The sequence below is a fragment of the Lynx rufus genome, unplaced genomic scaffold (genome assembly GCF_022079265.1).
Source record: "Lynx rufus isolate CCGP_SWC_20201006 ecotype Redwood Valley unplaced genomic scaffold, mLynRuf1.p SCAF_3, whole genome shotgun sequence".
In the NCBI taxonomy this organism is placed as follows: domain Eukaryota; kingdom Metazoa; phylum Chordata; class Mammalia; order Carnivora; family Felidae; genus Lynx; species Lynx rufus.
The window spans coordinates 117,949,237-118,093,415 of record NW_025814845.1 but is presented as its reverse complement, the minus strand read 5'-3'; the positions used below and the strand labels follow the sequence as shown (position 1 = coordinate 118,093,415).

At 37.8% G+C, this 144,179-nt stretch overlaps 1 protein-coding gene across 2 annotated transcripts; it reads right to left on the bottom strand.

Moving 5' to 3' along the window:
• Nucleotides 1-31,862: 31,862 nt before the first annotated feature.
• On the bottom strand, nucleotides 31,863-111,899 carry IL15 (interleukin 15). 2 transcript variants are annotated; one of them, XM_047091631.1, is made up of 7 exons: nucleotides 111,762-111,899; nucleotides 46,304-46,402; nucleotides 45,255-45,352; nucleotides 43,095-43,179; nucleotides 37,528-37,572; nucleotides 35,441-35,578; nucleotides 31,863-32,267 (listed from the first exon to the last, which is right to left on the bottom strand). In XM_047091631.1, the coding sequence occupies exons 2-7, from the start codon at nucleotides 46,313-46,315 to the stop codon at nucleotides 32,157-32,159; spliced, it is 489 nt and encodes a 162-aa protein (XP_046947587.1). In that variant the 5' UTR covers nucleotides 46,316-46,402; nucleotides 111,762-111,899; the 3' UTR covers nucleotides 31,863-32,156. The 2 variants fall into 2 exon arrangements, with proteins under 2 accessions (XP_046947587.1, XP_046947588.1); XM_047091632.1 differs by lacking the exon at nucleotides 111,762-111,899 and adding an exon at nucleotides 111,227-111,721.
• Between the last annotated feature and the right edge of the window lie 32,280 nt (nucleotides 111,900-144,179).

The window sequence follows — 144,179 nt, the reverse complement described above, 5'->3', positions numbered from 1 at the left end:
AAAAAAACAGAAAACAAAAGGGAGGTGGCAGGGGGAGGGATGCATAAAATAGGTTATGGGGATTAAAGAGTACATTCATCATGATAAGCACTGACTAATGTATAGAATTGCTGAATCACTACACTGTAAACCTGAAACTGATATAACACTGTATGTTAACTATACAGGAATTAAAATTAAAAACTTAATAAACAACCTGGTTAAAAAATTAGCCAAAGACTTTGACAGTCGCCAAAGAAGAAATACAAATGGCAAATAAGCATATGAAAAGATGTTCCACATCATATGGAGAAATTCAGGGAAATGCAAATATAAACAAGATATCACTACACATCTATTAAAATGACCAAAATTTGAAACACTGACAGCACCAAATGTTGACCAGGATATGGAACAACAGGAACTCTTATTCATTGGTGGTGGAAATGCAAAATGGTTCAGCCACTTTGGAACACAGTCTGCCAGTTTCTTGCAATACTATACATATTCTTATCATATGACATATGATAAGAATCTCTATATTTCCTGTCAGATTTGCTGTAACCACAAAACTGCTCTAAAAAACGTAGTCCTGGGGTGCCTGGGTGGCTGAGTTGATTAAGCGCCCAACTTCGGCTCCGTCATGATCTCCCGGTCTGTGGACTCAAGCCCCGCGTCAGGCTCTGTGCTGACAGCTCAGAGCCTGAAGCCTGCTTCGCATTCTGTCTCTCCCTCTCTCTCTGCCCTTCCCCTGCTTACGTGCACTCTCTCTCTCTCTCTCTCAAAAATAAACATTAAAAAAAAATTTTACATTAAAAATAAATAAATAAATAATAGTCTTATAAAAAAAAAAGGAAAGAAAAAAAAGAAACAAACTACCAAGGTAGACAAAACAGGGAGCTGATCCTGACCTTTAGAGTCTTTTTGCCATAGGAGCATTTTCTTTTGACAGTTTCATGAGTCTAGAGCAAGCAACAACGAACCTTTTATGTAAAGTGCCAGGTAGTAAATATTTCAGGCTTTGAGAACAATATGTAGTCTGTTGCATATTCTTTTTGTTTTTTACCGCTCTTTAAAAATGTAAAACCTTTTTGGAAATAGCGGTGATGAGTCTACAACATTGTGAATATAATTAATGCCAGCAAATTTCACACTTCAAAATATTAACAAAAAGTGGCCCAACTTTTAAAAAAAAGGAAACACCTCTCATCCTATTTTTCCCTCTGCCATCCTGAAGCAACTAACAGAAGCCAAGTGCTGAAGATGATAGAGTAAGAAGGTATAAAAAGCCTGACTGAATCATCACTAGGATAACCATCCAAAAATCAGGACTGCCGGTTAGAGATTTGACATAAGAAATAAACTTATATCATTTGGGGAGAATTATAATTATAATTTTAATACATATAATTATATGGTATAACTATACTTTCACATGTTATAATTTTGCATACACACACACACACACACACATAAATGGCAGCTAAATCAAAAATCTCAGGAAATCTCAAATCCACATTTCAAGATATTTGATCTTTTCATTGTCAAATAAGTGCCCAACTAAAAAAGGCTTGGCTTCCAATGTTGATTTTTGCATCTTTAGGGTTTTTTCTCTGGGATGAGTTATTTAGCCTTTCTGAGCATATGTTTTTAAGATCATAATGCTTATTTCTTAATGCTATTTAAGGATTATATGAAAAGGTCTGTAAAAGTCTAGGCACTTTTAGCAGTGCCTATCACAAAATAGGCCCTCAATGTATGTTTCTTCTGTCTTACAGCTTTGGGTGTTACTATAAAATCAACCAAGACCAAAAATACCACAATAAAGGGGCATCTGGGTGGCTCAGTCAGTTGAGCATCTGACTCTTGGTTTCAGCTCTGGTCATGACCTCACAGTTGGTGAATTTGAGCCCCTCGTTGGGCTCTACACTGATGGTACAGAGCCTGCTTGGGGATTCTCTCTCTCCCTCTCTCTGCCCCTCCTGTGTATGTCTCTCTCTCAAATAAATAAACTTAAAAAAATAAATAAATAAAAAAAGAACAAAAACACTGCCTCATTCATGATGCCCTGGTGTGGTCTGATATGGAATCAATGCCTCCAGTATCTTTCCAAACTTTGTAGTGAACCACAAATCTCTATTAGTTCTTTGTAGTTCACTATCTTAGCTAAATTAGGTTAAAACTTTAATTTTCTAAAATAAATTAAGTGTAAACCTACAAATGAAAAAAAAAATCCATATCTTAATAAAGTATATTTCATTTGGATGTTCTTTCATTTCCTATTTACTCTCAAGGGCCTCTTAGAGCACAGCCAAATTGGAATCCTTAATTATGAGTAGCCATTTGGAATTGCTTAATCAATGGTGACTTACAACTGAATGCACAAACTTTATTATCATAGCTACTTTCCAAATGAATTCCGAAGTATATATGTCTCGGTGTATCATGTGATTTTACTTTGATTCCTCTAGATAATGTCAATTAAACTGGTTACAAGTAGATCTAAGTACCTAAGGTATATCTACACATTTTCTCATGAGGAGTAGAGAATTTATTTCTAACAAAATATTTACCCTAGAAGTGTCCAAGCTCTTCACAAACTCTGGAGGGCGTCATAGAGCCTAGGAATGAAGGCCAGAAGGGTATAAATGTGCTAATATAATGGTGCTATGATTCTAAGTAATCATATGTATTTTTAAAAGACCATAAACGGTTTTATAATGAAAAAATCTAGAGGATGTTCTAACCAAGCAATAGTGAAGAAAATATTTGGGTAGTTTGGTAACAGTATCTCTTGCTAGGTTTGTTGCCATTAAACAGAGTTATCTGGCATGTGTTGAAAGGTGCTGTCTTAGTTGTGTTAATGCCTCTAGGTATGTCTATCAGAGTAATGGAGTATACTGTGTCTTTCCACTCACTAATGTTTCCTTTAAAACAAAAATAAAAATTTTTGTTTAATACTGTTTACATTAGGTCAAACATGATTGTTAGGGTATGTTTACTTATGACTAGGGAGCTTATTTATTCAAGTTATGTCCCCAGGGTTGTGAAAAATCACACTCCTTAAATATTTTAGTTTATATTCAGAATGTTTTTAAGACGTTTCTATATTACATTTTTTGATTGTTCATACTGGTTCTACTATCAAATTCCTTTCAGACAGAAGTTTTATAATTTTTCATTGACTTCCATTTATTAGAGATGCAAATAAACTCTTTCAGAAAAAAAAAAGTGACTCAAGCCAAGGTTGAAGGCTTTATTCAGCTGATAAGCATCAGGGAACACTGAAGGACAGGTAACTCGTCTAGATGCAGGTCAGAGTTTCAGGTGAGGAGAAGAAGAGGACACAGGTCCTGGTGGATTGGCTGGGGTCACAGTTTCCTCATTAAATGCTGTGAAACTTGCAGTTGGAGATGTTTCAGAGTTTGTGGCTCTTGCTCAAGGTTATTAGTGCAATCCCATCCTAAAATATGTCCTAACAGTATTTTCTGAGACCTGTTTTTGCAAAGCCTTTCAGTTTGGTGGTTAAGCAACATGAAGGAAAGTGTATGAAGGTAGTAAAAAGCAAGGAAGCAAGCAAGAAAGAAAGGGAGGGAGGGAGGAAGGGAAAGAGGAAGGAAGGGAAGGAAGGAAGGAAGGAAGGAAGGAAGGAAGGAAGGAAAGGAAGAAGGAAGGAAGGAGACAAAGGAAAAATTGGAGACTTTCTATTATGCCTGTTTTAGTCCTTTTAGATAGTATAGAAAAGGAACATTTTTTGTACTATATGCTTCTTCATTCATATTTCCCCTTGGGTTTTTTTGTTTGTTTGTTTGTTTTTAACCCATAGCAAGAAGCAGAAAAAGGTACTTACAATGTAACATGTCTACATTTCTACAGTACGAAAAAACATGATTACTTTTCTAATTAGATAGGCACAATTTCCTATTTTATCCATCCTACAGAGTAGCCACCATTCTGTTTGTTTCTGAAGTCTCTTTTTTATTTTGGACTTAAGGTTATTGCTAAAATTTACACACCACCTTCATGTTTACACATTCAGCTCTTTCTTTGAGAATATTGTTAGTACCTTGAAACATTCATAATCTTGATTTTGACTTTCTCCTTTTTTGTAAAAAAAAATTTTAATGTTTGTTTTTGAAAAAAGAGAGAGACAGGTTTTTCTTGGGGGGGAACCCCTTGGGGGGGGTTAGTGGGGAGAGGGAGACACAGAACCCGAAGCAGGCTCCAGGCTGTCAGTGCAGAGCCTGATGTGGGGCTCGAAACCATGAGACATGAGATCATGACCTGAGCTGAAGTCAGACACTCAACCAACTGAGACATCCAGGCACCCCACCTAGGATACTTTCTTAACAACTTTGGAATTATAAAATCTCTGAAATATTAGAGCATGACTTTAAAATAAGCACTTAAATAAAAATACATTTTTTAAACAGAAAACAATGCTCTCAATACTCATAGTAATAAATGTGAAATCTGCATTGGTAGTATTAGAGTATCATGAAAGTCCTTTGAAACGTTCATCAATGATTGGGTTATCCACATTTGGAAGTTAAAAATTTTTTTAGCATAGCTTATTTTTCATACAAATTGCTTTGTCCTTCTTTATTTCAATTTTCTTCCCAGAAAAATATGACTTACACACATGGGACCAAATAATAATGGATATTAATTTTCTTCTAGGGATTCACAATTTATTGGAATTTTCTAGACCTTTAAAAAACAAAAATCTCTGAGAGAATATGCTTTGGCAATTTTTAAATTTCTTATACTAACAGAGATACACATATCATTATTAAAGATTGGTTTGTAATTAATTTATACTGTAAATTATTAAAGAATCTTTTCAAAACATTAATTTAGGTATAAGTCATTTTACTCTTTACTTCAGAGCAGACATGTGTGACTGTCAAGCAAATGGACTTGGTACTTTGCTGAAGTCCAAGAACTATTCAATTAATTTGCTCCCCTGATGGTTAACATGCCCAAGAAGGCTGTAAAATATTTATTTCACTCCCTTAAAGTCATTCACAAAAGACTAATGCCTTTGTATATCCTATTTCAAGAAGGTACCTTAGCATTTACCCACCTTAACTAAAGACGAAAACAGACTTTGGTAACTGGATAGTAAACCTCAGAGGCATAAAATAAAACTATTTTTAGGTCGGCAATATGCATGAGACCCATACCATAAAAGCTCATTATCTATAGGGTTTTATTCTTTCCTTCCATTATAGTTTGAACTTCTGTTGCTGCCATCCATTGAATTCCCATTAATGGAACTAACTGTTCGATTAATACCCTGTTGATATTGTCATCAAGGACTGACATGGATGATCTGGAAAATGCAGATGGTTGATGGGTGTGTAGAATAAGAGGGATATGCATTTGGGACAGTAAAATTGTTTGTGATAAGTCAGGTCCTAAGTGATAATTAAATGGTATTTTGTGACTATTTCAACTTTAGTAAATATTTCCATACTCCAACTTAGAATTGCACGTTTTTTCTATGTAATTATGTTCTTGAGACCCAATTGTTTGGAGTTCTATCATTTTGAGTTATGGTACTGAACAACAAAGGAAAGAATAAGAATTTTCTTTCACTAGAGGGCACTGGTTATACTACTACTGACATGAAAATCAACTACTCCTCAATACTTTAGAACTAGAACATAATAAATAATACCCTCAATGAAATTTATGTCATGTCCTTCAAAGGTAGAAGATTTCTACTAAAATCCTTGAAGTTTTATCTTGATTTTAGTAAGAAATGAAATTTTTAGACAACTAGGATGGAACCATATTAAAGGCCTCAGTAATTTGCCAACAACATCAAGCAGCAGTAGAACACCTCAGTAGTCTCTCACCACACTGGAAGGAAGGATAGAAGGAAGGACAGATGAAAGGAGGGAAGGCAGGAGGGAAGGAAAGAAAGAAGAAAGAAAGAAAGAAAGAAAGAAAGAAAGAGAAAGAAAAGAAAGAAAGAAAGAAAGAAAGAGAAAGAAAAAAGAAAGAGAGAGAGAAAGAAAGAAAGAAAGGTCAACACATACAAAACAGTTCTAGTCTCTAACCTGTATGATTACTATTGAGCTTGCATACATTCACAAAAGATAAGCTTCCAAAAGTTTACATCTGGAAGGGCAAAAGCATTCTTTCTCTTCTCTGTACTTTTCCAATTGGGAGCAGCACAGCTCATCATGCAGCTGCTCCAATCCATTCCATGAATATGATGTCACCAGTTCAACGATCTCTAAGATAAAGACAGAACCTCAGAAATTTAAGAACCATCCCAGTTTCAAAGCACTTGCTCTCTGTTCTTGCACTCCCGTCCCCATTCCAAGTACAGTTTAATTCAGCTGATTGAACCAAAATGGCCTTAATACATCAAGTTGACTCAAAAGTTTCCAATAGGAAGATAAGGTCAAGCACATTCATTCTGGATTTTCCTTGGTGGAGGATGGCTTAAAATGTAAGAGCAAACTGAGATTAGTATTCAGAGAAATAAAGTGTGCTGAACGTGAATAATAAGGGATTGTTTAAAGAAGCTTAATATTAAGCTGAGGAGCTCATCTGGGCTCCTTGGGTCAAAGAGGAATTGAATTTATTGGAAATTTGGGGGAAATAAGTACTGCCCCTCCAAAATTCCATTATACTTGAAAGTTAACAGCCTAAAACTGTTGCACATTTCAAGCTGTTTGCTGAGTCTGGAAGCTTTGTGATTCAGATTATTCCCGTGGTGACTGCTTCCACCCCCATTGTTTTCTTTATTAGGAAGCAAAGATTCCCATATGTTTCCGTGTAAGACAGAATGACTCAGGCGTTTTATATTTAATGCACCCTTGGATAGCTGCTTTAGATTTTGTATGCTGGTACAAGAGCACAGCAATCAACTGTGACACCGTCTGTTGATGAAATGTAGAGAATGGCCCTGGAGACAGAGTTTTATGTTCTGGTTGAAAATATGCAGAAATCTGAATCTGTTCAATGCTATTATTTGCCAATATCTTTCAAATGGACTTTTGGTTCCAGCATTAGATCTAATCAAATGATGGAAGTGATGGGATTACTTTGATCAATGTAGAGAGGAGATATAAGTTGCCTATCCCCTAAAACTTCTCATCAGCCAGCAGCATGTTACAGGAATTTAGAGACAGCTCTGAAAGAAAGAACTATAAGAGAGAACTTCCATTTTTCTCAGGATGAAGTCAGCCAACATTACCTGCAACCACATTCTTTTCTGTATAGACTGTACCCTCAATACATGCAGGGAAACTTGGAGGTGTGTAATTTGTACAGGCCTCCAAATATCAACTCAGAAAAGAAATAAGGAGAAAAATGTAGTTACCCATCTCCATTTTCAAACGCAAACTTTTTATTCTCTCCATCAGTGATTTTTAGTATCATTCACCCAGTCAGAAGTTTGATTCTCCACTCGTTTTCTGAGACTCATTCTCCAAACACATCTTTAAAAATCCATGGTCCCCAAGTCCTATAGATTCTACCCTCTAAATATTTCTTATTTCTGTCTCTTCCTGCTAATTTCTTAACGGAGTCTCAATAACTTTGCCTGGATTATCATAATAGATTCATAATTAATCACTTGCTCCCAGTGCCCCCTCCTGCTTATCCATTATTTATAGGACCATTGTCCAAATTCGTGTCAAAGTAAACAAAAACAAAACAAAACAAAAAACTACACTAGACAAAGTTAACAGGAAAAGAAAACTTTACTCAAGACTATTTCAATAAGGAACTCAACTCTGCTAAAACAAAAGCCTTAAGATTTTTGAAGAGCTGGGATGGGAGGAATTGTATGTCACCTTAACACCTGCCACCTGTGTTTGCTAATTGGCCTTAACCCCAAGGAAATAGACTTTCTTCTACCTTCATGATAGGAAATGGTTTCACAACTTGGAGCAAGTAGCCCATGGACATTAGGCCCCTGCCTCCCACAGAGACTGGGAGATAGGGGAGCAATCTTCCTTGACTATTACATTTCAAAAGGATGGCTCCTAGGTCCTTGAGAAAGATATTCTCTGGATTGTAAAACTGGGAAGAGGCTTTTAAGGAGATTTACATACATTTCAAGGGGACAGAGAAATCATAATTACAAGTTTTCTAAAGTAAATGCTCCAAGAAAAGGGAGGTCAGGGGCCTATAGACAGAAAGAAATCCATCTAAAGTTTAGTCAGGTTGAAGGAACTTTAAGTGCATCTTGGACAGTGGCAGTTGAGTGATGTTTCCAAAATATAAATATGGACACGGTGGCTCTTTCAAATTTAAGAATATTCGCTTCTTGTTCTCATATAGAATAAAACTGAAAGTCCTAACTTGTCTTATAAGACTATCTTCTTCATCTGACACCCTAGCTACTTTTCTGTATGTCTGTGCTTCAGACATTATAGTCTAGTATACTAAATATAGTATACCTTTCTTGGCTCCTTGCCTTCATGCCATCACACATGCTATTCTTTCTGTTAAAGATAATTTCCCCTGCCTTGTTTGCCTACCAAACTCATATTCCTTCCTTGTTACTGCCTCTGTGAAACTATCCCTGATTAAATTATTTGGTCCTTCACTGACCACATAGCAACTTTTACATAATTCTAGCATGGACTTATAAAATTATATTATGATGGGGTGTTTCTGAATATCTTGAAGGCTGGAGCAGTTGTAGGTAGAAGTTGTGTATTTTTTCTATTATTTTCCTAGTACCCATCATAGTGCCAATTACCTTGAAATTACTTATTTAATATTTCAACTAAATTAAAGATGTAGTTCTTAGAAATAACACCAAGTCCTACAAATGGAGCTCTTAAATGTTCTCAATAGTAGCAAATCACCATCTCTGAAGGAGATTATTTTTAAAAATAGTAAGCAAGTGTAATTTGGAACTATATTTGGATAAAGAATATAGGTAACCCAATTTTTAAAAATCCATAATAAGTATTCTTTCAAGTGTTTTTTTTCAAGATTTTTTAAAATAACAAGCCAGTGTCTACCAGAATTCCTTCTTGTTAGTGTTATTTTTTAAATTAGTGCACAAAATTTTAAGCAAAAAGCATATAATTTTAAATGGGGACCTAGAGCCAAGGACTTGCAAGGACAACACTGATTTAGGTAAGTGAGATTGATATTTTTATTAACAAATTAGTCTCAGCATTCTCTTGGTGTTTGCAAAGCAGCCCTGGGTAAGGTTATGTCCTTTGTGAGTTCTTAGCAAATCTATGTTGACTGAATATTTTGGATTATTCCATTGTTTAAGGCATCACAGCAAAATAGGATTAAGTCCTCTGGCTTAAAGTTTAACACATTTGCAGCACTGTGAAATCATGCTCCATGAGATAATGAATGCATTAGTCAGGCTTCTTGCAATGCTCAGACACTTCCCCACTGGATAGCTGCCTTACACTTGCTAGTGAATGAACTTCACTTACTAAGTGGGCTTAGTTCAATTTAAAGTTGGTTCATATCTGTTAACATGAATTATTTAAATCCCCAAAGTCTTTGGGTGGAGAGGACATTCATTAAAGTTCTTTAAAAGATAACTCAAATTTGGCTACATTAAGTTAATTCCATAAAAGGAAAATGTATCAGGTCATGTCTATTTGATATAAGATTGAAAACTTTTTTAAAAATGTTGTTGTTGAATATAATTTACATACAGTGAAATATGGAAATCTTAAATGTACATGTCAAAGATTTTGACAAATGCATACATTAGTATAGTCCACACGTCTATCAAGGTATAGAATATTTTTATCACCACAGACATTTCCCTCATGCCTTTTCTCAGTTAAAGCCCCACCTAAAACAAATACCATAGATTTGTCCTAGAAGCTTATATAACTAAAATATTACCATAAATACTTTGTTGGGTTTCTCTTCTTTTATTTTGCATAATGGTTTTGGTGAACTTTATAATGATGAATCTCAAGATTTATCCATATCCTTGCATGTTTCAGCAATCTGTTCTTTTTTATTACTAAGTAGTATTTAGTTGTATGACCACACCACGTTTTACTGAACTGTTCTCTAATTGGTAAAACACCTGGTCTGTTTTCGGTTTGGGGCTATTGTATATAAAACTGCTATAAAAATTATTGTACCGAAGGGGGCAATTGCTGAGTTGTTTGAAAAGTATATGCTTAGCTTCATAATTGCCAAACTGTTTTCCAAAGCTATTACACTATTTAACACACTCAGAGCAATAAACAAGAGTTCTAGTTGCTCCACATCCTTTCTAATATTTGGTGTTATCACTCTTTTTCAATGTAACCATTCTAATTGGTATACAGTAGATTCTCATTGTGGTTTTGAATTGCATTTCCCTGATGAGTAAAGGTATTGAGTATCTTTTCCTGTACTTATTGGCCATTTATATATCTTCTCTGGTGAAATATCTGTCAAATCTTTTACATGTTGGATTCTTTGTGGTAAAAGTTCTTTATATATTCTGGGGAAAAAAATCCTTTGTCAAACATTTGTGTTAAGAATGCTTTCTCTAATCTGAGACTTGCCTATTTATTTTGTTAATGGTGAGTTTTCATGAGCATAAGTTTTAGTTTTGATGACATGTAGCTTATCAATACTTTTATAGTTAATACTGAATCTGCTCTAAGAAAACTTTGCCTAGGGGCATCTGGGTAGCTCAGTCGGTTAAGCCTCCAACATTGGTTCAGGTCATGATCTCACGGTTCATGGGTATGAGCCCCACATCAGGCTCTGTGCTGACAACTCAGAGCCTGGAGCCTGCTTCGGGTTCTGTGTCTCTGTCTCTCAAAAATAAATAAAACATTAAAAAAAAAGTATAAACCAAAAAGAAAGAAAGCTTTGTCTAAATCACAGTAGTGAAGGTCCTCCTATGATATTTTCTAGAAGTTGTATAGTTTTAGCTTTAGGTCTAACTGTATAACCCATCATAAATTATGTTTCCTTCATGATGTGATATGTACTTTTTTTCTATGTGGATATCCAGTTCCTCAAGCACTACTAGTTGAAAAGATTTCAGTTTCTTCATTGAATTGTTTTGATCTCCTTGTTTGAAACCATTTGATCTATACACAAGTCTGTTTCTGACTTCATCAGTGGTAGAAGCCACTGCTTGATCTCCAGTGTCAGACCTGAAATACTGGGGTTCTTCTCAGTTTCCTCCTTCACCATAGTGCCCCCGCACTGAGGGTTTCCCTCAGCCCTTGGTCTTCCTCCAGTGTTTGGCTGACATTCCTTAGCACTTGGCGGAAGGCTCGGATTTCCTGTGATGTTTCTCTCAGATCTTTTCCCCACCATCATAATTAGGAAGGCTCCATATGTGCATCCATCCCTCAGAAGGTATTTTCAACTCTCCTGTTCCACCCCCAGAAATAGACTGCTATTATCTCATATTCAGTATAAGGCCTGGAGTGTGGGAGATTTTCTCTCAGTTCTTTTGCTTTGTCCTCAGACTACAGCAGGCTGGGGCACTTGTACCATAGAAGGTTCTCTCCATTCTCCTGCCTTGCCACCAAGCCCTCTGCTGAGCACTCAGTGAAGGCCTGGGTAAAGGAGCTGGCAGGGTAGTATGGATTCACCCGTGTATGGGACCTTCAAGATCTCCAAACTCTTAGACCAACCTATACTCAACCTTTAAAAATCCTTATAAGTTCACCTATTTTTTTCACTCTGTTTTTATGGCAATTTCCTCTTCTACTCTATTGGAGATGAAAATATCCATGGGTTCTATCTCTCCTAAGAGAACTTGGCATTTCTCATATTTTAATTGATTATGTTATTTTGAGAACTTAGGTCTTTGATGGGTTAAAAAAATAAAGTTCTTTTTTTTTTAAGATTATCTGGCTTGATCTCATTTTGTAAGTAATTAATTTCATCAAAATTAAATATATGATACAGGAATAGACTTCTCCATCAATATTTTTTAATATCAGAGGAAATGTCTTCTACACTTAGCTTCCCAAAATACTTAATATAATTTTGTTAAAAACTGTTGAAAGCTTAGCAGTTCTTGCACCCACTAAACCAGCAACATCTTGCTCCAAAAAAAGGTATTTATAGGACTCTCAGCAGTTTTGTAAAGTACTTGTATTATACTGAGGTTTTGTTTTAACTGTGAGATCACCTTTTTTTCTCCCTAATGGCCTCAAAATATTACCACTGTGTGACAAATATATGAATCAATATGACTTATGAGTTGTACTGATATCCCTGTTAATGATGCTATTTGAGCTAATTCTCCTTAAAACAAACAACAAAACATGCTCTTTAGCAAGATAGATTGCACTATTGACTCACCAGTGAATAGTGTCTACATGGTCATAAGAGTTAAACCCTTGGTATTAATGTAACCAAAGATTTTGGAATTGCTGTATTGGTACGAGGGAAAGTGTATGGTGGGAAAATGAAACTGAAAAATCATACCTGCCAGAGAAAGGAATTAATAGATAATATCTAGAGTTAAAAATTCTATTCTATTTATATATACCACATTTTCTTTATCCATTCATCAAAGGATGGACGTTTGGGCTCTTTCCATAATTAGGCTATTGTTGATAATGCTGCTATAAACATTGGGGTGCATGTATATACAATGGGATATTACTCAGCCATAAAAAAGAGTGAAATTTTGCCATTTGCAACAAAATGGATGGAGCTAGAGTATATTATGCTAAAAGCTAAGTAAGTCAATCAGAGAAAGAAAAATACCATGTGATTTCACTCATATTTGGAATTTAAGAAACAAAACAGAGGAACAAAGGGGAAAGAAAAAAGAGAAAGAATGTGAGGCAAACCATAAAACACAATTGTAACTATGGAGAAGAAACTGAGGATTGCTGGAGGGGAGGTGGGTGGGGGATGGGCTAAATGAGTGTTGGGTATTTAGAAGGGCACTTGTGGTGAGCACTGGATATTGCATGTAAGTGATGAATCACTAGATTCTACTCCTGAAACTAATATTACACCTCATGTTAACTGGAACCTAAATAAATTTTGTACATTAAAAAAAATCTATTCTCCTTAGAAATAAAGTATAAACTTAGCATTTAGAAATATGAGAAGAAACATGGAAGTGTTAAAATTATTGATAGCGGATGTGACCTGGGAGCAGGACTCAGGCGTGGGGCATGGGACAGCTTTTGTTTCCATCATAACACTTTTTGTGGTACTCGGCTTGTGAAAAAACCATGTCCATGAATTATTTTTATTAAAGAAAGAGAGAGACACACATACATTTAATAGAGTAGAACCTTCAGACATGGTCTTATAGACAAATCTGTATAAAGTTAATTTTTTCTCCCTGATACATTTTTGTGCCACATGTATCAAATTTATCAAATTCTAATATTCTAATAGAATTTATCAAATTCTAATATTAATGAAATTTTAGTTCTCTCATTTGAAACAAAAACCTGTTCTGTAGAAAAAAAAAATACATCAACAGGCTGAAATGTACTTAATTTTGTAATACCAACTCCCAAGCTTAGATAACCACAAATAACATATCACTCCAGATAAGTGGTTTCCTCTTTTGAATACTTTTGTACAGGTGAAAACACAGTAAGGGTAACACTGGAGGAGAAACGAGTCATGACATTAGCTGGAAAGGCACTCAAGGTAGGAGGGGGTAGTCCAATCCTCTTTGACTTAATGAGAAAGGAAATTAAACAGTTTGGACAGAATGAGAAAAGAAAGGAGAAAGGATAGTTTGTTAGCTACTGAGAGAATTTTGTGTGTCTTCTGGAGCTAACTTGTTATAAAGCACCATCCCCTCCCTCCTCAAAGTTTAAGGCCAAAAGAAATACACCATATTTCTTTACCCTCATGACAAATCTTTAAAAATGATTTCTACTTTTATTGGATCACACAGAAAAGAATTTGAGAGAACACAATTACTTTTAGAGCCATTATTTCAAATAGTTTGTCTCAGGAAGAAAAGAAACAGATTTGCAATGAAATTTCGTTTTTTCTTCTCATCTCTTCCTACCTGATGGATGGAGAATTGCTAACCAATTGGATCCACTCATTTGTTTTTCAGATCAAATCCCGAAAAACAAATTGAATAGGATTCTTCTACATATTGTCTCCAACTTTTTTCTTTTGAGTGGTTCACTAATTTTTACTTAAACTTAAGGACTTCTTGAAGTTGATGCAATGCAAGTGGCCATAACCACATATGATTTCTTTGTTTTTTTCCAAGAGGAGTTAACACATTTTTAACTTGAGGATACTTTCTTGGCAGTAAATAATTAATATCTGCGTTTTCTTATTTTAAATCTTTCTTAAAATCTTTTGGGCACCAAAGACCCTGCTCTCTTGCCATTTAAAATGCAAAGATGTGGGAATGAACTGTAATTGATGAACATAAAGAAAGTGTGTTATTAGGTATCTAGATTGGTTCAGTTAAGACCGGGATTGAGTATTTGATTAGTATTATATAAGTCCTATTAGCTCTGCTTATACAAAATTAGTCGTTATGCTACTTGTATATGTGCAGACCCAAATTTCAATGATGCTAACACAAACAAGCTCACAAGAGGACAACAGTGAAAAAAATTTATCACAAGATGTATAATTGGCAAAGGACCAGATGCATGCATCTTTAGGCTAGTACCTCCTCTCTCTGTAGGCAAACCAACAGGAATCCAGCTTTTATTCAGAGATTTGCTCATTGAACAGGACATCAGAGCAAGAGAATAAGGGAAATTCAAATACTTACTGAAGTTCAGGTTCTGAGAGCCTGGTACATGTGTCACTATGAGAGAAGTATAGTTATCTCTGGCAATGATAAGTCAAGTCTTAAACCACAAAACCCTTTTTCCAGGGAACAAAAACATGACCGTTCCCTGCATTTGCTTGTCTCAGTAGCTCTCCTTTATCTTGGTTCCATTTATGGCTAAAACTCCTTATCATGGACACACCCCTTCTTCAGTCATATTAGCTTTATCCATAAAGTTATATTCCACTCATTTCCTCTTTTAAACAAGACTTTGCAAAGCTCTGAATTCACCATTCTGTGCAGAGTAAAACTTGTGTTTGAATTGTCTTAGAAATCTAATCTTTAATGTTATTTTTCCACATGTTTACTTGTTAATATCGCTAAGACCAGCAGAATGTTACATGGTCAGCTCAAGTAACAAGACTAACAGACAGAGAGGGAAAAAAAGAATCTAGAAAAGGATCTAAGTATATATGTAAAAGAATAATCATATAATAAAATGTGGTAGGTTAACCTTTGGGGGAAATAATGAACTGAGACACCACCCCCCACCCCAGCCTCGCTTCATACGTTATATCAAAATAAAGGGTCAAATTTTTCCAAAACCAAAATGAAACCAAAAACCTACCTGGAGGAAAGATTCATGGACTTTCATTTGGGCTAAAGAAAGACTTTCCAAACAGGGTACCAAGGGCTGAAACCATAAAGAAAGTATTTGATTGATTTGACCATGAGTACATGGACATAAAAACTTTTGTCAAAAACATGACAAGTGTACTTGATAATATGCTCTGAGTCTTTCTCATGGCCACAGCACTTTCTTAAGGAAATAAGCATAGATTTTTTTATTTCACTACGCACCTATCCTCTGTTTTGGGTTTTACTAATGAGAGAGGATGCACAAGAGAAATGATGGAGAAGTAAAGTACTCTTCCATTTAATATTGGCCAGTGCTTAATACTACCCCTGCCTCGATCCCCTTCACATACACACTGACACATTGGACCAAGCTAGAAACATGGCCAGGAGTCTTAAGACCTCTTATTTCTTAATCCTTAACCTTTGAACCTAACTCTACTTATGCTCCCAACCAAAAGAACCTGGAATCAAGAGAGAGAATTATGGTGTCAATTTACCCACCCACTCAGTCACAGAACAAAGTATGGTTGGGCCAGAGAGGTAGATAGATGGTCAGGCCCAGACTACAGAACAAGATGCTGGAAGTAGGAGACAAGGCAAGAGGCAAGATGCACTCAAATCTGACTTTTGATTTAAAAATGCTGGGGCGCCTGGGTGGCGCAGTCGGTTAAGCGTCCGACTTCAGCCGACTTCAGCCAGGTCACGATCTCGCGTCAGGCTCTGGGCTGATGGCTCAGAGCCTGGAGCCTGTTTCCGATTCTGTGTCTCCCTCTCTCTCTGCCCCTCCCCCGTTCATGCTCTGTCTCTCTCTGTCCCAAAAATAAATAAACGTTGAAAAAAAAATTTAAAAAAAATGCTAACTGCTAGTGGAAAGAGCCCTTTGATCAATTAGATTGGCCACCCTTCCTCCTGGGAGAGGGTGGAGAATGAGAGGCTGAAATGTCAGATGTATCCTCTATCACACTTTCCTAAATGAATAAGCTGGGGCATGTTAAATCTTTTTTTCTGAGCAGGAGCAGAAATGTGAGAGGGGGAGAAGGGCCCCATTCAACCACATTGCATCCTTAATTTTATCCAGATCCTTTGACAGAGAGGCATATATCCTAAAAGAATAATTAGAAATATGCAAAAATATTGTCTCAAAGATATTCACTGAAGAGGTGGTTTATAACAATAAGAGTGTAAAGTAACTAATGTCCAACAATTAAAAAAAGGCTTTGAATAATAAAATATTTTATATTAATACAATAGACTGCTATATAGCCATTAAAATCAGGTTAACAATAAATTTGCTGAAAATTGCTCATAAGAAATTATATATAATATAATCTTATTTTTATATTTAAGAAATGTACACACACAAGAATGGCAAGTTAGAAAAATAATTGCTCGTAGTGATTGTCTCTAAGTGGTAGAACCAGGTGTGATTTTAATTATTTCTTTATTAGAACCTGAATTGTCTGATCTTCCCATAGCAAATATGTAATATGAAAATTAATAATGAAGAGTGGATTGGGTCTATCACTATGAAAGACACAGCTGTGTCAGGAATTGGCAAAGAGTATTAACATCTGATTTATGCAAGAACCACTTCTCAACAACTCAATAATTGATCGAAACACTCCATTTTGGGTCTCTTATTAGAAATTGCTATGTGTCTCTTACATGGGTTTCTTCTAAAGTAAATGTCACCTGGTTTTGTCTTGCCTATTTGACCTTACATTATTCACTCTCACCTGCAGATGAACTAATTTAGAGATCTGCAGGTTCATTCATCTATCTAGTCACACACATTTGCAAGTGGAATGAATGCATGATTTACTAGTGCCCTGGAGATGCAAAAAAGATAATAGTTCCTCCTGAGAGAAACTTTCTGCAAACTTGATGCCTATTCTGGGAAACATATCATACCTGCTTGAAATAACTTGATTACACTCACAAGATAATATGATAACACTGCATGACGCAGAAATTTTCACCAAGGACTGTGAAGAGTTGGACAGATCCAGATGTCCTAGCACGCCATGGTTAAGGATTCTTGGCGAAGAATCAACTTACCTTGAACCTTAGAGAGTAAATGGGATTTGAATTTGCAGGAGGGAATATTTCATTATTTTAGGACATCAGAAATGATGAGGTTAGGGGAAGAGGAAGTTTTAGGGAACTAGAGAGATGGGGTTGGAAAACTAAAGTGGACCATTTGATGGAAAATTCCAAAATCCGGATTAAGGAATTTTTTTAACTCAAAAATTAAGTTAAAAAAAAAAAAAACTGACCTCCATAATTAAAGTCACTATAATTATTCCCAAATCTGTCTATGGTGCCCATTGTCTGGCCACTTCCAGGCAATAGCATCCCCAACCAACAAGATCCTGTTCAGGATCACTGAAGAATGCTAAGTACCTTTCTCCAGCCACATTGCAACACCTTGTAAACCCTAAGACATAGCAGGATTAGACTTAAAGATGTTATGTTAGACCATTGTGCTAAATAGGACTAGTTACGGGGGAGGGATTAAAGATTTTAGTCTTTGTGTTGGTGTGGGTGTGGAGGGGGTCTTTTTTGGCTTTCCTTTTTCACTAGAGACTCTCCACTTCTTATGGAACCAATAATGTTAGCAAGAATTCTACCACTAAGGGTAACCAGGCTGACTCTCCTCTAAGGATTAAGGAAATGTCCCATTCTTTGTTTTTCCTGATAGTTTATTTTTACTGTCTCAGCCTTGGTGCTGAGCTTTGAGATTCAGGGGATGAGCTTACAGTGTCAAAGGCAAGAGCAACCACCAGGGCCATCACATAGCATAGCTCAAAAAGATTCCATACTGGGACTTGGAATTGCCAAAACAAGATACAAGTTGTGTCTATCTTCTTCTTTTGTACATACATCTGTCTCAGAAATCTCTCTGGAAAAGGTGGCACTAGCAGCCAGGATTTGTGTTCTGACACCATGGATTTTAAGATGACCCCATGATATAAAATATAAGTGTCAGGATCTTCCAGTGGTTGTATAATCAAATGGCAGCAGAGACCAGGGAGTTACACAGATGTAAAAGCCAGGCAGGTATGTGGAGACTGTGTCGAAATAGAGCCTACCCCATTGATAAAAGAAATGTTGGACTAAGCTGAGTATTTTATAAAACTATAAAATGACTTCAAATCGTCACCCAACTCTCTCAGAAATGTCTGAAATGTCAAGGAAAGACACAAAAGAATCTAAGCCAATCTCAAAGATGACCAGAAAAGCCAGAAGTCATGCATTCTTGATAATTCTTTCTTTTTTTTTTTTTTTTTTAATTTTTTTTTTCAACGTTTATTTATTTTTGGGACAGAGAGAGACAGAGCATGAACGGGGGAGGGGCAGAGAGAGAGGGAGACACAGAATCGGAAACAGGCTCCAGGCTCTGAGCCATCAGCCCAGAGCCTGACGTGGGGCTCGAACTCAACGGACCGCGAGATCGTGACCTGGCTGAAGTCGGACGCTTAACCGACTGCGCCACCCAGGCGCCCCGATAATTCTTTCTAAAATATTACAGTCCCTGTGTTGGGTGAACCACCAGAATTCCCTGGCAATTGTTTAGGACCAGTATCTCTGTAGACCCTGCCTTCTTTCTCAAACACCAATCCTCATTTCAGTTGGATTAATTTTCCTTATGTGATTGCTAGGACATTAAAGCAAGATCATCCCGAGTAACAATTTTGTTCTTAAGTTTTTGGGGAAACAGCTGTACAGAAAAGGTTAAATTATTAGTGTTTGGGGAAAATGATGTGGGGAGAAATGAAAAATAATTTTGTCTTGTTCTAACAAAGAACAATCTGTGCAGCACTTAAGAACAAAAGATCACAAAAACTTTGCTCTAGTGCATGCTTTCTTCTACTCTTCTGTAAGAGGGAGGAAGACTGAGATGGTCACAGGGTGGGGAGAAAATATCCAAGAGGTGAAAGTGATGAGAGCACAGTGGTGACAGCAAAAATTCTGAGGTCAAGGTAATGGCATTGGGATGCCCTTGTCCATCCACCTCTTTTGGTCAACTTCTACTCATCTTTTAAATTTTTGATATTACCTCTTTCAAGAGATATGCTTTAACCCCTGTCAGGCTCCTTTCAAGACTCTTGAGTTCCTATAACACTCCCAAGAATGTATCTAACGATGCACTTCCATTTAGTACTCTTTTGAGGTACAGATAGAAGTGTGACTCTGCCTCCTTTTGCCTCACCTCATCCTCCTTGAGGTCTGGGCAATTTAGCTGTGAAGGGTAGAAAACAGAGTTATGACACCCAAAATTCTGTAGGACATATGATAGAGACAAAGGTAAAATGCTGTGTGGTTTTGCTTTTGCAAAGTATGTCCAATGATAAGTTACCTATTTGTTGGCCATGCAATAAATTCTATTAGCCAATGATGGTTTCCATAAACTTTATTTACTTCTAGAATAAAGGAATATTCCACTGCCCCAATTCATGGCTAAGAGCAATCATCAGGTTCCTTCTTGTCATCACATGGCATAGTCAACAATTTGTATCCTTGCCTTATCAATGTGATAATTGACTTACTGAAAAATTATATGGTATGTCCATAAGAGGTTTTATTCCTAGAAATTTGTTCTTAAAATTGGGTTTTTTTTTTTTGAGGTTCCATCAATAAATTCTACTCTTTTTTTTTTTTTCTAGCTACCAATGGCCAGCCACATACCTGACCTCCATATATACATTGGGACCAAAACAGAGTTAAAGATATTGGTGCAGAGGGGTGCCTACATGGCTCAGTTGGTTAAGCATCCTACTCTTGGTTTGGGCTCCGGTCATAATCTCACAGTTCATGGGTTCAAGCCCCGAGTTTGGCTCTGCACTGACAATGTGGAGCCTGCTCAGGATTTTTTCTCTCTACCTCTTTCGCTGCCCCTCCCCTGCTCTCTCTTTCTCTATCAAAATAAATAAATAAACTTAAAAAAAAAGATATTAATGCAAATCTCTTCAATATATCTGATAGCCAAAGTCACTTGGGAATATCAAAACACTCTGGAAAGGAGAAACAACACCCAGGAATTGGGTAGATAAGTCAAATCCTTTCTTTTTAGACAGAAATGCTAAAATTAAAAAAAAAAAAGTACTAGAAACAACAAATCCCCCTCCCTCAGGTAAGCACCCAGAACCTCCTTTAGGAAAAGGGAGGAGAACACTCAGACCTATGTCCCAGAAAAAAAGGAAATAAGGAAATTACTTTTTTTTTTTAGATGGTATCAATCAACTTAATGGCTACAGCTTCCAGAAAGATCTCAGAGGCAACATGCATCATCACTGATGTGCTTGCTAGCTGAAGAGTCCCCATGGGAAGGGTGTTCATTTTGTAGCTAATGTAAATTACAGTGCCTGTCTTTGTATTTCAGTGATTTGAAGTGACATTCTATTAAAGGTGTTCCTGATATAAACAGGATTAGGTGGTAATGGGAGAATTAAACAAGAATTACGCTTGGCTGGTAACCTTGAGACTAATGGTCTTCAAGAATAACACAAAAGTCTTCCTTTCTCTCTATTTTTTTACACTGTGATTTCTCTTTGTAAGTGGCAACTTCAAAAATTGAAAACTTGTAGATTAAGACCTGTTTTCTACCACATTTGTTTACTACCATCTGCTTAGAGACTTTATCAATAATGAAATTTTGATAGTAGGTCAACCTAATGTAAGTTCCATGTTAATCACGACCTTGATACTTTGGTTAAAAAAAAAAAAAAAGTACTGACCAAATTGCCCTGCCTTTGTAGCTTAATGAGAGCATGAAATCATTCATTAGCAAGGCAGTGCACTAAACTACAAGAAAGAGTGACCGTGACCTATTCAAAAGCATTTCAGCCTTAGCTTCACCTGGCACTTGGGAGTTGTGATGCAATGCAACCTAGACATATTTGCTTATTGACAATCTAAGGACAAAAAATAAGAAGATGAGTAACTAAGGTAATATATCAGATAAAAAAATAATATAAATAATGTAAGCAATTACATTCAGCAGCAGTAATAGGGTCAACATTGCAGGTCTTACGTTTGTAAGATAGGTGAAAGCTAGCAGATGAAACAGCTTGAAAATGAGTTGGAAGAGAAGATAAGAATTTTGGAATATCACAATATTCCCTGTAACAGGTGACAATTAACCAATACAATTCAGATAAGTAAGTGTTAAAGTTGAAATAGAGGTGGGAGAAGCAATGGTCAAATTAGCTTAAAGGCAGCATTCCCCAGGGCAACCAGTTGCTAAGCCAAAAAGCCTAGCAAATGGACAATTTGTTTTGAGACTTTACTGATGAAATCTGATAGGTAGACAAGACTGGAACTCTAAAAATTCTGCTCAAGTCCAAGAGGTATTAAAATAGAACTCTTTCAAGGAAATTCTGGACATATTTAATACTGTACTTTTTTTATCCTGAGGCTATTCTGTTTTGCTGATTATAACTCCTGAGTAATCGCCTCACTAGAGTAACAGGAAACCACAAAGTGCTCAGGGGAGGAGATAGGGAACACAGTTATCTAGTATTTACTCTGTACCAAGAACTGTAGCCAGCATCTAACTTACTTCACAACAATCCTATCAGATAATATTGTTACTGCTTTTTTAGAGACAAGAAAATAGGCTCAGAGTGGTTAGGCAACTTGCCCAGCATCAGGTGACGATGAATACCACATCGCGTTTCTTGACTCTGTAGGTGGTGTCAACTCAGTAATGGCTCCTGGAATTGTGGCCTCCTGGAAGACCTCAGAGGCAAAAGCTCTCCTATGTCACATTTTATGAGTATTATACCTTTGTTATTCAAAATGTGGTCCTTGGACCACAACATCGCACTTCCTGGGAGCTAATGAGTCATAATCTGCATTGAAACAAGATCCTGAGATGGCATTAAAGTAGGGTGCAAGTTTTACAAGACCTAGCACTGCCTGACCCTTTGACTTAGTAAGGAGGAAAAAAAGATTCCTAGAGAGGCAATCTTAGCATCTTCTGATTCATGGAACACTCTAAGAGCCTGATGCAAACTTTAGACCTTCTCCTAAAAAACAATATATGCACACTGATAGACACACTTATACTTATTTCTTGAGAGTTAATGACTCCCTGAAACCCATGCAGTACAACCTAGGTATCTAGATGCTAGGTTAAAAATGCCTTTGAGAGGTGATTAAGGTGACAGAGAAATCTACACAGTATACAAAGTTTGGATAGTGAAAAACCATGGCCAAAAGAGAAAAATTTACTCTTTCAGTCATCAGCAGTATGATCATATAAGTTGAACCACATACATATTCTTGGAAATTGGCAGAACATTATCATCTTTAACTCATTTACATGGACACAATTGATTTTCCTAGAAGAAAATCAATTTTTGCCTCTATTTCTTTATTTATTCATTCCTTCTCCATGGACTTGATCAATAGTTATTTGGAGTTTCACTCCCAATGCTAAGATCTTCCATATTGATAAAATGTGTTTTTCAAAGATGATGTTTGAATGTTACATTATTCTGGGGACTTTTGGATATAGCTTCAACTATGATTTCAAAACCTAACTTCAATAATTTTATAATTATGTACTTAGTTATAAACCTGGATATTTCAGCTTTTGAATTATTAACTATAAGTCTGCAGGAAAAAAAAAACCACAACCAAATATGTATTTTTTATTTTGAATAGACTCTCCAAGTTCTCAACTCTTTTTCACCATTTTATAAATATTCTTAAAGCTATAAAGTCATCAAATATGGACTTCCTTCTTTACCCTTTTCTTCCTTTCCTTTGGACTTCAGAGAACGGATATTTTTATCCTGAAGAGTTCAGACTTTCACATCATCTGGAACTGGTTCTGGACAAATAGTAATATAGAAATAGATTAGCATCCATCCTGTCCTCTTGCATAAAGTTTTGGTCTTGTCCAAGCCTTTACTAGTGTCTTGGTCTAGTCTTACTTGGCTTTTGCTAGTGCCTTTCTCTCTTCCATTAAAAAAAAAGAAAAAGAAAAAGAAAAGAAAACTCTTGGTTTTGAATTTTCTAACATTTCTTCTCTTGTCCTCACTGTCCATGCCCCTAGAAGAAAATTCACTGTCAATGTAATTTCCTATTGGAATAATTTCCTCACACACATTTCTTTACAAAATCAGAATAATTAGAATTCGTTGTTAACTTTCACAAAAATGCTACAAAAATTTTAAGTTCCTTTAAGTTTATGAAGAAAAACATCACAACTACTTAATTTTTTAAAATCAATATAAGAGTTCAGACTTTGATTCTGTAGTGACAGTCTGATAAAGTAACATTTTGTATAAATAACTGACCAGCATCTTTTCACAAGGGGTAAGAGAAGGGGGAAAAAATAGTTACAAACAGAGAGGGAGAGAGGCAAACCACAATAGACTATTAAATACAGAGAACAAACTAAGGGTGGGTGGGGGGGTAGGGGAGAGGGAAAATGGGTGATGGGCATTGAGGAGGGCACTTGGGATGAGCACTGGGTGTTGTATATAAGCCAACTTGACAATAAATTATATTCATTAAAATAAATAAGTAAATAAATAACTGACCATAAACTAATCAGTAAATTTTAATGAAATTGAAACATCTGCAAAAGGCACAATTTTGACATTGTCTAAATAAATCATACCACCAATGACACTTTTTGTTTTAGTTTTAAACCAAACACTTAACACCGTAACAAGATCAAATTTCAAAGTTAAATATAATTAGTCACATGCAGAAAACTATTTAATGAGTGAATTAAAATCTGAATTTACTAAACTATTACACCTTATGGTTTGCTCGCTTTCTCAGATTCAAATGTTAAACACAAATCAAAATTGAAGTAATATTTAATTTCTTAATCTCCACAATCACTATATTATCCGTGTTTATTTCAATCTATTTAAAGAATGTGCAAGACCAGAGCAGTGAGAATACCAACTGTGCTCAAAGCCAGTGTGAACAAGCCTGAACACTTCAGAAGTGGCTGACAATCAAATCCACTAGAGTTGATGGCCAGCCATGTAACTGAGGTCTCCAAGTTAGCTTCCATGTAGAATATAATGTTTATTAAAGGATAAGTAATAAATATGTGCCAATTTGCAGATCACATATATGTTATTAAAAACAATGTAACCTGAACAATTGCTTAACACTTGGGACTTCCAAAAATATTTTTCAGGGAAGGGTATTTTACCATTGACATTGCTTAGAATCACTGGCACATAGTGATCATAAAACCAAACAGACTTTCAGTTTTATTATTGTTTTTCAATTCTCTACAGACAATGCACCCACTTGAAGCCTACACCTGGGCTTCCATGGTCAGCCCTAGGTATACCTCTGCTTGCAAATATTTATTCCTCTGAGCATATTTTATGTTTATTGTTTGAAATAAAATAAAGATGACTAAGAAATGAAATAAATCTTTAGGGACAAGTCAGCTTGCCTGGAAAACACTATGGCCTCATGGGAAACCAAGTTCCTTAAAACAGGAAAAGTCTGAAGCCCAGATGCCTTGCAGAGTTATGATCTCATCGTGTTGACAGGAGGTTATACTTCCTCTTATCTCTTCTGGTTCAGGGTTCAAAAGACCTCTCTGTGAGGAGAAAGGGTTCCTCTGCTTTGCAGACCTACCCTGTCTTACCAAAGGAAAAAAAATCCCTTCTATATTAGCCATATCACCCATCAAAAAAGCCATTCAACTGAAAAGCAGGGAGTAGCATCATGGTGGCCATTTAGATGAAGTCTGCGGCTGCCTGTTAACTTTCTGTTTCCAGGGAGATTGGCTTTGCTGATTTCCAGATGCTTAACCTGTGAAACACTGAAGAATCAGGGCCAAATGACCAACACAAACAATAACCATTTTAAAAAAGTACTGCCTAACATCTGCAATTTGAATTAAATCCTTCTTGTATGGAAAGTGTGATATTTTTCTTATGCTGCAGTGAAGAAAGATAACAGGTCTGTGGTTTTCATAAACTCTGGGACACCAAGAGCTTATATTATATTGAAAATAGTGGATTTCTTTTCACATGAGATGTTTAAAGCAATGCTATTAATAATGCTGTGTATAACAGCTGCCTTTATTTATTCATAAATACAGCACAAACATCTTACTTGTCACAAGGAGAGGATTTTCTTTTACTATAAAAAGATAATTAATTCAGGCTGAATAAACTTAATGGTGCATTTGCCATCTGGGCAAAGCAAACAAAACACCAGAATAGAATTGTGTGAAGAAAAAATAATCAAAATATGGAATTAAAATACATGCTTAAGCTCTGTTTTGATTTCTTTAACAACAAATAATTTTCCACCCCAAGTATTATGCTCCTGCTTACTTGAAAGGAAATATAAAAGGCAATAGGGCATTTAAAAATACAGAACTGAACACGGACAAAAATTTCAGGTGATTTCTTTCTTCCTTTGTTTTTTATACATCAGCAACATAAGCAAAATGTTACACATAAGCGACAAAGTATCTCTTCTCATCTCTACCCAGGAGGGACAGAAACTCTTATCGAATACAATCATATAGATACAAGTGTTTTGTGGACTTTAAAGAGCCATAAAAGTATAAGGGGATTCATATTATTTCCATCAGCCTGGTGTGCCCTTAGAGAGCAGAACTCAGACACACCGAGGGCTTTGACTTTATTAAATCAACTCTCGAAAGTGAACTTCGCTGACAGCCATGATCTTTAAAAACTCTGGAGAAGATGGTGCTTGTCATGTGGAGCCATCACTGCGCTGACATTCTAGTCTCACCTGTAGACTTTTAGCTGCTTATTCAGAAATTTGGCTTCTTTCTTATCCTCTCCTTAAACATCTCGGATTCATCTCTTCTCAATCCTTCTGCAGCCTAACCCCCTGGTTATATGTGTGTAATTGTGCTTTCAAAGCTTCCCCCCCCACCTCCCCCCACCCCCCTAGTCACACCTATCTTGCACCTTTCCATTCCCTGTTTTAACTGTGCCTTGCCACCAGACAGCAGAGCACCATTATTACCTCCTGGTGCCTTCCTCTATCCCAGTTTTCTTGCTGAAGATGGTTGGTTTCCCTTATATCAAATAGTTCTCATTAAAAAGTGATTTTAAAAAGTCCTTTTTTTCCAGAAAGGCTTCCAGGTGTGAAGATTCGGACCGCAGATCAATTCTGACTGGCCTCAGAACCCAGCACTGGATTTACGTGTTAATCCTGAGACCTTGGCCTCTCAAGTCATATATACGGCAAACAGGTTTGTTACACTTGACAGTGAATGAATAATTACTTGCTGAAGTTGGTCTCCATTAAGTGTTGCAAGGAGTCCATTAATGATGAAAATAATGAGGCCCGTAGAAGATGATGCTATTAGAAATAATTTTATTATCCTGGGATTTAGCAGTAAGGAGATTTTGACTTCAACTCTTTTCTCAACAGCAGAAACAAAACCTGCTGTATTTTTATACATATCAGAGTAAGAGTCCCTTTCTTTTGGAGTGTAACGCAGAATTTTTACCACCAATATCCTTACTTGGCCTATGAGACCAGTTGATATTTATCTTACCAGCTTCTTTCATTGTTTTCTTTGACCCTAGCCACTCTGGCCTTTCTTCTGCTCTTTGAACGTGCTGTAATCCTTCCATACTCAAGGTTTCGGCAGGCTGTTTCCCGCACTGATCCCCCTGCAGCAAGACTTTATAATTCACAGCAGAACTCAGATACCACTGTTTCAAAGAAGCTCTGACAGCTGGAATGAATCTGCCCCTTCCTTTATATGCTCACCTCGTGCCCTTCATAGAACCGATAAGAACTGAATCAGCACACGATTAATTTGATAACACGACCCTCCTCCTAGAATGTAAACTCTGTGAGAGCTGAACCTATGGCTGCCTTCTTCAGAGTTGTAACCGCAGCACCTGGCAGAATGCTTGCACACAGTGGGTTTTCAATAAATGGAGTTACAATATGGCCAGAGAAGTGAATTCTTTCATGATAGTGAGGATGATGAAGACAAATCGCCTTTAGGGTGACACTGGAGTCCCTGATAATGTTCTCAAAGTGTTGACACAGTTTGTAAAAACTAAATGTACGATTTTCCATTTGGCTTCTATGTAACAATTTCCTCTTCCAATTCCTCTCGTAGATAACTTCTTTTCAAATCCAGGATTAAAGAGCTAAAATATAGGACTGTCAAAAGTTCAGAAATAACAGAAATAAAACCAGCGAATCACTGAAGTAGTAATTAGTAAAAGTTTATTGTGCACACACCAAAAAGTCTACAAACCGGAAGCGCTCAGACCAAATCATGGAAGGCAGCTCAAGGGGTATATTGTGATAAAGTAGTTCCTGTAGCGAGAAGGCAGACTATTCTTTACAGTGATTGGTTATAATACTAAAATTTTCTTAAATGATAGGGAATTGGCCAATGGTTACCTCATATCCATCTCGAGAAATAGTTTAGATTTTGTTTATGGTTTTCAGAGGCAAAAGCAAGAAATGACCCAGTCAGGTCAGCCTTGCAAAATAAGCTAAATTAGGGTTTGTTTGTATGACTAAACTGATTTTGTCTGCTTAGGGGATTTTCAAGGCTGGTCTCCATTTGTTTTTTAACAAGGACAAAATCACAACTCTTTATTAATGATTCATTAGTTTTTTTCCTACGTTGCATCCGATGGATTGTACAATTAGGGGACTTTTCAATGAAGCTAAAGTTTGCCTTGCATAATAAATTCCTTAGCGAAGATAAAATTCAATCATCAGATACATTCAGAAGCATTGAACTAAATCTCTATGGAAATGGGATTTCCTCTGGGCAAAATATTTATACATGACATGCATATGTTAACTGTGACTCATATATGAATGCAAAGACTTACACTAAGCCTGATCTAACACAGATAGAGGAACAAAAATGCATTTTCTAGTATTTCTGCGTGTGGGGAAAGGGATCAACCACATACTTACTTGGTTTTCATATTGTGTATGTTGGTTTGACCTTATGAGCCTTTGAATTTGATGGACAGAAGAAGTAACACATCAAAACACATAATAAGGCTCTCTCACAACAGTAACAGCAGCAAAAGAAATAATTCCATCGATTCTCTGTTCTGAGGTGAAAAATGAGAGTATGTAAAACTAGGTTTGTGCTTGGGTTTTAAAAATCTCTGGGCTCACAAATTATGTATTGGTTCAGTTTGCATTTCCATGTCCTCTGACTTCTAACCCATTTTTGCTTATTGCAAGAGAGTGTAGAAATGATATTCTCTCATATCTTTTCTTCATCTGAAATTTTTAAAAGGTAAGGATATAATCCACAAAAATGATATTGGACTGTAAGCCTAATTTTTATTAGGCTTGCCTTTTCTATTTGGAGTTTTAAGTCTATGGATTTGTGCTTGATTAAATGTAGTGTAAAGCCAATGCTTTCAGCATATAGGACAGCAGGTGAGACACAAACACTGTATTCTAGTCTACACAAATAACATTAAGCTGGTTTACTACAGAGGACAGTTTAAGAAGGCAAAATTTTGAAACATAAATGAAAAACTGATTTTGTTAAGAATTCAGGCATGAAAAAAAACACTTAGGATGTTTTACATGATTAGTTCTTTTCTTAAGTTAGCTAAGAATGTTTTAAGAAGCTTCACATCTATGCCTTGAGTTCCTTAAGATTAACTGAAGTGACTCATACTAAGTAAATAATGTGTGAGGAATTCCGAGTGCTGGAAAATGCCAAATTAAAAAAAAAATTAATGTTTATTCATTTTTGAGAGACAGAGACAGAGCATGAGCAGGGGGTGGGGCAGAGAGAGAGGGAGACACAGAATCCGAAGCAGATTCCAGGCTCTGCTCTGTCAGCACAGAGCCCAACGTGGGGCTCAAACTCACCAATGATGAGATCATGACTTGAGCCAAAGTCAGATGCTTAACCAACTGAGCCGCCCAGGTGCCCCTGGAAAATGCCAAATTGGACTTGTGTGCTTATATAACAAGAACAGATCATTGCCCATTATAAAATATTGGTGACATAACATTATGATTTTCCTTCCCCATCCCAACAAACACTGTAAGGAGGCTAACTTTTGTCTAAGGGTTGGAATAGCAACTTGCAGTTAAAAATGGTGCACTTTTCCTATTCTCCATCAATAGAAAAGCTAGGAAAAAAAATAAACTGTAGATTTTAAAAACCCATTTCAGATGAAATTAAAACAAATAAACAAAAAAAACTTGCCACAATCTCAATCCCTAAACTTTAAAGTGTGGCTGTAAAATACTATTTGATATCAGGGAACAAACTGATTGCCAACACACGACTCTTTGAAAATCAAATAGGATATAGATTTCTCCAAAACTATCTTGAAAGAAATGCTTAAGCATACATTGACTAGAGCAATGGAGATACACGAGCATGGTTGGGGTACTGGGGATAAAAGAATGTTTTGACAGATAACTGGTTTGTATTGTGAAATGAAGAGAAAATGAATTTGTAGGAGATCAGTTCCTACCCTGGAGTCTCTCAGTGAAGAACGGACCCACAAATATATGGTCAACTAATCTTCAACAAAGCACGGAAGAGTATACAATAGAAAAAAAGACAGTCTCTTTAGCAAATGGTGCTGGGAGAACCAGACCACAGCATGCAGAAGAATGGAACTGGACCACTTTCTTACACCATACACAAAAATAAACTCAAAATGGATGAAACACTTAAATGTGAGACAGGAAACCATCAAAATCTGACAGGAGAAAACAGGCAGCAACCTCTTTGACCTTGGTCACAGCAACTTCTTACTAGACATGTCTCCGGAGGCAAGGGAAATAAAAGCAAAAATGAACTATTGGGACCTCATCAAGATAAAAAGCTTCCGCACAGTGAAGTAAACAATAAACAAAACTAAAAGACAACTGACAGAATGGGAGAAGATACTTGCAAATGACATATCAGGTAAAGGGTTAGTATCCAAAATCTACATAGAACTTACCGAACTCCCAAAACACAAATAATCCAGTGAAGAAATGGGCAGAGGACATGAATAGACATTTTTTCCAAAGAAGACATCCAGATGGCAAACAGACACATGAGAAGATGCTCAACATTGCTCATCATCAGGGAAATACAAATCAAAACCACACTGAGATACCACCTCACACGTGTCAGAATGGCTAATTTCACAACTCAGGAAACAACAAATGTTGGTGAGGATGTGGAGAAAGGGAAACCCTACTGCACTGTTGGTGGGAGTGTAGCCACTCTGGAAAACAGTGTGGAGGTTCCTCAAAAAATTAAAAATAGAACTACCCTATGACCCAGCAATTGCACTACTAGGGATTTATCCAAAGGATACAAAAATGCTGATTTGAAGGGGCACATGCACCCCAATGTTTATAGCAGTGCTATCGACAATAGTCAAAGTATGGAAAGAGCCCAAATGTCCATCAACTGATGGGGGAATGGATTAAGAGGATGTGGTATATACTCACAATGGAATACTGCTCAGCGACAAAAAAGAATGAAATCTTGCCATTTGCAACAGTATGGATGGAACTGGAGGGTATTATGCTTAGCGAAATAAGTCAGTCAGAGAAAGACAGAGATCATATGATTTCACTCATATGTGGAATTTGAGAAACTTAACAGATGACCATAGGGGAAGGGAAGGAAAAAGAAGATAAAAACAGAGGAGGCAAATGATAAGAGACTCTTAAATACAGAGAACAAAATGAGGGTTGATAGGGGGTGGGGGAGTGGGTTAAAGGGGTGATGGGCATTAAGGAAGGTACTTGTTGGGATGAGCACTGGGTGTCATATATAAAAGATAAATCACTGGGTTCTATTCCTGAAGCCAAGACTACACCATAAGCTAGCTAACTAGAGGAAAAACAAAACAAAAGAAAAAAATGAAAAACAAACAAAAACACCATAAGTGAACTAGGTGAAAGAAATGGTGATAAGACAAAAATATTTCATTTTAGTCATAGTTTTATTAAAAAAGACCTTGCAAATTTCAGACAGCATAGTGCAAAAATATACAAACAATTACTTTATGTCAGATAATGCTGGCTCTAACGAACCAGCAAATTTTTTATTATACATGCGTGGCAAAAAAAAAAAAAAAAAAAAGTGAAAATAAAATACCTGCACTTGGGAAAGCATGGAATACAAACATCATTACAACCATTAGTTTCCTATACACGATTCTACCTATCTACCTCAGTGGAGCTTTATTATTGTCACTCCCACCTAAGATTTACTGACGCATATTACCTGCCAGGTACATGCACTTTTTGTCTTTTATAACAGGTGCTTTATATATCAATTACAGAGTAAAACACCGGTTTCACACCTATTTCTTCCTTTCTCATTGGTAGTTAATTCTTCCTCCTTGTGCTACACCTAATGGAGAAGTGAAGGCTGGTGGTCAGTGGTCCTATGCTGGCTGGAACATACGGTTTCCTGCCCCAGGGGTGCTCAGCCCCACAGCTTGTGCAATTTGACTATTGCCCTTGAACGAATGTCCCCTATTTTCTTACAGGAGGTAAACATCAATGCAATTTCGAAGGATAGAGTATATACACAATTTTATTCAATACTTTATATTATGCTACAAATATGTACAATTTCAATAATAAATTAAGAATAAATGAACGAAATAAGTACGAAGACAGTTCATAGACACCATGTTGCTCAATGACATTTTTCTGCCTTCATTTCTAAGAGTTCGTGTGAGCCAAGATTCCAGATTGTCATCTTGTTAAAAAAATTGGGGCAGCATGCATGAAATGAGGAGTTTCACAGCCTCTAAGCCGCAGGAAGATGTTTGCTAACAGTAGAAATGCTGAAGGGGATCAATCACAATCAAGAAGAGTTGATAAACATTTGTACAATATGTACAAAACTCTGCAGAAATTCTTTAATGTTCTTTTCCTCCAGTTCCTCACATTCTTTGCATCCTGTTTCAGTTATATTCTAGTGAATAAGAAGAAAGGATTAGATTGCAAAGACTACTATATCCCTTTCCTGGGAATATCACATCATTTGAACCATACAGTGAGGTCTTGAGACATAAAAACTTTGGCACATTAATGTCATATTTGGAAAAACCACTGGAAAAAACTGGGAGATCTGGTTTAGGCTTATTTTTCCTATAATGGGTTAAGGACATTGGAGAAATAAGCCATGTCTATCAGACCATGGACTTCCTGCTTAGAGCCCTTCAGTAGTTTCTGATCATCTACCCCATAAAGACTATGCCTCCCTTGCATGGGACGCAGGCCCTCCTTGAGGGGTTCCTCACCTGTTTCTTTCACCTGTCCCCACCACCTCCAATGACATACCCTAACTACAATGAGCTCATGCCTTTACCCCCACATACACATCATGCTATTAGATGCCCCAGTGCCTTTGTTCTTCTCTCTGCATATTCCACACTTGCTATTTTAGCTACCACTACGCAGGCTGAGATCACTCAGGTCCTATCTCCATTAGGAAGGCATTCCTAAACCTAGGAGTTCCCCAGGTTGGGCTAAATGTTTCATCTTTACATTCTCAGAACTCTCCCTCATATATCAATAGTATCATATCATATCATATCATATATTAATATTAGGGAGTTTTTTGATTTTTATACCACTAGTCTCTGGGCTTTTCTAAGAGCACAAGGCCATATATTTTTGTTTCCCTAGCCTTTAGCATAGGCCTAGCACATAGCATTCCCCCAGTCATTGCTGGTTGAACTAAACTATTTAGGTGAATACCACAAATTGTAATTCAAACACCGTTTCATGGATAACTAGAATATTCCAAATGTAGTAATCATAAATAAACTACTTAGAGATCATCCAAACCAGGAAAGCTGTACCAGCAAAAATCAAAATTAGATTTTATGTCCATTAAGCACTTGAAATTCAGATTCACCAACATTTATCAAGCACATACTCTATGCCAGGGACTGTCATATTCTATGCAGCGCTGTCCTATTTGAAAATAATCATGTCAGATAGCAAGGCAGAGATATTACACAATGCATCTCAGTTGACATAACCAGTGAAATGCTCTGCATCCAGCTCTTCTGACTGCAATCTTGCCAGCTCCTTCTACTACACGTGCTACACATACCAGGCCATGATGACGGTGACTGTGAACATGCACATTGAATATTCTACCAATAACAGAGAGGTAACCTATCACAAGAGTATTTTAAACATCAGTATAGGCATTTCATAAATATATTAAGTGTCTAGAATATGCCCGGCATTGTTCTGGGAGCTGGGATACAGCTCTAAAACACACACACATATACACAGACACACAGAAATACCTGCCCCTTAGACACTGACATTCTAGTAGGGAAAAGCAGACAAGTAAGTAAAATGTCAGATAGGGGGGCGTGCAGAGAAGGGGACAGGGTGTGGGGGTGGATTGCAACTGTGAAGAGGTGACATCACTGAGAAGGAGACATTTAAGCAAAGACCTTAAAGCAACCTGGCATTTTTAGAGCAGTTCAGGGTGTCCAGCCCTACTCGCTCAGAGGGTCTTGGCACATTCAGTTTCCTCTGCCTGTTAAACATACTTCCCCAGATAGGAGGCTCATTCCCTCATGTCTTTCCAAATGTCAGCTTAGCAGGTAAACCTCTAAAATAGAACCCCAGCCCTCTTACCTGCCTTCTTTTTGGCCACTGATTTAATAAATAACTGAGTCATTATTCATTTCCTTTTGCCTGCTTTATTTATGATTTACGTTTTACTTATGTCCCTTAAGAGCAGAGACCATGTGTGTTTTTTCACTTCTGTTATCCTGAAGGCCTACAACGAGGCCCCAAAAGTATATGTTTTTTTTTTAATTGTTTTTTTTAATTTTTTAACGTTTATTTATTTTTGAGACAGAGAGAGGGAGCACAAACAGGGGAGGGTCAGAGAAAGAGGAAGACACAGAATCTGAAACAGGCTCCAGGCTCTGAGCTGTCAGCACAGAGCCTGATGTGGGGCTCGAACTCACAGACCGCGAGATCATGACCTGAGCCGAAGTCGGACGCTTAACCGACTGAGCCACCCAGGCGCCCCAGTATATGTTAAATTCATGAATTATTGTTATGCCTTCTTTGTTTGTAAAACTTCCTTCTATCCACTCTGCTTTGGCCACTAGTGTTTTGCCATGAAAACCATCATTCTTTTACTTCAGGGCCTTTGCCCAGTTCACCCTCAGGCCTGCTGTGGGAGTCCCTCGCGTTTTCTCTCCTAGAACCATACTTCTCGTGGTGCATGGCAAGGCCCAAATTCTACTTGAATTTTTAATATTTTTATTAGTATCTTCTTGTGGCATTTGTCCTTCCAGTGGATAAGAAGAAGACCTCCCCTGAAGTGAAGCCGCTTGGGTATGAATCCGGCTCCCCATTTTACCAGCTGTGTGGACTGGAGGAAGTGATTCAAGCCCTTGGTGCTCCGATTTCTTCAACCTTAAAACAGAAACAAGGAGGGGCACCTGGGCAGCTCATTTGGTTAAGAGTCTGACTCTTGATCTCGGCTCAGGTCGTGATCTCACAGTTCATGAGTTTGAGCCCCACATCGGGCTCTGTGCTGGCCGTGTGGAGCCTGCTTAGGATTCTGTCTCTCCCTCTTTCTCCCCCTTCCCCTCGTGCATTCTCTCTCTCTCAAAATAAATAAATAAACTTAAAAAAAAAAACAGAAACAAGGGTAACTCACAGATTTATTGTGAGGATGTAATGAATCACCGTTTAAGCCTCAAAGAACAGTGTCTGGCATAGAGTAATTACTGAATAAATGTGAATTGCTATTATTGATGCTAAACACTTAACCATGTAATTAGACCGATGTCTATCCACTGCACCTGGTGATAAACACCTTGGGGCCAACGACCTCACTGGTTCATCACTGTCACTCTAGCACAAAAGGGCCTGGAATCACGCAGTAAATGTTTGTTGAATGAATACACTGATAGACCACTTTAGGATTTTGGACACACTACTGATGGTGCCAGTTCTGAAGGTCACTCCGCTGGCATTAACTCCCTCTCCCGAGTGCCTCTTCGGACAATCTGCTTGTTCATTACATCCAGCTAATGACTTCTCCCAACCAAGACATAAACATCCGATATAGCTCTGTATGACTATTGGGTAACTCACCCTGTTAGAAGATAAACCGCTATTTGCTAGGATAATAATGTTTTCTACTGTTTGATGAATGGTCTCATTTTTGGACTCAAGCGAAATAACATGTAACTCCAGGAGAAAGCACTTCATCGCTGTTACTTTGCAATTGGGCTAAAAAAAGAGTTACAAAGAATCACTTTGAAAAAAATTATCTTTCCATTATGCACTTTTACATAGATGCAATTTTGATTTTTTTAAAAAGTTAATCCAAATATTTTATAAAGAAACACAAAACCCCTAAGAAGTTTTACACAGGAGGCAATTTTTTGCTTTGTTTTGTTTTTAAATCAAAACCAAAACAAACGGACAATAAAACAATCTAAAAAGATGGCAATAGTATACAGAAGAAAGAACACAAAGCTAGAAAACTTGGCAATAACAGGCCACTTTTTCTCAATGAGAGCATTTCCTCCTTGTAAAAGGGTAGTAATACCAGCCTGAGACTCTCAAAACATTAGTATAGATAGTCTGCTAAAAGAATTTTTAGAATCAGCCTGTACTGTTAATATCTGAAACAGTGACAGCTGCTGGCCATGCTAGTTCCATAAGTCCCAGAGCTCCAGGGGCAGAAGAAATCCCAAGAAATTTATTAGAAAAATCAGGGTAGGGGTACTGCCCATTCACGGGCTGGCCACATCAGAAAGGTACCTTTCAGATACCACAAAAATATGTTTCCCACAATAGTGACTTTAACAAAATCCCCAACTTAAAAGAAAAGAAGCATTAATGATCATCTGGGGATGTGACCATGGATTGTCTGACTTTAGGTTCTCACTGCCTTGTACAGTGCCTGGGATCCTACAGGCACTTCTAGAATGCTTACTGAATGGATGAAGGGAGGAGGGAACATACCCACATGCCTGGCATTGGCCATATTCCTTATCTCCCACAGCAGCTGCTCAGGATTGCAAGGGTAAATACCATCCCCACAGATAGGTAGGTAGGTAGGTAGGTAGATAAAATAATAAATAAAACTGAGGCTCATAAATGTTTAGTGACTTCTTGGGCAACGCACCTAGGAAGTGGCTGAATCAGAGTTTACATCTAAATTTCAACCTCAGCTTCTTTCTATAAGCCATGAGTTACAAGGTTATCTTCTTGCAAAAAAAGCAATTTCAGGTTGCTGAGTTTGGGTGGTTACCTGACTGCTCTCTACTTTGAAAGAAAAATGGAAAACATACTAAAGCCTAAGGAGGAAGGCAATGTCTATGTGTAGCACCACTATCCAAGGGGTTGATGAATATCTGGTTTTTCTAGCTTGTGGTGAAGCCCTCTTCCCAAAGCTGAAAAAGCCTTCACAGGTGCAAATTCTTCCATTTCAGAGAAGTTCTAATTGAGCAATCACAGAGAGTGGACTCACTGTCCTCCTCGCACACAACATAGCGTTTGTTTTCCGTGAGGTGAAAAAGTTGGGGATTTGTTTCTTATTTTTTAGTAGCCAACCCAGAGGGAAAGAACAGCAACATAGCTAAAATTATACATGCCTTAGGCAATGTCAGTGTATTAACGAAACAAGTTCAAGATCATTTTTTAATTCTGATAGGTTTTATGAGTTGTGTTTATTTCTTTTCTCACATCGAGAGTAACTGGCCAGAATTCTTTTACAATTGTAGAGATTCATGCAAAATGTGGAACATGAGTGCATTTAAGCAATTTGTAGAAAATATAATTAAGCGTGGAAATACACTCCAGGACTGGAAACAAGGGCTATGGCGGACAGCTTCAAATTGAATCCATTAACCTGATTTTTGCACTTAATTGCATCATGATCTAATTGCATCATAAAATATGTAATATATTTTGTTTGACATTGATGGAAAAGGCTGTTTTATATTTTGATTTGGTACCATTATGAAAATAGCATCTATGTAAGCTCTTTGTCCCCAAGTCCCACAACCTTAACAATTACTTACAAAATGCATTGATCGCATGTTGTCAGAACACAACAAAAGTTAGACTTAAAAACTATACATCCTTCAGTAAGTTTATGAAAATATACTTCTTCAACTTTTGAAAACTGGAAAATAAAACAATTTTCAAAAAAAATAAACTCTACTCACATGAACATCACTTTCAGTATATAAAGTGGCATCGATATGTAAGGACTGAAAGGGAACAAAATTAGATAATATGAAAAATTATGACCTGCTTTAGATATAGTGAAAACAACTTACTGAACATTTTAAACTTTTTAAATTACATTTTTTAAAATTTTGAGATGATTTCAGTTTCATATGCAATTGTAAGAGAAAATGTAGAGAGATCCCACAAACCCTTCACCATTCCTCAGTGGGAATATTCTGAATGCCATAGTACAATACCATAACCAGGAAACTGACACTCATATGATCCACCCACCTTGTTGAGATTTCACCAGTTCCATGTGCACTGATGTGGCTATGTAGTTCTACTCAGTTTTACCAGATGTGTAAATTCATGTAACCACCTCCACAGTTAAGGCACAGAACAGTTCCATCACCATTAAAATCCTCCTCCCACACTTTCATAGCCCAAACCACCTTTCTCCCTACACATTCCACCCCCCACTTTCTAATCCCTGGCACCCACTTCTCTCTTCTCCATTCCTATATCACTTCAAGAATGTTATGTAAGTGGAATCATATAGTACATAACCTTTTGAGACTGGCTTTTTGAAAAACTTAATAGACTATTCTTTGAGCAGTTGTAGGTTTCTGGAACATGAGAAGAAAGTACAGAAACTTCCCAAACTTCCTTGTCCCCCTGCACAGTTTCTTCTATTATTAGTATCTTGCATTAGCGTGGTACATCTATTACAATTGATGAACCAATACTGATACATCTGTAACAAAAGTTCGTAGATTACATTGGGAGTCACTTTTAGTGTTGTATATTCTATGAATTTTAACCAATATATAATGACATGTATCCACCATTACAGTATCACACAAAATAATTTTATTATAAAAATCACCTGTGCTCCATCTATTCATCTCTCCCTTTCCTCTAACACCTGGAAACCACTGATGTTTTTACTATATCCATTTGACATTCTTATCCATTGGATACATTCTGCATCCATTGGATATTCTTATCCATTGGACATTCTTATCAAATGGATACATTCTGTATCCATTCTTGCAGAATGTCATAGAGTTGGAACCACTTGTAACCTTTTTAGACTGGCTTTTTTCACTCAGTGATATGTTTTTAAGGTTTCTCCATGTCTTTTCATGTCCAGAAGCTCATTTCTTTTTATTGCTGAATAATATTCTATTGTATGGATGTACCTCTGTTAGCTTATTCAGACTGGCTTTTTTTCACACAGCATAATACTTTAGAGAGCCATCCAACTTGTTGTATCAGCAATTTTTCCTTTTATTTGCTCAGGATTATTCCATGATTAATGTACCACAGTTTATTCATCTGTTCAAGGGCATTTGGGCTGTTTTCAGTTTTTAGCTATTATAAATAAAGGTCTACGAACGTACATGTGCCTGTTTTCCTGTGGAGGTAAGTTTTCATTTCTCTGATATAAATGTTCAAGAGTGCAACTGTTGGATCACATGGCAAATGTGTTTTATATTGGTGGCAAATTTGTTTTATAAAAAACACCCAAACTATTTTAGAGTAGCTATAAAATCTTACATTCTCATCAGACATATGTGTGATCCAGTTTCTCCACATCCTTGCCAGCATTTAGCATTATTACTTTCAATTTAAATATTCTTACAAGAGTATAGTGATATGTCATTGTCGTTTTAATCTGCAACCTCTAAATAATATGCAGCAATTTATGGGTACTTTCTTCCAGAAAAAAGTCTTGGAGTGATTTATAATTTCTTCCTTTCTAATCTGCCCACGTTTAGTTCTTGTTCTTGCCTTGCCAATTTACCTAAAGTTCCAACACTGTTTTGAATAAGAGTAGTGAGAGGTGACATATTTGCCTTGTTTCTAATCTCAGCAGAAAAACATTCAGTCTTTACCCATTATGTATGATGTTAGCTCTAAGTTTTTTGTACATGCTTGGTATCAAGTTGAAAAAGTTACTTCTCTATTTCTGGTTTGCTGGGAAATTTTACTAGGAATAGGTATATTTTAAAATGCTATTTCTCGGGGCGCCTGGGTGGCTCAGTCAGTTAAGCGGCCGACTTCAGCTCAGGTCATGATCTCGCGGTCCGTGAGGGCTGTGAGTTCGAGCCCCGCGTCGGGCTCTGTGCTGACCGCTCAGAGCCTGGAGCCTGTTTCAGATTCTGTGTCTCCCTCTCTCTGACCCTCCCCTGTTCATGCTCTGTCTCTCTCTGTCTCAAAAATAAATAAATGTTAAAAAAAAATTTAAAAAAATGATAAATAAAATGCTATTTCTCCATCAATTGATCTAATCATATGATAGTCTACTTTAGCCTGTTGATAACGTGGATTACATTGACTGATTTCCCAATATTAAGCAGGTCTTGCATATCTGGAAACAATCCCTTTGGTCATGGTGTGTAATTTTTTTTAATACACCGGTGGATTTTATTTGCTAATATTTTATTGAGAATTTTGCATCTAAGTCATTAGAAGTATTTTCTGCTTTCTCTTTTGGTACTGTCTTTGTCTGGTTTTAGCATCTGGGTAATACTTGCCTCCTAATATGAGTTAGAAGATGTTCTTCTATTTTTGGAAGTTATTGTAAAATTGGTGTTAATTCTTCTTTAAGTGTTTGGTAGAACACTCCAGTGAAACCAGCTGGGCGTAGGGATTCGTTTGGGGGAGTTCTTTTTGGCAAATTCAGCGTCTTTAATAGTTATAGTAGTTTGAGGATTGTTTATTTCATCTTTGTTAAATTTTGGTAGTTTGTGTTTTTGAGGAATTGGTCCATTTCTTCCCAATTGTCAAATTTAGAGAATAAAGTTGTTTATAGTTCTTCTTTATTATCCTTTTAATGTCTGCAGATTCTGTAGTGATAGTCTCTAATTTCAGTCCTGATATTAATGGTTTATATCATCTCTCTTTTAATCTTTGTCAGTCCTGCTGGAAGTTTATCAATTTTACTGATTTTTTCCCCTAATAATGAGCATCATGTTTCATCAAGTTTCTCTATTGTTTTCCTGATTTCAATTTCATTATTTTCTGCCCTTATATTTACTTTTTCTTTCCTTCTGCTTGTGTTAGGTTTATTTTGCTCTTCTCTCTCCAGTTTTTTGAGTTGGGAACTTGGATAGTTGATCCAAGATCTTTCCTTTTTCCCAGTATAATCACTTAGCTTTACAAATTTCCCTCTCAGTAATGCTTTACCTGAATCCTACAGATCTCGATATGTTGTATTTTCATTTTCATTCAGTTCTATGTACTTTTTTTTATATCCTTTGAGACTTAATCTTTGACCTATGGAATACTTAGAAGTATTATTATTTAATTTTCAAGCGTTTGGAGACTTGCCTGCTATATTTATATAATTGACTTCTACTTTATTCCACTGTGGTCAGAGAACATACTCTGCATGATTGCAATTCTGATGAATTTGTTAAAGTTTGTTTTATGGCCCGTGACATGTTTAGTCTTGGTGACTCGTCCCTGAAAAAAATACTAATTCCCTGTTGGTGGGTGAAAGGTTTCATCTATTGTTGGCTGACTGTGTTGTCCAGTTCTTCTATATCCTTTTTGATTCCCTGTCCAGTGATTCATTTGTTACTTAGGAAGTGGTAAAGTCCTCCACTATAATTGTGAATGCGCTTTTTCTCCTTTCAGTTTGATTCGTTTTTGCTTCTTGCCTTGTCAGGCTCTGTCATTGGGTGTGTACACATTTAAGATCACATTGTCCTGGTGGATTGATCTCTTACCATTTTGAAATGTACCTCTTGATTCTAGTAATTTTACTTGCTGTGAAGTCTACTTTATCTGATATTAATATATCTACTTCTGATTTTTAAAAATTACTGTGTGCATGTGCATCAGCTTCCTAAAGCTATTGTAATTAAGTATCAAAATGAGGGCTTAAAACAAAAATAATTTATTCTCTTACAGCTTTGGAAGCTAAAGGTCCAAAATCAAGATGTCAGTAGGGCCATGCTCCCTCCAAAGGTTCTAGAACAATCCTTATTTACCTCTACCAAGTCTCTAGTGGCTCCTGGCAATCCTGGGCCTCCTGTGGCTTATAGCTGCACCATTCTGGCCTTCTTTGGCTTGTAGCTGCCTCCAATTTCACATGGCCTTCTTCCCTGTGAGTCTCTCTATGTTCTGACCTCTTCTTGTAAGGACAGCTAGACATTGGAGTTAAGGCCCAACCCACCCCAGTATGACTTCATCTTAACTAATTATATTTGCAAAGACCCTATTTCCAAATAAGTTCACCTTCTGAGTTTCCCAGTAGACATGACTTTTTTATGGGGTGGGGGGGGGGCACTATTCAAACCATTATAATATGGTATATTTTTTTCTCTTTTCAATTTCAACCTACTTATGCCACTGTGTTTGAAGTATTATTATTTAATTTCCAATTGTAGACAGCAAAATAGCAAAATGTGGTTGGTGTTTTGTTATCAATTTGGCCAATCTCCCTCCTTTACTGTATTCTGTTTCTCCTCCCTTTTGAGATGCTAATGATAGGAATGTTGAACCTTTTATTATCCCAAAGATCCCTGAGGCTTTTTTTCCCCCACAGTCTGTTTTCTATTACTCTATCTTCAAGTTCACTGCCTTTCCTCTGTCACAGTCATCCCACTCATGAGCTTCTCCAGTTTGTTTTGTATTTCAGTTATTGTATTTTTCAGTTCTGTCATTTTCATTTGGTTCCTTTTACATATTGTATTTCTTTGCTAAGACTTCATTTTATCCAGTTGTTTTCAAGGGTATGTGTAATTGCTTGGTACATTTTTATGATGGCTGCTTTAAAATCCTTGTCAAATAATTCTAACATCTAAACCATCTCCATTTCAAAGTCTATTTCAGAGACTTTTCTCATTCCAGTTGTGTTTTTCCTGCTTCTTGGTACAATGAGTGATTTTCAGCTGTATTCTGATATTTTAGATTTATGTTAGGAGACCCTGGTTCCATCTAAACCTTCTATTTTAGCATACAGCAACCCTGTTTGGGTTGAGACTCTGACTTACATATATTTGTTGTGGTTCCCATGACGATTTAGTTTTCAGAATCTTTGCGGTGCTAACTTGAAATGTTCGGTTCACCAGATGCCCCTGGGATGCCCACTGGCCCCTGCTGTATCACCCAAGGGGTGGAGGACAATTCTCTTGGCCAATTGTCAGTGGGACTCCTGTTTTCCTCCCCCTGCTAGTTCTGCCAGGCCAGCTGGTGTCTCTAGGTGAGAGACGGGGTTCTCTGGCCACAGGACAGAGAGCTCTTCCCTGGGCCAGGCCATCCCCCCTGCAAGTGCCTCCAGGCTGCCAGGTTTCTTTGGTAGGAGAAGGGAGTCTCTGGCCTGTGGTGATAGAGAGCTCTTCATAGTGGGCCACTTATAAATTGAGTTTTAAAGATAATTACGATCCGAAAATTGTTAAGTAAAAGCATTGAAGGTTTTACCAGGCTCATGAATTTCTACAAAAATATTGCTTCAAGTGAGATTTCATTAAGACTGACAGCGAAACACAGGGAGAGGCATACTCCACAGCAATCATACCAGATAGCTTATGGAAAAATGAGTACTCACTTGAATAAGCTTGTCAATTATTTTCAAATCACTTATTACATCCTGCCAGTTTGCCTCTGTTTTAGGAAGACCTGCACTGATACAGCTGAAAGCAAAACCAAAGAACAAAACATTTTGAATAAGCATAATACTGGCTTGATGAATACATAGGCAAAAGAGCAATCAAGATTTTCTTATTCTGATCAGTGAAAAGATAAGTGTTATCCTTGCCTTTGTGCATTCAACAGCTTTGTAGATGAATATAAACGCAGAATATACAGTACAACCCCTTAACACTTTAGATTAATTCAAGGGCTGACCAACTGGGATTAGAGAAAAACCTAATTTGGAAGGATAACTATAAATAACCTGGTGCAATTTATCACAATGGAAAACACACAGTACGTGATGTGTGATAGTACTCAGTAAATGTTTTTGAATAAACTGCTGACATTCTTTAAGTAGAAGATCCAGGGGCGCCTGGGTGGCGCAGTCGGTTAAGCGTCCGACTTCAGCCAGGTCACGATCTTGCGGTCCGTGAGTTCGAGCCCCGCGTCAGGCTCTGGGCTGATGGCTCAGAGCCTGGAGCCTGTTTCCGATTCTGTGTCTCCCTCTCTCTCTGCCCCTCCCCCGTTCATGCTCTGTCTCTCTCTGTCCCAAAAATAAATAAACGTTAAAAAAAAAAATTAATAAAAAAAAAAAAAAAAAGAAGATCCATCAGACTTTTAAGTCTATTAATAGGTGCAATTCTTTATATATATATATATATATATATATATATATATATATAAATGTTTTTTTAACATTTATTTATTTTTGAGACAGAGAGACAGAGCATGAACGGGGGAGGGTCAGAGAGAGAGGGAGACACAGAATCTGAAACAGGCTCCAGGCTCTGAGCGGTCAGCACAGAGCCCGATGCGGGGCTCGAAATCACGGACCGCGAGATCATGAGCTGAGCCGTAGCTGGACGCTTAACTGACTGAGCCACACAGGCGCCCCTATATATTTTTTAATGTTTATTTATTACTGAGAGAGAGAGACACAGGGCACGAGTGTAGGGAGGGGCAGAGAAAGAGAGAGACACAGAATCTGAAGCAGGCTCCAGGCTCTGAACTATCAGCACAAAGCCTGACACTGGGCTCAAACTCACAAACCACCAGATCATGACCTGAGCCCAAGTCAGACGTTTAATGGACTGAGCCACCCAGGTGCCCCAGATGTGATTCTTAAAATAAGCAATAATCACTTTCATGGAATGACTTTGATAGTAAATATTCTTTACTATAGATTCAACATGCACCTTGCACATTGCTCATGCTACAACTATGCTTGCCCTAGCTTCCTTCATAAATATTACAGACTTGAGCCAAATCTAGTCTTGAATGATCATATACTTACTCATTTTGGTAACACTGAAATTTAACATCAGGGCAAAAGGCTCATCATACACTGACCAAGTGACTGTGGAATGATTCTTCAAACTTCAGGAACCAATAGCTGCTCCCTGATGGATCTTGTACAGAAGCAAGATAGCCAATACTAATTTTTCCTGTGAGCAAGGATGCACCACACACATCCACAGCTCCCCACACCAGGAGGGCATCAGTAAGGGAAAGTGAGCTGGGAGTCATACTACATAACTACAGGTTGGGTACTTTGGGCCAACTGTGTACAGAGTGTTAGCTGCATCTAAGAAAGAAGAAGAAAGTTAACAAAGCACAGAAATGTCTGAATGTTTATGAAGAGGAAAAACAAAAGGCCTAAATAAAGAAATGTTTCCAATTGAGGGAGGATAAGGTTCAAAGGACAGGAGACTTCAGTGCCAGGGATAGATAACAAAGTAACACGAACAAGCCCTCAGTATCTATTTTTTATGTTGTGAAAATCATGTAAGATGTGAATAAGGAATGTACTTCCAAGTTTAGGTAAATATTAAGAGTTCCAGTTTATTGGAAGGGTATAACACTTAGCTGGGATATTAGCAGAATGTAGAAATGTTCAAGTGGGTGTTAACCAAACTTCCTCTGAGTGTTCATAATCTGCCCTCTATTGTTCCTAAATACTTAGAGCCTAAGGATTTAAGCAAACTGGACATAAACCAATTTAATAGAGAATATGCTGAGTAACAATGATCATGGCCATTAACATGATGATATTTAGGCTGAAAGATAAAATTACCTCAAAATGAAGACAGGAATGCAAGCTTCAGTTAAAAAATGGCTGTTCAGAAGTAAACACAAGTAGCACTGGATGGAAGTACTTCTCAAATATGGTTTCTGAAAAACAGAATCATATGCAAAGCAGTTAAAACATGTTTAGTTAAAAAATGATATACATTTAAAATGATATTTTATCATATTGTAGGTTCCAGGAGGTAAATTGATCAAAATTTCAGAATTAATGCTCTCTATTAGAATTAATGAAGCTAGAATTTATCTTTCTTCCTTTCTCCCTCCTGCCATCTCTGTCTCCTATGTGCAAAATTACTTACTATATATTTTTCCAGATGCATTTCAATGATGATAATTTTAAGAAAATTCCCATATTTACTAATCTATGTATATACTAATATCACTACTTACTTTGTTTCTATTATCCTTATTCTCCTCATATTTTTTTTTCCTTTTTAATAATTCAACATATATTTTTTGTTTGTTTGTTCTTAATTCTCTATGGCATGTTCATTTTTTTTTTTCTTTGGGTGTCATTGAAAATAGTTACAGACCCAACTAAAGATACTCTGTGCCATCCTAACAAGTGATACATAATAATTTTTCTTGGTGATTTAGGGAAATATTCATCTTAGAACTTCTCAGAGTTTTGATATGTTTGCCTGCCTCTTTCACACTGTCAAAGCCTTTACAGTTTCAGAGAGCCCTTGAACCACTAAGAATGTTTCATTTAGTCTACACTGAAAGGATGAATAATACCTAGACCTTGCCATCAAAGACTACACTATTCATTGAGTAGATGAAAATTCAAAGAACAAAACAGGGTGAGAAAAGTGAAATGATACATTTACAATGGCATGAAGAGCCCATCAGGGTGTTAGTAGAGTTCAAATACCTATTCCACTTACTTTCAAAATAAGAATAGTCCACACATGAATAGACCCCTGGGACACAACAAGATCTTTGGAGAATTGTCATATAACTTATCATGAAGTATCTGAGATTCAAGTGATCCTTTTGAAAAGTCCATATACTATCTCTACTAATTTTCCTTACCGAAATTCTCATTACTCAATGCCAGAGTAAATCCTTAAGTGTTGAAGAAGAGCTGGCTATGACAGTGGGATTCCAGCAGCCATCCATCCAGAATACTTCCTACAATACAATCGAGGGTAAGGAATTAAAAACACGGTGGACTAGTGAGGAAAAGGACGAGTGAGGAAAAGGAAGGAAGGGAATTAATATTCACTGAGCACTTACTTTTTCATGGGCACTCATCAGTCACTTAATACATACATCACTTTTAAATTATTTTTTAAGTTTAGTTATTTATTTTTGAGAAAGGGACAGAAAGAGTGAGCAGCGTGGGGCACAGAGAGAGAGAGGGAGACAGAGAATCCCAAGCAGGCTCTGCACTGTCAGCACAGAGCCCGATGTGGGGCTTGAACTCACAAACTGTGAGACCAATGACCTGAGCTGAAACCAAGAGTCGGACCTTTACCCCACTGAGCCACCCAGGCACCTCTATACACATCACCTTTAATCCTCACAACAATCCTACGGGGTGGGGTTACCAGCATTTGGGTAAACTGCCCAGGCCCCAGAGCAAGTCCAAGACCACCAGGATTTGAGACCAGGTCTGTCTGAAGACAAAGCCCAAACACTTTCCACTGTAGTATGTTCTTGAATTGGCAAATTCCAAAGTTGCATATTTACTTAGTAACCAGTAGAAGTCACCAAATACCTGGCTTCATATAAACCACTGACTGTTAATTTAATTTACGACAGAAGTATCTACTTCTACAGACATTGAACAGCTGTTTTCAGTCTTTGAAATAAATCACTGTTAATTGAAATGTTATTTGAGAATTTCCTAAGTAACAAATTCTATTTTTTCTAATTCAAGGCAATGAAGAATGTGAGGTGTACACAGTCCCATATTCAACTCCATTTTATTAAAGTAAAGATTAAAACTAAGACATATAAAATATAAACAATTATTTTTGCCATCCTTTAAAAATAGTATGTATTTGTTGACCTCTCCACAAAAATCAAAATCTGCTCTGCCCCTGACATAAATATTCATTGCAATTAAGTTTTGTAAAGTCAATTAATTAAATTATTTTATTTTTCACATGACTGTTTTATGATATATGATGTATAAATCTTTATTATTTTAATGTTTTATTTATTTTTGACAGAGAGAGTACACACGCACATGCATGAGTGGGGGTGAAGCAGAGAGAAAGAGGGAGACAGAGGATCCAAAGCAGGTTCCGGGCTCTGTGCTGACAGCAGTGAGCCTGACAAGGGGCTTGAACTCATGAACCGTGAGATCATGACCTGAGCCGAAGTCGGACGCTCAACCGACTGAGCCACCCAGGCACCCCCGATGTAAAAATCTTTAAAAGAAAAATTAGTATTTACCTACATGTTAAATAAGACACTATGAGACTACATTCAACAGGAATGCCTCTTTTTCAATAATAACATATTAAATTGAGTCCTCCTGTTACATATGACCTGAATCGTATGTACGATTTTAATTAAAGCAAACTCTCCTTATTCCTCTCAACCAATAATCATTCTCTTTGCCTGTATTATCTCAATGCTTCAAGGTTTTACAAAACTTCGCAGTTATCTCGTAATTGTCCAAAGCCTCTTAAATTCCTTCCATCTTTTTGAGTTATGGTATCCCAAACTTCGCATTGGTCAAATAACAGTATCTATTGACCTGGGACTGAGGGGTACCGAGGGTGATGGAGGTGTTAATAAGGCCTTGGGAAACTATTGCAGTAAGCAATGAGGATTTCACTCCTGGGCTTTTGCGGCAGCGCATCTCCCCACGTGCAGGGTGTCTGACCCTTACCAGTGTGGCAGTGGACTTGCACTGCCCCGCCCAACCACCTCCAGCTGGCATAGGTCAAGGAGACTAAGTGCTGTGCTCAGAATGCTCCTACCAAGCATGGTGGAATGCAGCAGAAAACCACATCAAAAGCTTCAAGCAAAATAATGTTAATAGAGACCAATGGAGGGGAAAAGGAAACTTTTACAGCTTTGCCACCAACAGAAGAACTGATGTGGTTTCCTAGGCTAAGAGCAAAAAACTCTGGCTTTCAAAGCAGCTTTGGAAGCATTCAATCTGCCACGTACTAGTGCTGTGGACCAGTAATTTTACTAAAATATGTGTGAGTGCAAGCACGCATGTGTGTGGGTCAAAAATCAGTGTGGATCTTAAAAACAGAAAAGGTAGAATACCCTATTCCTTTCTCTTTAGCCAGGACTCAATGTTAACTATTAATATAATTAATATTAATGACGGTAATATTATAATATGTATTGCTTACCTAGTGCTTTCGGTTTATAACATTATTTCCTATACAGTACTACACTCAATCCTGGCAATATCTTATAGCGAAAGACATTACTCTTATTTTACAGTGACGAAATTGAGGTTCTGAGAGGTTAAATGACTTGCTTCAGGTAAATGTCATGCATGTGGCCATGAAAATCTACCTCACAATCCAAGTTGGGCAGAAGGAGGAGGGATGCAAGAAACTGAGAAGTGTAAGCCCCTTAATATAGGAAGTAGCTGGGGCACCTGGGTGGCTCAGATGGCTGAGCATCTGACTCTTGGTTTTGGCTCAAGTCATGATCTTGGTGGTTTGTGGGTTCAAGCCCCACATCCGGCTGTGCTCCGGCAGCGCAGAGCCTGCTTGGAATTCTCTCTCTCTCCTCTCTCTCTGCCCCTTCCCTGCTCTCTCTCTCTGTCTCAAAATCAACAAACATTAAAAAATATATACATATGTGAATAACAAAAATATATATGTGAATACATATATATATACATATATATATACATATATATATATATATATATGTATGTATATATATAATAAAAAGCCCTGCTCTCTAACAGTTTAAAAACAGGTCTTTCAAATTTCTTGTGTGAAACAGAATTCAAGTTCTTCCACATCCATTATTCCATGTGATTCTCACAAAACACTCGCTAGAAGTGGCTGAAATCAGGTTAATTACTTTCTGAGAAGGCAAATCTAGGTATGAAATAAATTACCCACTTGCTTTATGTCATATTTTTGGAGAACCGGGAAAGCAGTGTTTAATCCTGGCGTACTAATGGCATATGGTCACGAAATGCCCTCACAATCAGCGTCTTTGGTTTGCCCTTCATTCAACTGGGTGCATGACTCCAGGAAAAAAAGAAAGACTAAATCCCAGCCCTACACCCAAGTTGCTCACAAAGTTTAAGCAGGAAATTTTTTGCGATCTTGTGATTGGGTGTCACTGCAGGGTGGCTGTTGACCTTATGGCGGCACTGCAAAGCTAGCAGGATGTCACTGCCCAGGGGTAAGACACTGGGAAGAGTTGACAAATCAACACAGCTGGGCAGCTCTAAGAGCTCTAATTCCAGAGTGACTTGTGGAAAATAATTGTGCACATCTTGCATTCCATACCAATATTGTAGTCCTTCCCGGTGAGGAAATATAACCTAATGCACTGCCGTTTGGCCTTGTTTTATTCTGTTTCGTTATTTACTCGCCTTGTCACACATTTAAAGTAAATTTAAAAAGGCTTAGCACAAAAGAAGAGTTATAAGTATTGGTTAATTTGGTAAACACATTAATCTGTTCACTCAAAAAAAAAAAAAAACTAAAAGCGAGGGCAAACCAACGTTGCGTGCTTCTGGAGAATATAAAGAATGGAAGACAGCATTGCTGCCCCTTATGCATTTAGTAAATATTTACTGAGTACTTACTATGTGCTAGACATTTCTCTATGACCTTGGGATACATCAATCAATGCAGAGGACAGAGAACCTTGATTTTAGGAGGAAAGAGACCATTTGTAACATACATAAACTAGTTAATTATATATTTGATTAGAGAGAGGTAGGTGATATAGGGAAAAGAAAACACAAAGTAAGGCAAGAAGGATGTGGTCGTGATTTTGAGTAGGTGATCAGGATAGAGTTCAGCGAGAATAAAATCAGATCAGAGATGCAAAGGCAGGAAGGGAATGCGTCCTAATACACCCAAGTAAAGAGCATTTGAGGCACCCGGAAGAGCTAGATCAAAGGCACATTGGCACCTGCATGTCTGTGAGTCTCAGGATCAGAAAAGAGGCTGAGGGAGCGAGAAAGGCAGAGCATAGTCTGAGATGGGGTCAGAAAGGTGGACAGGGAGGGGTGGCTCAGACTGTGCCCTTTCAGCCACTCTACACTCTAAGGATCTGAAGTGAGAAGTCACTGCAGCATTTTGGGCAAATAACTGATACCCTCTGAATGACGTTTTAAGCAATCTGTCTTGGCCCCTGTGTTAAGGACAGGCAAGGATGGAAGCAGAGGTCCTGAGACTACAGGAATGCAGGTGACACACAGTGGTGGCTGCAGTGTGCGGGGTGGCAGTAGAGACAGGGATGTGTAGTTGGAGTCAGGAAACATTTATATGACAGAACCAACAGGATTTCCTGACAGACTGGATGTGGGCCATAAAAGAACAAAATACTCCCAAGTCTTTTGCCTGAGCACCTGAGATCTGAAGCTGCCATAAACTGAAACGAGATGGACTGTGGGCCGAACAGATGCTCTGAAAGGAGGGGTCGTATCAGGAGTTTTCATTTTGGACATGTGGAATTTGTGAGAGGCCAAGTGCACAGCCACATAGAAATGTCAAACGGGCCGTTGGATGCAAGAATCTTGAGTTCGGGCAAGTGGTTTGAGCCTGAAATCGATATAGAGCTCATGATGCTGGTGGACTTCACAGAGGGAAAGGTAGAGAAGAGGACCAAACCTGAGCCAAGATATTTCAATATTAATTAGTTAGGGGGGGGCGCAGAGGGGGAGAAGGACCAGCAAAGAAAATCTCAAAGGGAAGACCAGTGAAAGGGGGGAAAAAGGAGAGAGTGTGATGTTCTAGAAATCAATGAGAATTATATCCAGGACAAGAAATGACAATCACGTCAAAGGTGCTGAGAGTTCAAAGAAGATACAGATTGAGCCCTGACCAGTGAGCTTGTAACCTGGGGGTCATGGGTGACTCCGACAAGAGCACTCTCAGCAGAGTGATGGAGACAGAAGCCTGCCTGAAATGGACTGAGGAGAAAGTAGGAGGAAAGAATTAATGAAATGCTAAGTACAGGCAACATTTTGCAGAATACTGCTCCAAAAGGGAGAAACAAAAGATGGCGGTGGCTAGGTCACCTGTTGTCATGGAAGGAAGGCTGAGGGTCAAGGTGGTGCAATAGCTAGGTGGTAGATAACTGTGTTGGTATATGTCCTCCACTACTGCTTCAATATTCTCAATGAATCAGGATAAAAAGTCATTAGCAGAGAGTGAGGACAGGGAAAGAGGTGTTGGGTTGAGGACAGAGGAAAATATATGACAGAGGAGAATGACAAATGTAAGTACAGTATGAGAGCCATGCCTATTGGAAGGAAGTCCATGGCCGTGAATGGTCAGAGAGTAAGATTCATCAGCATGTGCGTGTTTTTTGCAGCCACATTAAACTGCAAGGATCAGGCAGGCCTGCCGTAGGTGGAGAACTGGATTTGATCATGGTCATGTATGCCAGCAAGCACAAACAAGAGAGAGGCAAGGGACTTGAGGTTATGTGAGAAAGTACAATGGAGATATGGCCAGGAAATCTAAGTTTTTGTTTTTACTGTAAGACTTCATGGAGGAAGTGTTCCTGGAATCATACCTTAAAGAATGATTAGATTTTAGGGGCGCCTGGGTGGCTCAGTCGGTTGAGTGTCCGACTTCAGCTCAGGTCATGATCTCGCAGTCCGTGGGTTTGAGCCCCGCATCGGGCTCTGTGCAGACCACTCAGAGCCTGGAGCCTGTTTCGGATTCTGTGTCTCCCTCTCTCTCTGACCCTCTCCCATTCATGCTCTGTCTCTCTCTGTCTCAAAAATAAATAAACGTTAAAAAAAATTTAAAAAAAAAAAAAAAGAATGATTAGATTTTAGATGTGAGTAAAGACAGAGAGACAACATTCTAGGTTAGGTGGAGGAAAGAGCCTGAACAAGGACATACACAAACAAGTGCAGTGTGTATTCAGAGGAAAGTGTGTCATTTGATAATAGTGTGAAAGCAGTGATAAGGAAGAATGGACAAAACTGTTGTGAGTATATAAAGCAGGGATTGCCAAACATGTTCTCTAAAGGGACATATGTCAGCCTTTGTCTTACATTCTCGGTCACAACTACTTAAGCCTGCTATGACAGTGGGAAAACAGCCATAGATGATGTATGAATGAATGCATTCAGAACAGACAGTTGGTGAATTTGGCCCACAGGCTATCGTTTACAGACCTCTGACTCCTGGGGATCTCTTAATCAGTCCCAATTGGAATACAGCTGAGAAAGCGGTATGTTTAAACGTCTCAAATTGTCCTACCATTAACGGTACCAGCATTTTTTTCTGTAATTGCTTTTTAGCTGTTTTCAATAGACACTAATATGAAATTTTCAAATATGAAATTACATTAAAGACAATCTATGTTCAATATTAAAGCTTTAAAAAACACCCAATTTGGACTATGTTACTGTGGGTTCCTTTTTTTTTTTTTTTTTTTGAGAGTGAGAGAGCGAGGGAGAGGGTCAAAGGGACAGAAGGAATCTTAAGCAGGCTCCATACTCAGCACAGGGCCCAATGCAGGACTCGATGCCACAACCCTGGGATCATGATCTGAGCCAAAATCAAGAGTCAGACGCTCAACTGATGGGGCACCTAGGTGGCTCAGTTAGTTAAGTGGACAACTCTTGATTTCGGCTCAGGTCATAATCTCACAGTTCCTGAGATCAAGCCCTGCATTGGGCTTTGTGCTTAAAGCGTGGAGCCTGCTTCCGATCCTCTGTCTCCCTCTTTCTGCCCCTACCCCACTCAAGCTCTTGCTCCCCACCCCCCTCTCTCAAAAATAAATAAAATTTAAAAAAATTATTTTTTAAAGTCAGACACCCAACTGAAGGAGCCACCTGGGTGCCCCACATAAGGTCACTACTTTGACTTTTAAAAATTAATTCATATAAGATCTGAAGTTGGTATTTAATTCTCTCATAAGGTCACACATCATGTTAACAGAGCCTGTAAATCTCACAATTTATCAAAATAACAAAATAAATGATTAAGATGTTTCTTCTTTTAAAAATACTATTTCATATAAGGTTTACAAAATACATATTTTCAATATATATTTTCAATTAAACAATGGTTAAGTTTTCGGGAATACTTAAGACAAATTGCTTAATTATAGTGAAAAGCTTCTAAAGCAAATCACAACCATTTACATGCCTATACTGCCAAGGACAAAGGAAGTGATAAAATCTGGACACCTTAGTTACCATGACTACTCAAAAAACATTAATTAAATAGATGGTATAAAAAATGAATATTGAAACACTACAGGTAGTTTATCATCTAACAAAGACGATGGTACGTAAATGTAGCTGGACGGCATATACGCTCATACCACTCTATGATCATAGTTCCATGTAGCAATATGTTCATGTGCTTTTTTTTTATTATTTGGTGCAAATGTTCTTGAAAAATGTGTTGTGTAAGTGTTTTTGAAAAATGGTAGCTAGTATAATTCTCTAGGGCAGGTATAATGGACAGCTTGCCCAGAATAGCACAGCTATAATATTTAACCTACTGTCTAGGAATAGGTAATGAGATCTGTTCCTCTACCCCACTTTCCAAAAGTACTGCATTCAGAACGCTTGGGAAAGGTGAAGAAATTCTCCCAAACCAGAGCACAAAAGGAAAAATATGGAAATTATGAGATAGATCTAGAAATTCCAACATAGTACTGAAGCAGAACTCCAGAAAGAGCAAAGAGAATAGAGAGCAAGAATTAATTACAAAATGATTTTTACAAATTCTACAGAGTTGGAAAAGGACACTAGCTTTTACATTGAAGGGACATAAAAAGCATAGATTAAAAAATGTGGTATTTTTAATTTAAACTCTCTAATTCCAGGATAAAGAAAACCACGCTAATAGTATTCATGGAGTAAAACCAAGTTACCTTAAACACAAGAATCAGAATGAATCTGATTAAATCTGGTACTTAAAAGACAATAGAACTAACCTTCAAACTTTAATGGAAAATGGACTTGAACCTAAGAAGGTATTAAAGAAAGAGGGAAAAAATACTGTTTCATAACAATATCTTAGAAAATGTAAGATCCACAGAATGTGAAAAAATAGTGTGAAAATGTATTTTGGGAAAATAAAAATGTCCAAAAAATAGAAAAAGATGTGGGATGTAAAAATAGGAAGCATAAAACAAATAACATTTATATTTGGGTCTAAATAATGGCACCATTCTTCTGAAGTATGTGGTTTTTTACCTACTTTATTCATTCATTTATTTTGCAAAAATGTGAGATCCTTGGGGCACCTGGGTGGCTCAGTCAGTTAAGCTTCCGACTTCAGCTCAGGTCATGATCTCATGGATTATTGGATTCAGGCCATGCTGGGCTCTGTGCTGACAGCTCAGAGCCTGGAGGCTGCTTCAGATTCTGTGTCTCCCTCTCTTTCTGCCCCTCCCCTGCTTGTGCTCTTTCTCTCTCTCAAAAATAAATATTAAAAAAAGTAAAAATAAAAATAAAATTTGAGGGGCGCCTGGGTGGCTCAGTCGGTTGAGTGTCCGACTTTGCTCAGGTCACGATCTCGCGGTCCGTGAGTTCGAGCCCCGCATCAGGCTCTGTGCTGACAGCTCAGAGCCTGGAGCCTGCTTCAGATTCTGTGTCTCCCTCTCTCTCTGGCCCTCCCCCCATTCATGCTCTGTCTCTCTCTGTCTCAAAAATAAATAAATGTTAAAAAAAAAATTAAAAAAAAATAAAAAATAAAATTTGAGATCTTTGTGGTTAAAAACCCTATTTATCTTGTCCATTACGTACCTCCAACACATAAAAGCATACTAGGTACATAATAAGCACATATTCTATGTTTGTTGGATTTGATTTTTCATTTGTTTGCAATTACATTGTTCTTGTCCTCACAACCATCAACCTCTTCACTGCACTTGCTTCTCCAGATGTCCCAGTTAGTCACTGTAATACTATGCTACATGGCATCCTACATTCCCTCCACGTTTCATCTTTCTGCTATTTTTATTTTGCTAATTTCAAATTACAAGCTACAAAGCACTGCTGGAAAAAATGCACCATTATAACTTCTTGAGAACTTCTGCTGGGCCTTTTCTACATCTAGCCAATAATCTCTCGCTCTCCCTGACATTCTCCACCACTTTTAAAACCCACTTTATTGAGGTATAATTTCAACATAATAAAAAACACCTATTTTAGGTATACAGTATGCAGGATTTTAACAATTGTATACATCTTAAAATCACCATGGCAACCCTAAAACACATAGAAAACATATACATATAATCACAAAAATTGCCTTCAAGCCCCTTTACAGTCACTCTATTCCCAACCCCAATACCAGGTAACTACTGACCTAATATGTACTTTCCCAAATAGTGATGCGGAAGGAAAAGTACAGATAATCTCTGTGGGAAAAGAAGAGGAAGTAAACACATGCTAGGATCATTATTTACTTACAGAACATAAAACACATTCATGGTGAGTAACTGCAAAACAATCAAGATAAAAGCTTACTACAGAAGAAAAAAAAAACCTAAATATATATTATCATTATAATTTCCAAACCCCGCCCCTCCCCCCAAAAAAAGGAAAATAAGGCAATGAAAACTTGAGGAATCTAACAGAAGACAGCGGAGGCAGAAAAGGAAAAAAAAAATAGAGGAAGTATAGTAAAAAACACAGAGTAAAGTGGCAGTAGTAAGTCTAAATATACAAGCGTATCCCTCCACACATGCAATGTGATAAAATTGTGATATGTGATAAAAACTACACCTGCTTCCTGAAAGAACAGACACTGAGACTGAGTTTAAAAAGTAGAGAGACAGAAAGACAGATGAATGTTAAAATATGCTATTTATAACAAAAGGAACAAAAATAAAATGGCACAAAAAGCTTGAAAATGAAAGAACAAAAAATGATATGCTTAAGCCAATATGATTATAGTAATAATAAATTATGGAAAAATTAGAATTCAAGTGGCAAGTACTAAGCAACACAAAGGCTGATACACATGGATAGAAGTTATAATCTTCAAAATATATAATAATCATGAACCTTTATGCACCTAATAACATGGTTATAAATTGTATAAAGGAAAACCTAATAGAAAAACAAGGGGTTATTATAGATTTTAGAACATTTTTCAGAAATTTAAATATGAAAATGAGTAGGCCTATGGTCTGTGGTGTGCAAGTAAGCTGGTTCTTTAAAACAAACAAACAAACAAACAAAACACTGATATGCAGCATTTGCCAATTTCTGATGTGGAAAATACCCAATCATTCTGATTTCAAGCCACCAATGGTTTAACAACTAGTTCATTAAATGCCTGACTAGCTGCTCACTTTCACAAGCCGATTAGAACTGTTTTCAGCAAACCATTGCCTATGGTAAAATTTAAAACCAGAATGAATAATGTTTCATGTAGTACATATGTCTTTTAGATTAAATAGATATAGATAGATGAAAACATTCTATCTTACAGAATAGCACATAAAATACTCATAAAAGTTGTCCATGACCTAGATCTAAAATGTCCATGTGCCAGACCTAAAACAAAGCCTCAAAAATTATAAAAATCTGAAAGCATATATGCCACATTATATGATCACAAACCAATAAACGTTGGATTACTGAATGGAATCATATTGAATTACAATAATATTAGTAACTTTGAATTAAAATCAATAATAAAAGAAAAGAAAAATTCTAAAATCTGCCCACTAAAAAATGTAAAATGATACTTTTAAATAATGCTAGTATAAAAGATAAAGTCAATATGAAAAGTACACTTCATGAAAAAAAACTGGGGGCACCAAAATCTGACACCAACACTAAATAATAGTATCTCAAAAAAGAAAATTATATGGCAATCTCTTGTGAACACAGATGCAATTTTCCAAAATAAAAAATTAACCAATTCAGGGGTGCCTGGGTGGCTCTGTCAGTTAAGTGTCTGACGACCTCAGTTCAGGTCTTGATCTCAGTCGTGAGTTCAAGCCTCTCATTGGGCTCCATGATGGGCATAAAGCCTACTTAAAAAAAAAAAAATTAACAAATTCATCAAGCAGTGTTTTAACAGAGTACAATTAAACGACTAAGTAGATTTCATTTTTGAATTGAAAGGATGATTAACATCGGGAAGTTTATCAGTGTACTTGCTATATTAAGACATTTAAGGAGAAAAGTCATGTGGTTGCCTTCATAGACAGGACAAAACTCAGCATAAATTCCTAAAATAAAAAATGTCAAAATATTCTCCAACTGATAAAGACTATTTAATACAAACCCGCAGGATTCCTATCTGGGGCCATTTTCACTATAGGTACAGAACAAGGAGGCACACAATCAGGGCTGCTAGTCAACACTGATATATGATCACAGCTATGTGGGTTCAAATCCTGGCTCTCTCACTTACTATCTGGGTGACCCTAAGACATGTATATACCTTGGTTATTTTTCTTTCTAAGTCAGTAAAATGGAAGATGAGCTCAGAACATACCTCCTATGATTACTGTGAAGATGAATGCTTTACATGTAAAGCACTTTAGACACTGCATGAAACAGGAAAGAGTCGTAACAATATTTATTAACATTACCTTGGCAATTCATCAAGAACCTTTGAGAAAATATGGCAAGCATCATTATTACAAATTACAAATTTAAAAAGTAAATTACAAATAAAGAAAGTAAAACTCAGAAGTTGAGTAATTTGCCCAACATCACACATGCTAAGAAGGAAGTTTCAGAGTTTAGTCTTGGCTCCTTCATTCACTTATACATTTATCAAATATTTACTGAGCCCCTACTATGTGTCAGTAAGTAATTCTTCCTCTAAGGACACAGCACGGAAAAAGGAAAAAAAAAACAGAAAATGTGTAATTCTAAAGTTTGACTACAATGTCCTCAATTACTATGGAGAACAATAAATGCAGCATGTGTGAAATTAACCTCTGTTTTGTACAGGACGGCAAGAAAGACCTCACCAATAAGATGGCATTGCATTTAAAGAAAGAGGGTTAGCAAACAGTATCTGAGGAAATAGCTTTCCAGGAAGAGGCAACAAGAAATGCAAAGACCTTGTGGGAGGAGTGTGTTAGGAACAGCAAGGAGGCTAACTGAGCCAGAAATTCAACAGGTAAGGTCAGGGTTAGGTAAGGGAGAGTGGCAGGAAGTATATCATCAGGTAAGGACTTAGGTTTAACTGGAAAACTTGTGTGAAGCATCTTGAGCACTGGAAGGATGTGAATTGGCTTAGACTTTAAAGGCCGCACTCTGGTTGCCATATTGAGAAAGACTGTGTGGGCAAGCCTGGGCACAGGGAGACAATTGTAGCACAGGGTTGCTACAATAATCCACAATAATAGTAATAGAGATGCAGAGAGGTATATGCCCTGATGAACTGGATGTTAGGTATGAAAGAAAGAGAAGTGTCAAGGATGACTCTGAAGGCTTTGACCAGAAATGGCAAGAAGAGTGTTACCATTTATCAAGACAAAGGAAGCTGTGAGAGGAACAGGTCAGAGAAAAGAGGAGTTTGAGTTTCATGGTTATTAGGTATTCAACTTTATCAAGACATTGGGAGAAGCTTGATTTCAGCCCGAGATCCCAGAAAGAATTATGGGAATATTGATAATAAACCAAATAAGCAATGAATCGGTGAGTGCAAAGGAAACCAGAGGCCTATTGGTCTTTACGATTCAGTTCTTGTACAGCAGACATTTACTGGGTATCCCCTATGTGCCCGGCACTAGGGTTCTAAAGGAGAATAAGCAGAGTCCTTTTTCTTCAAGAAGTTACAAAAACACACATATACTTTCATTATGATATCATAAATACTAAGACAGTTTGGGTATCCAGATTTTTAGGTTGAGAGAAATCCTAGAGGAGATGACAAAAATAGATTCCCTGAGAGAATAAATAAAGTTAGCCAATCCAAGGAAGAAGAGAAGGACTAACCAGGTAGAGGGGAAATAATGGGCGAAGGCACAGAGGCAGGAAACAATAGGAAGCATGCAGGTAAACCCCAACACTGTGAATTTCCCGGCATATCAAGTTAGAGAAAAGGAATGGTAGTGGTATAGTAAATGATAAACGGGAGCCCTGCCTGACAGGAGAATTTGCTGTGCACTGTGTTCATGAGTGCTGTGGCATGATTAAATCTGCATTGGATATAGATCATCTTGGCCACTGGGCAGATGGTGTACGTAAAGGAAGCAAGACTGAAGGCAGGAAAATGAGTCAATTATTATTACGGTAGTCAACATAAGGACTAAACTGAGGAAGAAGTAATAGGAATTGAAAAGTAATAATAATATTAGTTATCATAGTAATACTTCCCTGCAAAATTGGCAGGTCCTGTTGGCTGTCCTAGAATGTACGCTGAGGTGGGGAGGAAGAGTCTAGGATGACTAATGGCTTGTATGCTTTGATGGTAGGGTAGTGGGATCACTAATTGAGATTGGACCCAGGCTGGGCTCATTTGAAGGGAAGATGGTTCACTCAGTGTTGGAAATGTCAAGTTGGGAAGGCTGGTGGGACACCAAAGAAAATGTTCAGGCACACAGATGAATATGCAAATCAAAGCTGAAGAGATGGCAGGGCTGGAGACAGAAGGCATTGGCTTAAAACCGTGAGTTCGGAGGAGAGCAAGCTAGGAGAACATGTAAAGAGAAAACTACGGTGAGAAAAGAGAGAACAAACATCTTTAACCTTTCTTTAGATAATGGCTTCAGTGAAAGGCTCCTAATTGCTTCAGGTTATTGGTCACAGCTAACGTGATCACACAGCAAGCAATTATAGCACTCTCATGGACTCTGATGGCGCATTTCCTTGAATGTAAGAAGCACGTTTTTTCAATGTGAACATTTCTGAAATAGGGTCATGTCTTATAAATGATCTCTATCGTCATCTTCAGAAAAGCTGCTCTTAAAAAGATTGTGCTTAAAAAAAATGACGATGTTTCACCACCGGTGCACTGGAAAAAGAGACTATGAGGGATTTATGTGCAGGACGTATATTGAGAAGTGCCTTTAGGATCAGTATCCGTGAGGGAAGAGAAAAAAGCTCAATCGGGCAGAGGGAGAAGTAAGGCCATCACCACCTGGGCTTTGTGGAGCTCTAAAGCTGGGATAGTTCTCAGGAGTTGCACCAAGTTGGGGAAAGGAGGGCCTTTATAACACTCCCTCCCAAGAAACACTGGATGCAGGCTGCCCCAGGGGAGTGGGTGTGACCTTGGACAAGGACAGTCTTTCCCAGAGAGAACTGTCCCCTGAGACTCTAGCAAGCAGTACTCCCAGCAGCTAGCATAACAAACTCTTCGTTTCTTAAGATGAGTATGCCCACAGCACAGCATCCAATACTACTGATTATTTAGGAATGAAGGAAATACAGCATTTTTATCTCAGCATGATGTGATCTTACTATGATCATGAAGTATTAAACACAAATTTTCTCTGGCACAACCCATTTCAAAATCAATTTTAGTAAAAATATAGGTCATCTGAAATCCTACCCTGTTTGGGATAAAGTAGAAAAAAGAGCATTATTTCTTTAAAAAAATTATGTAAGGTCAAAAAAGATATCCACTGCAAAATTCCTAGGGATTTCCTCAAAAATATTTGGCAATGAAAGAGTAAAATAATCATGGTAAGTGCTAACCTACTGAGCACTTAGAATGAGAGGCAGATTTACCACGAACTCAGTGGTGCTCCCATACCTCTGTCTTGCATTGCCAATGGTGAGGAAGCAACAGTCCTAGCCCTGTAGTGGGACCCCCGCTTTTGGTCACCTTCTACCTCCTAGAAGTCATACTGGGTTTGTAAGCAGCTACTACCTGCCGGCAGGCTGCCGGAACTTCCTTCAATCCGTTTGGACTCTAATGATAATCTAGCCCCATTGGACCTCATGAAGAATCTGGACCTTATCTGTGACTCTAAGGATGTGAATGCAATGCATCAGGGCCACTATGGGTCCCAGGTTCTCAGCCACTTTATATGTCTTGCCCCCATCTCTCATAGCAAGACCTCATCCACAGGGTAGGGATGGGGAGCCAAGAGGGAACAGTAAGGACCTGGCCAAGCTGTGGAGGCACTGCCTGTCTGAGATCATGTCAAGTGAAACCCAAAAGCTGGATTTCTCCACAGTTTCCCTCCAAACAAGAAGGACCGCCTGGGCATGACGCTGTGGAAACAGAAATGCAGTGTTTCTAGTAATGCATTATCAAGGTAAATGAATACTTCCTAAACCATCAATAATAAACAAATTTCTACCCACACTGCTATAGACAAAAATAAATTTTCTATTTGCTTTATAAAAAAATATTAAAAATCATTATCATATAAAAGAGGAAATCTGAGTGTATGCAGACAAAAAATTTGTGGGAAATAAAGTATATAAAGATGAGTTAGGGGGGTGTGTGGGTGGCTCAGTCGGTTAAGCTTCCAACTTCTGCTCAGGTCATGATCTCACTGTTTGTGGGTTGAAGCCCCACATCAGGCTCTGTGCTGACAGCTTGAAGCCTGGAGCCTGTTTCAGATTCTTTGTCTCCATCTCTCTCTTTCTCTCTCTCTCTCTGCCCCTTCCCCACTTATGCTCTCTCTGTCTCTCAAAAATAAACATTAAATTTTTTTTTGAGCTCACGTTCTTTAAATTCTATGCTATATTGAAATAATCCATTTATAGATTCTTTTGATGCACTTTGATATGTAGCCTCTCATTTATCATTCAACATTTACTAAGCCCCTTTTTTGGTTAAGGGAATGTTCCAGGTGCTGGAGAGTATCAGGCAGATATTATATAGTTCCTACCCCCCACAAACCATAAAGACTAATAAGGAGACCCAAAATGCTGCAACAGAAAGCACAATAAAATACACAGGTTTTTAAAAGTGCTACAAATAAATAAAGGAGAAATAGTGAATTAAACATTCTCATCTGCCAGGTGAAAGAGAGTGAACAATGGTGTATGAACATAGGATACGTTTCCCTTTCATTCATGGAACATTGGGGAGCTAATGTGAAAATATTTTAGAATTTCAACTCAAGATAGTGGATATATTTGGGTAACAAATTTTTAAAGTTTCATTTTAGGACTAATTAACACATATTTTCTGAGTACCTATGATGTGACTGGCATTCTGATAGGTATTTGGTGATCACATTGGGAAAAAAATTTATATCTGGAAACAGTAACAGAGCTCCTATAATCTACCCTCTTTTGTAATGAGGAAGCTGAGGCCAGAAAGATATGTGGCATATATTACAAGAGTCGTCTTTTTCAGGAAGGCTTTCCCTAAATGATCACAATCAGCTACCATTTTACTTTTTTCTAAACTCAGCACACTTTTATGGCTCTTGTCCTTTAGTTGGGTACTTGTTTTTTATATATGGAGATCATGAGCTTTTTAACTCTTTTTTAAATGATCAATGGTACCTTTAGATACATAGCATCTAAAAGCTATACGCTTTTTCCTCAGAAAAATGCACATAAGTACATATCCAAAAACTTAAATAAAGTCATCTTAATATTACAAATTCAATCCTCCAGAGGTCTCAGGATCCCAGATTAATAATCTTTCTTCTGGATTGCTGGCTTCATAAAATGATTTTTTTCTTATCTATGCCCATAATACATGCGTAAAATACATTTATCTGTGTATCTCCCATAGTGCTTAAAGTTGCAATCAATATGATAGAAGCTTAATAAATTTCCACCAATTTGAATTATCCAAGAACTAAATTGTAGCCAACTGAAGACACAGAACCAGCCTCAACTGCCTGCCTGGTCATGTCTTACACTATTTCATGATTTCTCTTAAAAACAAAAAACACCTCATCATTGCCATTGTGGGCTCAGTTTTACAATGGAGGGAAAATAAATGTCCAAGTACAAACTCGGTATAACCACTTAGATATGACGGTACACGGAATAACAATTCATGTTTAGGAAAGGGCAGCACCTCTAACACAGAAAGTACTCAGTAAATATTTGGAGAGTGACTGTGAACCCATAAATAAATAAATAAGAAATAAGAATGAATAAATGCTGCTGCAAATGGAGAAAGCTTTGGGATGTAGTGGCGATTGTGGTTACTATTGAAGAGTGACCTGTGACGAGCACCAGATGTTGTCTGGAAGTGTTGACTCACTATATTGTACAGCTGACTAATATTACACTATTAGTATGTTAACTAACTGGAATTTAAATAAAACTAAAAAAAATAAATAAATAAGTGAATAGAATTTGAGTAAGAAGGAGGCTAGCCCAGCTAATACTGATCCAGCATAAATAATAACACCTGAGTATGAGAAAACCTAAGAGGTGCCATTGAAAAAAAAGGTATCAAAGGAAGTCAAAGGAAATTGTAGAGAAGCAAAATTTGTCATCCCAGGACGTGTCTCTTTGGCATGTAGATTATTCTAAGCTGATTATTTTTAAGAAACAGAAGGTTCCAGAAAAATCTTTGGCCTTCCCCCAACTGCCTAAAAGAATTTAGAGGACCCACCCTGGGAAGGGAGCTACCACCAGAGATAACAACAGTACATAATATGAGCTAGGAGTGGTAGACAGGGAGGAATTTAGCAAAATCTGTTTGGTAAAATCCTTCTCTATGCCCCATTGCTTCTGTATGACCTAGCAAATATTTGTTTACCAAACATTTGCTCTTTTTCATCTTCCTGTGAATTGTCTTCCCTCCCATTGAAGTCCCAGACCCCATCCTCTTCTCCTTAGCTCTAGATGGCACATAAGCCTCAAACGCCTGACTGCTTATGGGCCTCATAATCTTATGGAGCCCCCTACATACATAATTCAATTTTATTTTCTCCTGTTAATTTGTCTCATGTCAACTTAATTCTTAGACTAGCCACCAGAATCTTAAAGGGTACAGGAAAATTTTTCACCAATAAAACACTTTTGAATAGTCAGACTGGTGCAGGATTACATATGACCTACAAAATGAAGCTGAGGGATCTGATTTGATTTTCTAAGCAATGGGATACTATTTTAGATTCTTAGTAATGTTACCTACGAGTTGTCCTTGACAGGAATTAGTAATTAAATGAAAAACTGAAGAGAAAAATGTCACATATCATTTTTTTAACATCAGCTAGTATGAATAGTCAGACTAGCTGTTCATCTATTAAACTATTACCTTAATCTGATAAACAGTCCTTCTACTTTAATAAATACATTTGTGATTCCTGGTAATTGACAGTCATCCCTTTTACAGGAAAAGGGAAGACCTGAGAATTTGTAGTTGATTTAATGTTGAGCCCATGTGTTAATTATTAGCTGAATAAGTACAGGGTTGAGTCATAATTAGTTGGTATCCATATCTATATGAAATTTTCTAGCATCCTTAGCACATATGCCTAATAGGATCTCTCTTCTGGATTGTGACCCTCTTTGGCTACTAATGCTCTTCATTATTCAATCTCTACAAATCCGTTCACGGTATGATTGGGATATAGTCCCCTCTAGAACTCTAACTAGGAAGCCAGCATCCATCTTGCTAATTCAGATGGAAAGATAAACACTAGAGGTCATATCACCCCCAATGCATGGCTGGACCAGGCAAGAACACACATGCTCAAGGGGCAAGAAGGTTTACTTGCCATTCAAAGTAACTATAGGACAAATAGTTAATCAGCACTAATGAAATCTCTCACATACAGAACAAAATCTCAGATTCCAAGTCTATTGGGATGGCACAGATGTCCCAAGGACCAGATGGAGTGGCACCAGAAGTTATTAAGTAGCATCTGCTAACATGACCCTCAGGGGCTCCAATCAACAGTGTCCACCTTCTCAGGAGACCCTTGCTCCAAATTTTGCCCTTAAAACCCCTCACCTCCAAGACATCAGAGAGTTTGGGACTTTTGAGCATTAGCTCCCCATTTTCCTGGGTGGTGCCACACCAATACAGTATCTTTGTTCACTGTAAACGCTAAGTGTCAGTTTTTATTGGCTTGCTGTGCACTGAGTGGACAAACTTTCATTTGGTTCAGTTACAAAACTTTGGTGGGAAAATTTTTGTAACATTATTAAAATTAATTCTATTGGTGGAATTCAATTATCAATATTTTCCAAGGTTAGATTCAATAAAGAATATTCACAGTTAATCACTGTTAAGTAAAGTTTTCCTAGTGTTCACATTTTCTCTCAACAAATATGGATTTAAGAGGGAAGTATATATAAGAAGAACAAAGCTGGATATTAACATATTAATAATTTATATGAGAAGCTAATAGTTAAACTTGCCCTTGTTAACTCTGAACAAAGGTTCAGAAAAAAAAAAAAACCACAGTTTTTTAGCAAAATAGCAAAACATAAAATAGCAAAACCTATTTTAAAGGAGGAAAGACACACGAGAAGAACAAAATCTTACAATAACAATCTCTATGGTAGAGTACATGCATTCAAATGTTGTATCTAATGTTGATTCTTCATCAAAAATTTTGAACAATTGTCTAGAAAAATCACTGCTCAGCAGAAGATACTTCAATATGAGCTATAAGTCTGTGAATTTAATTGAAATCCACAGTCTGTATGGTGCCAAAAGAAAATAATGAGTCTTGGCCTCAGGAACAACAAAATGGGTCACTTAATGTCTGGGAGTTACATACAACAAATGGAGAGAATAAGCTTTCTTCTGTACTAACAACCCTTATCAAGCCAATTAACGACTTAAACTGAGCACCGGAGAGATTCTGTGGGCTATTGTCTGAAAAGAAAGAAGGCTTTATAATAGGGTAAAAAGGCCATGCAGAGGAATTGCCTTAGGAAAAAAAATGTTTTCTCAGTTTCCAGTAGAAATATATGAAACATAAATTATATGGGAATGAGAAATATGTTAAGAATCCTGTTATTTCACTTTGATTCCCTTGGGCACCCATTATCATGCTAGAACTGAATATTTACATAAAATAAACACCATTAGCAGAAAAGAAGATGACAGAAAATTCCTTTTCCACTTAGAGCATTTCAACATCTGGATTACCATGGGCCATTAAAGCACAATGAAACAGTCTGCCTGGACTGCCACATACCTTTTTATTTATTTATTTTTAAAGGAAAATGTGAGGAAATATCTGTATAGTTTAGTCTCCCTTTGTATGCTGAGCAACCTGTTTCCAGGCAGAACAAAAGATTACTATGACTTCTATTTCTCTTTAAAAAATGTCTTCTCCCTCTTTACTCAAGTTAATTAAACACACCAACTCATATGAAAAAAAGAGAAGGAAAGAAACCATGTTTCATGGGTTATCTCGTGTTCGAGTTCAGAGCAACAATCTCAAAGTGTTTGGGGGAAAGAAGAAAAATATACAGTAATGGAAAACAGGCAGTCTCTCAGGCTCTCCCTGTTTAGGCAAAACGGGACCACTAATAAGTTACAGAATTACAGGGAGAATTTAGGCATGTACTGGCTGGGCTGATTAACTGATCATGGGTATGATTAGCTGATCATAGATATCAGCTAATAAGAATACGAAGATAGGCTACTGAATAGCTTCTGGCCACAAAACGTAGGTGGAGAACAAGAAATTTTAATACAGAAGAACTGCCATTAAAGAATGCTGCTTTCAATTAAAAAATCTTCCTAAAATCTCCAGTTAATACTCACTGGGGACTCCCATGCGTGAAGCAGTTCTTGGGATCTATTCCTAGAGTAATAAAAGAGGAAATTACTGAACATCAAGGATTTTTGGTCTTTGACAATGTAAATATCCAAGGAGGACACCCAGAAAGCTTGGTTCTAATGTACACCACGGGTAAGTGGAACAAGATTATGGAGCCCCTCCAGGAATACTGGGCGGGGGGGGGGGGGTGTTTTGGAGAAAGAAAGAGGAAGGATGAAGGGTGTGTCCAAATATACTGGGCAAACACAGCTCTGAGTTAAAACTAACACTCAGGTTCTGAGCTTTTAATAGCACACGGGCGGCAACTATAAACATAACTTTCGATCACATTTTATAGGACTTTCCTTTATAGCCAAGACATAAAGCCATCTCCATGAAGGAAGCTTTACAACAAAACTTTCCATCAAGTGTTCAGCAGAAACAGAACCCACTGACAAGTCTCTGATATTCAAAGAACAACAACAACAACAAAATAAAAACAGTAATCCAATATTCATTCAGTAGAATGAAGCACATAAAACACAGGAGATAGCTCACTCCTGGACATGGTATTGGTGGCATTAGGCTTCCTGCCTTGAACACTTAGAGTCACACTCTCCCTCCAGCTATAATAAAATATTGCTATCCAGCTAGAAAATCAACACATTGGCTTCCAAAGCACATGGACTCGGTAGTTTTCCTATCAGAATCCTACAGCTTTATGAAGCCACGTACTGATAGAATAGCGGTGTAAAAAGAAAATAAAACCAAAAGAAAAACAGACAAACAGCTGTTTCCCCTTGCACTAAGGCATCACTGCAAACATATAGTAGTGTAGGCTCTTACATAGTGAAAACTCTTTTTGTTCTCTATGTACTGAATGACAGCATGAATAGTTACGTTCTGTTTTGGTTGCTATTTTGCAAACTTTATTACCAGAAAAATCATTCCCTATGTGCATGTTCCCCATAATATCCTCCCTTCCAGGGAAAGAAGTTATAGCTCAGACCCCGTTTCTAATTTAACTGTTCATTTAATTTTCTTTAACACTTTAAAATATCAACTGGATGCTTTGACTTGTCACAAGTGGGCCATCAACTTGGAAGAGAATCCATAAGAATGACAATACCAGCGTTTCATACAACGTAGTTCACAAAGAAAGGCGCAATCAACTTTACCAAGTTGTCTTTAACAATTCAATGCAAGACAACTCTGGCCATAGTCTGCTATCATGATGTCTGTGCTTTAATATATTGGTATTTTATCCTAGATAGAAGAAATATGAACATCTCATTAAAGGACAATGATGCATAAACTGTGACCAATAACATTCCAAGTAAAAGATTGCTGGTGAAATAAGAGAGACAGGATAAAAATGGAACACTTATTCAAGAAGAACAAAGTGTGCATAAAAGTCAGAACCCAAGAAAGTATTCTTGTGTAAAGAAAGAACAATCCTATAATTTAAGTATGACAAACCCCATATACGTGCCAATGAACTTTACTGTAATACTCAGTCAAGTTCAACTGTAAAATTTTTTCATATGCCTTTATGAGATCCAGCAAACAAATTTCTAAGCAGTCAAACCAAAATAAATGAAATATTTCCGGCAACTCAGAAACTAACCAAAATATGTCACAGATGTGTTTAAAATGTAATAGAATTTTAGAACTGCCTATTTCAGAGATGTCTAGTGATCCCAAATTACTTAGCTATTGAGAAAACAAGGCCTGGACTTTGTTTCGCACACAAACTGCACTGTTCCTGATACAGTTGAGGAGGTTATAGTCCATATGGCTCCGCTGGACCTAGTAAATCATGGGGAACAAAGCAGGTGCCTATTAGTGTCTTAATGTGGGGGGGGGGAGGGGCGGTGGAGAAGAAGATTCAAAGCTGCCAATAAAGAAATCAATGGTTCTCTCAAAAATGTTAGCTTCAAGAGCCTAAGAAATATATGATACATAATTGTTTATGTTATTTAAAATCAATAAGATAACACTTATCTGTTTTCCTTTATTGTGGTATACCCCACTTCCAATATTCTGCTTCATAAAAACATGTTTCATGTGGTCTCCAGTCAATGGTAGCTTTGTTTGATCAAGAATGGAATTTTTCTTAATTGACTTTGTATCTTCTGCAATTAGTTCCTTTAGCATATTGCTATAGGAATCATACTCAAATTAATTCTTAAAAGTATATAAATAAAAAGAAAAACCATTATTGCACTCAAATTTCCAAAAGAAACAGAAATGAGCCTGACTCTCAGTTAACCAAATATTTGAAGTGTGTTTATAAGATAAACAGTGGGAAGACAGGGTACCAAGTAGAAACCAAAGCTTGAAATCAAATAGGGCAGACTAAACAGACATTAGCACAAATCACAGAAATATGTAGAGCATAACAAAACCTAATTTATGTGATTCTTGACCATCTGCATCTCCTATTTTACAGGACCAGTGTGCATGTAAAGCTTGTGTTGGAACCCTCCAAGGCAGTATTTTTTACAGCAGTCTGTGGCACCAACACAGTCTGGCTATATAGCAGTAAGGCTGGTCTCCATAATGCCTATGGAGAAAATCAAACCCTATGATCAGTGTGATATAGGGACAAAGGTCTGTCATTCAGCCAAAACCCAGGCTTGACCTCCAAATCTGTCAATTACTGTTTTGAGTAATAGGATGTAGCAAGCAGAATTATACATCCCACCCCACCCCCCCAAATCCCACCCTAGATGTGCATATGATGAAATACCACTGCTGCGGTTGTGTTACATTATATGGGTATAGTCGACCTTAATAGGGAGATTATTGAAGGCGATGGTGCAGGGGGAGAAACAGTGGCTAATCTAATCACACGAATCTTTAAAAACAGAGAACTCTTTCTGCCTGGCAGAAGAAAGAGAAGTCAGGGAGTCTCAGATCATAAGGACCACACATGCCTTTGCTGGTCTGAAGATTGAGGGGACCATATAAGAGGGAATACTCAGGGCACCTGGGTGGCTCTATTGGTTAAGCATCTGACTTTGACTCAGGTTATTATTTCGCGGCTTGTGAGTTCGAGCCCCACACCAGCTCAGAGCCTGGAGCCTGCTTCAGATTCTGTGTCTCCCTCTCTCTCTGTCCCTCCCTGGCTCATGCTCTATCTCTCAAAAATAAACATTTTTTTTTAAAATTAAATTAAAAAAAGAGGGAATACTGATGGTTTCTAGGTATGGCACATGACCCCTGCTGACAGCCAGCAAGGAAATAAGGACCTTACTCCTATAACAAAGAACTAAATTCTGCCCACAAGCTGAATGAGCTTGGCATGGATTCTTTCCAGAACCTCCAGAGAACAACAGCTCAGTCTGGCAGAAACCTTAATTTCTACCTTGATACTCTGAGTAGAATACCCAGTAGAACTTGTCTGACTTTTAATCCCCAGAACTGTGATATAGTTAATGGGTGTTACTCTAAGTCACTAAGTTTGTAAATATTTATTTCACAGCATAGAAAACTAATATATCCCTATATGTTTATTTATTTAACTTCCAGAGCTTCTGAAAAACATAATACAAATAATAAATGGTTGTAATGAGAAGTAATGAGGTCCTGCACGCAACGTGCCTAATGCAGTATTTAAGGTGCAGTAAGCATTTAAGATGCAATTACTGTACCTTTAAATACTTTATTTTATGAAACTTCAGAGATTTCTGACACATTTTATAAGTCGACCTTTCTGAAATCCTCTGCAAACTCATTTGGGTAATACTTCTGCCTTCATTCCCCTATACACTGAAGAGATATACAGGTTTGTGAAAGCAGAATGAAGTTTTATAGGAGGTATCACAATAAAATAATCAGAGGATTCCACAAAGCACATGTGAAAATCAGTTTCATTAATCTGTATGTGCATCCTATGCATGCTGCATTTCAGTTGACCATTAAAAAAACAACAAAAGGGATTCACATCCTATTAAGTAAACAGAGGTTGGAGGTGCTCTAGGTTGTGGTTTTATACTACAACAAAGAATGCCCGGAAAACTGCCTGAAACCTACACAAATCTAGTGTCAAGCAAGCTGGCACCCAAACCGGAAAGACCAAGTGCTATGTGCTGAGTTTCATCTTCTTGTTCAACTGCTCCACATTATTTGGAGCAACAAACAAACAAACAAACAAAATCACTCCCCATCCCCACTCTATGCTCTATAAGCCTTGGTTATGCACTAAGAGGAAAAAAAAAAAGTTGAATTAAAATACATTTATTTTTCTGTCGTTGAGGAATAAACGTGACAGCTATTAAGAGACAGCATTTATTTCCTATTGCTAAACCACTGAAGATACGGTAATGATCAACTAAGACTTTAAAACTCTTCAACTAGTAGATTTCCCATAGATGCAAACAGATCCTTCACTCAAGCCACCAGCTAGATGTGGGTGCAAGTTTTCTTTAATTATAAGCAATTACTATGAGCTCTAGAGAAGGCCACCATATCTTATCTCATATTATTATTTGCTAGTAATGATTACTGAAGCACAGAAAAAAAATATACAACTGCTAGCCATTGTATATAGAAAAATATTTACATTTTATCGAATGTGGAATGAAGACGCACCACATTACAAACATGGTCCTAAAATTTCGTCCTGTCCCTGTGCTCTTACTTCACCATTCCTCCCATCAAGAGCTGGAATCTATTTCCCCTCCCACTAATGTGGGCTGGTCCTGTCCCCATAACTTTCTATGACTGAGAGGATGTGGCAGAAACAATGAGTAATCTCCAAGGGTAGGTCCTAGGGAGCCCTGCCACCCTACTGTCGCCATCTTGGAGCTCCTGTTCATATGAAAGAAAATCCAGGGAAATTACTAATGAAGAAGCTACAGGGAGAGAAAAACTCAGACCACAGCCAGTCTCAAGTTCCTAGATATGTGAGTAAGGAGATCATGGATAAGACCGGACAAGACCAGCAGAAAAGCTGCCCAGCCAATAGACAGAATCATGAGAAATAATAAAGTGCTGTGGCTTTAAGCTACTAAATTTTGGATGTTTTGTTATACAGCAACATATAACTGATTCACTATATATAAATTTTTCAATCATGAGATTTAGAAAATATGTTAGTAATTTCTTGTCAACGTAACCCTCAGACTACCACATGAAATCATCTAAGCTTCCCTAGCACTCTGAAGTACCTTCCACACCCTCATTTTTTCCTCATATAACCTATGAGCTAGTTATTGTTATTCAGATTTAAGGAGGAGGAAACAAAGGCCGATTAGTTTACCTAGCTAGTAAGTGTGCCCACAAAACTGAGTCTTCCCACTGGTCTGTGAGCTTCTTTAGGTAGGGGTTATCCTACACACCTTTGTACCTCAAGTATATGCACGGTGACCAAAATAAAGAAGGTTATTTTTAAAAGGTTGGATGGATAAATGGGTGGATAGATAGATGGATGAATGGATGAATGGATTAATCTGCTGCTTCTGCTATTTTAAATATTGGAGAAAAATGATATACATGTAGCCCACCCCCACATCCAGCCCCTTCAAGGTCTTTCTTTTCCATGCTAGCTGTTTTGACTATTTTTCATCTGAGTTAGTACCTATTTTATATTCTCAGTTGACTTCTCCTAAGTCAAATTCTATTTATCAATGTTTCCCTCAAAACTTAGAACCTGAAACTGAACATAATATTGTGCTTATCTAAAATAATTTTTTTTTTGTAATCTGAACTCTGAATCTGGGAGAGAGTAATATTCTTTGTAGATTTCAAAAGTTTATCTGAAATAAAGTATCACCTTAAAGAAAACAGAATAATTTCTGGGTTTTAACAGGAAAATATTCAACCTCTCTAGAAATCTGTTGTAAAATGCAAAATGCTTTTGCTAAATTTACGATCAATAAAATTCAGTTAGGAAAATGTACTTAGTCCATAGTAATCTACTCGAATTGAGGGAATAAGCAGACTCATTAATTTTGGCTATCTTAAGAATCTTCTTTGGATTGCACCATTGATTTTGGTTAATTTGTATATAATTAAAGAACTCAAATTGTTTTATTAAATTCTTTCTATTATGCATATATTTTGGTCAGTTTTAAAAGAATACTATTCCTTCCAATCCCACAGTTAAAACATAAATAATCCCAATGCCTTGAAGCCAAATGCAGCTAGCTACCATTCTTATGTCCTGTTTCATTCTATAGTTTATCATGATGAGAGCATCATAAACCAAAAGCTTCACTTTTTGTCTCTGTAACACCCAATAAGCCAAACATTATTTTACATCAATTTCTATGGAACTATGAAATTAAGAATTCTCTGAAACAGTTTAACTCTTAAGTTCTAATCAATATTTTTAAAACATATCTATGTTAATTTTACTGAATATACTTTTGTATATGTTGATAGAGAAGTTTTTACAATGTAACTTTACAGAGCTCACAAAATGTAGAACATAATTTTATAAAATCTATTTCTAGGCAAAAATTTTCTCACTTTAAATATTTATATAATTTTATTTTAACAACAATATTCAATTTGAATTAGAATACTGTATATAGTGTCCGTGCTCACTAATGATTTCTCAAATCACATCATGCTAAAGATGAAGAATTCTAAATCTCTGACCCCAACAACTCTGCCCAAAGGTTCTGTTCTTTTGCAGTAAATTACAGCAGGTGTTGGCAAACTGTGTCCTGATGGGGCAAATCAGGTTGCAGCCTGTTTTTGTTCTACAATTTTACCTTTTTTAAAAAATCAAAAGAAGAACTTAAAAAATTTAAAAAGATTATGTAACAGATTCCATATCTGGCCCACAAAGACTAAAATATTTACCATCTTGCCCTTAACACAAAACGTTTGTCAATTCCTGACCAATTGGTATTTCTACCTGAATGGCCTATCACTATCTCAAAATTAATCTAAAATCAAAATTTTGGGGGAGCCTGGGTGGATCAGTTGGTTAAGTGTCTGACTCTTGATTTCAGCACAGGTCACAATCTCATGGTTCGTGAGATGGAACCGCACATTGGGCTCTGCACTGACAGCATGGAGCCTGCCTGGGATTCTCTCTCTCCCTCTCTCTCTGTGCTAACCACCCCCCCCCCCGTCTCTCTCTCTCTCTCTAAATAAATAAACTTAAAAAAAATAAAAATAAAATAAAAATTTTTCTGCCCAGGCCTACAAAAACTCTTAGAGACTATAGCAGAGAAAGGAATACTTCCCAACATGCCCCCCACACACACAAAATTCTGCCAGACAATACTCTCTTCCGACAAATCTCCATTTATCTGAAATTCAGCAGTGGCCAGAACCTCTGTCTGACCCCAGATGGCCATCTCTATGTTTTCCTGTATCCCTGTTGCTATTTGTAACAACTTAGTCTAGGCTTGTGTGTCCTTAAGGCTGAATTGCCTTGAGTACAATCTCTCTCTCTCACTCTTTGATTCTACTCTTTGTATTCTTTATGGATTCATTTAAAGCAATATTACTGTCCCCATATTTTATCAAATCTTCCTCCTGCTTACTATTATGTCTAAATTCTATGGCACCTTCAAAGTCCTACTTAATCAGGCACCTGCATTTCTAAATTTTCCATTTGGTTGCCAATAAGAAGTTACCTATCTCCCTCCAGTTGGGTCGATCACTTTACCACATTATACTTATGTTCCAATACTTTCAGATATATTAAAGAAGGATAATTTTCGGAATGTGATTAATAATATTAAAATAATAATTGCTAACAAATACCAAATACTATGTATCAGTTACTGTTCTAAGCTATACATATATATTTTAACTAAATTTTTTGTGATGGCAACTTTCTAAGGAAGGTAATTATTATCATCATTTTAAAGGTGAGAAATCTGAGGAACAGAGAAATTACATAACACACCAAAAGTTACACAGCTAGTAAGTAAGTAGCATCACTAGAGCAGAAAACCAAGCAGCCTGGCTTACGTCCCTGTTTTTACCCCTGTGCTACACTCTTCTCAGTTAAGTCAATATTTACTCCTGTTTGGAAGATCCCTACCACCTAGCTTTCTGGAGGCTTCTCCCTTGAAAATGAAACTTGGTCTAGATAGAGTTTCTCCCACAGTAAAGAGTGAAAACACTATCTATGTATAAATGCTAGAAAACAGGTTGCCCTCGGAATCGGAAAGATGTGATCCAAGTAGATGTTTCAGCCAGGAGGGTAAGAAGGCTAAGAGAAACAGAGGTTGAAGAAGACATGTGTGCAATAAATTCTCCAGCCATGGGTGGATACCCTTGGGAAAGTGGGTTGAGAGGGCACTTGGTCCTGCCTCCCTGCTTCGCAATTCCTCATGGATACCAAATGTGATATCCATTCGGGAGGTAGCCGAATGTGATAAAAAAAAAAAAGGATTAGCTAAGCAGAGGAAAGGACTGAGGTAACACAGCCAAGCCTCCTCTCTGGAAGGAATTCAGGCGTGTCTGCCTAAACCCACAAAGGAACACAGAAGATGGCTGAGAAAGAGCCAGCAGCTTGCACAGGAGAGGCAGCGGTGAGGTGGCATAAAGGAAGCGGACCCTAGGACAACAGACATGGCTTAAAAGCATGGCCTGGTAACACAGACGGAGGCTCAGAGGATCTGTGGCATCTATCTTTCCAAACACCTTCCACTTTAAAGAAAATATATCTCCACAAGGATACGCATATATTTTCCGGGAAATGTGGCACTAAGTATTATCTCTATCTCAAAAGCAATCATTTAGCAAATTTTAATAAAATTACAAAGTGACTTAACCACAATTATAAAATATGTATTAGTAAAAGATAATCATGCATCCTGTATACTCATTTAATGCACAAATTCCATCTTTGTAAAGTGAGCTTTACTAACAATAAAGACAGCAGACGAAGCTTAATATCCCATAAAATGTCAGCTTTTCCATCGAATATTTAAGTGATCTATTGCATCAGAAAATTAAAATTTAGATAGTGAATTACATAAGCTTACTAAGTGAGGTTAGCAAGTGAGGTTCATGTTAATATACATATATGACCAGCCCTCAGTATATATGTGTACATGGCTACCCCTCAGAGTGTTTTGACAACTTCCTAAATTATGTGCACAATACCAAGACAAAAATAACACATTTCCCAATATCACCCACTATAAGAGAACTAAAAGAAAATAAAAGTGTTTGAAAGGTTAGCATTTGACTTCACTCCACCCTTCCTTCCTATAACTGAATAAACAGAGTCCTGAAAAGTAGAAGACAAACTTGTTTCCTAATCCTGCTGACTGGACAAAGCAAGCACATTTTTTGTTTTTGTTTTTTTTTAAGGTGAGTGGCATGCTGAGAGTGAAAAAAGGGGTGTGAGTTAAACCACAGGTGCTCAAACACAGGGTGGGCGGATATGTGGTCTGACAAAGACAGGCCACTGCTATCCAAGATTCCAGTCAGACTTGCTTTGCTCAAGTTCATTCACTGTAAGTTATCCCATAGAAAAATCATACCATCACCTCAACAGATGGCAATAATAGTCATTGCTTACTGAGCGCCAACTATATTCCAAGGGCAATGAAAAACACATGAAAGGCTTCAGCTCATGTGCCATTTATAGAATGCCTAGGAGGCAGGTATGATTTCTATCTGCACTGTATAAATGCTGACACGACTGCATAAGCCACTAGCCCCAGGTTCCAATGCAATGCTGTACTAACCAGTAGAGCAGGGCTTCAAATTCCAGTCAGTCCAATCTCTTAAATACTGCATCAGTTGTGCCCTAAAAATACCTTTGACAAAATTCACTACCCATTCTTTTTTCAAAAAAATAGTAAATTCTTAGTAATGGGGATAGAATAATTTCTTAATCAAATCTTCCTTAAACTAATACCAACTTCAAACCTACTAGCAAATCACTATCAGTATCCCCATTGTATTCAAGAATAAGAATAGATACTCTGATGGCTATTTTTCGGCACTTTCTTGGAATTTCTAATTAATACACATAACGCATAAAAATAAGAAACTACAATTATAATTATATTCAAAAACATAAAACTATTACTTACAGATTATACAATTGTATTTTTAAGTTTTGTGGTTTTCTTTCTTTCTTTTTTTTTTTTTGAGAGAGAGAGAGAGAGAGGGAGACAGAAAGTAGTGGAGGGGCACAGAGAGAAAAGGAGAGAGAAAGAGAATCCTAAGCAGGCTCCACACTGTCAGTGGAGAGCCAGATGCAGGGCTCAAACCCATGAACAATGAGATCATGACCTGAGCCCAAACCAAGAGTCAGATGCTTAACCGACTGAGCTATCCAGACACTCCTCTACAATTGTTCTTTTTTATTCTACAATTATTTAATTAACAAAGCTAAGCAAATGACCTGAGACATCATACTGGATTAAAACAGCAAGGCTGTTTTTTTGTTTGTTTTTTTTTAATGTTTATTTTGAGAGAGAGAGAGAGAGAGAGAGAGAGAGTGAGCAGGGGAGGGACAGACAGAGAGGGAGAGAGAAAATCCAAAGCAGGCTCCTCACTATCACCCCAGAGCCTGACACAGGGCTTGAACCCAGGAACCATGAGTTCATGACCTGAACCAAAACCAAGAGTCTGACATCTGACTGACTGAGCCCAGGAGCCCCTAAAATCACAAGTTCTATGAGATGGTTTATAAAAAAATGAATGAAAAATAAAAATTAAATAACTACTTATTTTCATATTCATCATTCTATATCTTAGCAAGATAGAAAATGATCTAATTCACATTACCGACAAAATTATACAATACTCAGGAATGAATAGGATAAGGAATGTACTAGAACTATATAAAAAAATCAATAAAACTAGCTTGAAAAGCAAAAAGGACAATCAAATAAGTTGAAATGCATATTTTATTCCTGGATGGTAACAATGTATATTACAGAGATATCATTTTTCCAAATTATTTCACAAGAAATGAAATTGGAAGTAAAATTGACAAAAAAAATTGACAAAGGAAGTGAAATTGACACTATGATTTTTAAGTTTATGTGGAAAACTACACTGGTAAAAATAATTTTGAAATATAAAAGTAATAAAAAATAACTAGGCCTAGTAGATGTTGAAATTTACTACAAAATGAAAATAAGCTTGTCACTGAAGGATTGATAGCTGTCTCAGTGAAAGAAATCTTAAAGCAGCAGGTAAGAGAATGTTTGCTATTTCACAAAAATTCTATACAGTCGCTGGTTAGCTATTTAGGAGAAAAATTATATTCTCATCTCACTTCATATGACAAATTCCAGTTTGTAAAAAAAGACATCTAGAAAACAATATGTAAGTAAGCATCTGACTTCTGGATCGGCTTAAAGCAATTTTTTAAAACCTCAACAAAATAAGATTGATAGATTTGACAAAATAAAAACGATTAATTTCTATAAATTAATGTGCAATGAATAATAGGATAAACAGACTAAAAATGTGGAAATAAACATCTTAAAATGTACTAGTTCCTTATATATGAAATGATTATAAAATTTTGTAAGAAAAAATCTCTAAATATAAAAAATTTGAACAGATAATTTCAAAGAATAAAAATATAAATAACAAATGAACGCTTTAAAGAATTCAACCTACAGTAATCAACAATGCAAGATAAAATATGATTAAATTTAAAAATTCTCAAAAAATTACATTTTATTTTTTCTGGAAAGGTAAAACACGGTTGAATAACAAAACAATACGAAAAGGTATTCAGTTAGAAATTGTGCCGTGATTCTTTTCCCTGTCTACTCTATATTCTCTCCACATTCTTCTTTTTATTTAAACAACCTTTTGTATTAGCTCCTGTGAATTCTTGAAAGTTTCCTAATGAAATGCAAGCAAATTGAAAAGCATATACTTATATTCCCATATTCCCTAAATAAAATTAAAAAACAACTAAAAATTTGCATGAGGTTGAATATTTTTAATGAATTGAAAGACTATTTCTTGTTACCTACACTACTTGTATTTCTTGCAAACTGTCTATTCATTATCATTATCTTTTTCCATTGTTCTATTGTTTTTATTTCTCCCCAACCCCACAGTTTCTAAAATATATTAGAGAAACAACTCTTGTTGATTTCAGAGGTAAATACTTTTCCCCAGCTTATCATTCTTCTTTAGAATTTCTCCAGAGTTGCTGCTTTTTGATTTTGTTGTCAACCAAAGGATTTAGTGAGTCAGATTTGTCTCTTTTTTTCTCTCTTTTAGATGTTAGAATCGAATCATAGTTAGAAATCTTTCCAGTTACATTTTTTGGGGTTTTCTAAGTATTAAGTCATCTACAAATAACAGTTTCTCTTGTCTAGCTTTGTTGATTAATAACTCTGGCATACTATTACAAATAGGTGTGAGAGCTGTGCGCCCTTATCTTGTTTGTCTTTTAGCAGAAATAGCAGAAGTGCCTCTAGCATTTTGCCATTAATTATTTTGCTGTCTTTGGGCTGAGTTTGTGTGTGTATGAATGTGTGAGTGCATAAATAGTTTGTCATGGTTACAAAATGTTTAACTCTTACCGTATTGAATTATCTCTTTCTTTAAAAAAAAACATCCAGAATGGCTATTGAATTTTGTCAAATGAACACTCAGCATCTATAGAGATTAACACATAATTTTTTCCTTAGATTAATTAACATGATGAATTATTTTTAGTAGAGTTCATCATTTTTCATTCCTGGAATGATCTCTCCTTCATCATGATATATTACTCCTTGAATGAGTTGCTGGAGTCTTTCTCCTGATAATTTTCTGAAGAGTTTGCATTCCTATTTATAAACGAAAGCATGAATAGTTTTCTTCTTGTGAAATTTTGACCAACCTCAGGTGTCAATGATATTATGACTTCATGAAAATAATTTAAAGTTTGTATTACTCTGAAAGCGGTTAAATCATACTTCTTTAAAAAATCATCAGAAAGAATATAATACACAAATGAGGAATATCTAGTTAATAGTTAATATCTAGAGTACAACTTTAAGAAGATGCATGTTGCTGGGGCGCCTGGGTGACTCAGTCAGTCAAGTGTCCAACTCTTGATTTCAGCTCAGGTCGTGATCTCAAGGATCATGAGTTTGAGCCCCACATTGGGCTCTGCACTGACAGCATGCAGGCTGCTTGGGATTCTCTCTCTCCCCCTCTCTGCTCCTCCCCTGCTCTCTCTCTCTCTCTCTCAAAATAAATAAATAAACTTCAAAAAATTAAAAATTAAAAAGACACACATTGTTATATTTAAGGTAACATATAAGAGTAAAATAAGATTAATTAACAAATTAATAGAGGAAAGTGATAATAAAAAGTTGATTAATCCACCCAAAGGCAAGAAAGGAGGAAAAAGCTACATAAAGAGATGGGTCAAACAAGAAACCATAGTTGGATGGTAGATATAAACATAACCATATCAGTGATTATTTTAAATGAAAATGGACTAAACACTCTGAAAAAGACTAAGATTGTCAGGTGGAATTCAAAACAAAAGTGTAAAACACAGCCACATGTTGTTTACAAGAGATGCACCTGTAACATGAGGACAAAGACATGCTGAAGGTAAATGGAAGGGAAAATATAGATCATGCAAATATATTGGAAAAAGCAGATGTTTAGCAAAATAACTTTATTAGAAAGACAGGAGGGTATTTCACACCCCTGCAAAGCTCCATCCACCTGGGGGATATCACAATCTAAAAGATAACCCTCTAAAAACCATAGCTTTAAATTTTATAAAGAAAATGAATAGAACTAAAGAAAAAACAGGCAGATGTCCCATTACTGTGGGTGATTTTAAAATATCTCTCTTACAAGTTAATAGATTGACAATAAAATAAAAATTCAGGAATGATAGGGTAGGTCTGAAAAAAAAACAAATAATAATAACTGTATCTACCTGACACGTACCCAACAGTGGCAAAATTCACACTTCTTTTTAAGTTACTACTGGAATATTGGCCAAAATTTACCATATGCTGGGCCATTAAGCAAGTCATTACAAAATCAAAAGGACCAAAATTATTCAATGTTTCTTCTCTGATAGAATTCTGGCTGCAAAATCAATAACAAAAAAGATAACCAGGGAATTTTTAATTGCTTGAAAATCGAGCAGTATGTTTTGTGAATAACAAGTGAATCAGAGGAGAAATCCCAATGGAAACCAAACAATAAAGAAATGAAATCATCATCAGGCACAGAAGAAGTATTCCATTAAGGAGTGGGATTCCAGGCAAGCAGGAGGAAGTGAAAATGGGAAAGAAGCAGGAGAGGGGAGAAAGCCAGCAGAAGGGCTACTGTGAGGCTGGCCATTTCTAAGTGCGCACAGTGACAAAAACCGCACCTTCGTGGTTATTCACAGGCGGAGAAAAGGGCAAGAATTTGTTACTAACTGCTGAATCACACTAATCAGGATGAGCCACAGAGCCTGATAATTTGTTCACATTTTCATGTCAGGAAGAAAGTCCAGGTAAGAAGTCCATGACTTGGCCCCACCTGGTGGGATGCACCTTGGGAAGTCCCTCGGAGTTTTTAAGAGGTGGTTCATGCATCTCTTCTGAGCTCCTCAGCTTCGTCACTGGAACCTGCCACCAAGTTACACAGCCCCCCTTCCATCCAATTGCATTCCACTCCTTTTTGAAAGATGTACTCTGTGAGATCTGCTACCAGTGGAACAAAAAATCTTTCTCCATTTCTTACAGCAATGACTTCCTGCTGGAGCTTAGTTCCCACTGGGAACAGGGTTCTTTCCTTGTTGGACTACTTATCCGCCTGTGACTACTGACATTTGCAACGGGGCCCCTCCCATACTGTCATTCCTCTGTGTCACTCGGCAGGGCTTCCTGCACAAATTCTGCTGGCCTCAGTTGCTTTTGCCTACACTGACACATGTTTTGGATTTTATGGCTTTTCATTGTCTCTGCGGTTTATGATAGACTTAGTTTTGAGTCTCCCTACAATTCCATTCTATATGATTTCTAGGAGGAAAATTACCTTTGGCCCAAACTACTGCCCTATTCATCGTGGAACCAGGAAGAATTGTTTTAAAACCGTTAAATGTCACTAGTAAGGATGCAGTGTCATTAAGACTCACGAAATGGTGACAAAGGTATAAATTTGTACATATTTCCTGGAATATGTGTTGAGCACCGTTAAAATATTTAAGGTGTCAGACATATTAATTCTCCTCCTAGAAAATTTTTCTTAACACAATTGTCAGAAATCTGGACAGTAATTTATTCAAAAATAAATTCACATAAATATTATTTTGAATAACCACAAATTAACAAAATCATAATGGACTGTGATACATTTTTTGCCATTTTATTTATTTATTTATTTATTTATTTATTTTAATGTTTATTTATTTTTGGAAGAGAGAAAGACAGAGTGGGAGTGGGGGGTGGGGCAGAGAGAGAGGGAGACACAGAATCAGAAGCAGGCTCCAGGCTCTGTGCTGACAGCTCAGAGCCTGACGCGGGGCTCAAACCCACCAACCACAAGGTCATGACCTGAGCAGAAGTCAGATATTCAACCGACTGAGCCACCCAGGCACCCCTATTTATTTTTTTAATTTAATTTATTTATTTTGTGAGACATAGTGAGCAAGTGAGAATGAGCAGAGGAAGGGCAGAGAGAGGGAGAGAGAGAATCCCAAGCAGGTTCTAAGCTGTCAGCACAGACGCTGACATGGGGCTTGATCCGATGAACCATGAGATCATGACCTGAGCTGAACTCAAGTGTACAATGCTTAACAGACTGAGCCACCAGGCACCCCTTTTTTAAACCTCAGTATTATCCTCACATTAAAATAGTATTAAAAATACTGACAGTATTAATACCTCACAGTATTAAAAATAATAATTACATTACTTATGTAACGTCACAGGGAAATGTCACTGTCTGCTGTTAAAAAACAAAACTACAAGGCAAATGTTCAAGCCTTTTTATATCAACTATGTAGAAAAAACAACAATGCAACAAGTTGCCGATTAGTAATTGCCTTGCTGGTAATATTTTCCCCACTTTACAGTTTTCTGTAGTGTTCACTCTTACTATAATGAGCACATACTACTTTGATAATCAGAAAAATAGTAAGAGAAAAATTTTAAACTTGACATAAATTGAATTAAATGATGGTGACTCAAGGCCACCCAAGCCTGGAGGTTGCAGCCCTGGACAAAATAAAAGAGGAAGGGGCTTTGAGTGAACGCATGCACAGATGAGAGCCTACATAACCTGGTCTGTACCCAAATTCATCTTCCTAAGTGCATTTTTTTCTCAGAATATAAGAAAGGAAACAAAGATAACAGTAAATACTACAAGTGAGATTCAGTTAGCATAAATGTCAATGCAGCCAAAATCTCTTGAGCATAGTCTAGTATGTTTCCCAACAGATTACCCAAAATAAAAGCTACCTTCAAAGGAGCATCCCATAGAAATAAAACCTTTCTGGATCCTTGTTACAGTAACCCACGTGCTCATTAAGGAGCATCTTAAAATTGATGGTCTGCTTTTACTATGCAAATTGTAAGAGATACATCTTTATTTCTACCTAGCCTGTATTCTTCTCAACCCTCCCTCACATCAGACAAGAACAACTCTCACAGGCCTCCACAAAATACCCACATCAAAACACCTCTGTTTTGAAGTACCCCTTGGAAGCAATAACTAAAAAATCTAGGAATCAAGGAGAATCAGAAAAACAGAAAGCACATGACACTTGGCTTATGACTTCAAAACAAATGAGGGGAGATTCCTGTTTAGTTTCTTGCATACTGCAAGAATGATTTCATTTAAAGAAAATTCCCCCGTTTCTTGCTCTGGCATTGACCATAATGGAATTTTTTTAAATGTGTTTATTCATTTTCATAAATATCTAGAAATGACAAGACATCTAGAAATTCCAAACTATGTCGCTATGATAAGAATGTCACAAGTTCTACCCCTCAACATCCAAAATGTTCTCCTGCTGCTTCTCTGAGCTCCCAATGGTGGCAATATCTGTTATGTGTCTACCCTAAGACTACCAGTAGGTTGTTTCTTGAATTTGGGGAATACTTTTTTTTTTAATGCTTATTTGTTTTTGAAAGAGAGAGACAGAGCATGATCAGGGGAGGGGCAGAGAGAGAGGGAGACACAGAATCCGAAGGAAGCTCCAGGCTCTGAGCTGTCAGCACAGAGCCCAATGTGGGGTTCAAACTTGTGAACTGAGAGATCATGACCTGAGCTGAGGTGGGATGCTTAACTGACTGAGCCACCCAGGTGCCTCTTGAATTTGGGGAATTCTTAATAATTCTAGGAAATAGAGCGGTTTCAAAGAAGCATATGAAGCATGCTCTTCATACTTTTTCTTTCAGTTTATATTTCCTTTATTTTCTGATGGCAGAAATGACTACACAAGAGAGGAATTAGCTTTTTCCTCCTAGGATTCTTGTAGAGTTTCAATTCTTATAATCATTTTTACTTGCTCTATTGTGTATCCTGATCTGTACACATACCACAGGATTTCTTCTGAAGGAATAAATATAAATTATAACTGAAAGTAAAAATGAAAGGTGTGCTTTCACTTTATTCAAAAAGAAGTCAGTTCCTTGAATTTCCATTTCTGTGACATTCTTTTGTTTAATTCCTGAGACTGAATTTGACTTCACATTATTCTCAATATTTTCAAAAGTTTCAATGGGTCATTCAAAATATCTGATCTACATCATTGTCTAATTTCCTTACATTAGTGAAATCATTCAGAAATTGGGTGGTTGGATTACATATATTGTTTAGTTTTGAGCATCTCAGTTCCTTTAAAATTAAACTAATACTATAGCAGAAGGTGAGATACACATTGTCATCTTCTTATATGCTCAGGGTAGGCAAGTTTTGACCCACAGTCCAAACCTCACCCACCACCGGTTTTGTAAATAAAGTTCTATTGAGACAGAGCCACACCTATTCACGTCTATGGCTGCTTTCCAGGAATAAAGGCAGATTTGAGTAATTTCCACAGATCATTTGGCTCATAAAGGCTAAAATATTTATTATCTGGCTCTCTTCAGAAAAAAAATCTGCCTACCTTTGTAGGTACAGTGCCTCCTGTCCTCAGAAAATGCTTTAAACATTTTACGACAAACAGCATTTTCCTATAAACCAAGATGTTCATGTTTAAAAAACTAAGAATGTGTGTGTGTGTGTGTGTGTGTGTGTGTATAAAACTTCAACCGGTTTTTCACATCTTCCTTATTATTAGTTACATTATTACATAAAAGAATCTATACTACATGATATAATTCTTAAAAACTTATTTATACAACCTCCTGTGGGCTGGCTGTGTGCTAACATTGATTTCTTTGCTTCTTCTGACAATACCAGTATGGCACATGATGAGATATTGCTTTAAAAAGCCAGATGGCAATATGTAGGAATGCATTCTGTAGGTGTCAAAGGTGGGGATTAAAAGATTTAAAATTACATATTGAATAATACTTTGGATTTATGATTACCTCCATATCTGGTCATACTAGAAAAGACAGGAAGACTCATATGGAGAAAGCCTCAAAAGTCCACGGGAATTTTTATTAATCTTTCCTAAAATCTTCAAACTCCCCCATAATGTAACTCACACCCACGCTGACTACAGCTACTTCATGTTGGAAGACAAGTAATCACACACTATTCAAAATAAACTATAATGTTTCATGCAGTTTCTCCTTAAAGTTGTTCAGTTCCCCAAACATAGCACAAAGTACATTGATGTCAAATGTATCTGTGAACTTGATACCAAGTCACTGGCCAACTCCAAGGAAGGTGCTGAGAATAAGTTACAAATATCTGTTCTACCAGCGGAGTAGCAAAGTCTCCACTGGTACACTCAGCAGGAAAACACAAAATCATAACATCATATTTTCAAGGGATATGTGATTTTGAAAGGGTTTGAATATGCCAACATATCGCAGCATCAGAAAACCCTAAAGTAGGTATTTCCTATTAAATAAAAAAAAGGTAATCAAACATCATTTTTAAAAGTTAAGGAGTGTAATTTCTATATTATAAAATGATAAACATCCTAACCAAAATTCAGTATGGTCCATGATATAAAGGATATTTATATATTTATATTTTATACTAATAAAATTATCTCTGTAGTCTCATTTTTTACTATTACTGATTTAATAAAAGTTTCACATAATTGTAAGTCAAAAGTATAACCATTTGATATACATTGCCTATATGATGGAACGTTCCTGTTTTATTTAAAATATTTATTTGGCGGAGCCTGGGTGGCTCAGTCGGTTAAGTGTCAGATTCTTGCTTTTGGCTCAGGTCATGATCTCACGGTTCATGAGTTCGAGTCCCGAGTCAGGATCTACGCTGGCAGAGCAGAGCCTGCTTGGGATTCTCTCTCTCTCCCCTTCTCTGTGCCCCTCTCCCTCTCATGCTGTCCCTGTCTCTCTCAAAATAAATAAATAAACTTAAAAAAATAAATAAAAAATAAAATATTTATTCAAAACTTATCATGTATAAGGACCTAATAACTGGTTTTGATCCTTAAGGAACTCACCAACCAGTGGGGGGAAAAAATGCAAACAACTAATCCTCTTAGTGTTTGAATAAAAGACTAAAGAAAGGCCCATGGTAAAACCCAGTGTGAGGTAATTAATTCTAAAGAGGTGAGGAAAATGAGGGATTTGGAAAGACTTCAGTGAGAAGGTGACATCTGAGCTAGCCTTTCAGAATGAGTAATGTTACTTTAGCAAAGGGAGTGATGCCTGCAGAGGCTCTGAATTCAAGAAGGCGGGTGAGGAATGGTATTTTAAGGGGATTTTGAATGTGTCTCTACTCTTGCCCTGTAATTGGTGAATAGAACCTAATGTTGGGGGTAAAGAAGCATTAAGTTGCTTCCTGTTCTAAAGAAAGTTTTACAGCAAGGTTCAGACACCCATTCCAGTGCTAACTCAGAGGTAGGCAAGCCCTTACTTTTACTTTCTCCAAACCACCAACTCCACCCCAACATCCTTCCTGAGTCCATATACAGAAGACTAAAAAAACAGAAAAGAATAGAAAGGCAATGGTTGGAATCACTAGCCAAGGGCATAATGAAAAACGCTATGGGACTATACACAGAAGAGACAGTGCTATAGACTGAATTGTTTCCCCCTAAATTCTTATGTTGAAGCCCTAACTTCAGTGTGAAGGTGTTTGGAGATGAGGCTTTGGAAATGTAATTAGAGTTAAATGAGGTCATAAGGGTGAGGCCCTCATGATGGGATTAGTGCCCCTATAAGAAGAGACACCAGAGAAATTATCTCCCCCTTTATCTCTCCACCATGTAGGACACAGCAAGAAGGCAGCCATCTGCAAGCCAAGAAGAAACCTCACCAGAGAAATGACTCAGCTGCCACCTTGATCTTGGACTTCCCAACCTTCAGAAGCCAGGCATGGTATTTTGTTATGGCAGACTGAGCTGAGTAAAACAGACTGGCATCTCATTTCCCAGGTATACATATCACCTTAAGGGATTGCAGATTTGCTGTTAAACCTACCTGACCAAACGTATTACAATTATTATTGTAATAATGGAGAAAAGCATCAGATTTTATTTCCAGTATTTGATTCAGCAAAGCTGTGGATCCAAGCTGGCCTCTTTGCAAGGGGACCCAGATAATCAGACCTAGTGGGCTATACCACTAGGGGAGGGAGGTGAGAGGGGAGGAAGAGATTAAGCCTAATTATGCTCGGAGGGCCAGGGTAGAGACCATTGTACCCGTGAGGAAGAACTCACACATGTTCCATAGAAATGACCAGCTTTGGAGACCTCCCCCACATAAGGTATCCATGGTTAGTTACTATCAGCAGGAAGAGAAGCACAACCAACAGAGGATGACCTCAAATCAGAAAATATCTGGACTTTGTGCCCTAGCCCCCCTCTCAGTCTCAAATTCCATCAGTGAAAACCAGAAGGAAGTTAGAAGGCAAGAAAACATGAACCACACTCTCTTCCCCCAATGGGCCCCACAGGTCTCACTTCAATTGGCAGAACGTAAGATGACACTGGCATTTTACTTTTATTTTTTTTTAACAAAATTTTTTTAAGGTTTATTTATTTTTGAAGGAGAGAGACAGAGCATGAGCAGGGGAGGGGCAGAGAGAGAGAGGGAGACACAGAATCTGAAACAGGCTCCAGGCTCTGAGCTGTCAGCACAGAGCCCAACGCGGGGCTCGAACCTGGGAACAGTGAGATCATGACCTAGGCCGAAGTTGGACTCTTAACCAACTGAGCCACCCAGGCGCCCCTTATTTTTTTAAAGCTTATTTATTTTGAGAGAAAGAGAGCATGTATGCGAGTGGGGGGGTGGGGCAGAGAGAGGGAAAGAGAATCCCAAGCAGGCTTAGCCCTGTCAGCACATAGCCCAACCTGGGGCTCAAATATAGGAACCATGAGATCATGATCTGAGCTGAAAGCAAGAGTCAGATGCTTAACCAACTGAGCTACCCAGGTGCCCCAGTGACACTGGCATTTAAAATGGGCTCCACAGGGGCGCCTAGGTGGCGCAGTCGGTTAAGCGTCTGACTTCAGCCAGGTCATGATCTCACGGTCCGTGAGTTCGAGCCCCGCGTCGGGCTCTGGGCTGATGGCTCAGAGCCTGGAGCCTGTTTCCGATTCTGTGTCTCCCTCTCTCTCTCTGCCCCTTGCCCGTTCATGCTCTGTCTCTCTCTGTCCCAAAAATAAACAAATGTTGAAAAAAAAATTAAAAAAAAAAATAAAATAAATAAAATAAAATGGGCTCCACAGTTGAATAGTTGGAAGTGACAAGCATGCTATAGGATCTGACACTTTGCAAACAAATCATTGCAAATGGATGATGAGGGCAGTGGTTCCAGAAACATTTCAGAGTTAGCATAAAGAGGTTTTACATACCATCTGTTAGTAGACGAAAAGGAAGGAGTCAATGATTGGTCAGAAAAGATTAATTTGTTTTAGATCTATTTAGGGCAAATTCATATTTCATCTATTCCTCCTACCCCCTAACAATATCTTTTCTAGTTTTTTCCCTTTCAGATTCCCTTTTTAACAATCTTTCACCTGATCCATTACCATAGTAATAATAATAAGCCTAACATAATAAGCATAACAAGAATTCTTATTAAGCTTTGTGTTGAAAGAACAGATTAAGGTTTTTGAGAAAAGTGTTCCATTTAAAAGTTAATCTTAGACACAGCCATCAATCTTAGCATGTTTTTTTTTCTTTTCCATCTTCACCTGTACGTGATGTTCATATAACAGCCAACTCCTTACTCCTGATTTTATTTGCCATGTCACTGCCTCCTTCATTATCTTGTAACAACTTCGTTGAGAATTTTGCTTAGAGATTTTTCCATCTTCTCTATGAAGCTCCATCAACTCTATTAGGCACACCTAAGAGAGGTCCATTCCGTGGACCCTCTTCCCTCTCCAATCAAAAACAAGCCCTAACTTCGGTGTGATGGTGTTTGGAGATCAGGCTTTGGAAATGTAATTAGAGTTAAATGAGGTCATAAGGGTGAGGCCCTCATGATGGGATTAGTGCCCCTATAAGAAGAGACACCAGAGAAATTATCTCCCCTCTTTATCTCTTATGCCACCGCAACTGATGATTCCTGCATAAGGCATGAGAATGAAAGTAGCAAATATGCTAAAAGGCACAGGATGGGCACTCATGTTTCCAGAGAGATGGGGGGATAGCTTCATCAGGAAACACTTACCAAAAGGTAACAAAAATATTTAAAAAACAAAAGAAACTAACTCAGGTCTCATGACATTTTGCCCCAAGAATCTGCTTGAGATTGACATACTCTTAAAAATGCTATCACAATACATCTTCTCCATAAATGCACAGCAGTGATAGCAGATGATTAGGGCTGACCTAGTCAGGTCAATGGCCTCTATGTGGCCAAATACATGTTTAGGAAAACTAGTCCCATCCCCTGGAGTTTAATTAGTACATATTTAAATGGAATTAGAAGCAAAGAATGTTAGATATTCCAAAGAACTTCCAGTTGGGCATCCATATTTCATAGAGAAAGAAATTGGGTCACCAAGAAATCAAGTGACTTGCTCTGAACATCAAAATTATGAAGGAATTGATACTCATTTCCATAAAGAATGTGAAGGTGCTATTCAGAGTTATAGTGAACACTGAAGCACTCATCACCCCAGCTGACAGCTCAGAGCTGAGTCTCTTCCCAGAAATGTGCCCCCAGTGGAAGGGAGCCACCTGGGACAAAGTCACAACACCTCCCTGTAGGGGACTGGCCTCCTTCCCTGGAGTTGGAATATCCCTAAAGGGCCATCCCAGCTTGAGAGCACTCACTCTCCATGGGACCAGTTGGCTGAGACCTCTGTGCAACTGTATCACAGTTCACCTTCTCTCTCTGTCTACCTTACTTCTATCAGCACTCACTTCCATCAAGTGCCATTCCTGAGAACATGCCCCAGTAGGTCTCTTGCATGTACATTTCTAGCTCAGAGTCTGACTCCCAGGGAACTCAACCTACAAAAACAGTCTATTCTACTACTTGAGAAAAGCGAAGCCTGGGAAACACTTGGATTGCATTGACATAAACTACTGTGGGATTTTCTTTAATTCAACAAGGTGCACTATGGATCCCCAATGAATATCCACAGTTAACCGAAAGTTATTTAGCCAGAGAACCCTCTATTTATATTGAACATCTTCTCAGACTGTTTACGGAATCTCCTCTGGGAAACATGAATGCAATTCACTCTAGCTCAAATTAGAATATGATTGCTAAAGTTACTATTGTCAATATGTCCTGTAATAGCAAAAGACTGGGAACGACCTAAAAGTCCACAGAAGACTGCTTAAATAAATTATGATATATACGTATAATGGAATATTATGCATCCACAGGAAAAAATTAGAAGGTCTTTAAGTGCTAGTATGAAAAAGCATCCAAGGTGTATTATTTTAAGTGCAAGAAACAAGGTTACTCAACAGTGCATATCTGTTTTTTAAAAAAGAATTAAACACATGTTTGTGTTTCCTTGTGTATGCACAAAATATTTATAAAGGTATGAACTAAGAAACACTACCAGTAGTTGTTTCTATAAAAGGGAATTAAAAGCAGCTTGGTACCCTCTGAATTTCAAACCACAGGAATGGATTACCTTTTGAAAAAAATAAAATATTAAAAATTAAAAACAAAACACTGCCAAATATTAAATAGCAGGTATTTAAAAACTTTGTCTAAGCATATGAAGAGACTCTCGAAAAAAAATGTGTAATATCACTAAAAAGTTACTCAGATTATGAGCTCCTTGAAGACAGGAACTATATCTTTTTATTCATTTATTCGTAATGCCCAAAACCTAGCAGAAGGCCTGAAGCAGAGAAGGCAGTCAATAATTTGTTTTTTAATCCTGTTGCTTCCATACAGCAACAGATTTAAAACAGCCTTTTCTTTCTTTTTTTTTAAATTTTTTTTAATGTTTATTTATTTTTGAGACAGAGAGAGACAGAGCATGAATGGGGGAGGGTCAGAGAGAGGGAGACACAGAATCTGAAACGGGCTCCAGGCTCTCAGCTGTCAGCACAGAGCCCGACGCGGGGCTCGAACTCACGGACCGCGAGATCATGACCTGAGCCGAAGTCGGCCGCTTAACCGACTGAGCCACCCAGGCGCCCCTCTTTCTTTTTTTAATATTAAACTTTGTTGGGTTTTTTTGGTTTTTTTTTTTTTTTTTTGGTTTTGGTTTTTAATGTAGGATGCAGGGGGCACCTGGGTGGCTCAGTGGGTTAAGCATCCAACTCTTGGTTTTGGCTCAGGTCATGATCCCAAGGTTCATGAGTTCAAGCCCTAGTTGGGCTCTGCAGCTGGCAGTGTGGAGTAAGTTTGTGATTCTCTCTCTTCCCCTTTCTCTCTGCGCCCCCCCCCCCCGCACATGCTGTCTCTGTCTCTCTCAAAATAAATACACAATTTTTAAAAAAAATGTAGGGTCCGGGGAAACTCTACAAATGGGGAAAGAATACCACATTCTTTTACTCCTGCCTTGGTTTTTCTATTAGCCTATAGTCAGCAACACTTAAAAAGTATCTGGAGTTACGCTGTCCAATACAGCAGCTGCTAACCATATGTGGCTATTTAAACATAAATGCAAATTTAAAAACATAAAGCTAACAGTTCACTTCCTCAGTGGAGCTAGCCACATTTCAAGTGCTCAAAAGCCACACATGGTTTGTGGTTACCATATTGGACACAGCAGCTAGAGAACACATGCACCACGGCAGAAACCTCGTTTGGATGGCACTGATGCAGGTAGAGCAGACACTTCGGTTTCAGTCCCATCTAGATTGAATTCCAACTCAGCTACTTACTAACAATAAGGTTTGGAGGAGATGAATTCATCTCCAAGGGCCTCAGTTTCTTCATCTGTAGAATGGAGGAAATGATAGTGTCTACCCTCCCCGGGTCACGGTAAGGGTCAAGTGAGCTCATTCACCAAAACCTACATGGAACAGTCTCTGACACACAGGGAGCCCTTGAAAATGTGACCTCTTAGTGATTATCACCCCCATGAATGTGACCCCCCCCCCCACCATGAACCAGTCCTCATATCACTCACAATCAGGCCGTTCCATCCCTCCCATAGGTCCCACAGAGAAAGGAGCCATGAGCACCCTTGCCGTCTAGTTCAGTGTTATTAAAGCACCAGTTTACAGTGAGTACAACTTATACCGATTCCTCCTCCAGGAAAGACTCGTTGTGAAAAACATGTCAGGTGAACTAATGTGTGCTACTGATGGGGTGAAGTTACATTCTGGCGCAAGCCCTTTCTTGGGTCAAATCCTGGAGACAAACATGTTCGTACTGTGGATTTCAATGGTCTAGGTGGATAGGTTTTTAAAATTCTCACAAAGAAGACAGCTGTCACACTTTGCCATGAAAAGGGCGACATCTAGTACAGCAAAATTGAAGGGGCAGAGGCAGCTGGGTCAGTCAAGGTGAGGTTTTTATAGCTGACTAATGTGAACTAAGTTTTAGAGAACATAAATCATGATGAGAGAAGAGATAAGGGAGAAGAATGGCAAAGGAACAATACCAAGAGAAAGGAAAGAGAAAGGACAGAAGACTTATAGCTTTAGGCCTTCAAAGATAAAGAAATACTTTCCTTTTATCCCAGAGGCCAGGCCATTCCCTTGTTCACTTGTGGCTTCCGACAACAGAAAACCAGACAGACTTGAATCTACTGGTGGCCAGTTTGGGCCTCTTTAGCGCTACCATCTTCATATAATAGAAATATTAAATATATATAATTCTAAACTGAATATATACATATAATTATATATATATACACGTATATATACACATACGTATATATACATACATATATATACATACGTATACATACATACATATATATACATACAAATATACATATATACACATACAATATATACATATAATTACATATATATATAAGGAAGCTATTGTGGCGACTTTCTGATCCTTCAAACATTTGCAGGTAAAGATAAATGAGCCAAGGGGCGCCTGGGTGGCTCAGTCAGTTAAGCCTCCAATTTCAGCTCAGGTCATGATCTCATGGTCTGTGGGTTCAAGTCCCGTGTTGGGCTCTGTGCTGACAGCCCAAAGCCTGGAGCCTGCTTCAGATTTCTGTGTCTCCTTCTATCTCCTGCCCTTCCCCACTCATGCTCTGTCTCTGTCTCTGTCTCTCTCTCTCTCTCAAAAATAAATAACATTAAAAAAAAAAAGATAAATGGACCAAAAAAAAAAAAAAGAAAAAACACCCAAAAAGTGCCCACGTGTGTGTGTTTTAAATGAATGTTCTTGTTTTGAATTCTTCAGGTATTTATATAAAAAGACCTATATAAAAATTAATCTTCATCATAAACATAAGTCAATTATTACTAACCAATTCTCTAGGACTGCTACTATAGATAATTGTTTAACTATTAAAGTGTATGTTGTGATTTACAACAGCCATAATGGCACCAGTTTCTAGATGATTGCTCAGTGTTGCCACAGAAGACATACCTTACCTGCTGTAGCATGAAATGCCATATGACAATTTATAATGATGCACACTTCTTCTTACCTGCTGATAATAACCTATCAGGGAAAACGACAGCTTAATTATATAGCATATCTCCTACTGGATTTGAACATTTCTATGGCTTCTCACAAATCCCTTACAGAAGCCAAGAGGAACGATTACCACGATCCTCAGAAATAACACTAATAATTAAGTAAAAAAAAAAAAAAAAAAAAAAACTAAGGCAAAGTGGATCTTTTATTAAATACAGATGAACTTTAGCCCACATAATCCCTCAGTCCTGTCTCCAGACAGCTTTACCAGAGCTGGCTGTCATCCTTCTAATGTTCTATTTTTCTTGCTTATTAGGCCTTTGGTATCTTCCATTCCAAATAGTTGGCTTATTATGAGATGCATCAAGTGATTTACTCAGAGCATTGGATCTCTGAATCAACACAGTGGCCACGAATTGGCTGTTGGAGTCCCAAATGTCTTATTCCTAAAGCACTGCTTGCTGAGCTCCTTCCTGACAAGTAAACTAAACTTCTCAAGTCTCCACAGCAAAGCAGTAGGTGCTTATAAAACTGATGAGAAGCAGACTGTCTCTATTAATAAAAGTTATTTGTGATTGGGAGAGTGCTTGGACTCTTGAGTTCCAGGGTGGTCCATGTCATGGCTGGCCAGAGAACTTGGCTATCTTTTACAGAGATACTGGTTCCCTCCTCTCCACCAGGGCTCAGTGAAATTACCCCGGACATCGTGAACCCAGATTAGGGCATTTCATCAGTTTTAGTTCTTTATCTCTTCTTTCCTTGGTCTCACTAAATATTCTTATTCACATAGTAGTTACCAAACTATTACTACGACTAGATTGCCCTTCCTTTATCCTTTCTAATCTTTGCTTTTCATTCTTCTCTGCTTTTTAGCACTTCTTCCACATGCCTCAGCTTTTGTGCAGAGAAAAATGGGCTACACAGACATCATCAAACATGTTGTGTGCCCCATTCCTTCTATGGAATTACCCATTTTTTACACTGTTTAAAATTCTAACCCTTTCTGTTGGGTGTATTTGTACAGAATGCTCCAAATGGCTGTATTTTTGTAGTCTAAAATGTCACATTTCTTTTGAAGTTTTTTTTTCCCCCTCAGAGGTGGTTATGGAAAGGTAAAATAGGCGGCTGGCTTCTGTGACCAGAGCCATTCCTATGACAAAGACTGTCCTATTAACTTAAATGACCAAATTACTAATGAGAAGATTTCTGACAAACGTGGAATGGGAACAAATGAAACTTCAAAGCCTTGTAGAACGTATCATCTAGGATAGAAAACAGCACAGAAAATTATCTCCATTCAGTTATAGAACATAGCCCTCCAGGCAACTACCATTAAATGTGTCACTCCATGTGCTGGGACCACGGACATTCATTTCTATAGACATAGAATTTCTCTCTTTGGACTTGTGTAAACAATAGCAGTGGCATTCACCACCTTTTCTTTGACTAGACTCTATGGAGACTACCACGTTTACAAACTATTCGTCACTAGAAAATTACAATTTCCAAAACTATGGTTCATGTAACATTGAGACTGAAGGCTCCTTGATAAAATTTGGAGCCTCCCTCATCTTACCAAAACCATGGAATGGACTGAAAGCTTAGAGAATTGAACTCTGGTCCTGGTTGTCTTTAGACAACATGTGACGTTAGCAAGGTACTTCATGTCTTTTAACCTCAGTTTCTTTATCTTTAAAATAAAGAAACTAGGGGCACCTGGGTGGCTCAGTCGGTTAAGCAGCCGACTTTGGCTCAGGTCATGATCTCACAGTCCATGAGTTCGAGCCCCGCGTCGGGCTCTGTGCTGACCGCTCAGAGCCTGGAGCCTGTTTCAGATTCTGTGTCTCCCTCTCTCTCTGACCCTCCCCCGTTCATGCTCTGTCTCTCTCTGTCTCAAAAATAAATAAATGTTAAAATTTTTTTTTTTTTTAAATAAAGAAACTAGACTGGAAGGTGTCCAAAGTTCTCCCCAGAGTTGAAGTGCACCTATTAAGGTCACAGGTAGCTTAGGAGCATATGGTCAAATTTATCCATATTATGTTAATCGTTTGTACTGTCAGGTTTGATGCCTGAGGGAATTCCTCTGCTCTAATCACCTTAGTTCTCCAGAAGAGAACAAAAGTGCAGAGAAACTAAACATAGTTTCCAGGCTTACACAAAGAGGTAAAGTTGGGGTTTGCCACGTGTCCTGGATTTCCTGGATTTCATTTGTCATTAGTAGTTCATTCAGCTAACAGGAAGCACAAGGCGTGCGCTATCATTGTGCTTCCTCTCCACATTACCTTCAATTTCAAACCAGGTCTTCTTATCCCTAAAATCAAGAGTTATAAAATGCTTGGGGCTCACAATCCCGTATGTCTTGATTATAACTAAAGGGCAGTATTAGCAGAATTTGAATTGTTTTAATTTCATGCCTTAAATCTAATGATCCTGTACCAGCATGACCATCAAAATGCTGCTATAATCCAATTTACTTCACTCTACTTATTTCCAAATAGCTACTTTCTAGGTCTGAACAACCAAAGTAAACATGTCATCCGTAACAACTCTGTGTCATCCTAACCCACGGTAGCCCAGCTGACATCTACCTTGGAAGAATGGGAAGATGGAAGTTTCATAATCTCCTTTACCCTGTGGCTAAGCCACCACACTCTTGCTTTTACCCTGGGATTCCTGGGATCTTTTCCCAACGTGGTTTGATAATAACAATCATAAATACCATCATACATTTACATATCTATTTATTGGAAGAATCACTTGGGAGAAGGAAGAGCAATTAATCCTAGGAAGTTCCTAGTTAAATGAAGAACAAGCAAGAGCAGCTAGCTTTGTCTTTGGAAATACACCCTGGAGGTTCCAGAGAAACCAGATAGTTTGTAGAATGCCAATATATGCTCAGGAGCTAATTCCAAATCTATAAAAATCCCTTGGGAGAGAGAAGGATCTGTTTGGCAGACCAGACTTGGATAGTTGGGAGCCGGAAGTAGAGGATAAGATGAGGAAGAAGGTTGTAGTTGTTGTACCCCCTTCCCTCCTTATCTTCCCTGAAAAGTAGGATTAGGTGATCTTGTTTTACTGGACATGTTAAACTTGACTGGCACTTTCTGGTTGGACCTGGATTGTGGGGCACTCAGAACCTAGAAAATCGGCAACATAACTGCATGAACCCATACCCTGGATCCAAGTAATTGTTCTTCCCATCATTGCTACAAGACAGAGGGGGTACCTCAAGTAAGACACTGGGAAAGATCCTTGACAAACAAGGTACTGGAATTGGAGAGTCACGGAACTGTTAAATCCAGAGTGCAACAGTATACCCTTCAACCTGGAGAGTACCCCACACCAACGCATTTGGAGGACATAAGCTAGAGCCAAGGGTTTTGTCTCCTGGCTGACGATAATGCTAGCCATGATGATCCCAATCTAAGAAAGAGAAGTTTACAGGGAAGAATATATAGTGTGGTCTCTATAAAAGAGAGATAAAACTTAAAAAAATTTATGCCAGATGGGAAAAGCCTAATGAAACAGATAAAACAAGAATTAAAAAAAAAATGCTTTGTAGAATGTAAGAAGGATTTTGGAAATATGAATCGGGAGCAAGAAATATGAAGAAATAACTGTGTATAATAAATATAAAAAAGCCACAAGTCATAAAGTAGAGAATTAAGTAGATAGCCTGAATGTCGGAAACAATACTGTTGGAAAGTGGCAGAATGAGCTACACAGTTAGATCGGGCAATATCCTGGAAGCCATTAGTAAGTAAAAATTAGCTAGGGAAAAAAAAAAAAAAAAGGAAGAGTGAAGTGTACATGGAGGATGAAAGTAGGAAATTCAACTCTGTCTACTTGCAGTCTGAAAAATAAGACAACAAATAAAAAGATAATAATCAAGATTTTTCCAAAATTCTAAACATCAGACCTCAAAATAAAGAAGATAACAGAATAGCAAAGAAAATAACTTAAAAACACATCCCACTGATAGTTAGGGATATTTTAGTAGCATTCACAAAGATTTAAGACCTCCAAAGAAGAGACACAAATGGCCAACAGACACATTAAAAGATGCTCAACATCACCGATCATCAGGGAATGCAAATCAAAACCACAATGGGGTATCACCTCACACCTGTCAGAATGGCTAAAATAAAAAATACAAGAAACAGCAAGCGTTGGCAAGGATGTAGAGAAAAAGGAACTCCCATGTACTGTTGTGAGAATGCAAACAGGTAGAGCCACTGTGGAAAACAGTACAGAAGTTCTTTAAAAAATTAAAAATAGAATTACCATATGATGCAATAATTCTACTACTGGGTATTTACCCAAATAGCACAAAAACACTAATTTGGAAAGATATATGCACCCCTATGTTTACTGCAGCATTATTTACAATAGCCAAATTATGGAAGCAACCCAAGAGTCCATTTATATAGATGAATGGATAAAGAAGATGTGGTATATTTACAATGGAATATTACTCAGCCGTAAAAAAGAATGAAATCTTCCATTTGCAACAATATGGATGGATCTAGAGAATATAATGCTAAGTGAAATATGTCAGTCAAAGAAAGATAAATACCATTTGATTTCACTCATAGGTGGAGTTTAAGAAACAAAACAAAGAAAAAAGAGACAAACAAACAAAAAAACAGACTCTTAACTATAAAGAACAAACAGATGGCTACCAGAGGGGAGGTAGGTGGGGAGATTGGTGAAATAGGCGAAGAGGATTAAGTGTACATTTACCATGATAAGCACTGAGTCATATATAGAACTATTGAATCATTATACTGTACATTGGAAACTAATACAGCACTGCATATTAACTACACTGGAATTAAAAAAAAAAATTCACGCCAAAGAGAAACTTCAACAATATTAATTAGAGTGAAAACAGCCAAAGGTCACAGTGACATCAGGCTTCTTGAAAGAAACAACAGATACAAGAAGATAATGGAGCAGAGTCCCCACAATGCTGAAGAAAAATAGGGGTGCCCAAGTGGCTCAGTCAGTTAAGTGCCTGACTTCGGCTCATGTCATGATCCCAGGGTTTGTGAGTTCCAGCCCCGCATCAGGTTCTGTGCTGACAGCTCAGAGTCTGGAGCCTCCTTCTCATTCTGTGTCTACCCCTATTTCTGCCCCTCCCCCACTCGCGGTCTGTCTCTCTCCGTCTCTCAAAAATGAATAAGCATTAAAAAATTTTTTTTTAAATGCTGAAGAAAAATAACCTTGTACCTAGAATTAAGTATCTGGGCAAGCCATTATTTACATCTGGGAAAAATTAGTATATTCACAGGTACGTAAGACCTCAGAAAAATTCACCCTTTGCAGCCTGTTTGAAGTAATTTTCGGAGGAAGCAAAAAGATATAGGAAGTAAAGGTAAGTAAAAATTTGACATTTACTATTGTTTAAATAAAGCAAAACTTACAAAGCACTTAGAATACTGCTTACACATTAAGTACTCAGTAAAAATAAGCAGCTGTTATCTTTGTTTTTTTATTTACTTTTTTTTATTTATTCTATTTACTCTGTTAAATAATTGCACTCTTACTGACACTGTCATCATTCTCCAATACTAAAGAAAATGCTTTTTAAGCATAGTTCTGTGTTAAGTATGATGTTTACTAGAGATTATTTTGCAAATATCATTCATTCATTCATTTACCCATTTGGAAGATCCCATTTAATCTTACGAAACTCTTCTTCAAAAGTTTGATATAACTTTTTCTGCATGCAGCCATTAGGATTATATTAATAGGGTTTCTAATATTGGACCATCCATACGATCTGTAGGTAAATTCCATTTGATTAAGATAAGAGTGTCTCCTGGCAGGGGCAGTAGCACTGTGTTTTACTCTTACGTTAGCTAATATTTTATTTAATATTAAAAAATGCTGCTGAGGCTTTGTTACTCCGAGAGTCTTGATGAACTTACTTATTAGTTTTCATAGCTGGTTAATTTTCATGGCTTTCATTCATAAATAAAGATAATTTTACCCCCTCCCTTTTAATCTTCATGCCTCTTCTTAGTTCTTCCAGTGAGGTAGCAGACTAGGTGATGGGTACAGGCTCTGGAGAGAGACTTAACTGAGGACCTTGGGCACAGGGTCTTGGTGCCTCTGAGTCATCTGAAGAGTAGCTGGAAAAGCACCTCCGGGAGTTTATGAGGGTTCCACAAGTTAAAGCGCTTGGCACATGGCCAACAATAAATGTTAGCTATTGAAATATTTACTGAATAAAGTTAAGAACAAGAGATACCTAATCCAATCTTGGAAATTTAGGAAAATATCCTCAAAAAAAACAATACCAAACTGAGACCTCTGGACCAGGTGGGTAAATCAGGAGAAAGGGGAGAAGGAAAAAAATGGATGGAACAATGCACTCTGGAGGGGAGACACACACATCCACGTGCTTAGTGATGACAGAAAACATGTTTCGAGAATGGACAGCTGTTTAGTACAACCATACGTGGATGACCCAGCTATTCATATAGCAATATTCATTTCTCCAGTAGATAACAAGTTCCTGAAAGGAATCATGTTCAGTTCAGCTTTTTATCCCTCAGAGCACTTGGCATTGAGCCATGCACTGAGAAAATGTTCAATAAATATTTGTATTTTTAGGAAGGTTTATGGTCCGTTGTTCATCGGCCTGATTGACAACCATAGCATGGAAGCCAATACTTTATAAACTGCAGAGGCTGAGAGTAATGCATCTTGAATTAAGAAAGGTCAAAGTTTAGAGGAGAAATACCTCAATATCAATCTAAATGAGCCATCATAAAACTACACGTTTCAGACTACACGTCTGAAGTTTTAGACGTCCTTCACGAAATAATGAAAAGAGGATCTTGCTTCCCAGGAGTAGAGTCTAAAGGTATACGATATAGATCCTTAAAATGTTGCCATTTGGGGTTACTGCAAATTTTCAAGTGACATCAAAAGCTGTTATGACTATATATTTGTTTCCTAGGATTCTTGGGAAAAGGAGCACTAAATAAGTCAAATATTAACCATCCTAATATTTTTACAAAAATTTTCTCATCTTTTTTGTACTTGGAAATCATTTTTTTTTTCAAAATACTTGGCAAAAAAAATTAAGAAAGTTTAAAAAATTTTATTTGAAGAAATTTAGAGAATAGGGTGTATCTTGTTTCATTTCATTTGTTGAAGCATTTGCTTTGCACTTATAAAATTACTCCCTCAATAAAAACGGGCACAAAATATTAAACAGCCCCTCCCTTTCTTTGTTTTAGTTCTAAAAAGGTTCATTCTAATCTATAAAGCTCATAAGCATCATCCTAAAAATGAATGTAAGGATTTTATCAGTAGCCTGACCCAAATCAGATCCTTAGGAAATTCTATTTCCCCTCCTGACCTTGACAATAAGGAGTCTGCTGGGAGTGGTTTTCCAACAGCTCTGTGATGATCACTGGTGACGTATTTCTAGTCAAATCTGGTCAAACTGCTTTTCTCAAAAACTTACTATCACTTGACCCCTCAGCAATATGTGATAGATTATTTTTTTTAATTTTTTAATGTTTATTTTTGGGAGAGAGACAGACAGACCACAAGTGGGGGAGGGGCAGAGAGAGAGGGAGACAAAGAATCTGAAGCAGGCTCCAGGTTCTGAGCTGTCAGCACAGAGCCCGACGTGGGGCTGGAACTCACGGACCGTGAGATCATGACCTGAGCCAAAGTCGGATGCTTAACTGACTGAGCCACCCAGGCACCCCTGTGATAGATTATTGACAAGAAAAATAACATTATTAAAGGTTTACTATGTGCCCGTTTTTACTGAGGGAGTAATTTTATAAATACGGTGTTTCCCAAACTCCAGCCCTTCCAACTCCATGATCACAGTTCTTGTCATTCTTTGTCCCATCTTTATCATTTATTCAAGAGGAGAGTCAATATGAACACAAGTCAATAATGATAAAATGTCACAGATACAATTAGAGAGCTATCCATCGGGAGAGGACAGAACAAAGGAGAAAATGTAGTCAATATTTCCGGGGGGAGGAGGTGGCTAGAGGGGAAGTAATGTTGGGGTTTTGCCTGGAGAATTTCGCAGAGAAAGTGACTCTTTAAAGACTGGTATATTTACAAAATGAACTCACAGCTACAGAAAATAGATTGGTGGTTGCCAGAAGCAGGGGCTTGGTGGGTGGGTGAAATGGATACAAGGCGTCAAAAGGTACAAGCTTCCAGTTATAAAATAAACATGCCATGGGAATGCAATGTACAGCCTGGTGACTACAGTTAATGACACTATACTGCCTGTCTGAAAGTTTCTAAGAGGGTAAGCCTCTCTTGCATGGGAGTTTGGAAGTGGTGGGGGGGGGGGGAGGGAAGGGGGCGAGGACATTGAATTCAGTCCCTAACAGTTACCTTTCCAAAAACTGAAAAAAATCTGAACTCCAAACACATCTGACCCTAAGAGTTTGGGATAAAGTACTATAAACCTTAGTTTATAGTTATAGGTACATGGAAAAGAGTTTAAGCACAGTGCTGGTGGGAGTGCCACAGGAAGTACATGGGTTAGGGAAAACCTCACTGCAAATGGGATATTGAACTAAACCAGTGAAGTAAGGGAGTGGGCTATATCTGAGATAACAGCAGTCTAAGAAGGGGAACAGCAAGTTCAAAGACTCTTAGATAAGAGCAGTGCAGTATGGGTGCTGAGTAGAAAGACTGTCAGTGTGACTGAAGCAGTGAGCTAAAGGAATAATAGTAGAGGAGATAACAGATATACAAATCACTTAGGGCCTTACTGACCATTGTAACGGAATTTGGCTTTTAGAGAAGTGAGATGAGAAGGCCATAGTGGTTTTGAATAGAGTAGCATGACCTAATTAATGTTTTAACAGAATCACAACGAGGGTACCTGGGTGGCTCAGTAGGTTAAGCATCAGACTTAGGCTCCAGTCATTATCTCATAATTATTGAGTTCAGGCCCCACATCGGGCTTTCTGCTGTCAGCACGGAGCCTGTTTCAAATCTTCTGTCTCGTTCTCTCTCTGCACCTCCCCCTCTCATGCTCTCCCTCTCTCAAAAATAGACTTTAAAAATAAAATCACAATGTGCAGCTGATAATCTCCAAAGATGGATGCCATCATCACTGCCTTCCTTTCGTGAACAAGCATGACAAGTTACCCAGCAAGAGGCAGAGTCTGTGTCCTCTCCCACTGAATCTGGGATGGGCTTCTGACTGTTTCATTCTGACCAATGAAGCAAACATAAAGTCTGGGAATTCTGTTCCCAGGCCTTAAGAGGATTTGCAGCTCCCACTTCCTCTTTTATGGACCCTGGACACTATGGAAGGAGTCTGACAACCCTGAGACCATCATGCCAGAAGAAAGCCCAATCTCGCCATGTGAAAAGGCCAAGTGGAAGAGAATGAAGGAACCCAGCCAACAACCAGATTCAATGTCTTGAACCATCTCCGATAGTCCTTGGACAAATGGAGTCAAATCAACTGAGACCACAGACATTGTGGAGTAGAGACAAGTCATTGTCACTGTGTCCTGTCCAAATTTCTAACCTCAAAACCTTGAACAAATAAAATGGTTCTAAATTTTTGAGTTTATTGTATAGCAATGAAAAACTGAAAAAAAAAAAAAAAGAAAAAACTGACACTAAAATTGGGATGAGACCGGGTGATGTGTAGACACCTGAAGAGTATCAAGGACACAGTGAAGGCGTGAAAGGCATTGATGAACTTCTTCCTGGAAGCTGGACAGAGGCAACTCGTATTACGTAGTGGCAAAATGTTTGGCAACACTGCAACAATATGGAAGAATGAAAACATACCTCATGAGCTTGTGGGCCTACCTAAGGAGATTTCTGAATGTGATAACTGGCTTCATTCAGCTGCCTAGGATTAATTACAGGAAGAGAAAGATGAACCGAAGTGTTCAAGTAGAAGTTAGAGGGAATCATTCAACACAGGACTTGCTAGGTTAGAAAATAAAACTTTTTGGGGCGCCTGGGTGGCTCAGTCGGTTAAGCATCCAACTTTGGCTCAGGTCATGATCTCGCGGTCCGTGAGTTCGAGCCCTGCATCGGGCTCTGTGTTGACAGCTCAGAGCCTGGAGCCTGTTTCAGATTCTGTGTCTCCCTCTCTCTCTCTGACCCTCCCCCGTTCATGCTATCTCTCCCTGTCTCAAAAATAAATAAATATTTAAAAAAAGAAAATTAAAAAAAAAAAAAGAAAATTAAACTTTTTGTCATTCTTGCCTCTCCAGACAGCAGTAGATGCTCAAAGAAAGAAGCAGCCTTAGGACAAAGTTCAAAGCCAAGTATTAGTACAATGTACTCTCAGGTTAAAGATCAAATCAAGCATGTGGCTGGAAGATGCCTCATTAAGACCTCACATTAAGGCAGAGCCTCAGAGACTCAGTCAGCGGGACAAAGGACTTCTTTTTTTTTTTTTAACATTTATTTTTTATTTTTGTGTGGGACACAGAGACAGAGACAGAGCACAAGGTGGGGGAGGAGCAGAGAGAGATGGAGAGACACAGAATCCGAAGCAGGTTCCAGGCTCTGAGCTGTCAGCACAGAGCCTGACGTGGGGCTCAAACCCACGAACCACAAGATCATGACCTGAGCCAAAGTCTGACGTTTAACTGACTGAGACACCCAGATGCTCTCCAAAGGGTTTCTAAAACAGTAAGGGTCTCTCCTATAGCATTCGGATTTCCAGCCGAAGTAAAGAGGAGCCTGTCATAAAAGTCTTGGGTACATAAGTTTTCCATAATGGAATGAACCTCAATAAAATTTATAGGAAGGCCTCGAGGTTTATGAGAAAATTGTACTAAAATAACTCACCACCAGGTAAACGAAAAGGAGGACACAGAAGATCCCTAGATCCCGAACTCAAAGCTGGAAGCAGTCTACCCAAGTGCTGACAAGAGCTATTTCTCATGGAAAAGGAAGAATGACTCAAAGGAGGGGTCTTTAACTTTCCAGTCAGCCCAGCTGAGGTGCCAGACACAGGAATGAAGAAATCTTCTGGGATGTTTCATCTCCAACAAGCTGAATGTAGCCCAGATTGCAGAATCATGACAAATAACAAATTACTATTTGTCAAGCCAGTGGGTTCTGGGTGTTTCTGTTTATTTATTTTGTGGGTTTGTTTGTTTGTTTAATGCAGGCAGGGCAAATAACAGAAGCATTCTGACTGCTGTGTTGTGTTAAGAACAAGCTGGGGGTGGGGGGAGCAAGTACAGCATCAGGGAGACCAACTCTTGCAATAATACCATAAGGCAGGACAATAGTGGCTTGGACCTAGATGGCAGCTGCAAAGGTGACAAGAAGTCAGATGTGGGATATATTTTGAAAGGACAGTTTAAAGGACTTAGTGGCAGATTAAAATGTGGGGTATGAAAAAAAAAAAGGAGAACTCCGAGACTGACTAAGAGATTATCCATGCAACTCAAAGAATAGAACGGCCATCAAGTGAGATAAGGGAGACCATGGAAGAAGCAGTTTTGGGGGTTAAGTCAGGAATTCAACGAGTAGGATACATCTACTCAGGAATGCAGACTAGACTGTTGTCTAGATGAGTCTGGAGTTCAGAGGGAGGTCATGACTGGAGACACGAATCACCAGTCTCGGAAGGCACTAACAACCACCAGGCAGGATGCAGTCAGGGAATGAGTGTACATAGATAGAGAAAGGATCCAGTGACTGAGCAGCGGACTCCTCTGTTGAGAGGATAGGGAATAGGAACCAGCAAGCTACTGAAATGATGATGGGGAGGCAGAGGACAATGAAGAGAGGAGGACTGTCTGGAAGCAAAAATGAAGAACTCAGGTCCTGCTGAAAGGGAACCCAGCCCTAACCACGGATTTAACATGGGAGGGGGGGGTCTTGGTATCTCTGATGATACAGTTTTATGGAGCAGTAGGAATGACAGGCTGATTGGTTCAAGAAAGAATGAGAAGAGAGAAATTGGAGACAGAAAGTAGAATTGACTTTCAGAGCTTTCCTATAAAATGGAGACCTAAAAACCAGGTGGCAGCTGGAGAGAAACACGAAGCCAAAGAGAGTTGTTTGTTGTTGCTGTTTATGGGAGAAATTACAGTCATGGGAAAGACCCACTAGAGAAAGACAAAAATTGATGATAGAGAGAAGGAATGAATTGCTATAGCCATGTCCTTTAGCAGATAATAGGAATAAGACTGTACATCTGAAGGACTGCCGTGGATTTCTGGCTCATTTCCTTATCTCTAATTATTTTTTCTTCAATAAATCCTACCCCAGACTAATTTTCCCCAAATACTGTTTTTATTATAATACTCCAACATTGGTTTTTTGCTATATTTCCTACCTGTTTTACATTCCTCTGATTACTTCTTAAATTGTTGAATGATCTCTCATTGAAGTCGATACAAACCAATCATGTGACCAACCCTTGGCTGGGCTCACACTATTATGTCTTTATTCAAAATGTAACTGTAGAGACACACAACAAGATTAATTTACAGAGACAAAAGCTATTACAGCATATAAGGAGAAATAGAAGGAGAAAATAATTCTACCTGGGCAGTAGAAGGGGTTTCAGAAACTGTGGAGATTGGAGGCTTTGAGCAGAAGGCAGGAAGAATGACAAAAAAGTGAGCAGGAATAGCAAGGGTGGTCTAGAGTATAGAGAAGTGTGTCTAGAACTGCGTGGAAGAGGAGCCCAGACTGGGAAGGCTATCTAAGACCCCAAGCAGGGCTAGAACCTATTCCTGCCCCCCAACACTGCTCTCAGTGGGAAGCCTCTGCAGCTGCCAGTTCTTTACCATCCCCCCCCCACCCCACCCCTCGACAAAAACACACACTATTGCTTAAGCACAATGGGCCATGGCAATCCAGAAACCAAGCATAGGGGGCAGGGCGGGCAACAGGTTGAACCAGAGCAAACTGAGATCTTCAAAGGGAAGAACAGGCACCCCTGGGGAACCCCATAGCTGTCCAAGGTCTGTAAGGGTATAGAGAGTTCTAAAGGAACCAATTTCCAGATCCACTATTTACAAAGGGACCCCTTTTTATAAGCAATATGCCTGAAATGTGCTGACAGCAAGCATTTTCTGGCAAGTTCTCCTTTCCCACTTCCCCTTTCATAATTACCCTCCACCCATTTTACCAAAGAAAGGCACAACACTCTCCCATTCAGAATCTTACCATGTGCCTTGCCCCTCCAGGGTGCCAAATAAAGGGGCAATTTGAAAAACTGGTATTAGAGAAACCTGCCTTAATCAAAGCATTGATATCAACACCACCCAGGTCTACATTTATGATACACATCTTATGATACAATATAGTTTTATGCCTCATAATTATCAAAACTCAAATGAATTACTCTGGTTACCTGTGTACTAATAATCTTTACAATAGCATAAAGAATAATTTTAACAAAATTATTTTAAAACTTTTAAACATATACTTTTTGTTGTTGATACGTACAAAAGAAAATAAGTGGGGAAAATATACTGTAAAGTTTCTAGCTATAAAATGTTCAGTTAAAGAATAACTGGGGTCAATGCTAACAGTGCACAAGGAGTATTTCATTTCTCGAGTTTCTATTAGAAGGTACATGAACAAAATGCCCAGTGAGAGTGAAATGATACAAGGGATCATGGCATGTGCCACAGGGCTGCTTTCCTATGTCACTCTGATGAGTAGAGCCTCCCCCCACCAACCTTACAACCGATCATATTTTCTTCTTGTAGGATCATTTTCAGTTTCAATTCCTCTATTTAACAAAATACTGTTGTCACTCTCCTGACCCCCTCTGCACCCTGTTAGCACTTGGAGAAACCTTAGTATTTGGAAAACAATCAACTATGTATTCTTAGAACATGATCAGCTAACAGGCATTCAGACTTTTTTAATCCATATTTATATGGTCTATATACAAAATATGCATGGAGATAGATAGATAGATAGATAGATAGATAGATAGCAGATCTACGTATATTTTGGTCCTTCCAAAGATGACCTGCAAGACACTACTGGACTCTGGAATAAAACACTGAAAAATATATGTATACATATGCCCTGCCTCCAGACATAAAACATATATGAATAACACTGCTGAATTGAAATGAGATCAAACAGCCTCTTATTTATTTTTCATTCTAACACTGAGTGTAACCTGAAAAAAAAGTGAAGTAATAAATAGTAATTAATATAATTAATAATAGTTAATTAGTAAAACTCACCATTAAATAGCTAGTAGTAAATACATCGCAGTACTAGCTAAAACCACACATGTTCTCTCAACGCCCCTATGGAATTTTTCCATTCAATCCATTCAAATAGGAGAGCAGCAAGCACTTAAGCATTGTTCAACCTCAAAAGCCTCACGTGGAAATCTGCAATCACTGAGTAAGTAAATCTAAGAGCTAATACTGAGCTAAGGAAAGAAGCTGGCTTCTTGCCAACTCTCATACCATTGGAGCCTGTGAAAAGGCTTCTTAAATAGTTGACTACACCACCTCGGTTGTGATATAATTGGGAAAGGCTTCTGTTCTGATCTCTCCACGAATCCCACCTTTCTACTTGGATGGATGAATGAATAGTTAGATCAATAGATTCAGACATTGATCAATCCACCTGTACCTATGTCATGCTCTATCAGCAAAAACTGATGCAAATTAAACAAATGTTTTCATTCAGGAACCGTAAGAGAAATTTCTCCAAGGAACCAAACACAAATAAATACTCATGCGAATATTATTTGATCATAAAGCTAATCTTTAAATGTATAATTAATGAAGTCAATCATGCAAGTACTGTATAAGCAGTATTACTTAAAAACCAACCTTCTATCATAAAACTGCATCAAAATGAAGTAGTAGATACTTGTCACTGACAAATTGTGGGAAATACTTCTATGGAAATATCATCCTTTATAAACACCAGTGATCTGAAATTTGTCCAGGTTCAAATCCCAGCTCTACCACTTAACTAGCTCTGTGACTTTGGGAAAGTTATTTAATTACCCTATGCTTCCATTTTCTCGGCTATATAACACAGTCCGTACTACCACCTAAGTTTATCATGATGATTTTTAAAAATACATACATACTCGGAACAATGTCCGGTACATACTAAGAACTCAACAAGTATTAGCTATGATTCATATTATTTCCCATAATTCAAGTTGCTGGCCAAAAGACAGCACTCTCTGTATTATCATTAACTAACCTTCAAAAGAATAGTTATCTAATGAACAAACTTAACAGTCAACTCTAAGAGAGAAATGAAAAAAAGGACAGTTTTCTAAGTTTTAAAATGTTTTAAAAACTATTTGGGGTCCAAGAGACATTTGAAAACCTAATTAGAGTTGTGGATATTTTCTTCAGAAAAATCCACTTACATACAACATTTCAGGGCTTCATTCACATCCTTCCTGAAATCTACTCAGAGCCAGCAAACCTGAGATGGAGAACCTTCTAGGGTTTAAAATCCTTCAATTATCGAACTCTATTTCAATAAACGTTAAACCACAGATTTTCCCCATCCTCCAAAAAAGATTATAAACTTGTATTTCATTGACAAATATTGTGTCTTGCAATATAGCTGTTGACATTTATATACAAATCTCATTGATGAAAAGAAAATGATCAAATTGTTCTTCTTAAGTCCCCCAATAATCTGCAGTAAAGTTCCAAACTCCAGGACAACAGCTTCAAACCAGGTTCTAGAGTTGCCACTCCAAATCAGCAGAGAATAGTGAACCAAAGTATGGGAAGGAGCATCTGGCTGGCTCAGTCCACAGAGCATGCGACTCTTGATCTCAAGGATGTGACTGCAAGCCCCACATTGGGTGCAGAGCTTACTTAATATATATAGAGAGACAGAGGGAGAGGGAGAGAGAGAGAGAGATGATAGATAGATAGATAGATAGATAGATAGATAGACAGACAGACAGGCAGACAATTAAAAATCAAAGTATAGGAACACTGCCTACTAGAGATTCAGGACCAGTGACTAACCTAACTCCTCTGGGTCACTCTGTCACAGAGCAGATGATACTGCAGGAAAAGGCCATTCTGAGTATGACTAAAATTTTGAGAGGAGGAAACAGAGGGAGAGATGTAAGAATGTGACCTTAAAACACAATCACAACAAACCTTTAGAACTTTCTGAGATATCTTAACTTGATTATGTAAAATTTTAAATTCTTCATCGCTTTTTAAGTCTAAGAAGGCTATTGCTTTTTCTTCAGTTCCTTCTTTTATATATCTTTATATAAACAATGATATATTTATATCTTTTCTATATCTTTATGCTTTTTCCTTTGTGCCTCCTTCCTCTGTCTACCATGCCCACCACACTGCTTTTCAATAAAAGAACAGTAGTTTAAAATTTGATCCATATTGTACCTTGATGCTTTCAGTGGAATAGTCCACCACACAGCCACTGCACTGCTGAAGGCCACGATCACCCGGACCTTATCTGTCCATTCAATCAAACCTTTTTATTTTAGGCACACTGACAACAAAGGTCAATAAAACCTTTTTATTTTAGGCACACTGACAAGATGAGGAAGCCCATCAGTTACAGGTAGATGGCATGCCCCTTGCCGTAACATTAGAAAGTAGTTTTAAAAACATAATGGAAAAATAGCTAGCGAAAACCACTTTACTTCCAGTTCTGAAACTTCTGACGCATCCTGTTTAAGAATCTGTTATAAGCATCGTTTAAGAATCATCTTGCTTTATGGATACGCTGACGTTATCAAAGTCTTCAACGCACGGAATTTCATAGTTCAATTAAAATGAATTGTAAACATTCGCAAAATGCAGTCTCAGTAACACTGGAAAAAAATTAACTGGACTTTCATTTAAATCCATCTTGAATAAGGATTTTACTGCAAGCTTAAGTCTCCTGTATCTCTTCCAAGTTTCTAATACTGCTTTTCTAAGAGATGAGTGGCTTGATCAAGGCTGGAACTAATAACATAGACCCAGGCCTGAGTGCCCATCAGTAACCATTTCTGCAAGTTCCTCTCCCTAGGAGGACAAGTGTCCGTCCTCCTGATCAAAGAAGGGGAGGGTAACTTGATTTTGCAAGCAAAGGGAGAGACCAACCCGCAGGGTCCTAGACACATTTGAGCTGACCCGCAAGGAGTGTGGGAGGGGGCAGGGAAGAAGCGGGGAGCTGCGGTACCTTTCTTCGAACTCTCTGAGCTCGATTAGGTGCAGAACTCAGCGCTCAGTGCTGCCAGACCGCGTCTTCTCCGAAACGGGCAGCCTGGGGCGGGAGGCAGGCGCACGTCCCTCTCTCTCCGCGGGTCAGCTGCGGAGTTAGCGGAGAGGAGACATCGGCGCCGGGCGCTGCCTCCCGCTGATCCGCTGCCTGCAGCACCGAAAGAGCCAAGCGCACGGAGGAGCCGCGCGGGACCCTCAAGCGGACCAGCAATCTGCGTTCCTCTGGGAGCAGAGGATGGCGAGGAGAGCCCACGGGACGAATAAAGGGTCAGAAGGGGGAAAACCTCTGCACGTAGTGCAACGGAAAACTGAAGTCGCGGTTAAGTGTTCCCCGTGAGAGGGCGGGGCGGCCCGGTCCGCAGCTGGTGGGGGGAAATGGGTAGGTCCGCCCGGAGCTGGGAGAGGCCCGAGGCGTAGACTTTCGGGGAAAATTCCATCGCCCTTTCAACCACCACCACCTTCCCCCCCACAGGCGGAGAAGCAGAACTCTGTACCTCCATCGAGTCCCGGCTGTAGGGCTGGGGGGCGGCGAGCGGCGCAGCCGGACGGGATCTGCCACCCGGCTCCCTGCCTTGGCGTTGGGCTTCGACTACAAAGAGCGAGTCAGCTGGGGTTCCCCTGGGCGCCCTGAACCCAGGGAGTCCCAACCCTCACCGAAAAGAAAAGTGAAAGAGAAAAGAGCAAGGAGCAGAGGGCAAGATAAACATCTTCAGAGGAGGCTGGGGGAGGGGCGGGATGGCAGCAGCCCCTGAACGACTGCCCAGGTGTTGCAGCTCCACGCCCCCAGGGCTGGGACGCCCCGCAGGTTTCCGCCACTGCCCAGTCCTGGGGCGCAGAACCTGGAGGGAGAGCTTGGACGAAGGCAGGGAGCGCCTGCCCCCGATTTCGGCCTTTACTTTCTGGGGCACCTGCAGAGAAAGCGAGAAATCTCAGAGACCATCCGCCGCACGCACCCAGCCTAGCTTGGCGCAGGAGGCTTCCCCAGAGAAGCCTGGAGACCTGGGCGCGTGGCGTGCACCCAAGTGGCCCACAGGCGAGGGAAAAAATGTGTAGGAGCGAGTTGGGCGACTGTTCCAGACCAGCCCCTCAACCCGCGCGGCGCAGGCTGTAAGAAGGAAGCCTCTGAAGTTTTATTAGAACGGAGTAAGACACCTGGATGACTAGGGAGTTAGGGTAGACTGGAAGGAATGAGCCAGCCTGTAAATTATTTTTCCAGTCTAGTCTTACACTACACATGGTCCCATCAAATAGGACCGTGTGAAATGTTATTATAATATTTTACAGTTGAAGGAAGGGACTAGTGATCTTTATGCTACACAGAGTCATCAGAAAAGACCTCCTGCCCAGTTTTGGAAACACTTTGGAGAAAACCTTGAACACATTTGAATTACCGAAAACCCCTAATAAAAAGTGCTTCCCCAAATTTTCCAGTCATGTCACAGAAAAAAAGGATATGGCTCCTGGAGTTTAATAAACACTTAACCATCTTTCCTTTACAATTGAGTATATGTTTAAAAAAATAGAAATATATTAGAAGTGACTTAAATATTAAATGTGCATAAAATTCCACGTAAAAAAAATTTCATTTTTATGAAAAAGTTCATCTGCAGATAGTCACTATCAACAAAATAAGTGATATATAAACATGTAAAGACCATTTTAACAATTCAAAAATTTACCATAGTTGTAAATGATAGTTAAAGAAATTGAGCATTCTTTTCTGTCCGAGACAATGTAGTGTTGAATTTTCTTGTAATAATGCCAAGGATCTCAAATCTAATCAGACTTTTTCATAGCAATTGCTGAAGCTCTAATTTGCAGAATGGGCATTCATTGTGAGAGCAGGCCTGCGTGGGATTGGATTCTGTAACAAAGATGGTGGCCACAAAAGGCGGACACTGTGTATACACGAATATGCAGATTAGGAATGGAGAAGCGGATCTGTCTCCTACCGTCAACTTGGACTGAAGCAGAGCTTCTTGGGCTCCTGCGAAGTGGGCTCCTGTCATACCTCCTTCAGCACACTTACGGATGCTGTGTACTCTGCAGCTGGGAGCTGCAATAGATGTCCAGACAGGATGACATCTCATGGCCACACAGAGCCAGATATCATTGCTACCAGAGGACACCTCCCATCTCAGAACTTGCTGTGATCCAGCTGCCCGGGAGCACTGGAGAAAGCTGCTCTTAGCTAGGGCTTACTAGCCTATGGGCTCCAGCTGCCCACAGGGCTAAGGGGCATCAATGTCCAACAGCACACTTTGAACATGTGACCACCATGAGCTACTAGAGAGGTTTTCACAATGCTCTGGAAAACTGATGGGGATTTTCTTCATAAACCTGAGTTTTAAAGTATAATCTGAGTACATAAGAATAATAAAATTGGTCTACAAATACTGACCAAACTAATATATATGAGTTGTAAACCAAGATGGGCTGAATGGGATATAAAGCATTTAGTTAAGTTGGGGAGATAAAAAACATAAATAACAATAAAGTGAAATTGAAAATGATTACAGCCATAAGATAGGCTTTGCTCTACTATTTGCCTCCTAAATAGATAGGTCAAATTTGTTTTCTTAATTACAGAAAATAAAACTATTTTGAATTAGTTATAGAAGTGCCTGCAATTCAATGATGTTGGGTTTCAGCATAGTTTGTTTTTGTTGCACTGCACTCAAAGAGAAAAGTCTAATATATGCAACTTGTATTTTCAGTTGCCACAGGCTGTTTGGCAAGATATTGAAAATTCCTCACACCAATGAACAAGTAAATTCCACTGTATAAATTAAAAACAAAGACCAAGACTGATGAAATAATTTGAAACTACCATAATTCATAAAATTATAATGTAGAAAGAAGTAAAAATTAACTAAACCTCATAGAAGTGACCATAATAACCTTTCTTTGAATTTAAATAATTAACAATAAAATCATAGTTCAATACATTTTTATTATCTGATTTTTCTTTCCAAAAGGAAATGTTTGCCAATTGGGCAGTTGTCTTTTTATTTTTTAATTTATATTTAAATTTTAGTTAATATACAGTGAAAGACTGGTTTCAGGACTAGAATTCAGTGATACATGACTTACATGCAACACCCAGGGCTCCTCACAAGTGCCCTCTTTAATACCCATCACCCATCTTACCTCCCTCACCCACTTACCTCCATCAACCCTCAGTTTGTTCTTTATCCTTGTTTGTTTGTTTGTTTAATTTTTGGACTTTCTCCATAGTTTGGCTATTGTTGATAACTGCTGTAAATATTGGGGTGCACACACCCCTTTGAAACTATATATTTGTATCCTTTGGGTAAATACCAAGTCGTACAATTGCTGAATCATAGGGTAGTTCTATTTTTAATTTTTTGAGGAACCTCCATACTGTTCTCCAGAGTGGCTGCACCAGTTTGCATTCCCATCAGTGGTGCAAGAGGGTCCCCCTTTTCCTGCAACTTCACCAACACCTGTTGTTTCTTGTGTTGTTAAATTTAGCCATTCCAACAAGTGTAAAGTGGTATCTCATTGTGGTTTTGATTTGCAGTTGCCTGATAATGAGTGATACTGAGCATCTTTTCATGTGTCTGTTATATCTGGATGTCTTCTTTGGCAAAGTGTCTATTAATGTTTTCTGCCCATTAGTTAACTGGGTTATTTGTCTTTAAAATAAATTACTAAAAATATAAATAAATAAAATAAATTACTAGTAAGTGTTTCCTATAGCTTTTGAGACTACATGCCAGTAGTTACCAGTTAGCTCATCTGATTCAGAGTTCAAAGTCCATGACTGTGACCTTATTTATGATCCTAAGAATGAAACACAGGCTAAGAACTAGTTGACCTTTGGGTCTTTCTTTTTTTTTTTCAATATATGATATCTATTGTCTAATTGGTTTCCATACAACACCCAGAGCTCATCCCAAAAGGTGCCCTACTCAATACCCATCACGCACCCTCCCCTCCCTCCCACCCCCCATCAACCCTCAGTTTGTTCTCAGTTTTTAAGAGTCTCTTATGCTTTGGCTCTCTCCCACTCTAACCTCTTTTTTTTTTCCTTCCCCTCCCCCATGGGTTTCTGTTAAGTTTCTCAGGATCCACATAAGAGTGAAACCATATGGTATCTGTGTTTCTCTGTATGGCTTATTTCACTTAGCATCACACTCTCCAGTTCCATCCACCTTGCTACAAAGGGCCATATTTCATTCTTTCTCATTGCCACGTAGTACTCCATTGTGTATATAAACCACAATTTATTTGTCCATTCATCAGTTGATGGACATTTAGGCTCTTTCCACAATTTGGCTATCGTTGAGAGTGCTGCGATAAACATTGGGGTACAAGTGCCCCTATGCATCAGTACTCCTGTATCCCTTGGGTAAATTCCTAGCAGTGCTATTGCTGGGTCATAGGGTAGGTCTATTTTTAATTTTTTGAGGACCCTCCACACTGTTTTCCAGAGTGGCTGTACCAGTTTGCATTCCCACCAACAGTGCAAGAGGGTTCCCGTTTCTCCACATCCTCGCCAGCATCTATAGTCTCCTGATTTGTTCATTTTAGCCACTCTGACTGACATGAGGTGGTATCTGAGTGTGGTTTTGATTTGTAATTCCCTGATGAGGAGAAACGTTGAGCATCTTTTCATGTGCCTGTTGGCCATCTGGATGTCTTCTTTAGAGAAGTGTCTATTCATGTTTTCTGCCCATTTCTTCATTGGGTTATTTGTTTTTTGGGTGTGGAGTTTGGTGAGCTCTTTATAGATTTTGGATACTAGCCCTTTGTCCGATATGTCATTTGCAAATATCTTTTCCCATTCCGTTGGTTGCCTTCTGTTGGTTGTTTCCTTTGCTGTGCAGAAGCTTTTTATCTTCATAAGGTCCCAGTAGTTCATTTTTGCTTTTAATTCCCTTGCCTTTGGGGATGTGTCAAGTAAGAAATTGCTACAGCTGAGGTCAGAGAGGTCTTTTCCTGCTTTCTCCTCTAGGGTTTTGGTGGTTTCCTGTCTCACATTCAGGTCCTTTACCCATTTTGAGTTTATTTTTGTGAATGGTGTGAGAAAGTGGTCTAGTTTCAACCTTCTGCATGTTGCTGTCCAGTTCTCCCAGCACCATTTGTTAAAGAGACTTTTTTCCATTGGATGTTCTTTCCTGCTTTGTCAAAGATTAGTTGGCCATACGTTTGTGGGTCTAGTTCTGGGGTTTCTATTCTATTCCATTGGTCTATGTGTCTGGTTTTGTGCCAATACCATGCTGTCTTGATGATGACAGCGTTGTAGTAGAGGCTAAAGTCTGGGATTGTGATGCCTCCTGCTTTGGTCTTCTTCTTCAAAATTACTTTGGCTATTCGGGGCCTTTTGTGGTTCCATATGAATTTTAGGATTGCTTGTTCTAGTTTCGAGAAGAATGCTGGTGCAATTTTGATTGGGATTGCATTGAATGTGTAGATAGCTTTGGGTAGTATTGACATTTTGACAATATTTATTCTTCCAATCCATGAGCACAGAATGTCTTTCCATTTCTTTATATTTTCTTCAATTACCTTCATAAGCTTTCTATAGTTTTCAGCATACAGATCTTTTACATCTTTGGTTAGATTTATTCCTAGGTATTTTATGCTTCTTGGTGCAATCGTGAATGGGATCAGTTTCTTTATTCGTCTTTCTGTTGCTTCATTGTTAGTGTTTAAGAATGCAACTGATTTCTGAACATTGATTTTGTATCCTGCAACTTTGCTGAATTCATGTATCAGTTCTAGCAGACTTTTGGTGGAGGCTATCGGATTTTCCATGTATAGTATCATGTCATCTGCAAAAAGTGAAAGCTTGACTTCATCTTTGCCAATTTTGATGCCTTTGATTTCCTTTTGTTGTCTGATTGCTGATGCTAGAACTTCCAACACTATGTGAAACAACAGCGGTGAGAGTGGGCATCCCTGTCGTGTTCCTGATCTCAGGGAGAAAGCTCTGTTTTTCCCCATTGAGGATGATGTTAGCTGTGGGCTTTTCATAAATGGCTTTTATGATGTTTAAGTATGTTCCTTCTATCCCGACTTTCTCGAGGGTTTTTATTAAGAAAGGATGCTGAGTTTTGTCAAAGGCCTTTTCTGCATCGATTGACAGGATCATATGGTTCTTCCCTTTTCTTTTATTAATGTGATGTATCACGTTGATTGATTTGCGAATGTTGAACCAGCCCTGCATCCCAGGAATGAATCCCACTTGATCATGGTGAATAATTCTTTTTATATGCTGCTGAATTCGATTTGCTAGTATCTTATTGAGAATTTTTGCATCCATATTCATCAGGGATATTGGCCTGTAGTTCTCTTTTTTTGTTGGGTCTCTGTCTGGTTTAGGAATCAAAGTAATACTGGCTTCATAGAATGAGTCTGGAAGTTTTCCTTCCCTTTCTATTTCTTGGAATAGCTTGAGAAGGATAGGTATTATCTCTGCTTTAAATGTCTGGTAGAACTCCCCTGGGAAGTCATCTGGTCCTGGACTCTTATTTGTTTGGAGTTTTTTGATGACTGATTCTATTTCTTCGCTGGTTAGGGGTCTGTTCAAGCTTTCTATTTCCTCCTGATTGAGTTTTGGAAGTGTGTGGGTGTTTAGGAATTTGTCCATTTCTTCCAAGTTGTCCAGTTTGTTGGCATATAAGTTTTCATAGTATTCCCTGATAATTGCTTGTATCTCTGAGGGATTGGTTGTAATAATTCCATTTTCATTCATGATTTTATCTATTTGGGTCCTCTCCCTTTTCTTTTTGAGAAGCCTGGCTAGAGGTTTATCAATTTAGTTTATTTTTTCCAAACCAACTCTTGGTTTTGTTGATCTGCTCTACAGTTTTTTTAGATTCTATATTGTTTATTTCTGCTCTGATCTTTATTATTTCTCTTCTTCTGCTGGGTTTAGGCTGCCTTTGCTCTTCTGCTTCTATTTCCTTTAGGTGTGCTGTTAGATTTTGTATTTGGGATTTTTCTTGTTTCTTGAGATAGGCCTGGATTGCAATGTATTTTCCTCTCAGGACTGCCTTTGCTGCATCCCAAAGCATTTGGATTGTTGTATTTTCATTTTCATTTGTTTCCATATATTTTTTAATTTCTTCTCTAATTGCCTGGTTGACCCACTCATTCTTTAGTAGGGTGTTCTTTAACCTCCATGCTTTTGGAGGTTTTCCAGACTTTTTCCTGTGGTTGATTTCAAGCTTCATAGCATTGTGGTCTGAAAGTATGCATGGTATGATTTAAATTCTTGTATACTTATGAAGGGCTGTTTTGTGACCCAGTATGTGATCTATCTTGGAGAATGTTCCATATGCACTCAAGAAGAAAGTATATTCCGTTGCTTTGGGATGCAGAGTTCTAAATATATCTGTCAAGTCCATCTGATCCAATGTATCATTCAGTGCCCTTGTTTCTTTGTTGACCGTGTGTCTAGATGATCTATCCATTTCTGTAAGTGGAGTGTTAAAGTCCCCTGCAATTACCACATTCTTATCAATAAGGTTGCTTATGTTTGTGAGTAATTGTTTTATATATTTGGAGGCTCGTGTATTTGGTGCATAGACATTTATAATTGTTAGTGCTTCCTGATGGATAGACCCTGTGATTATTATATAATGCCCTTCTTCATCTCTTGTTACAGCCTTTAATTTAAAGTCTAGTTTGTCTGATATAAGTGTGGCTACTCCAGGTTTGTTTTGACTTCCAATGGCATGATAAATAGTTCTCCATCCCCTCACTCTGAATCTAAAGGTGTCCTCAGGTCTAAAATGAGTCTCTTGTGGACAGCAAATAGATGGGTCTTGTTTTTTTATCCATTCTGATACCCTATGTCTTTTGGTTGGCGCATTTAATCCATTTACATTCAGTGTTACTATAGAAAGATACGGGTTTAGAGTCATTGTGATGTCTGTATGTTTTATGCTTGTAGTGATGTCTCTGGTACTTTGTCTCACAGGATCCCCCTTAGGATCTCTTGTAGGGCTGGTTTAGTGGTGACGAATTCCCTCAGTTTTTGCTTGTTTGGGAAGACCTTTATGTCTCCTTCTATTCTAAATGACAGACTTGCTGGATAAAGGATTCTTGGCTGCATATTTTTTCTGTTCATCACATTGAAGATCTCCTGCCATTCCTTTCTGGCCTGCCAAGTTTCAGTAGAGAGATCGGTCACGAGTCTTATAGGTCTCCCTTTATATGTTAGAGCATGTTTATCCCTACCTGCTTTCAGAATTTTCTCTTTATCCTTGTATTTTGCCAGTTTCACTATGATATGTCATGCAGAAGATCGATTCAAGTTACGTCTGAAGGGAGTTCTCTGTGCCTCTTGGATTTCAATGCCTTTTTCCTTCCCTAGATCAGGGAAGTTCTCAGCTATGATTTCTTCAAGTACACCTTCAGCACCTTTCCCTCTCTCTTCCTCCTCTGGAATACCAATTATGCATAGATTATTTCTCTTCAGTGCATCACTTAGTTCTCTAATTTTCCTCTCATACTCCTGGATTTTTTTTATCTCTCTTTTTCTCAGCTTCTTCTTTTTCCATAATTTTATCTTCTAGTTCACCTATTCTCTCCTCTGCCTCTTCAATCCGAGCCGTGGTTGTCTCCATTTTATTTTGCTGATCATTAATAGCATTTTTTAGCTCCTCCTGGCTGTTCCTTAGTCCCTTGATCTCTGTAGCAAGAGATTCTCTGCTGTCCTTTATAGTGTTTTCAAGCCCAGTGATTAATTTTATGACTATTATTCTAAATTCACTTTCTGTTATATTGTTGAAATCATTTTCGATTAGTTCATTAGCTGTTGTTATTTCCTGGATGTTTTTCTGAGGGGAATTCTTCCGTTTCATCATTTTGGATAGTCCCTGGAGTGGTGCACGACTTCGGGGCACTTCCCCTGTGCTGTCTTGAATAACGTGAGTTGGTGGGTGGGGCCGCAGTCAGACCTGATGTCTGCCCCCAGCCCACCGCTGGGGCCACAGTCAGACTGGTGTGTGCCTTCTCTTCCCCTCTCCTAGGGGCAGGATTCACTGTGGGGTGGTGTGGCCGTCTGGGCTACTTGCACACTGCCAGCCTGTGGTGCTGGGGATCTGGCGTATTAGCTGTGGTGGATCGGCAAGGTGCATAAGGGCTGGAGGGGCAGACTTAGCTTGCTTTTCCTTTAGAGATCCGCTTTGGGAGGGGCCCTGTGGCACCGGGAGGGAGTCAGACCCGCCGGAGGGATGGATCCGCAGAAGCACAGCGTTGGGTGTTTGCGCGGTGCAAGCAAGTTCCCTGGCAGGAACTGGTTCCCTTTGGGATTTTGGCTGGGGAATGGGCGAGGGAGATGGCACTGGCGAGCGCCTTTGTTCCCTGCCAAGCTGCGCTCTGTCCTCCAGGGTTCAACAACTCTCCCCCCTTTGTCCTCCAGCCCTCCCGTTGTCCGAGCAGATCTGTTAACTTATAACCTTCCAGATGTTAAGTCCCACTTGCTGTCAGAACACACTCCATCCGGCCCCTCTGCTTTTGCAAGCCAGACTCGGGGCCTCTGCTTGGCCGGCGGGCCGCCCCTCCGCCCCAGCTCCCTCCCTCCAGTCCGTGTAGTGCGCACCGCCTCTCCGCCCTTCCTACCCTCTTCCGTGGGTAGACAGGCCACCGGAGAATCCGTTCTGCTAGACTTCTGGCGATTTTCTGGGTTATTTAGGCAGGTGTGTGTGGAATCTAAGTGATCCGCCGGATGCGGTGAGCTCAGCGTCCTCCTATGCCGCCATCTTCCCAGAAGCCCCCAGCCTTTGGGTCTTTAAAAACCTGGCCCAGGACCCCTCAAGTTTCCATTTTGATTAAAACATGCCTGAAATGCAGCTTTACCTCAAGGTTGCTCCCCACCTCTGTTTTGTTTTTTGGGGTTTTTTGGTGATCATGATAATAGGATAATCTTTCTCTTAAAGATTAGTTAAGTTTTCAAGAAGTTGTTATATTGCATTTTTTTCAGAGGTGTGGCAATACTAGCTAACACTTCTTGTAGTTCCTACTGTGTCGCTGAATCTCAAATATTAAATTCTCACAGCAATGCTATGAGATATGAACTATTATTATATCCATTTAACAGATGGAGAAACCAAAACCCAGAGAAATTACACAACTTGACTAAGGTCATATATAACTGACTAGCGAACAAGGATTTGAACTCAGGTGGTCTGGCTTAAGTATACATCCCTACCCTCTGCTGCCTCTAAATTGACAACTACCCTGTGAAGGGAAGGGTTCTTGAGAAAAAAAAAAAAAAAAAAAAAAAAAAAACATTGACTTCCAGTCAGTGTCTTTCAGTCTCATCTTGTTTGTTCTGGAGTAATTGTCGCTACCACTAAGAAGGAAACTCACCAGTTCCATGAATGTGTGCTTCCTGATCTCCTTGTATTTCTGTAATGAAACTACTATGGATGTGGAAGCCCCACTAAAAACAGATATCTGAATAAAGTGGCAAAAGGCTAGCAGAGCAGATTAGACACTGCAGAACTGGTTCCTGCTAGAAACAGGTGATTTTGTTTGAATTGAAAGGTCAGATGTACCCATGGTAAAGGAGAAGGGACACCGACTTTCAAGCTACAGGTGAATTATAAGCAATTAAATAATAACATCCTTAATTCTTCATATATGTAAATGTATATGGAATCTTAAATGTTTGGGTACTTATTAAGTGGGAGAGAAGGGGTTTAAGTAGAACTGAGAGATAATTTAATGAACTGATAATACTGTGCTCAGTGGTCTTTTAAGGCTGAACTCACTAATCAAAATTTAGTTCAAAAAACGTTACTTTACTTAGATTTATAGTGAAAGCATATCATAAATGTACACAATATGAATTGTGATGGCATTTATTTCAATGATTAACTGTAAAAGGGATTTTACTTTTCATCACAGGTACTTGGAAAATGCAAATGGAAAATGCAAATGGAAAATACACATCTTCTTGAATTAACTCTATAATTTAATTTTATGCACATTTTACAACATGTAAAAGATGTGATCCAAAGTCAATAGCAATGATATGTGCTGACAAAAAAAAAAAAATGTCAAACTGACATTGATATTGATATTGATTCTGTGGCTGGCAAATAGACCCTGAGTAAATGTTTGTTGAATTTACTTTGGTGAGAAATAATTTCTTTCTAGAATCAGGGAGGCTGGGTGGCTCAGTCAGTTAAGCGTCTGACTTCAGCTCAAGTCATGATCTGCGCTTCATGGATATGAGCCCCGCATCAGGCTCTGTGATGATGGCTCAGACCCTGGAGCTTGCTTCAGATTCTCTGTCTCCTTCTCTGCCCCTCCCCAACTCGTGCTCTGTCTCTGTGTCTCAAAAATTAACAAACGTTAATTTTTTTTAATAAATAAAATTAATTCTGGCTAGAATCAAAATCTGAGAACTTATAGATCTACATGTAGATATGTGTATCTGTATGTACATATATACATATACATACAAATCCATATATCAACACACGTTATATATGTATATGTGTATAAACGTACATAATACTTCTTTGCAAGTGTGAAATAATTTGATAATTTAATTCTGTGATCTACATATATATTTTACACTATAATCACTTTTTATTGAGTTTTTCACTAAAATTTATTCAAAACATTTATCAAAATCAATTTTCAGAAGCACTCTTGACAAATATCAAATATGCCAATAAAAGGCTTATAATCACCCTCTAAAATACCATTAGTTTTATTATAGTTATTGTTGTATGGGCAATTACCTTGATGAAGCGGTAGCCTCCAGTTACCATCCTGGAAGAATCAGAATGAAAAGCCTTTCTGGCCAAATGAAGATAAACAACATGATTTATTAAATCAATCTAAAATTCACAATGAGAAGCAAAAGAAGAGACCCCAGGCACCAGGTTAAACATACTTAACGATAGAGTACATGGGTGAAAGACCTCACTAACCCAAATCCTGGATAATACAGTGTTCATATAACCTCTTCCTCTGTCTCTTTTTCTCTCTCTCTGCCACATCTTCCTTCTCTGATGATGGTGTAGTGGTGAAGACCGAAATTGAGGTTTGAATAAGGATGGGGTACACCGATGAAAGTTATCTAGGACCAAAACACACACTTGCTCTATTAGAGACATTGGAGTGAAGATGTGTATTTCCAATTAGCCTCCTAAACAGCTATGGATTTTAACTACGTTTTATGGACACAGAACATGTAACGCTAGAACAGGACTATACTGGATATCACCAATGAATGGCCAATTTAAAGATGATCTATAAAAATGTCTGCTGAGAAAGTCATGATCATAACTATGACTTTCTATGCCTTCTATCTATAAGTAGTATCTTTGTTCTTGTTTATATTTCATTATACTACCCATTTTTAACATTTTTTCAGGTTACTTACTATTTTTAACACATATTACAAATTTGCCTATGCCTCATAAGCTACTCACTTACGTATTATTTGTATTTAATACACACCCTATGATTTTTCCCATATCTCAAAAGCTGCTAGACCACTTACTATCTATGATTAACACTTCTTAGTAGCTTTATCCATCTCATTGTTTTCTTGTCCTGTATAGAAGAATCGAGTTTTCTTTAATAATATATATTATAGTAACTCTTTCTGCTAATGTGTTTTATTTATTTGAGACTGGTATGCTTGGAAACTTTTATCACATTTATAAGTATTTATCCTGCATCAGGAATGATGTCCTTAACCAAAGGCCCTCTTGACTTGTAGGATCATGGCTGCTCTGATTCTGAAGTTATATCCTGCACACTTACACCATTCTATCTTGGGTCTCAGTGACTCCATGGAATGAATCCAAACCTACTATATTCCTTTGGGATATATATAGATTATATAGATATATATAGATATATAGATATAGATATACATAGATGTATATAATATATATAGATATAGATAGATATCTATAGATAGATAGATATGTCTATATCTATATATATATATATATGTATATATAGAAGAAGAACAGACATATTCTTAAATGTTTTGGTGCTTAGTAGAGGGGAGAAAGAGTTTAAATAGAACCAAGAGATGATTTCATGTACTAACAATATTATTCTGAACAGTCTTTAAAGGTTGATCTTATCAAAATCTAGCACATTAATTACCTTACTTAGATTTATAAGTATATTTTATATATCTACTGTAAATATATATATATATATATATATATATATATATATATATGAGTGTATATGTATATATGACCTCTGGATTTTCCACCTTGGAAAATATATATACATTCCAAGTATATACATTTTAGATGTAAAAAGTAGTGTTTACCAGTTTCCCAGAGTGTGTTTTGACAATTTACTAAATTAAACAATAAGGTTCTAATTACACCATGGATTAAAGAATAAATCACAGAGGAAATTGTAAGATTCCTTGAACTGAATGATAATGAATACAAAATATACCAAAAATTGAGGAATGCAGCTAATATAGTTCTTAGATAAAAATTTATAATTATCAATACTTATATTGCAAGTAAAAAAGGTAAAATCAATAGAATAAGCTTCTACCTTAAGAATCTAGAAAAAAAAGACAAAACAAAGTTAAGAGAAGGAAGCAAATAATAAAGACAAGAGATGCAATGGAAAACAATATCAATGAGAAAAGTTACAATGAAAAGATCAATAAAATTGTAACTCTCAACCTAAATTGGTCAAGAAAAAAGGAAGAAAACAAAAAATTACCAATATCAATATTAAAGGAGGAGCCATCACAATGAATACTGCAGACATAAATGAAAAATAAAGAATATTAAAACAATTTGATGAGGTTTTGGGGTGATGGTGGGAATTCAGATTCGATGGCCAAGAAAGAATTCTTGAAGACGTCTTTGGTGCAAAAAAAGGTGATTTTATTAAAGCACAGGGACAGGACCCGTAGGCAGAAAGAGCTGCACTGGAGTTGGGAAGAGAGATTGATTATACACCTTCAGGTTGGGAGGGGTTTGGTAATAGCACAAGTCTCTAAGGAATTTTGGAAGCAAGGTTTCCAGGATCTTGAGGGGCTAGCTGTTGTTAGGAAAACACCATTTATTACTGTTTAGTAAAGCCTCAGTCATGAGACCTTCAGATGTTTAGCAGGGGCATATGGTTGGAGTATAATTGCCAACATATACTTGGGGGTTAAAGATAAAGGAAGTTTGCAAAATAATTGTTATGTGTTTAAGGAAACTCATAGGATCCTGGGGGGGGGGTGGGATGCGGGGCGCGGGGAGGAGTCAGGATAACATTAAGCCAAGACTCCCTTTTGCCCGCAGCAAGTCGTCAAGACAGCTGAGCTCCTAGAGGAGGGTCACTATGCCTGTTTCAAGGAATTGTCAATGGGCTAATAGGCAGAAAGGGAATTTAATTTTTCATTTGGCTTTATTTCCCACATCACCTTGTCAAGCACTTAAACCCCCTTACATCCTGATAAGGGTGATATTGGGGCTCCAGGAAATGGAGTCTACAGGTTTCTGAAGATTAGGCTATAGATAAGATTGCTTTTTTCTTGCAGTTTACTAAGTTATCTGTAAACTGAAGGAGACTCCTGTCCTGCATGACTGTGATCTCTGTCAGTCAACCATTTGCTTTCTTTCCTTTCCTTTGTTCTTGGGCAGCCAGGAGTCTCCAAGGAATATCACACATATCCCACCTGGGCACAAAGGGGTGCTGTTAGCCTGTACTTTGCCCTCAGCTTACTTTATGCTCCCTCATCAAACTTATGGCAATAAATTTAGCAATTTAAAAGAAAGAGACAAATTCCTTAAAAGCTGTAAGTTAAAAAGGCTGACATACAAAAAAATAATAATAATAATAAAATGTTTTAATTATATCTATTATAGAAATTTAATTCATAATAAAAATTTTTCCCACAAAGAAAATTCTAGGTCCAAATGGCTTCACTGGAAAATTCTAATAAAAAATTAAGAAAAAATATTGCCAACTTTATACAAGGTTATAAGCAAACCTTTAAGAAAATATAAAAGAAAGAAACACCTCTCAACTTATCTTGTGAAGGCAGAAATATCCTGTCAAAAACAAAGATATTACATGAAGAGAAATCTACACAGAAATATCTTTGAAAGCCAATCAATATAATTCTCCACATTAATTGAATAAAGGGGAAAAAAAGGCATTTATCAAAATTCACCATTTAGCTATAAGAAAACCTCCCAGCAAACCAGAAATAGCAAGAACCCTAAAAAAGGCTACAGCTAATATCTTTATAATGAAAAATGAATGCTTTACTCCTAAAATCAACAAATACGCCTGCTCTATTCAATTGGTACTGGAGATCCTAAGCAGGGCTATCAAATAAGAAAAAAAAAAAAAAAAAAAGAAAAAGAAAAAAAAAGAAAGTCACAAATATCAGAAAAAAATAGATAAACTGCAGACAATAGATTCCTGAGGAACCCATAAAAAATATTTGTAGAACTATAATTGAATTTAGCAGGTCACAGGATACAAGATAAATATAAAAACAAAAAGTATATTTTTGTATACAGCAATGAATAATTGGAAATCTAAAGTTTTTAAATGTAATTTGCAAAAGCATCCAACATAAAATACTTATGCATAATTTTACTGACATGTATGCTGAAAACTACAAAATATTGTTGGGAGAAACTGAAGATGATCTAAATCTGGGGTTGGCAAACTGTGGCTTACAGTGGTGGCCTGTTTTTGTTTTTAGAATATAGTCACACCTGTTTGTTTACATGTGGCTAAGACTGCTTTTACAGTTGAGAGATTGCAGCAGAGATCATAAAATTTAGCAAAACTTAAAAGATTTACGACTTTGCCCTTTACAGAAAAGTTTATCAACACTTCATCTAAATATCTGGAGAGATACCATGCTCATGACTTGGATGATTTGTTGTTAACATTACAATTTTCCCCAAATGTTTTCTACAGATTCAATGCAGTTTCAGCAGACTTTCTTTTACAACTTGGTGAGCTGATTCTAAGATTGATATGCAAATATAGAGGAGCTAGAAGAGGCAAACTCCTCTTGTAAAAATAACAATGTTGGAGGATTTATACTCCCAGATATCAAGATTTACCATGAGGCCATAAAAGCCAAAGCAATGTGGTAATGGCATAACGATTGACAGACAAATCAATGGAACAGAATGAAGAGGTGAGAAGAAAGTCCATATATATGGTCAATTGGACTAGACAGCTGTGCCAAAGTGAAAAAAAATGAAAGGATAACAAATGAAATAGGACCAACTGGGTTTTTTAGGGTTTCAACTGGGTTGAAAAAAAATTATTTACATACATCATTCTTAAAAACCAACATAAAAATGTGCAGAGACCTAAATATAAAAACTAAAACTATAAGCCTTTAAAAGAAAAAAAAATAGAATAAAATCTTTGCAATCTTGAGATAAGTTAAGATTTCCTGGACAGAACACAAAAGGTACTAACTCTGAAGGAAAAAAAAAAAAGGTGATATAATTAGATCTCATTAAAATGTAAAATTTTTCTCTCTTTAAGGTCCAAAATGACTACTAATATACTAAAATTTCTGGAAAACCCTGCATTGTTTGACTTCTTTCACAAATTTGTTGGTTTAAGAACCATTTTAAAGTAGAATACCAAGTAATCTTTTACAGAATTTGGTGTGTTTTTTTTTTTTTTATCTTTTACAGAATTTATATTCCAAAAAACACACCAGCAAAGTACTATTGAAGACACATTACTTTCTTCTGTAATAAACTTTACTTACAACTTGATTTATTTTTTATTAAAATTAAGAAGTCCTCATATAAAATTTGGCTGGAGAATTTCAAATTTAAACCTAAGTCACACTTGCTCTGGTTAAAGGAGTCTAAAAAACATCGCCAAGAAGAGGTGTTAATCCTACAAAATTCTAAAAGGAAATTCACTATATTTCTACTTTACTTTGAGAGAAACTGGGGCATAGAGAAACTAGGTGATTCACATCTAATGATATATCCAAGTAATGGCAGGCCTCAGAACAAATGCCTTGAGAAGTGCTAAGAATATTACTAAAATTCCTCAGCCGTAAGTCTTAAAAGAGACAATAATGATTATATTCCAAAATATTCCGAATAAGGACCCATCAAACACCAGCATTTGTCCAATGTAAGATAGTATTGTCACAAACACTGCATTAATTACATAAACCACAAAAGCAACCACTCTCATATATATAGCTAAAACAGCATAGCAAATTTTAGATAGGAGTAATATGGTACCTATTTGGATTCCTATCCAATATAGCACACAGAAAATGTGCTATATTCCAAGAAAACATTTCAAAATTTACTATAGATTACATAAAGTCAGAAATTCATGCAAACATTGAATGCCCATTTTCCTGAAAAATGGCTTTCAAAAGGAAGAGTTGGCTTATTCTGTGTAAAACATGAATAAGAAATGAAGTTATAGATCAGGCAAAGGAAAATTTTACGTTCACAAAGTTAACTTTTATGTTCAAAGTGGTGAAAACAGAAGAAGTGCTGGAAATACTTACACGTGATGTCTGCAGGTACTTTCAAGAATAAGTAATTCTGGGTATGTAAATTGTGTTGGGAGCCTTGCCGCCATGTTTGCTTATGTCACCCCAAAAATACACATCCTCTCTTTCAAATTTACACTTGTTTGCATTTATACCTAAGTTTAGTTTGTGAAATCTAAGACTTGTGGATTTGAAATAGACTTTAACGGATCTAAAACTAATGTTACCAAATTATCCCTTCACGAGCATGTGTGGATTAACTGCACTCTGAACCTCCCACACCCCACAGATTATACAGACAGCATGGTATAGCCCCTCCTTTCCAAAGGGAAAATATAAGACATAATGGCTACCATTGAGAAGTTTGCAATGTTTTGTGGTTGATCTTGTAGATTAATATAACTGCAAATAGTGGTTTACAGAAAACCCTACATGAAAAACTTTGCTAGAATTTTCTATTACACTTACTTTGAGATAATATTACAGTAGCATTTTTGATTGGCTAGCTTTTTTTTCTGTGATTTCTTAGTGGGAATTTTCATGCTAGATGTGTGCTAATTCTTATGCACTCAAAAATGGAGAGAAAAGGAATTCTGGGATTAAAGTCTCAAACAGATTTAAGCGAGTACCATTAGTCATGCAAACGTATCTCACAGATGTGGACTCACTGAGATAAGATATTGTTTTGTGCTATCAGCTTGATGAAACATGGAAAATATAAAATTGTGAAACAATCTAATGTGGTCGTAGGTGGGTGCTTTATTCGTTTGGAAACTGAAAATCAGAGATAAACTTGTTCAGGGTCACATAGAAATTAAATGGTGAATCCAATGTTTGAATCCATCACTATTAGAAAAGCCTCGTCTTCCCTTATGTATTGCAAGCTCATTGAGGATTGGCCATATAATTAACAATTACTCTATTGTTCACTGTCCACCCTATATGGCTTGCATACTCTTGTGGTTTAATAGTCAACTAAAATCAACATGGTAGGAATTATTATCTCCAGTTTATGCATGGCAAAACTTGGGTTCAAAGAGATTCAGTTGTTGCTATAGAAAATATAGCTAGAGAAATAGCATAAAGTGCTATTTCCTTAATTCTACTTGTGTTTCAATAAAACACACACAGACTTACATATACTTTCTTGGAGACTGAATCAATAAACAACCATGGTTGTGAGGAGACCCGGTCAATTAAAATAGTCTTATGATATTACTTTAAGTATGAAATGAATTTTTTTCTGTCAACCTGTGAGTATTTAGCTTTATAACTGAGACATCTGATTTTTTTGTGTAGCCTGAATTCAATATTCTTTAATATATGGAGAAAAAAATCATGTCTGCACCTACAGTTTCAACAAAAAAGTTTCAAAATAAACGGTAAAACACAGACTTTATTGGGTAGCTTTTTGAATTAACACGGAGAGAAATGGATGATAAAGTGTTCTTTGACTTGCAAAGGAAAAGATCAGACACCAACTTTACATACTGATGTCAACCACAGCTGAACCTTAAGGTAATTGCCTATAAAATCAGATACTAACTCCTTAGGCCGTTATTTAAAAAGTCTCTCATTAGCTGTTCTACTGAGTTTCATTTCTCTTTTTAATCTTGTGTAATTATATTGGCCCTAAAAAAAAAAAGCATCACTTTGCTGCCGCCTCCTCCTGTCACTTCAAATATATCTCACTAGCTCCTTTTCTGGTGACTTTAAGCCAAATCCTCTTTCAAAGACCATCTCAAGAGGTTTCTCCTTCAAGGAGACTTTCCATGTTCAATTCATGTTCCAGTTCCTTTAGAATAATTCCTTTGTACTTGAGCACACTTATTTGTGCATCAGTGAGTGTTTGTTCTCAAGCTGTGTCAGGTGTGGTTCTATGTCCTCACAAGATGGTGGTACTTCCAGATGGTTGGCCTTCCAGAAATCAGATAAATAAATGTCTCAGAGCTGGGACTGAAGAGAACACAGAGTTTTTGTTTGTTTAACAATCCCTATTTCGTGGTGCTAGTTTTAGGATTAGAGATGAGGGCCTGGCATATGGGAGGCAGTAAGCTTACTCTGGAAACATGGGGCTTTGGAGAGAGATGGGGGTGCTGTGGGAGGTGGAAGGGAGGGAGATAGATCTGGGTTCAAATACTGGATTCACTGTTCATTTCTGTGTTATCTTGGACAGGTCCATTTTTACCTGCAGTTTCCACATTTATAAAATGATGACAAGCATACCCCAGTTTTTAAGTGTTGTAAGAATTAATTTAAGATAATTTACACGATAAAGTTTTCATTAGCATGAACAAGCTGAGATTGGGCTGTCCTGAACAGAGGCCAGCTGTTCGGTTGTCAGGAGGCCTCACCGTATTAAATTCAACAAATTTAATATGGTCCAGCCGTGTGTTATATGATTTGAATGTTTAATAATATTAGGGTTATATAATATCATGTGTCAAGATTCTCAATAGCCCCATCAAATAACTACTATTTTTATCAAAACACTCTTTGTCCTGGAAGGTATATAAATGGGCACCACCACCAAGTCCCTTCCTGTCTGCTCCCATCACCCAGCAACCTTCCCTGTGTTTCTTTCTGAAGGTGTAATTGTGATCAAATGTAGCTCTGGCCTGGGAAACCCCTTTCTCCTTTCTCTCTCTCCCTCTCTCTCGCTCCCTCCCTCCCTCCTACTTTCTCCCTCTCACATGCATCCTTTCTCCTACTTGAATTGAATATAGAAATACACAGAGACATGAAGATCACTTGTAATCTTCGCACTAAAAGATAATAAATGTTAAGTGTAGCACCAGTCTTTTCCTTGTAGTGAGTATACCGTACATAGAAAATCTTTTTGAAATGTATTTTTAAATTATATTTTTAAGAGTATAAAAATAATATACACCCTTTGCACTTATATTGACATCCCAGGTCATTTGACATCTTTCAAAATCCAAATTTAATGAATGTGTAGAATAATACTTCAATTAAACTTTCTTTAGTTGGACATTTAGAAATATTAAAATTTTTCAATATTACACAATCAGCATCAGGGTAATCATCTTTAAACATATACAATTTTGTACGTGTTTTGGTATTTTTAGTATAGAGTCTTAGCAGTCACCAATCACAAGGCTCTTAATTAAACTGCTAAGTTTCTTTTGAGAACTTACCACCCACGAGCATTCATGGTATATGACAGCCCCATTTCCCTGTGCCATGCCAACAGCATTCCAATTAGTTGAATTAGAAGTTGTTGTTTTTATAATTGGTAATCATACCAATTATCTGCATGTAATCATAACTCTGTACACTTTCCAAAACTACATTTCTTTTTTTTAAACATTTAAAAAAAATTTTTTTTTTAACGTTTTATTTATTTTCAAGACAGTGAGAGACAGAGCATGAACAGGGGAGGGTCAGAGAGAGGGAGACACAGAATCTGAAACAGGCTCCAGGCTCTGAGCAGTCAGCACAGAGCCCGATGCGGGGCTCAAAGAGATCATGACCTGAGCCGAAGTCGGCCACTTAACTGACTGAGCCACCCAGGCGCCCCAAAACTATATTTCTTAATGTTTTTCAATACTTAATGAGTTGGAGTACAATTCCAGAAAAATTTTAAGTAGATATTGGTGCCTTGCTTCTTGACTTTATTGTGAAGGTATTTTAACCTTCCATATAATTTTGGTTGTTGGCTAGGAAAACACTCTTTATCATATGAAACAAGTAAGTATATTCTCATTTAATACGTTATTTTATTATAGAAGTGTTTTAAGGTTATTAAATGCCTTTATGATTCAACTGAGATTGCCTTGTAATTGAATTTCTTTGTTTCATTTAAATGATAAATTACAATACATTTTCTCCTTTGGCATACTTCAGTCATATGTTATATATGCTAAACTATCACGTGGTGTTTATTCTTTTGCACATCTGATGAATTCAATAGTTGTTGATTGGATTTCAGAGATCCACATATGCACTCCTCAAGTATGTTGGTGTCTTTATTCATTCCCTTCTTTGATTTATGTGATACACATGCATATATATAATATTTCTATGGTAGTATAAAGTTTTAATATTGTTAATATTATGTTTAACATTGTTTTATCTCCACCGATGCTTGGTCTATTATGAATACAACAATGACTTTTATCCAAAGGACATTAACTTGAATTCTTTCTTGATATTATTGGAAAAGGTAAACAGTTCAAACAGTGAGTAAGAAAAATCGGGGCTCAAATTTCAGCAAGCAACTTCTTTTTGTTGTTGTTTTCTTGTTCATTTATTTTTGAGAGAGAGAGAGGCAGAGACAGAGGGAGAGAGAGAATCCCAAGCACATTCCATGCTATCAGTACAGAACCCCACATGGGGCTCGAACCCATTAACTGTGAAATCATGATCTGAGCTGAAATCAAGAGTTGGGCACTTAACCAACTGAGCTACCCAGGTGCCCCAAGCAACTTCTTTCAGGCTTAATCTCTTCTCCCTGTAATTGGGGGGTAGAAAGCTAACCTCACATGTCAGTAGACTAGTAAGTGACATGACGTGTGCTCAGTATGTATGCTGTGAATTGTCCCTACTGTCCACCTTCCTCCTCAGCACTATCCTTACTTTATAAATTGTATTTCTGGCCTGTGTTTTTCATGTTTATTGTTCTTTCATCAAGCCCTTCACCTTATTATTTTATTTCTTATGTAAGAGAACCTGAAATTTTTCTTCAACACAGAGAGGCAATTTTTTTGCATCAGGTTTTTCAGCAGGGCCCATTCCGCTATTGCTATTTTACTGGTCAGTTGCCCTTCTAACCACCTCCCTTTCCTTCTGAAATTCTTCTTTTTCCATAGCAGCTAGTTGTCTCTTTCTCAGCCTGTACTCTACATTTGACCGATTTCGTATTTCTTAAGAATGACGAGTTGAATCTTTTTGGATAAGCCGTGCAGTTGTCTAAAAGTTTCTTTTGCTTTCTCTTATAAATACTTTTTCCAGAGATTGGATTTTCAGAATAATATGCTCTGCTTTCTTTTATACTATAGTCTTTTCTTTTCTAGAGGGACCATATGATGATGATTTTCATCTACTTTTAAAATTATATACTACTTGGTACATAAAAGAACATATGTAACATATATAATAAATAATATGCAAGGAAACAGCACATTTCCCACACTGTTGAAGTTTCCTGTAAACCCTCTCCCATTACCTGTCTTTGTGCCCTCCCCTTTTGTTAATACATCTCAGACCCTCCTTCTAGCATCTTTCTCCTTCTTGTGAAAGCATATCCTTCAGATATTCCTTCAGGAGGAATCTGTTGTGGTAGATCACTTTTTACATGAAAACATTTTTAATTTGGCTTTCTTCGAAAGATACTTTGCTGGGCATGATTCTAGGTTTAAATAAACTTTCAGCATGGCGGGGCGCCTGGGTGGCGCAGTCGGTTAAGCGTCCGACTTCAGCCAGGTCACGATCTCGCGGTCCGTGGGTTCGAGCCCCGCGTCAGGCTCTGGGCTGATGGCTCAGAGCCTGGAGCCTGTTTCCGATTCTGTGTCTCCCTCTCTCTCTGCCCCTTCCCCGTTCATGCTCTGTCTCTCTCTGTCCCAAAAATAAATAAACGTTGAAAAAAAAAAATTTTAAACTTTCAGCATGTTGAGGATGTTGTTCTAGTGCCTTCTGGCGTCTGTGAAGAGGTTGTTGAGAAGTGAAATATTAGTCCAGTTTTTTTTTACCATTCCTTTGTTCATAACCCATCTTTTTTCTCTGTTTTTTTTTTTTCCCTAACACTTGCTATTTTATTTGGTTCTCTGCACCCTTTCTAATTTTATACCTATATATGATCATTTACCTTATTTGGGATTTGTTGGTATTCCTCAGAATGCGTTCACTAGGTCTCGTGAAATTCTCAGCTATCCTCTATTTAAATGTTGCCTCTTTAGGGCACCTAGGTGGTCAGTCAGTTAAGCATCTCACTTACTTCACCTCAGGTCATGATTTCGTGGTTCACCAGCCTGAGTCCCATGTCGGGCTCTGTGCTGACAGCTCAGAACCTGGAGCCTGCTTTGGATTCTGTCTCCCTCGCTCTCTCTCTGCCCCTCCCCTGCTCATTCCTTCTCTTTCTCTCTCAAAAATAAACATTTAAAAAATTTAAATGATGCCTCTTCAGTCTATTTTTTTCCTCAGAACTTTGATTAGCTATGTGTTGGACTAGCTTGTACTATCTTCTGTGTCCCTCAAGCTCTCTTTTATGCTTTTTCATCTGTTTCTCTCTGTGAGCACCAATTATATGATTTCTTAATTTATATCTTCTGGTTTGTTAATTCTCTTTTAAACAGTTATTTTGCAAATATGGCTTTAATTTCACTGACTACATTGTTCATTTCTAAAAACTTAATTTCGCTTTTTGTCAACTATGCCTGCTCATCTTTGATAGATGTTTGATCCTTACTCATGTTTTTAGTCTAGATTTTGTTTACATACATTTATTAGTCGTGCTTACATATTTATATCCCTAATAATTCCAATATCTGTTCTGTTAATCCTGTTATCTCTCACTCACAATTCCTTGTTTTATTTATGGGTTCTGTGAGCTCTGATTCTGAGCATGTGTTTGCTAAAATTCTGTGGGGCTTTGTTGAGGCTTGATGTGAGGATGTGTTCAGCAAGAAAGAGTTTGCCCACTTTCTCTATGTCCCAGAAAGCTACAAACCCAGATCTTCTTTAAGCCAAATTTCTTTAATTGAAAATAACGTGAATTCAAGCTCAAAGCCCATTAAGGAGCAGCCCTACGGACAAAAAATATTTGGGAAAACTATTGCTTCTTATCCCTTTACCCAAAACCAGTCCTAGTCAGAGAAGTCTCCCATTTCATGGCTTCCCTGATTTGGGTCATTACGACGAGTCTGGGCTTTCCATAGGACTCTCCAATCTAATTCCTCACAGCACACTGGCCCTAATCTTTGCCTTGCCCTCTTTTAAGCACAATCATTAAAACCAAAGCTCTAAACTACTAGAGATCATCTCCCCTGGGCCAGTAGCTCCAACTTTCAGTTACTCTTGGACTTGTGCTCTTGCCTCATTCCTGACTTCAGAGAATTTCCATAAATTTCTTTATACACACACACACACACACACACACACACACACACACACATATATATATATTTCCCATTTATATATGTGATTGCTATTTTCTAAACTTTTACTCAGCATTTTAAGAGTTTTTTTTTTTTTTTTTGACATAACTTACAGAGTATTTCAGAATTTCTGGGAACTTGTAATGTTGCTTGAAACCAATGACCTCAAGTGAATATTTTACCATTGGCAGTGTGTTTACCTTGGTCAAGCTACAAGAGAAATGTCCAGCTCGTTCTGTTCAGTTCTGCCTCGGTCAGGAGTAGAGTTTTCCTTTCGTGGCTTCGTCCCCATCTAAGATACTTCAACGTCAGAGGCCAGTACAAAAGTCTAGGATTGTTGCAAAGGAAGCTGGACACAGACAGTGGATTACAAGGAACGTCTACACAGATAGACTGCTCAATGCTAAGTCTCTAGCTGATGACACCGTCTCATTTACCCCTTACCTCTTGACTGGGTCCTTCCTTTCAGTTCTCTCTGCCTTCTGTCTCCCTAGCCCCAATCACATTTGGTTTCTATAAGCAAGAAGAAAAATATTCTGCAAGGGTACACAGTAATCTTTCTGTGCTAATGGCTCCTCTGAGTCGTTATTTTTGTTTCTGTATTATCCATCGTAGAGGTGGGGAAATAGGGAGGGCAAATCTCCCTTAAAGTATCATTGAGAGATCAGAGATCTCAGAGAAAAATGCACAAAAACATGTAGATAAATTCTTCAAGATTTTAGACAGGTTCTTAGTAGGTAGTTTTCTTTTTCTTGGGTCTCATACCAATGATTTCATGCCAATAATGTTATTTTATTCTGGTCCATAACTATTGTTTTCCAATTTCCTGTGCTCAAGTGTGCAGATTCAGTTCACTCAACCCTACAGCTTATCTTTTGCCTACTGTATTTGAGGTGATCACTTCACTGCAATTGTATAGTCTCTGCCCCACCAGATCAACAGGAATGTTATTACTCAGCACTGCGACTGCTTTAGTGACTGGATCTGTTCCAGGACATTGATGTTACCTTTATTATGCCATGAAGTCAGAGTTTATAGGAACAATACTGCTCAATAAATGTATGCTTGAAGCTTCTGGTAAATTCATGTGTTGGCCGCAAAAGTACTCAAATGTGATATGAACTCTCCTCCTTCAGGCAGATCTGAAGCTTATCTAGTAATTGTGATTTGAGGATTATTTTTAAGTTACTAATTAAATCAAATCTTCAACCAGAGCACAGCTATCACAAATGATTTGCAAACTGATAAGAATGAGAAAAACCAGTATAACAAGTTTTCTCTTTTACTCTTGACTATGTATCTGTCATATTGGCATTTGCTGATTCCTTCTCTCTCTCTGCCTCTATTCCTCCCTCTCTCTCCAAGTTGAGCTCTGCTTTCAGAAGGGAAATGAAAAATGCCACAGTTTTCAAGATCTATTTTGCTCATATTGGAAAACATTTGTTTGACAGGCACAGAGTGAAAAGCTTCAGAAACTTGCAATAAGCTTAAACGGAGAAAAAAGATTCAAGAGATTCTATCTTTTACCCTTTATATTGAGGAATAGAATGCTGTATTAAATATAAATTTTTATTAAAAATTCATATACAAATCATGTAATTAATTTTATTATATGTGTTTTAAAAATATTATAACCAAGTTACCAATGTCAATAATTTTCTAAGATTCCTATCTTTTAATTCTCTGGCAATCTGAAAAACAGAATAAATATAGTTTTTAGGTTATACTTTTATAAAATAAGTAGAAATTAATTCATATTTACTTTTTAAAAAGTCGATATGCTCTTAAAAAAGAATGTACTCAGAAAAATGATTACTACTTGTTTAAGGTGGCTCATAAATCTTTATTTTTTAATCTCAATCTCCTAATTTATGTATTATTTTTTCATAATATGGATTCTGAGTTTTGAGGATATAAAGTAACTTATTAAATTTTTTGGTCCTAACAACTTCCTTACAAAGGAACTCTAAGATACTTCTTTTGGTCTAAGGATGTCATGGAAAAATTACTGAGATACTAGCAATGCCATGAACTGAAAAACATTGGGAATTTCTGATCTAGTGTAATATTCCGTACAGTGCATATGGTAGTTCCTGAACAGAGTCAAAGACTTATAGATGAGACAGATCTATAACAAAGACAGAAGTGAACTAGAAAATAAATAATGATGTAGTGATTATAGTGCCTCCAAATCATGCTATTTTTTAAATTATGAAGCACAGAAAATATCAACGCCTTTATGGCTTCTTAAATTTACCCTGCCTATATCTGCTCAAGTCAACATTAGAACATCTTACTATTCTCTTAATATTAAGAAAAATACCCTAGGGGCGCCTGGGTGGCGCAGTCGGTTAAGCGTCCGACTTCAGCCAGGTCACGATCTCGCGGTCCGTGAGTTCGAGCCCCGCGTGGGGCTCTGGGCTGATGGCCCAGAGCCTGGAGCCTGTTTCCGGTTCTGTGTCTCCCTCTCTCTCTGCCCCTCCCCCATTCGTGCTCTGTCTCTCTCTGTCCCAAAAATAAATAAAAGTTGAAAAAAAAAATTAAAAAAAAAAAAAGAAAAATACCCTATTTGTTGTGATCTCTTATTTGGTTCCAAAGCCCATACACAGAGAAGCTTTGGGGAATTCACGGAGACGGGAAAAACATATTTATAAAAACAAAACAAAACAAAACAAAACAACCTGCAGATTTCCTAAGTGAGTCAATTAAAGTTTATATTTGTTGTTGTTGTCATTGTCATCCATGTAATCTCTAATTACTAAGAGTTTATTGTTCATTTAACACATTTTTCTTGAGTCCACAGTGGACAAGCATCATATTCTACTATGTGTTAAGTGTTAAGTGTTCCATAATGACAGACTTTTTATTGTGGCACATATGATAATCAAATTCAAACTTGTCCTTTAAAAACATATATTTTAGGGGCGCCTGGGTGGCGCAGTCGGTTAAGCGTCCGACTTCATCCAGGTCACGATCTCGCGGTCCGTGAGTTCGAGCCCCGCGTCCAGCTCTGGGCTGATGGCTCAGAGCCTGGAGCCTGCTTCCGATTCTGTGTCTCCCTCTCTCTCTGCCCCTCCCCCGTTCATGCTCTGTCTCTCTCTCTGTCTCAAAAATAAATAAAAACATTAAGAAAAAAAATTTTAAAAATAAATAAATAAAAACATATATTTTACATAAATTGAAAACTAAAATCTTATTTTTCTTTATGTGATGAACTCGGGTTAAGATGTCTTTTAAAATTAGATTACTGGTAACTTGCAGATTAAATGAGAATTATATTTTGTTAAAAATTTAACAAATGAGTGGCAGTAAAAATACTCAAGTTATAATGAATAAGGAATAAAGTGTACAAGTCCCATTTAGTATACTTCTTCATCCCCTACCACCCAAATCCCATTTTCTTCAGAAGTCACCTTTACCTACACTGTGAGATGTAGATTTTTATTACTTCAGGCATTTAAATACACACACACAAAAATAAATAAATAAATAAATATATAAAAAATAAATTTGTCCTCATTCATAAATTTTGAAGCATTATGTTTATATATATCATGTGCAGATATACATTATTTATTTCCCTATTTTTATTGAGACATATTGATATATAATATTAAAGATGCACAAAATAATTATTTGATATAGATATATATTGTGAAACAATTACCACAATAAATTTACTTAACGTCTATCAACTCACACAGTAACATATAAATTTATATACATAGGCAAGTTTATATGGACAAAAGATATATATATGTGGGAATACAGAGGACAGGAGAGAGAAAGTAAGGCAAGAGCATGCGTGCTGAACACAGTACACGCTGAACACAGTAGTTGCTCAGCCAAGGAAAAAGCAAGACATGCTAAAAATAGCAGAAGAGTTTTTCCTCAAGATGAAATGCTTAGATTACCAAAGAAGGTTGAGTCCACCCTTACCCCTTCCTTCTCCCGGTGCATTCTTCCTACGTTTGCTAACATATATGCGCAAGCAGGCACGTAGAGTCATGGTATATTTCACGTGATTTATTAACTTGTTTTTCTGCTTTCATTTTCACATACTATTGTTCACTCCCCAATAAACACAAGAGAGCTATCCAGGTTGGGGCCGCACCCAGCCCTCTCTTGCTTGAGGGAGTTTTTCTTGGTGCAGTCCTCCCTGGCTTCTCTTTGTTCCACACCATTTGGACTCTGAGTAATCCTTTCAATCTCACGTGGCACTGAGCAGTGGGATATATACATATATCTTTTTCATGAATTCATACTTTTCCATAGTATGCGTTTACCATGATAAAGCCGGTCTCCTGATTGTGATTTAATTAGATCGTTGACAGTTTTTGGTTTTTGTTTGTTTTTAGTTTGTTTCAGAGAGAGAGAACACAAGAGAAAGAGCACAAGTGGGAGGAGAGGGGCACAGGTAGAGAAAGAGAGAGAGAGAGAGAGAGAGAGAGAGAGAGAATCTTAAGCAGGCTCCATGCCCAGTGCAGGGCTTGATCCCACAACCCTACGATCATTACCCAAGCCAGAATCAAGAGTCAGACACGCAACTGATACAGCCACCCGGGTGCCCCTACAGTTTTTTGCTATTACAATATATATCCTTCTGCACATATTGAGTAATTTTGTCATATATATCCCTGGAGGCAAAGTCCTTTGGGACAAAATATATGTGCATCTGAAATCTTGTTAGCTATGTCCAAATTGCCTTACAAAGTAGTTAGAACCGTTTGTATTACCAACTGTACAGCAGAGTGCTACTTTCCCTGCAAACTTTTAAGGAGAAATGTTTGCAAATTCATTTTTGGCCTATTACATGATCAAATGTGTGACTATTCAATCAACATTAGAAAATGTTTTTAGGTTTAATGTACAATATTATTAACAGAATTTTCCAGGTCATACATACTGATACACTGTGTCTGTATTATCTGCCAGTTTTTAAGAGAAATTTATTAGATGACCCAACTATGATTGTCCTTTTGTCAGGTACTTTTAAAATTTCTAACAGTTTTTCCTTTACTTTAAAGGTATTATGTTAGGTGCATTAAAAGATTCATGAGCTAGAACATGTTGGTAGATTGTACCTTATAACAATAATATAAAACTGTCACATTGAATTTCTTTTGTCTGACTGGGAATGCATATTTTCTGATAGTATCATAAAGCATTTCTTTTAGTTAGTTTTTTGCTTGTTACATTATTTTTGGTCCTTTAGTCTTAAACCATTTGGCTTCATATTGTTTTATAGGTGCCTCTTTCAAAGCACTAAGACTAGAATTTTGTTTTAATTTTTTTTAATATTTATTATTTATTATTGAGAGCAAGAGAGAGAGAGAAAGAGAGTATGAGAAAGGGAGGGGCAGAGAAAGAGGGAGACACAGAATCTGAAGCAGGCTCCATTTTGTTTTTTAAAATTTATTTTATATAGCTTAGTCTGAAAACTTCTGTCTTTTGAAAAGAATTAGCTGTGGTTATTTAAATATTTTGACTATCTGACCATCTATTTTGTTTTATTTTTTTCTTCAGTTTTTTGTTTGTTTTTCTTTAAATATTGAAGTATAGGGGGCACCTGGGTGGCTCAGTAGACTGAGCTTTGGACTCGGGCTCAGGTCATGATCTCAGGCTTTGGGAGTTTGAGCCCTGCACCTGGCTTTCTGCCAACGGTGTGGAGCCTGCTTCGGATACTCTGTTGCTCTTTCTCTCTGCCCCTTCCCCACTTGCGCTCTCTCTCTCAAAAATAAACAAACATTAAAAAAAAATAATGAAGTATACTTGATATGCAATGTTGTATCAGTTTCAGGTGTATAGGTTAGTCAATACCATGATAAGCATAGTCATCTTCTGTCACTAGACACTGTTACCACAATATTACTGACTATATTCCCTATGCTGTTATTTTTCATCTCTGCCACTTATTTGGTTTGTTTTCCATTTACACATATTCTTGTTTTCTTCTTTATTTATTCCTTTCTGTTATACTGGTGGCTTGAATTAGATTTCATTGGTTTGGAAATTTCATATCATGTTTTTATTCATCTAGGGTTGTTTGGTTGTTGTTATTTCTTAAGGTATAATTCACAGTGGTACAAAGACCTTGCATGTACAGTTGATCAGTTTTTAAAATGCAATTGTAGAAACTACATCCTTGCCAAGATCTCTCTCCTCTAAGAAATTTCCTTCCCAGTCAATCTCTGCCACCCAGCAGCAAGCACTGTGCTCATTTCTACAACCACAAATTCATTATGCAAATCCTAGGATTTCATATAAGTGGAGCCACACCGCCCATGCACTTTCATGTCTGCCTTACTTCGGTCAGCATATGTCATAGATTTCCATCCATGTGGCTGTGCCAATCAGCAAGTCATTCCTTCATTTTGCTAAGTAGTACTCCAATGTATGAAACACCAGAATCTGTTTATCCACTCACCTCTTGTTGGATATTTAGTTTGTTCCCAAATGTGTGCTGTTATGAATAAAGCTACAATAGACATTTTTGTGTAAGATATTTTCTTGGTGGAATGCATGCTAAGGACGGTAAAAAGTCTGTGATTTTACCCTTTTACAAGTTTGCTTGGCACAGTTGTGTAGGTTCTGGCAGAGAAGGCTTGAGACTACTGAGTCAGAGACTAAAGACTTTATCCCTCAGGGCATAGCAAACAGCATAAGTAACAGTCTACTTGCATGGGTTGCCCAGGCCTCCAAGTCCTATGGGGTAATATAGGGAGACCCAGCTGGATGTTACGCATGCCATGGGTTTGTGACACTAAATGGTGATGACATCAAATGCTGAGAAGGATGTGGAGCAACAGGAGTTCTCATTCATTTCTGATGGGAATGCAAAATGGTACAGCCACTTTGGAAGACAGTTTGGCAGCTTCTTATAATACTAAACATATTTTTACCATCCAGCAATCACACTCTTAGGTATTTATCCAAATGAATTGAAAACTTACATCCACACAAAAACCTAGGCATGAATGTTTACACTAACGGTATTCATAATTACCAAAACTTGGAAGCAACCAAGGTGCCCTTCAATAGGGGACTAAACAAGCCACAGTACATCCATTCGATGGACTATTATCAGTGATATAAGGAAATGTGCTATCAGGACTGGATAAGACATGCTGGAACATTAAATAGGTATTACTAAAGAAACCAGTTTGAAAAGGTTGCATACTGTGATTCCAAATATATGACATTCTGGAAAAGGCAAAACCATAGAGAAAGCAAAAAGAACAGTGGTTGTCAAGGGATCATTGGTAAGAGGGGAGGGATGAATAGATGGCACACGGGACATCTTTAAGGCAGTGCAATCATTCTGTACGATACTCAAATGGTGGCTACATGATATTAAACACTTGCCAAAACCCAGAGAATTGTATAACATAAAGAGTAAACCTGAATGTAAACTAAGGTCTTTATTAGTAAACCAATCAATATTGGTTCATCAATTGTAGCAAATATAGCACACTAGGTCAAGATGTTAATAAAAGGGGAAACCATGAGGTGGGTGTGGTGGTGAAGGCTGGTAGGCAGTATATGGGACTCTCTATATTTGCTGTGCAATTTCTCCATACCCCTCAAACTGCTCTAAAAAATAAAGTCTATTACAAAAAATCCTTAAAAAAATGGTTCAGAATTAAGGATATCAGTGCTTCTGGACACCTTACACACAGAAACACAAAACCTGAAGGGCCATTTGGGCTGTTTCCATAATGTTGCTATTGTGGATAATGCTTCTATAAACATTGGGTTGCATGGATCCCTCTGAATTAGTATTTTTTTATTCTTCGGGGAAATACCTAGTCATACAATCCTGGATTGTGGGGTAGTTCTATTTTGTTGTTTTTGAGGAACCTCCATACTGTTTTCCAGAGTGGCTTGCACGAGTTTGCATTCTCCTCAACAGTGCAGGAGGGTTCCCCTTTCTCCACATCCTTGCCAACAGCTGTTTCTTGTGTTGTTGATTTTAGCCATTCGGACAGGTGTGAGGTGATATCTCAATTGTCCTCACATTATGAACCTCTGCTTTTTACACCATGTGGCTTCTGGCAAATTTTCTTGTGAGTATACCATCCTGTCAGTTAATCTGACTGACAGAAGTTAGGACAAAATATATTTAGTTGTCTTACACAACATTTAGTAAAGCTACCATCAACAGGACTTTAAACATCAGGGTAGGATCAGCCTACCGTACCCATTGAGTGCCATTACCCATTGTTGACTGGCTTTTGTGATCAAAGGTACATTATTTCCCAATTGCAGATGGCCCAGAAAGTAAGAACCATGACATAGACTAT

Excerpts from the sequence above, each read along its gene's own strand:
- IL15 (XM_047091631.1), bottom strand. Across the intron at positions 37,573-43,094 it reads TAATTGACAAGCTTATTCAA|TCCTTACATATCGATGCCAC; the intron begins GTGAGTACTCAT and ends GTTCCCTTTCAG. Across the intron at positions 35,579-37,527 it reads ATACTGAAAGTGATGTTCAT|CCCAATTGCAAAGTAACAGC; the intron begins GTGAGTAGAGTT and ends CTCTTTTTTTAG.